This window comes from Columba livia, chromosome Z (genome assembly GCF_036013475.1).
Source record: "Columba livia isolate bColLiv1 breed racing homer chromosome Z, bColLiv1.pat.W.v2, whole genome shotgun sequence".
Taxonomy (NCBI): Eukaryota; Metazoa; Chordata; class Aves; order Columbiformes; family Columbidae; genus Columba; species Columba livia.
In genome coordinates, this window is record NC_088642.1 from 22,868,240 (window position 1) to 22,997,933 (window position 129,694).

Below are 129,694 nucleotides of genomic sequence, written 5' to 3' on the forward strand. Positions count from 1 at the left end.
TTGTAAATTGCTATGCAGTTTTGCAAATCTCCTCTTTACAGAACTAAGACTCCTTGGCTATTGACATGTGTTTGTTTGTTTATACATGCACATATATGTATATGTAGGCAAACTAAATGTGGCCAGGACTCTTTCCTGACAGTGAGGTCAACTGGTTATGAACTGATTTGGTCTCTACCACTAAACTAAATTAGACTGAAAAAGAGAGGTGGTACCACCTAGAAATGAATGTTGGTCAGTGCTAACTCCCAAAAACTGCCTGTGAGAAGGAGCAGCTGGCCTGGGCCAGGGCACAGCAGCCACTGTTCTGGCAGTGCAGCAACAGAGAATCACAGAATCAGAGAATCACAGAATGGTTTGGCTTAGAAGGAACCTCTGGAGATCATCTAATCCAACCCACCTGATACAGCAGATGAACCCCTTCTAGTGTCAGGCACTTGCCCTAGTACTGCTTGCTAGCACAAAGCAGCTCCTGGAGCCCTTCTCCTGATTACCAGCATCTGGCCTGGCTTTTTTTTTCAGTTTTGGTGGCACTTTTGTCACTACAGCAGGGGGAGCACATCAAATAAAATAGAATTAATTATTATTATTTTTCCTTACTGTCATTACAAAATCCCTGACTGGACAGATATTTTTCTGTCGTGCAGAAAACTTTTTTCTTCTCCTCTGATGCACTTAGTTGACACAGAATGAAATGCATGTGATATTCAGGTGACGTCAGAGCTGGCACATGGCAACAACATAAAAGCCTTATATGGACAAGGAGGCTGACTGCCGCCTTCTACTGCGCAAGGACTTATGACAACATCATACTCCGGGATTTGCATGACTAAAATTAGGCAAAAAATACTGTCCATGAAAGAAAGGCAAGGCAGTCTACAAGCAGTAGCCAGAGGCAGCTTCAGACGTGTCAATTCAGCTGTGTAAAGAATGTGCCAGTCTCACTGTTGGAATAGTTTCCACACTTAATATACAGAGCTAGTCATTAAAAATGAGTGGGAGTAACATGAAAGGGTGAGGCATATGGCACACAGTGTGCTACCACAGCATACCATATATTCCAGATAATAGTGTGCATTAGAAAATCCATTTACACTTTCACTGCTGACAAGTACAACTACTGCCAATTAACCTCTCTCTCCACCTCAGCTTCTGTTTCAAGGCGAATTCCTGGCCCTGATGAATCAATGGGAAATATGCCATAAAAGTTAGCAGGAAGATATTTACTTTGGGGGGTATGCGCGGGGGAGGGGGGGAGATTCTGCAACTCTTTGTTTATATTGTCTTCATTCGGCTATGTATACTTATTACATATTTTAATACATACCACTTGTTAACCTCTCCACATTACTGTTCTTGATTTTTTGTATTATTTTGAAATAGTAAACACTGGAAAATATTTGACTACCCAGATCATTATCAGTTTCAAAAAAGCCAGGCAGGTGTTTAAGAGGCTCATGCCTAGAAGTACATCTCATTTCAAGTTCCAGTCCTTCTTTGAGCTTTGTATGAATGGGTGCTCTGTAAAATGAACAATGTGAGGCATAAGCAACATCAGCCAACTCATTACTGGAGGTCTGTGTGGCAGGAGTTCGAAGAGGTGAAAGATTTGCTCAGTGCAATGAGAACCACATTCTGATGTTTCATGGCCTGATCCTGCTCCATAAACATCAGGGCAAACCTTACCCTCATCTTCTTTCATAACAATTGGATTACCATTGACATCCCACTGCTTTCTTGAAAAGAAAACAGCAAGCACTGTTAATTCACATGTGACAACAGTGGTAGCCTAAAGGACTTAGATAATTACAAAAATGATATGAAAATGATAATATGCCATTCCAGAGGGACTGTACAGTTTGCTCTTCCATAGATGGATTGTATGGATTCACGCTGGTGACTGATTAGTATAGATATTCAGGAGCTACGTGCACCATTTAAAGTATTTCAATGCAGCAACAGGTCACTTTGATCCATCACACAAGAAAGTAGGTCAGAACTCATGTAGAAAAAAGGAAGAATATGCAGAAACCTGTTTCAGTTTTGAGGCTCTTTGAATGAATATTGTGTTATGTACGTAAAGGCTTTGGGTGAAAATACAGCTACTGAATGACGAAATTGCCAATACGTACACGCAGAATCCCTGACTAGAAAAGGTGAACACAACATCAAGCTGCACAGAAAAATATTTAACCTACATAATACACCTCTCAATGTGGGACAGTTTTATTTTTCCAGAAATTAATGTCGAAACATTCCCTTTGAACAAATCCCAACACATCAGACTATTGCAAAGTCCATCTGTACAACACTTCCTGAGACTGAATAGTCGCAGTGACGATAACAGTGCTATCCACACGTTACGGTACTGTTCACTATTGGGAATTCTATGACTCAGTTTGGTCTGCACATTTTATTACATTTAACCATAAATCTTAATCATAGAAATACAATTGCATGAGCTTTAATCTCATAAGCAGAAAATAAAAGTACTTATTTTATTGCATTCAGTAGGTAAAAGGCCACAGGAAATCTACCCACTCCAAGTTGACTCTACCTATCTTCATCTTGTAAGAGATATTTTTAATTAATTTCCTGTGTGAGATTCTGCTATCTCGGGAACATTAAGTTAAGTGCTGATATTCAAAAGCAATCCACCTTCTGGGTGAAAAAATTGTGGTTCTTTAACAAGCCATAGGTTTAAATACATTGTTTAAGCAGGAGGGTATTTTCTTCTTATATCGTAATATAGATTTGTACACACATAAAAATTTCCTAGTCCACATTCTGCCAGTCATTAGTTTAAAAAGAAAAAAAAAAATCATTCTGATGTTATTTTGTTCTTTCCAACTTCTAAGGCTGAAAAAATCTTATTCTAAGTATTAATTCGTCTGGTGCCTCTATACATTGTTTTCCATTTCTATAATCAAATTTCCCTCAGCACATTAATAAATTCAACTACATTTACAGAAAGACTGAAACAAAGACTTTTTGCTGGGGGCAAGGGGACCAAAGGGAAGATCCAAGTCTATAGTGCACTTCCTAAAATGTAGAATTATAGAAATTGTGTTATCTATTGCTCCAGTGTATAAATGAAGGAGGGGAAAGGATGGAGGGGAAATTCAGATATATTTCTAAAGCTTCAAGGTAGCAGAACCCACATATGCTAACTTTAAGACAATGAGCAACTCAAGTGACTTCAAGGATGCAAACATCAGCTGTGTTTGTTGAATCAAAGCTTACATATGCATACTGTCATTTGTTTTGTTCACAAGAAACATTTGCTATAAAAGGAATATGGAACAAACAGCAAACTTGTCTGAGTCAAGTGCAAAGTTTGTATACCTGATGCTTTTACAGGCTTTATTTGGCAATCTTTTTTTCCATAGTAGTTCTCCAAAATAAAACAGCAATGAAACAATGCTAACAAAAAGCAGTTGTCCAAATAAGTGGGACTATGAAAATACATTCACATTACTTAACTTAAACTAACTTCTTCTTTATTGCATTCGTCTAACTTTTTAGTATGGGGACACTCATCCTCAGTCCAAGCCATTAAAAAGAGAAAAAATAAAAGTAACACATCTGTCAAGTGAAAAAAAAATAATCTAGTAATATCACTTCATCCTAAAATAGTACATTAAAAATGAAAAAAAAAAAAAAAATCAGCCCTCCTAGATATAAACATATTCAATGATTTGTATGTTTTTGTACCTGTGAGATTGCTAATAATGTCACCGGCCAAAAAAAGCATTTACCCAGTATAGGAGATCAATATAACTATGCCCATCAAAGGTAATCAAGGAAATTAATCACATAATTTAAGCTAGGGGCCAAAGTCAATAGTTTATTTCTAAAACAACAATAAAAAATTGTTTCTTCTATGCAGCATTTTCCATATTTATCATGTGCTAGAATGGTTTATAAACAAGAGAAGCATGTATGAAGAATGTTGTCATACAGCTTAAAGAGTATGAAATACATCTCTAGAATGGTCAGGTCCAGAGCCAGAATAAACTGGTATCTTATGTTCCACTCAAGCCTTTGTGCTGACCCCCAGTAAAATTCATTCTGAAGAAGAATTTAAAATGGTTTTGTTTGAAATGAGAATCTGTTCCAAGGGGATTCTAATGTCAAAATCATCCCACAACAATTAACAGCTGTAAATGATATTGACTTCAGTAAAGCCAGGCAAACAATTTTTGTAAAGGCATTTTTACCTGTCATCAAAAATAGAAAGACAACACAGACAATGGCTGCTAACACACTCCAGATAAATACAGACAAAAATTTCAAAAACTAAGACTTCAAAAATGTAGTTGTAGCTTCATAGATGTAATGCAGCCAGAAAACATCCCCTTAACTATAAAAGTCTTTGCATCTTGAGATGAAAGTTTTGGTTGCTAGAATGACTTTTCAATGACGACACATACAAATGTCATAAGGTACAAAACTGTAATATGTTCTGAGATTTACCTTCTTAAAAGGCACAGAATAGAGCAGACAGATTTTCTGTTATTGAGGAAACAGCTAAGAAAATTCCTTTCTTCTTCCACAGAACAGTCACACATATTTCACTCCCATTTGATTCAATGTCACTTCACATGCATTCAACCTAAGTGGCAATGGTAAATTGGCCCAATGAATTTACACCAGGTGATACTGAATAAGATGAACAAGAATTCTGTTCTTGTAGATAAGTTGCTAAACATGTGATTTTTGCAAGGCCGGTGTAAGTTTGTGAAGAGTTTGGACAAGAAAGATTTGAATCAGCATTTACCACACACAGGACAGACATTAAGAAAACTTTTTTTGGAGATTGAGATAATGTTTTGGTGAGATCTGTTTAATAACAGAGGATGCTGGAAACAAAAACTAAGAACAAATTGTCCCTTTGTGCCTTGGCATAGTCCTCACAGTATTGTATCACTACAATTACTTTAACTTCACAGACTCATTTTCCATTATTTCATTTTATTACCCAGTTCTTCAATGAAGTCTCTTTGTTCTTTAGTACAGTGAAAATTGGAAGCTCTATAGTAGCTGTCTTCAGGTCAAAAGCATGCTTCTTTAAGTCCCTTTTTCACTTTATTTTGTTTCTGCAGAACAAGGAGCTGAAAACAAGAGCCAAATCACACACAGAGAGTCTACCTCCATGGCAAAAAAAAAAACGTCAGGCCAGAAGACATGTCTATATGAAAAGATCTCCAGTCTATTCCCTTTCTGTTCTTTGGAACAGGCTTCCAAGCTTAAGCTGAAACTCAGTCCCAGCCACTGATTAATGAGTAGTCTCTTTACAGCACCCACAGAATAAAAAAGATGGGTTTTCCTGTAAAAGAATAGCGTATAATGCTGTTTTATTCACACTAACTGAGGCATTGTCACCTTTGTACAATGATCAAGACAGTATTTTTTCCATCAAAAAAAGAGATAAATGTTTGCAAACTGTTATTGGAAAAACACATTGCAGAAAACAAACCCAAAATATTTCCTTCTATTTTCTTCACATGTCTTCAAGATTTCTGAATGCTGCTAGGGAAAAATTAAAAGAAAAAATACTCAGCTGTGAAATTAAACTAAATTTAACAGGGAAACAACAACAAGAAGGACAAAGAGACTAAAGGAAAACCAGGAGCTACAGACACCTGAACTAACTTTCTGCAGTGCTTTCCCCATTAATCCTGAAGACAGTAATACTGAAGGCACTGGATTCCACGTCAGTACTTTGAAGACACACACTATCATAGAATCACAGACTATGAAGTTTGACACTAATTTTATAGCTGTTCCTATCACAGTGTTATTCATACGGGTAGCAGTTTGCAGAATCAAACCCATTCTCCACAATTTCATTTGAAGGGAACCTAAATTGCAACAAAATAATGATTTTTTTCTGCAACATCATTTTTTTAACAAATTGCATAAGATAAACAATGAAACTAACTAAACAGATTTCCGTAATATGGTGCTTTCTGTAAATACAGTTGAGTTCATTGTTACAACTAAGTTAAATCAATAGGGTTAGTTTATAGAATACACTTGCAAGCAACAAGTGATACTCATCAGTAGATGGGACAGTAAAAGCAGGTTCTTATTTCACTCAAGTCCAACTATGTTCCTTATGACTGCTTTGTATTGTGAACAGTATTTTTCAACCAAGAGAGACTGGCAGAGTTACTATATAGCTGACGATAAAACAGAAACATTGCAACTGATCCTTCACAAAGAACTCTGAAGAAAGAAAAAAAAAAAAAAAAAAAAAAAACAAAACCAAACAGATAAAAATATTTTCCTTACACACTTTGGTGTGGTTTGGGTTTTTTTTTGTTGTTTTTTTGTTTGGTTGGTGTTTTTAACATCTTATTCTTCTTATAACATAAAGATGTCACAGAAATTGATTTTTAAATTAGTGTTATTTTCTTACAGATATCTGCTTGTATCCTATCACAAGTCCTTTTTTACATAATTCCATACACCAAAACATAGAATTTCAGAGCAGGATTGATCACACTTGATTTTACCACTTAAGGAATACAGCATTTTGTGTCAGTAAGTTATTAAGATGCCCTCTGTGTTCAGAGGAGACAGACAAGCAGTCTCAGAGGACAATTCTACATGCCCTCAGGGGAGGTTGCGATGGCACCTGAAATGCTCCTAAGTCCGTGCAGCTGCTTATCCCCATCCTCCCTCAGCTGCACATTCCTATGGGCCTTTACATGTTCACATGCAGTGAGATGAGGGAACAGATACAGGTGAAAATTAACGTTCATATTCAGGTGAAAGTACTCCAGGCAACAGCCTTTCAGGAACATAAAACCCAATATGAGTCACCAAACACCTACAGAAAAAAAAAAAAAAAAACAAAACTCTGTGTAGAGAAAAGCAGCCTGCACCCACTTTCACTTCACATGGTTATACAACTGTGGCCTAAAATAGGATGCAGTTCCAGACTTTCCCCCCTTCACAGAAGAAACCTAGACAACGTTATGACTAGTGAAATCATATGAAACCCACATAAATGTCTCTAATTTCCCTATAAACTACAGAGCATGGTTATGAGATTTTTCCTACGGTGCTTTTGGAGCAAGCTTTTTTCTTATATGCTCCTCAACTGTTTGTGTGAAGCTTCTTTCCAGTGAAGATGCAAACAACAATCCAGTCCTCCAAATGTAAGATCTTTTTGCCATTACCTTTACTGTAACATTGCAGTCATAAACTTCTTCATGTGTAGTTGAGTACCACCTTAGAAAGCTTCTGGTAATAATTTAGAAAGCCTTTAGCTTGCTTCTGCAGAGTTGATAGTCATGGAACCTGAGAGCTGCAGAAAAAAAGCCTTTAATGACTACTATATACAATTTCTAAATCCCTGTTGAGTGCTTCCATGACTTATTTTTTTTTTGTTGGAACTTTATTCATTTGTATCATTATCAGTTCATAAATTTGAAAACCCGGAAAGCTGATCCTGCAGGGTTTCTAAGCATGATGAGACAATCTCCATGGATTATTTTTAGCTAATAACTTGATAGCTTTGGAACAACCAAAAATATTCTACATCAGAAAGTACTGAAAATAATTTGGCACATACATTGGAAAAAAAAAAATAAAGTAGCATGGTTTCTTTTTATTCTTCTTAATGCTATCTAATAGCACAGTTTATCCAAGAAAATTAAAAAAAAATCTTCTTTGTAAAAAGACTAAGTTTGTCATATTTCTGGTGAAAGAGTAGACTTTGCTTTTTTAAGACTCAGGATACTTAAATATGCATAGAAAAAAAATATTTTCAAATATTTGATTTTTATATCACTTACTCAGGCTGTTTATAAAGCTTGAGAAGACAGCACCAGACCTTCCAGATTTCCTATAAATGGTCAGTGTACCTTGGTGCAAACCAAGTTATACATGGGACACAGTTTGTTACAGGAAGGTATGTGTTAAACTGGTATGTGCTCACTGCTGCAAGACCCATTGTTCACATGGGCATAGCTGCATTCTAAGCTATTTTCATGCCTCTCCAACATGCATCTCACATTTTGAATCCTATTCCCACCAGCCAGTCTAGTTATACAAAGACCAAATTACTTTTGTATCTTAGAGCTCACTGACTGTGTCTTTCTGGGCTGATGCCATGCTAACTCCCAGAGCTACCAAACAGACTCACAAAAGGCTCCATGGTCTCCTCACTCTTTGAAAAGAGTCAAAGATCAAGAAATCCACAAAAAACATAAAACCACAGTCTATTTGAGTAAATCAATATAATGGCTGAGAATATATATAAAACATACTAAATAAGGCCTTGTTAATGCCAAGAACATACAGGTAGCTTTGCCAGAGGACAAAGTACAAAACGTAAGCCTTCAAGCACACTAGATGACCATGCGACCACAGCGCATCAAGTCTGACATTGGCACAAGGTTCTTGAAACCTTCTGTAGGTAGGTGTCAGCCCCTGTCCTCTACCCTCACTGTCCATTTTCCAGCCCAAGAAGTCTCCAGCTGTCAGCAAACACATAAGGTATTGGTGTTACCTGTTTAAACATATATCTGAAACCTATAATTGTTCCTGGGTCTTTGTATTGCTGTCTTCGATGGCTGTGCACTTTTCCAGTTGAACTAGTCCCAAATCACATGCTCAAAACAACATAGCCCCTTAAATAGCTGGCAGGCCTACATTGTAACACCCATCCACGAGCCTCTGATGTCCCTCTTCTTTTTATCTCTCCTGCTGACAAACATTCAATATTATGTAATTAAAAATACAATCCCATTTTAGTCAATGTTTACTTTCACTTCTGTTCCAGGATGTTGTCCATTGCCCTGATTATAGACGAGTAGCATACTTAATCTGCTAAATATACTGGATTTTAAAATAAATACTTTATCCAAGAAATGTGATTACTGACTGTTCAGGACTGTGTGTTCTCCAGTTCTCTTGGAAGAGTACCTGCCTCATCATTTTAACAACAGAAATGAACACATGGCACAGAAAGAATATTAACAATCCATCTTTTTCACATGTTCAAGTCGCATTCAGGAAGGTTTAACTTTGTAAAAAAAAAAAAACAAAACACAGCAGTACTGTTTTTCAAACGAAAGCTGCTATAAGCAACATATACATAGAAAATGTTTACATTAACAAGTAGTGTGGCAATAGGAGCAGATCTGTATTTGCAAACCTGGAAATGGAAAAACAAACAAAAAGCACTAGGTATATTTCCTGGTTTACAGTGTCCAGCAGAATGGAGATCCAAACCATCAGAGATACCATAGACATGAGGCAAACCCGACAGGAGTCAGTGTTCACTGGAGTCTCTGACAAATAAAGATGTGTTCACACACACATGCAAAGAGCACAAGTGAAGGCATTACTCAGAAGCAAAAGGATAGAGAAACATGTGGGACAACTTTATAATTACCAAGGAAGCACTGACATGGGTAGTACTCTGACTCAAGGAGGGAAATGCTGGACTTATCAGGGAAACATTCTTGGAAAGCAAAATTGAGGCTGCCTACAAGACAAGATACTTCAAACTGTTTCTCTTTCATTGCATCATTGAAATGGCATACTGAAAAGAAGCAATAAATTTCCTCTCAGATATTTATTCAGTCTGTCATCCTGAACTAAATATCATGTAAAGTACGTTGTCATTGCTGTTTATCCCTATAGATCAGCAAGTATAGATCTGTAAAGATCTGCACGGAGTCATTTTTTGAGTTAAAATCTCCATATTGGTCATTTTTTTGCAATCTAATCTCTATGAAGACAAAGCCCTGCCTTTCAAAAATCTAAAATTGAAAGCCTCAAGTTATTGATGTAAATAACTAGACAAAAGTTTCTGAAATGTAGATTACAACAGGACAACAAGAAAATCCTTTGTCAAACTTTTCTTAAACTGTAAACTATCTTTAGCAAAAAGAAACCATCCAGCCATCATGGTAAAGACTCGGGAACAAGTTGAAGACCAAACAGCAAGAGCAAGTTGAAAAGTAAAGGATAAAGGGTAGTCCTACTGAAAAAATAAATTCCACTAAGGTCTGAGCTCCCTTCTTGAAAACTAGCAGCACCCTCTCTCAGTGTGCTTTTTAAATGCAGTTCATTAATGCCTAATACTGTAAAAAAATTACACACCTTAGTAGTCCTTCAATCCTGAGGATATAATCTCCACAAGTAATCTGCTCAGTCTATTATGTCTACTGGAAATAGAGCTGTTCAGTTGTTCTTTTCCCTAAACTGTTCATCTGCTGTCAGTTTAAATCTCTTGTGCAATATTTGAGCCTTCCAGTTACTGTAACAGCAATTTTAGCTTTCAGAAGGCTTCCCCTTCCTCTTAAAGACTGAAATTTGTTTTGCAATTCTGTTCATTTTATTTATAAATATTTAATTTTCATATGCCTCCTTAACATTTGTTCTAAGTGGATAGTAACATGAATTTATTATGAAGTGTATTTATCTTCCTGAACCTCATTAGTGCTCAAGAGTTCTCTTGCCTCTACAAAGCATTCTGCTAAACAAACTTCTGGAGGCTGAATTTAAGCTCATGGATGGAATGAAGCATTAATTTAGTATGCAGTTCTTTTATGTCCCTCTGCAATCTTCATCAAAACCACATGACCTGCTGGAGTCGAGAAACAGCATTAAGGCTGGTGATCTGAAAACAGGGGAGATGATCTGGATTAGTGTTAACTTCTCTGTTCCCTATACAATTGCATCAACATTATTTCCAGGAATAAGCCAAAGTGGCAGCTTTTGGGGTAATAAACACACATGCAACCTAAGAAAAAGGAAGGGAAAAAAGTCAGTCCTTAAAATGAAACAAGAAACTCTGAGTCAGAACTTGTAGTTGTTATCCAATATTATAATACTTTATACTAGCTGTTATCCAAAATTACATTAGGTTTACTCACTGTTCATGTCTCTCACATAACTGAATGAATTGGAGAGTTGAAACAGAATTTGAAGCTGCTTGGAAAAAAAAAAAAAAAAGAGAGAGAGAAGGAAAGAATGAGATTAAGAATATATAAAAGTTCTAAGATTCAAAAAGAACCCCTCCTCCCTCCCCCCCCCCAAAAAAAGCCAAAAATAAACACACAAAACCAACCCCAAAACAAACAGACAAGCAAACAAACAAACCCACCACCACAAATTCCTAACATACAGCTTGTCAGTGAAGGAATAACTGATGAAGAAAATAACTAATAAAGAAATGATGTAACTTTTAGCCCATCTGCACATCTCATCATGACAATGGCTTACGACATTTTCAGTGTACCTTCGATTCCATCACAGGTATCAATTATCCTGCTAACATAAATATCCTGAAAACACCAGCCAAGAACAACACAGCATGATTTAAATCTAATTTGACTTAGGTGCATCACTACAATTTCATAGAAACAGGTTGCAATTAATGGAGTTTTATTTGTAAGTTTAAAATATTTATGACGCAACTTTCTTGGCTGACTATCAAAAACTCTCTGACCTCTTCCCCATTAAGGAGAAATTAGAGAGAAGTTAGTAGCTGGGCAATTTCAAGCATATCTGCATACTTTTTCCCCTAAAACCAGCATCACAACTACTTTAGGTTTTATTGGTAAATTCACAAAGGGAATATTATTTTCTCATTAATACCAAATAATTTGGGAGCTGGAGAGAGAAAAAAGTGTAGAAGCAGTTAATTCAGTATTGAATTATGCTATCAGAAATCATTGTAATGCTAAACCCCTTGAGTATGGTAACTGAGTACAACAGTCTAAGTGAAAACCATACATTACCCTTATTATTGTTGGCTTAATGCAGCACAGAGAAAAAAAATTAAATAACACTGCAAACATTTAACAAAAGTATTAAAAAATGAGTGCTTCTTACTCTGCACAGATAAAAGGGCTAGACAATGTATGTTGAGAATGAAAGAAAATGCATTACACTCTTAAATCAGTGGGAAAGCACATAGTCAAAACTAGCTCTGCTGGTGCTCTTGAAATGTCATGATTATCCATTCTTTTTAAAATGTACTAACACTAATATCTGTGTGTACTTCAGGTAGAACAACTACTATTTTGAAAAGTTCATGCTGGTCTGCAAGAATAAATACTGCAGTTCATGTCACTAAAATACCCATTAATTTGCCATACTGTGATATTTCTGACATTTAGGTTACTATCATAATAGCCTTTAAACCAGGTTTTATAGTTTAGAAATCATTAGGTTTTGCTCTAACACATTCTCTTCTTATTCCCAGACCAAACACAATGATTAGAACTGCCAGTAAGGTCCCACAGTAACTGACACACTTTTTCAAAATACTGTTCACTACAGATGCCTCTGGCATTTAAGTTTCCTGAGTAGGAACTCCTCCAAAAATTAATGTCTATGACATCAGCTTTTGTACTAACAATAACTAGATACTAGACATTTACAGAAATCACTTATTTTATTACAGAAATGTCTGGGCTTATTGGGGATTTTCTTAGCTACTGGGAGTGTCTTAACAAGCACACTATTTATTAGCAAAGCCCTATGACATTGAAAACAAACTACCATAGCCAGTTTAGCCTTCTTGACTATTTCTGAATATCACTAAAAAACGTGGTTTGCAGTGAAATGCTAACTTTAACACCTACCACAATTTTTAAGATTGAAGTCACTAGTATGTGCTTAGTACATGACAACTCAGATCGTATCAGCCTGAAAATACAATTCAGTTATTATTATTATTAATATTATTATTATTAATATTATTATTAATATTAATATTGCTTCAGTTATTATTACAGGAAAGAAAAAAAAATCCTTGACAGTATAATTATTATCAAAGAAACAGAACGAAGATCCATAATCTGCATAATTCCCAAATGCCAGAAAGGTTCAGCTCATAAATAGAAACATGATTGGTATAGGCCATGTCTACTATTTAAACCTCTATACATTTTTATAGGATACAAGATGAACCGCTAATCTCTCAAAACACGACTACTGATGACTATCCAGTAAAATAATAAACAAAAACTAGGATAATAATTCAGATAAAATAGATTGATTAGTTCCTGTAGGAAGCAAGTGAGCAAAAAGAACATTGATACCATCATTGCCATATACTAGTCAAGTTGGCTAGTATGGTATCAGAAAGCACTCCAATAAGGAAGTGATGAAAGTTAAAAACAACCTACAGAAACCATTGCTAGGATAATCAGCTTTGAACAGATACATGATGTAGTGTATTTGAAGGAGAAATTTTAGACATGGAATCTAGCAAAAAGGAACTGAGACATTCTTGCAAGACTAAGTGGCAACAGATATGGAAGTAGGAAGCCATGAAAATAAGAGACTCAAAAAAGAGGTTTGATAGATGCATACAACACGAAAACAATCAAAGCAGTGATAGCAGTTCAAGAGATTACATGGGACTTTAACAGTACCATTTAACAGTACATTTTCAGCATTGACGTGCATTGTTAGATCTGTAAAAGTATACTACAGGTAGGATTTAGATGTTTGATTTGGTGCTTAAGATCCAAAATCAGATATTCAGCATCACGACTGCTATTTGACCCTGACTATCAGCACATTCAGTTGCTATTGCTCAAGATAGCTGACATGTCTAGTGCCATCTTAATTTTAATCAATTTCATTTCTGTTCATATCTGTGGATAGTTACACATTCCTCTGCTCCCCTCAGCTGTGACACCCTAATCAAGGACATCCTCAGAAAACCAGGCTGAAGACAGACAGCAAGACGCATGACAAGCATTCCCTGAAGGTAGGGCTTAAAACCCACGTCTCTGTACTCCCAGATGTGTGAGCTAATCTGTAAAGTGATCCTCTTTCGCACTCCCAATTAATATTTAATTATTCCACACAAAGCAAAACACCTTCAAAAGGAGACACTGCAACCATTCCACCTCTGAGTATTTTATAGCCAGGATACTTTCCTGGAAGATAGGAGACGCTGATTAGAGCTCCCTCCGGCAGAGGAAGGAACAAAACGCAAGGCTGCTGCCTTTTAACTGCTGAGCTAGTGCATAGCATGCATTGGGAGTGGCAGGCAAGGAACAGAACAGTCAGAGTTTTTGAACAAAAAAGGCAATATGGCCAATTTCAGGAAAGGGATCCTGAGCTGAAGGAGACCATGGTATCCAAATCCCAGACAATGACACTGCTTAAGGCACTCCCTTATCTGAAGTTCTTTTCAAGATCTCTCCCACGCAGCTTTCCACTGAGCTTGCTGGGATTTGCCATATAACCCTCCTTTTCAGAGGGGCTGCCTAAACAGCTAACCTTAATGATGCTAATTCACCAACACCGAGCACCAAGGCACTGCAAAGCTCAAAGGTGCAGCAACTTGTGCTTCTCTTTGTGAGTGTGGTGTCCAGCCAGTTATAGGAGAGGCCAAGAAGCAAGGTGTCACTGCCAGAGCAGCGAAATAACATGGATGACTTGGGCAGCAGCACCATTCTGAGTGGATACAAGGCAATACAGTTTAAAAGGGAGCAGCCCAGACTCAGAGCACTTACTGTAACTCAATGGAAGGTCACAAGGAAATGAAGAAAACCTTTTGGATAAACCGTGACATTCAGAAGACAAGTGAGCCTACAAAACAAGTCTTCTCCAACTACACTTCTCCACATGCTCCCATTGTGTTCCTCTCTTCCATTATTTCCAGTCTTATCACCAAACCTTCCATAATTTGTATGCCACAGCAGCTGTCTTCTTGAAAGCTACCATCTTTCCACAGCCTTATAGATAAAATCACTTCTCTCATCACACTAATAAAATTAACATGATTAACCATTAATCATTAAAATAAAACATTCTATGTGTATCTCTCTCCCTGAACATACATAAAATTATTTTAGATTATTTGTAACATAGAGTGTAATTTCCCCTAATTAGGGATACTGGGTTAGATTCTCAGTTGTGATATGAATCATTATATTTCCAAGAAACTATCTGATTTACCTCACATGAATATCTCACTTGTCTAATTAATATGCATCAGGACATTATGCAGGAATGCTTTCCACATGGCATGCATGTCCATGAATTCAGTGATACATCACACACATTCCTTCCAGGCCCAAGATGTCAGAGAAGGTGTCCCACAACACTGCTACACTTGCACCTGTTCAGGTAGGTGCAGTTGAAGCATTACAGCAATAAGCATATTAGATACACATGCAGGAATAAGTTACAAATGAGATGGCATGATAACTTTGAGATTTCCATAGGCCATTATCATTCAAAAAGAAACACTGCTCCTTTGCATTGTTTTCCTTCTTCTTTCTTGTCAGTATGTCCCATAGCACAGAAGTACTTAGTACAAAACTTAATACATCCTGAGCTATCATTTTTCTGACAACTGCCCAGTCATTTCCAGGATTAAACAACACATGTCACACATGTGAAAGTCATTTTAACTAGGCAAGGGTGGGTGGCACACGGACACTTCATTTACTGTACTAAAACAAACAATCATAAAGTGCAACCTTTCGCATGAGATGGTGGCAGCTTCAATCTTCTTTTTTTCTTCCTTCTCAGATTAGATAAGGACTACAGCCACTCCATTTCCTAAATCCATCCTAAAGTTCTTAAACAATTCTTCCAACTGAAAGCAAATTAAAAAAACACAACAACAAAGCCACATTCGAAGCACTGCAGAAACACTGCAGAGCACTTAAGTTTTTTCGTGCTGTACAACAAGGAAAGAATCATGTAGAGTTCCTCATGAATGTTTGGACCTCAGCAACCAACCACCTTTCTAAAATTAATACTAGGCTCAGCAGCACTGCACAAGATAACACAAGCCTGTATGATCACAGGTAATTACTCATACTCTGTGCGATTTGAGCTTTCATCACAATACCAAAACTGTTACAGCTGCATACAGTAGCTGTAGCAACTGAATGTTTAGTCAAGAGTATTTACATTATCTAAATGTCTCATCTAAAATGTGCATACATGTAAAATTCAGCTACGTTTTACCAATATACATACTGAAATGCTATAGAAATGAGAAGCAATGATGCCAAGGTACATAAACCAAGGTTTATCTTGTGAAAAGTTACGATTCCTGTTGACATGTAGAAGTTCAGGCTGTTGCAATCAAAAGGCGTGTTTGCAAGTCTAACATTTATAATTACACAAACATTCCCCCACCCTTAATGTCAAACACACGGAATGCCTTTCTGACAGTGAGAGGCTTTCCAGCTGGTGAAGAAAACAGCACCAGGAATTCAATTTGTATATTACTTTAAACTGTTATCTATCTACATTTCCAAAGAGAATGGAGTTCATTTTTGTTCCAGTCTGCTACTCTAATGCAGTCAGATGCTATAATAATGGATAGGATATATAAATATCAGACATACTTATGAAGATTCACTTAAAAACTCCTTGAAAATATTGCTAAGCTAATGCATACCTTTAATAAATGGTAAACTGCTCATTATAGAATGCAGAGGTTCAACATTTATTTATGCCTATTTAAAGTATATTAATTGCTAACAGATACATTCTCCATCTGTGACAAGCTTACACTCTCAATTAACCAGACATTAGCCCTTTGAAAACTGCTTACCAGTGAAACAGTATAAAGTTCAAACTAAATACACTGGATCAACTATAAAGGGGTCTGTCTCCTCCAGACAAAGCTACTTCCACTTTGGAAGGCAACGGAGTCAATCAAAAATGCAAGGCATAGGCAAGTAACCATTCTGGCGTCAACCCTTTTTGTGACCCCGGAAAAACTGTCCCGGGTTCCTACACCTTCTCCTGCCTGTCTGGTGTTTAGACAATAGTGACCTTGGATAGGTACTCAGGCCTGGAGCCACCCCATGTTAGTAAGATACCTAACCAAAGTGCCTGCCCTAAGAGACTAATTGCCTAGGCTTCCTGTATAATTGGTGAGGCCATGACATAAATCTTCTATTTATCCATAAAAAAGCTTTTCTGCATTCCTTTGATCATGTAGAATAGGGGTTTAAAAATGGAATCAAGGTAATTGATTATACCTGTGTTGCTTCAGAATAAAGAATTTAGATACATTTTCCTCCTTGACATAGTCCAGGTTTTTTCTGATAAATAGAAAACAATAATGTGTCATTTCTGAAAGCAAATTCAAAACCAGGAGAGGTGGGAAAAGGCAGTAACACAGAGGGATGAGGCTAGATTTGACTTACAGGCCTATCTTTCTGAAGACTTTCTATATGACTCAGACACATTGAAAAAAAAAAAAAAAGTCGCATATACCACAGGGAAAACTCTGAGTGACAGTAATGCCAAGATAAAACTAGCCATGAAAGCATTTCTGTGGACATAATTGACAGTAATCATATTCACAGGTTTCTTAATGGAGTACTGCTGCTTTCTTTTTTTTCAGCACAAATGATACAGGTGTTCAAAATTAAAATATGCAGCATAGTACTGATGACATTAGGATGAAAAAAATGATAAATATTTGTTGCTGTTGCGTTATTTACTATTCAGTTAGGTGGTTTATTAAGGGCTGTGTTCAAAATTTCACATGCCAGCTCAAGATCCGCAGAGGCTCAAAGCAGCCTGAAGTATAGACCCATGCTTAGTTTTCCTCATAGGACTCTCAGACCACACCCTGCCTTTTATTTCTATGATCATTCCAGAAATCCGGTAAAATGGCTAACATCCATGAGGAGATGAAACGTTGCTTTGAATGGAAACTAATTCTGAGGACTTCATGGAACTGTGGCATCGGAATGGCTGCGGATCCACAAATCTCTTCTGTCATCCCTTCCAGGATCCAGTGGTCTCTGCACTCCCTCATGCTCTCACATCAGAAGAGCTTCTGCTGCACTTCAGGACTGACAAGACACAGAAGCTCACCAGCAGGACTGCTTCCTGACAACGAGTTTAAAATAAAATATTATAGGAGAACGCACAAAGAGTACCCCCCTAGTCAGCACATACTATCAGTGTAGCAGAGAGCAGATGCAGGTGGGTACTATCACAACAATCCACAAACATACGTTCTCCTTAACATAAGCTGCTGTAGCAGTGTGTAGAGTGGAAGAAATAAGGGTGACAGATACCATACCCAGCAGAACCACTTCCAACTTTGTACCAGGCTTTAAGTGGTAGGCGTCTCACTACCACAGCTAAGATGTCCCTGCCCTAAAGAGCAAAAATCAGGCACAATTGTATCAGTCCAGATCTCAAACAAGTTTTTAAGCAACTATAAACAAGCTGGATGCTCTCCAGATAGAGAAATTCTATGCATGTGGCATAAAAAATGTTTCATGTTGTACCTGATTTACTAGCTAACAAATGAAAGTTAAGTAGCTCTTAAGCATCAGGCTGATAATGCAACTGTTCCCAGCATAAGTAAACTGCAGTAATTCTTAAAGAACAAATGAAGCACTTGGTAGCAGGACTACTGTTGAACTTGGCTGTTTTTTCCAGTTCCAGCCTAAGAGCATACCGTAGCCTAACAGTATGTTTTTCAGCATTTGTTAATCTGATGAGGTCAGTCTGTTGAAGTTAATTTTTATTGCCCTATCTCAAATAAAACTAAATGGGAATCATTATGTTACCTTTCCTGATCATGCCTCCAACACACCTAGCTTCCTAGAGGATAAACTACCCTCTGCTGGAATAACAGAGAATTTACAGAAAAGAAAACATTTCCTCAAAGACTTCTTGCAAAGCTTTTTAAAAGCACTCAGCTGTGAATATAGCTTATCATTTGCTTCAGGCTTACTAAAGCTGGGTTTATTCAAATGATTTTGCAACCAGTGTCCTCTCAAAGATAACTGACCTGCTACATGAATCATTCCCACAAAATTAGCCTTTTTCCAATGAGCATAAGTAGCTTTTTCTAAGAACCACGTTTCTGATTTACAGATAGTATCCAGTCGCTTGTTGGTTTGTATTATTTTTCTTGGTCCTGGATCTTTCAGAATTCAAAGCTTAATGTGATCTAATTCACTCCATGCAAGATTTGATTACATACAGTAGCTGTATAGCACACAAGAACTTTCCAAATAATTGCAATGGCAAGTATTTATAAAAAGGAAAAATCTTTCCTAAATTGCTCAGTCCCAGCATTTATTAGAATTCTTCCACCAGGCAATGGAAGAGCTGTTGCATTGCACTACTAATTGTTAATCCATCCTGACAGCTGGAAGCACTTTCAAACCCAACTCCACATGGGCAGGATAGTACAAGAAGAAAGTTCTATTAAACTTTCAGCTGATCGTAACTCACACCTAGCCTCAAATCACACGCCCAAGCCAGCCTTCATGCTGCAGACGTAGCATACAGCCTCAGCATGTACTATAAAGGATTCTGCTCTCTTTCTGAAGATGTTCTAGGTATCTTCACAAAAGAAACCAAATTTCACCTCAAAATTACTGACAATCTTCTAGGAGTGCTTCACCGGGACCGAAACAGAACACAATTTGTACAGAGGTAGTGCATTTTCCAGAGACACTTCAGTTTATTTTACAAGGAGGTGTTGAAAAAAAACAACAAAGCCAAGTATGACAACAAAGAAAGGAATGCTACAAAACTGTATCATGGGTTAAGCCACTTCCATGGCTGTTAATCTGGCTGCAAAAATCACAGGTCCACTGACTTCATCACAGGTGTCTTTGGTGCACAGCCTGATAAAAGTACACTTGATAAAAGTTTCAGCTTTCAAACAGAAATGCTCAGCTTCAATTCTTTCTTCAAAGCTACAGAATATGTCTGTTTGACGGACTCCCCGGTCACGTTATCACACCTCCAGAAGAAAGAAAAAAAAACAAGAAACAACAGAAGGAAGGTTGCCACTTGGTTGAAATTTCTAGCACACTGATACCATCACAGAGTTACAGCCAGGATCCTTGGACAGAGTGTTCAGTCTTCACATCTCTCACGGAAAACCTGCAGAACGTATTGGGTCAAATAGGACCTGACAGATGACGATTTCCTGTGCAGTGCTGGGGTGTTTCAGCTTCCACCACAGCTGTTGGTACAGCACCCTGTCACAACAAAATGAACCACCACACGCAGCCAACTGCAGAAAGCCAAAACAATGCAAACATTTCCTAATATTTACAAAGTTTATTCCAACACTCCCTGTAAAACCAATCTAGCAAGTGTTTTAAAAAGATATTAGTTTACTTAAGCGAAGGTGCCACAGTTTGTGCGCGAGATGAATTTAATTAATAACTTTTTTTTTTTTCTGCATAAGGTCTGACTTAGCTACTGTAACTTGTTACTTGTACCTCATCAGGTAAGACCTGAAATAGCCAAAATTATTTTAAGCACTCCAAAATATGAAAATATGTTGACAGATAATTCTTAGTGCTCTTTTACGAACTTCCCTTTTAAGCTGTTGGCCTCTGAAAGGTAAGAAAGAACTGCCAAACTGAAAAAAAAAAAAAAAACAAAAACAACAACAAACAAACAAAAACCCAACATCAACCCACAAAACTGAAAAAAACAGTATAAGGAACAGCTGAGGAAGAAGCTATCTTAATCTATATTGCTGCAAAGAAATGGGCTGGAAAAAACAAACATACAAACTTAACAGCATTTTAACCATTAATGCAGGCTTCCTAACTGCTAAAATAAAACTACCTACTGCTGCAGTGACAAATGGTATCATAGAGGAAAAAGTCAGTGTACAGTAAAGATTAACAGCATCGTTTAAACAGGAAAAAACCCTCAAACTGCAGTAGCGTGATTGACTAACTTGGAACACATGACTGTGGAGTAAATTACAGATCTGTGTTTCTTGGCACGACAGTGTCCTACGGGGGAGCAGAGGTGCCTTGCACGCCAGCACAGCGTCATGTCCCCGGCAGGGGCATTTGCAGCCCTGTCCCAGACACTCACACAGTGAGAAGCACAGGGACAGGATGGGACAGGGCTGCTCTCACTCCCCAGAGAATTCCCCCGCCCAGCAAAATCCCCTGTTCCTAAAGATGTCTTATCAGGTACAACAGAAATGTGCCAGAAGTGCTAGTAATATTGCTAGTCATACTAGTAATAACCAGAACTCTTAAAATAAATTTAATACTGTTACTGTCTGTGATGATTTTATATGAAAATATGTGGGCAGAAAAATATTACAGGCTTAAAAATATAAACTTATCTACTTACAATGTTACTTCTATTCAAATTATATTACAGAATTGCCTACTTCCTTTCACACATTTTTTCAGCTAACTCCTTGCATATTTTTGCTTTTCTACTGATTAATTAAAGATTATTATGTAATATTTGATCCAGTCTCTTTCCATTGTCTATTAATAATGATTTTATTTTGGCATACAGACAGAGTTTAGTCTAATGTTTGTTTGTTTGTTTTCCTGAAAAACTTTGTCAAAAGCATGACAGCTAAACAAAAAATTAAGCAAAAAGGCAACAAGAAAGTTTTCCCACAGCTAAACTTTCCACCAGAGAAAGGTTGACCCATGTCAAGTAAGTCAAGAATGTTAGTGAATTTCAGATATTTAATCAGACTTCATCATGCAAGATGTTTTTCAGACCTGCAACACGTTAAGAGCTCAGTCCAAAGTTTACAAAATTGGCTGTATAGCCACTTTTACTGCCAGCTGAACACACAGCTACTTCATAAGTGGAAGCCAGCGGAGCACCTCCAGAAAACAGCCACCAATTCATGCGCCTACATGGTCATTTGGTTGCTAAAATCACAGTTACATATAGCTTAGAGAGCTTTGTATAGTTCATTTGTCCATATTCCAGCTGCCTCTGAGCAACACAGGTAAGGTTTTGGACACATCAGCTGGCTAAAGGAGCTTTATAAGCAACATCACGTGGCAGCTGAGACACGCTGAATAAACATGAGCCTTGGAAGAAGAAAAACCAGCATCAAGTATTGTAATTTAAATATTTCACCAAGATAGAAATATGACCATGGTTGGCTATAGAAGCTCATTTAATCAAGCTATAGTAGTTGATTCATGTATTTCACTATTAATCTTCTAGAAATTGTGACAACACTAAAATCAGAAAAAGTTTACTCCACGGCAAGTAGAAGTTTATCCTAATAACTTCCACTGTGCATGTTTTCTTATCTAGTATTTTTCATATTAATTAGATTTTTTCCATGGATTATTGTAACTCCAAAGATTTCTATTTTTCTACATTATATTTTTGACTTATCATCTAAGTGGTTTTCACACAAACAGAAGTTTTCCACTGGTTACTCAGTGCTACAACGTGTGACATTGCTGCTATGACAGCCTGCCTACTCATGTTGCAAGTGGAATTTCTTCAGTTTTTCAGTTCCACTTTAAGTGTCTTCATTGCTCTGAAGACTAAGGCTTTCGTGTGATTATGCTTTTCATCTTGACTAGAAGTTCTAGTTATCAGAAGCATCAGATCAAAGGGAAACTCCTAAAACTTACTGATTCTTTTCTAATAACTCTAAAAGTTTTACACCATGGGTAGACACAATAAGCTCACATCCACAAGTCTGTGACTGATTTCTATCATATTCTCTAATTAAAGAACTATTTCACAAAACTGATCTTAATATCCTTGCACTCAAAACTGTGCTTTTGTTGTTTTTTCACTGATTTTCCTGGCTTCCCTGTATTTTTAATTATTTCCTTAGATGTATCCATTATAACACAGACCTCATAGAATGAAAAATACTGTTCAGTCCTTCATGTACACACATGTGTATATGTACCCACAGAAGGACATGAGCACCCTCTACTATACATTGAGGCTTCTGAGGACATGCAGTCTGTTACGAGACGGTCAAAAGAGCTCCCAAGACTGGATCTGTGGGTAAGAAAATAAGAGGAAAAAAAACACACAGAAACACAGAAACATAAATAATTTCCTCCGCCCTTAGTTATTAAGAAAATTTGAACCACTTTAGGGAAGCAAGGTAATTATTTTCTTATACTAGAAATGACTGCTGCACCTGTGTTAACTTAATCCCATACTATGGCCTCTAATGTCAGAGCACCAAAGTCTCAGTGTAGGAAACAACTGTTGAGAAATCTTGTGCAATTACACCACCTGAATCCAGAGCTTTCTCTCCACCTGGGTCAGCTTTCCCAGAACAGAAAGCTGTTTAGAAGATAAGAAAAAACAACCTTTGTGCTGTGCTTTCTTTTCAAAGTATTTGAAGTGCTTATAATTTGCTTCTGACTATTAGGCAAATCTAACTAAGCAATCTCTACTCCCACATGTAGCTCTGTGCTTGTGACAGAACGATTCTCAAATTTTGTAAAAGACAGAGAGCTGTCAAAACTAGCAAAACATTTAAAAAGTTCTATTTTCTCTGAGCAGACCAGACTGCCACGCTACTATCATTTATCTATGTATGCGTTATTTCAAAACCAACTATTTTTTCTAAAACTGAATTTTAGTTTCCAAAGCAATTAGACAACAACACTAAAAAGCTGATCAAATAAAGTATTGCTTTTTTTTCATGTCTGTTCATACAGCATTGAAAACCGAAACCCCTTCCAACAGTGCACATTTGTTCTCTCTCGTGTATGTTGTTCTGTCAGTACTTTTGCTGTCAGTATGTCACATTGTTGTGACTTTACTGAAGGCACATAAATCCACAGACATCACTTCCACAGGCTCAAAAAAGGAGAGGGTGGAGGACAGTAAGACTGGAAAAGATCAGACTTTTGTAATATATTTTGCCTTAATGTCAGAGAAGAGATTCTTGTAAGGATATAAACGTCATCCTTAGGGCACAGGTTTTGTGTCCCTCAAAGCAACCGATGTCACCTACTGTATTAGAAAGGGCGCTAAACCAGCTAAACCTGGGTATCAGATCCAATATGAAGATTCACTGCTGACCCAACAGCGTTAGCATAGATCACTACTACTTTCCCCTCCTGCACAAACACCCATGTATGTACCTGTTGTGGTGGCAGGTTTTTGTGGATGTATCTGGACTAGAGACTCCACCACCATCACTGCCTGGGTGCAAGCCACCACGCAGGCATCCCATAAATGTGGCTGCTGTCCCTTCATCAGCCTAGCTGAAGACTGAACTAATCCTGAGGCTTTGCGAGCAAGTGTAACCCTATTTCCAACTCATACGCGGCAGTTTCACCGTCAAGGCAAAACAAGTTGTCGAAACAAACACACAAACACATCCCTCGAAGGAACACACACCCTTCCTGTGTTCAGTAACCTCACTGCCGAGAGGCCAGATACAAGCAGCGCATCAGGAGATCCGCTCCCGGCAGCGCCAGCCGCCGGCCCTGCTCGACTGATGCGACAGCGGCCGCTGCAGCCGTCGTGCTCCGGGCTGTCACCTCGCTGCGACTCCGCTTATCCCTGTAACAAACGGGCGCTGCCGCGGGTGACTCGGCAGCCGACGGAAGGCTCCGGGGCACCGGTTTCCCCTCTCTCCGGGGGGCCGCGGGGGCACCAGCTCACCCCCTGCCCGCGGCCGCGGCCGGCGGGGCCCGGGACCCCCCCAGTCCCGGGACCTGCGCCAGGCCGGCGCCTCGGTGAACACGGCTCCCCCACAACGCCCGTCCATGCGAGGAGCCCCCACTCCCACCCACTAACGCGCAGGGACGGGCCGAGTGAGGCACAAGGTGCCTCCGTGCCGCGGAGCAGCAGACGGCCAAGCAGGTGCCCGCTGCGCGGGAGGTGCTCTCCGCTCCCTCACCCCCTTCCTTCCGCTGCCGCCGCCTCGCCCTTCGGGCGGCCCGGGGCGGAGGTGCCCGCGCCCGGCCCCGCGCAACCTGCCCTCTACACCGCGGCCAATGGGGCGAGAGGGCGGGGAGCAGCGGCGGGAGCTGCCCCGGCCGCCTCCGCCCTCTGCGACGAAACTCGGCGGGAGCGCCACGGCGAGTTAGACGGCCCCGCGACCCGCACCGCACCGCCGCGCCGGCCGGCGGGAGGCGATGAGCGGCGGCCACCGCGCTCCGGCACCTTCCCGCGCCGATCCCGGGGGCACCTGGTGCCGCCTGCTTCCCGCCCAGGGCCGCCCCAGCGCCGTGCTGAGCTCTCCCCGGCGTCGGGGCGAGAGGCGGTGAAGGCGGCTCCGCTCGGCTCCGCGCTCGGGCCGCCCCGATCCCCCTCCGGGCTGGGCGGCGGAGCGCTGCGGTCTGCGCGGGGAGAGCAGCGGCAGGAAGAGGCGGCCTCGGCTGCCCCGGCTGCGGGCGGTCGCTGCCGGACGGCACCCTGCTTCACCTCCTTTTTAGAAGTGTTTTTTTTTCTATTTTCAACTAAACCACACTATTATTTTTTTTCCTCCCTCATTTTAATTTTTATTTTCACGCTAAACTATCTGCTCCCCTCCTCTACTCTGCCTTTTCTTTTCGGACCAACTCTTACTTTCGCTCAACTCACCAGCAGCAGCGTGGGCATCATGTCCTTCAACCCCACCATCATGCCACCTGCGAACAGCTCTGCCAACGGGACTGCCAGCGGGGCAGAGGGCGGGAAGCCCCCCACCATCCCCACCGTCATGTTCATCTTCGGCGTCGTGGGCAACCTCATAGCCATCGTGGTGCTCTGCAAGTCCAGGAAGGAGCAGAAGGAGACCACTTTCTACACGCTGGTCTGCGGGCTGGCAGTAACTGATCTCTTGGGGACCTGCCTGGTGAGTCCAGTCACTATTGCCACTTACCTGCAGAACCGCTGGCCAGGAGGAGATGCACTGTGTGAGTACAGCTCCTTCATCCTCCTCTTCTTTGGACTCTCTGGCCTCAGCATTATCTGTGCCATGTCTATAGAGAGGTACCTGGCCATCAACCATGCCTATTTCTACAATCATTACGTAGACAAGAAGCTGGCGGGGCTCACGCTCTTTGCCATCTATGCTTCTAATGTCCTGTTCTGTGCCCTCCCCAGCATGGGACTTGGCAAATCTACCTTGCAGTACCCTTACACTTGGTGTTTCATAGACTGGCGAACAAAGAAGGCCACTCATGCGGCATATTCCTACATGTACGCCGGCTTCAGCTCCTTCCTAATCATGGTCACTGTCATCTGCAACATCCTGGTGTGTGTGGCCCTCATTCGCATGCACCGCCAGTTCATGCGACGCACATCCTTGGGGACAGACACCACCTCCAGCCGTTTATCTGACTTTCGCAGACGCCGGAGCTTCCGTCGGATGGCTGGAGCAGAGATCCAGATGGTTATTCTGCTCATTGCCACTTCCCTGGTGGTGGTCATCTGCTCCATTCCCCTGGTGGTGAGTAAATTTTTGAAACCTTTCCTCTTTTCCACCACTCGCACCGTTGGTCTTTTCTCCTGCTAGACTGTGCCTGTAGGACAGACTCCTGTTTATCTGGTGCTGCAAACGGTTATAATAACTTAAAGGCTGCTAGCATACATGCATGGAGAGAGAAAGTTGTGTTGATTTATATTTACAAGTAAAGAAACACACTTATCCCAAGTCCTGGGCTCCTTTGATTTGTTAAAATACAGCGCCAAAAATTCTCAATTATTTTTCCACTGCTCAATTGGAATCCACACAGCAAAAATCTTACTGAGAGCTAAAGGCGCTTTAAAGTTCACTTCCAAAATTAATTTGTGATGAGTGAGGTTTGGGTCTGGCCTGCATTTCTGGGTGTTTATTGTGTTTAAAAAATGTGCACGCTGTTGCTGAAGGGCACAGCAGTCCTTCATGTGCGGAAGCAGGAGAGAGCTCTGTTCACTTGGCACCAGTAACATGCAGAGTGCTTTGTGCCCAAAACCTGAGCTGAGCTTCCCCTCCCAAGGGATGCACCCACTACCTCTGGAGTGGATCCCACACAGACATCCCTCCAGCAGCTCCCTGCTGTGGGAGGAGTAAACTCTGTGGAACCACCTGTCTGTATAATGCTCAGTTAAATGAGAGTTGGAGGAATCTGGCCCACATAAACCTAGAGATCATACTGAAATGTCAGACAACATTACCACTAACCATTTGCTAATTTTCTGAAATGGCTGATACAATTAGTGTCATTAAATTGAACATGCAGGATCCAGTTATTTCTATTCCTCCACCTTATCTCCAAGGAAGGCAAAAAGTACAATACCAGCTGGAGGCTCAGTTCTTACTTGCCACCCACCATAATAAAGCTTGGCAAACCTCTCTCCTCCTCTGGCTTGGAGACATTAAACAAATAGCTGGCTTGCCTTATTCGCCACCTTCCAAAACACAGTGTAGAGAGCCAAGCAGTGGTTGTCATACAGAAAGTGTTTTTAGAAGGATTGTTTTCAGGAGTGTTATTGTTGGTAGGGCGATCCCTTTGCCTTAAAGGGGCTACACTGTGTGTGAAATGCAGCTGGCCAGCTGGGGACGTGAAACAAATAGTGTAGACCATGGTAAGGAAGTTTAGGGAAGTACATGTGAACAGGACTTGAGAGGCCAGCGAGTCCATCCCCCTGCTTTGGAGGAGCTGTAATCACAGGGGTCGGGCCAGTTTTGTCACATTACTGACATGAACAGGAGCCAGTGAAGTGTAGCTGTGCTGCAGCACCAGGGATCCAGCTGTCACTCAAGGCTGTCCCAGGTTCTTCGCGTTGTCACTTTGCGTTGCACGAGCAACGTGGGGAACCACGAGCAACCTGCCTGCAGCCCAGCTTCAGGACCAGCACGACTAAGGCAATTTGCTGAGTGGGAGGCATCGGTTTGTGGAGTGGCCAGAACCCTGACAGTACCATGGGTTCACTGTCCCGAATTTGATTAATCAAGTGTTAGAACAGCTATTTCACAAAGGAACAATATTGTGTTTTCAAAAGACATACTCTTAATGCAGAGAATGGGTTCTGGGGATTACATACAGTGTTGTAATATGATACAGGGTATAGCTGATAGACTTCAGCAGTTTCAGAAAAAAAAGCCAAACCTTACCCTGTGGAGGAACAGCTAGAGGAAGGCTGAGAAGTCTGAACATAAAATGCAAAATGAAATTGCTCCTACCTATTTGGAGCTAGAATATTGAAACACACACACACAAACAAAAAGGAAGAATCAAGAGGGAGAGGTTACCCAAAATGGAACTGCATTGTTGACAGTTAAAATTAATGAACCTGCATGAGGTAAAGGGTTTATTATTTAAACAGTAGCTAGTGAAAGACTTGTATATAGCAGAAGGTACATCAAGGTGCAAGTGATGAAGTTGTGTAGCTCTCTTGCACCTTAATTTCAGTACTTACCAAGACGTATTGTTACCTTTGGAGTGTTCACATCAGTTAGATTTTTCCCTGCTAAAGCAGCACATCTTTTCTATCTCTAATGACGCAAGAAGCTGTCATTTCACTTAGGTGGATGACTAAGAAAAAAAGGAAGCTTTCTTCTTAAAAAAAAAAAACAACAATAACCACATATGTACACATCATCATAGTGTCCAAGTGTGGTTAAAGTTCTTCCTTGTTAAGTAGCTTATATAAGTCATTTGCCTCTCCCTGTGGGAATAAGCTATAGCCATATATGTTTCCCTCTGCCATAGTGTACTGCAGTGTATGCTGCTGTATTAAGCCTGCTGGTTGCGTATAGACTGAGGTTAAGAATTCAGATAAAAACTCAGAGAAGTGACACTTTTATGCTATAAATCCCTAGCAAGGTCCAATAGCAGAGATGGTAAATCACTAATATAGACATACATTTTCATGAGTCAGAGGAGTTTCAGGGAGGCTCATCTATAACTGGACAGCCTGGCAGTCATAAAGAAGGTGCAAGTGGTAAGGTGGTGGTGGCAGCATGATTCAGATACATAAAGCAAGCTCAGAGGGTGCTTTGTGACTGAAGTTTTCTGATGAGCTGACTTCCCACTGATGATTTCAGCTGAATAAACCATCACTTAAGTCAAAGCAAAGCAACTTCTGAGAGACATAATCTTCTAACATTTTAGAATGAACACTTTCACAACGTAATGAAATCACAGACAGAGGCAGTCCAGGAGGCTACTTCTATTCGGGCTCAACAAAAAATTTTCAAGTCTTAAAATATGGAATAGCTCTGAAATAATAAGCAAAGGCTTGCTTGATTTTAAAAGTGGTTAAAGAACAGCAAGCTGAGTCACACAGAACAGCAGTTTTTAATAATGAGATGCTCCAGCACTCAGTTTACGAGTAGGGTTGTTTAGTGTCTTAATGATTTATTCATAAAATCAGCAAAAATTTACAGTGACAACAAGTATTATAACAAAGTTACGGAGGATTGTGCAAAAGACTGAATGAATGAAAAGTTGAACAAAAAACATTACTGGAAGGGAAGTTTTTGTATAACCTGATGGGTTCTCAACGTGCAGAAAGTGATGTGAAAGACAGGAAGAAGAATCTGACAATAGTTTAAAAATGAAATAAGGAAGTACATTATGTGCTGACTCTTGTCTGCACTCTGCACTGGTTATCTCATCTTTTAAAATGTTTTGAGTTTTTATAAAATAGTATTGGGCAGAATTTAAACTAGAGAATAAGTTATATTAGGAGAGATTTTGTCAAGAGTAGAGTAGAAATATATTATCAGGCTTTTAACAAAACAAACCAAACCCCAACTCTTTCAAGAGTAAACAGGCATACACTAATCATAGTCTGTAATTCACTTCCAGCAGTGTGTCAGATACTAAGATTTTTAAGTGTGTGATCTTTGTCTGATTCTGACCACTGAACTTTGTTGTTCAATTATGGTGAAGTGGAAAATAAAATGGGGATGTATATCTGGTTGATTGTATGAAATAATCAGAAGTTTCTAACTTAACTTTTAACGGTTTAAAAGTCTAGATTTTCTTTTGGCTTGGTCTATTTCAACTTTAAATATCAGGGAGTGTCCGCAGGCAACAGCAAGGTGACAGACATGATTTTTAAGCAATGGAGTGGACACCAAGCCCTTGAGAGGCAAAGGTATTGACTTGTAGAGCTGTAAAACTTGTTCCTGCTTACTACTGTATAGTTTTTAAATTTATCCTATCAGTATGTGGGGAGATTTTGAGGGCAGGTAGAAGCTATGAAGACAATTACCAGGATGAATGTAACCATGCAAGTCACTTTATAGTACTTCATAGGATTAGAAATCATCATTTGCATCTGTAGTTAGTGAAAAGGAAGAGCAACAAACAGCACACAAGACTGATCCTACAGGTACCTATCACTTGAGCATAACCTCAACATACCTTGGAGCTATGCTCTTCTTAACACAATGGCGAACAAATTGCCAGTACTTTTAAGATAGATTGCCTGAATTCTACAGCTACAAAACAAACATGCAAAATCTCTTTAGAGATTTTAATTGTTCTAGTTTGCTTCTTTCTTCAATTAGGATTTCAAATTGCACAAATTCAAGCACCAGATTAGCTAAATTAGTACTAGATTCCAGTTACTCGGCATTTACTTACAACATGCAAGGCAATATCCTTTATCATACTACCTCCTGCAGTGGAAAACTTGTATCCAAAACAGGATACATCTCTTGCTGTTCTTGTAGATGATACATAAGTAAACACTTTTTTCATCAATATGTAAAGAAATTATAAAACTGACATTCCGACACAGGTTGATTTTTACCTTATTTTGATGTAATCTCAGCAACAGGTCTGAATTGATAAACGCTTTTGACATTCAGGGAGGCTTCTAATAAAAGACATGGAACATTTCTGGGAATTAGAAACAGTTTTGTACAGTCTAAAGTTTTCACTAAATAGGTCCGTTTTATGAATCTTTAACCTACACATGCCGCATATCTGTCAAAAGGAAATAAAGCATGCAGAGATAACATAAATCAAGTTGTGCTGTGCAATTAGTGATTGTCCTTTTCAGCCGCAGAGCCAGCACTTAAAGACGTTTTTGTCTTTCCATAAAGTCTGCCAGGTAGACAGAGAAAGGTGAAATAGGTACCTCAATCTCACATGCTTCTTATCAAAAGAACAATTCCACTATTAAATCACTGATGTGGATTTAACTCCAGTTAAAAAAAAAATAAAAATAAAAAAAAAAGTCAGGTCTCCAAAGGTGGACTGTGTACTTCTTCAGCTACCTCCAAGTGTGCCTTCTGGTTCTGTGATCTGAACGAATTTATCAGGAAATGCCCCTCCCTGTCACACCTCTGATCTTCCCGGTAATGACTGCCTTCGGTTGCATGAGCTGCTAGGAGGGCCCCACTCCCTCAGCGCTGTCCTTTGAACTCGGTTTCTCACACGTACCTGTCCCATGATCAACTGGTCAAATACATCGACCAGCATTTACACATTCTCAGGGTGTGTAAGGAAATTTCAGTACATAAAAAGAAAAAGAGCATCCAGAAATGGCACCAGTTGAATCCCCTGGGGAAATTTGACCTTTTCATATGTCTGTATTTATCATTTGTGTATGTATACATTTGACCTCTTATGATTTTTTGGGGGGAAGGGTCTCACACAAATGGCCAAGTAGGTATTTCAAACCCAGGTTTTAGCCTATGGTCGACGACGTCACGTCTGCCGGTTCCTCAGCCTTCCAGGCTGGAGAATCCCCACTGCTGCGTGTCAGGCCCCGCGCCGCTGTCGCCAACGGCAGCTTGACTTGCACAACGCGACAAACTGAGTCACGGAACCTGTCCCCACCTGCCCGGTTATCCCGCGGCTGCCCGTTCGGCCCGTTCCCGGCGCTGCCGACGGGGTGCTCCTGCCACCTAGCGGCGCGCCCGGAACAATGCCCCTTTCCAGCCCTCCCCCGCCCAGCCTGCGGACGGAGAGAGGCCTTAATTAACGGCATCTTTATGGAATCGGCAATTAACACCAGCCCAACTGTCTGCGTTCAAAAATTCTGCCCTGCGGAGGGAACTGGTCTCCTCTCAGCCGCTGATACGTGGAGTCACGCAGAAGGGGGGTACCGGGTAGGAGGCTAATCTAAAATAAATAATGAAAAAAATTAAAGCAAGTATAGCTTAATGAAAGGAAAACACATTAAAATAAGTTCAACATGCACACGAATACTCTTTGAAGTACCTGAATTGAATGTTTGGTTTAACGAAAAGATAAGGTTTATAAATCAGTTGTCAAAAAGATATCTGCAGTGTTAGAAATCATTAGGAAAGTTGCTAAGAATAAAACTCGTATTGCTCCATAAATTCAAGATTTTCCTATATTCTGAATTCCATGGGCAGGTTTTGTTACTCACAAACCTAGAGAAAAGTACTGAGAAGCAAAATACAAGCAATTATCAATTTGATAGTTGCTTTGAGAGAGACTATATGCACAGAATTTATGAAGAGAGGCTCTGCATTATTTTAAACGTACTCCACTGATAGCTTGGGAGCACACAGAACCTCTGAATTCTGACAAGCTGAATGCCACCACGTTGCCCTGCTGCAGGAAAATTTCTCAAAAAAGAATTGCGAAAATTTTCACCACACCTAGTAAACTTCACATTCAGAAAAATTACTTAGGAGGACTGTTCTAGTTTGGCTCTGGTTTATTCAAACGCCTGCCTTCCTTCTCGTCTGTAACCTTCTCACAACCAGGCAAGATTTGATCCATTTCAGGAGTAAAAGACCAAGGTTTAAAAAAATAAACAAAACTAAAACAGTACTAGATTTTTATTGTATGAGATGAAGAAGATAATTAAGGGATTTATTTTGACTTAATGAATCTGAAGAAAACAGCATCTTCCACTACCAATTCTTTTCAGTGTCTTTCCTAGGCTTTCATACCCTTGAACACTCTGTAGGTCTTGCTAAAATGGAGGACAGCTCCGTGAGACTGGTCAACATAACAAACTGATATGATGTCTTCCTCTTTAGTGACACTGGAAACATAACTATCGATATCAGAGAACTGGACTGTGCCTTTCTCACAGTAGCATTTACAAAAGTAGCTCATAAACCAGGACAGAGACCGCATTACTGTTTTTTTTCTGGGATTCAAAGGAAGAAAATGAAGGAGCCATTTCTTCGTAGAAGGCTGGAGCCTAATGAGCCTTAAATTTTGTGCATGATAAGCTAAAATTGCTACTTAAATAGTCACTTAATGCAGCAGCTTCAACATTTTAGTTTCTTGATCACTTCATCAGTATTTTTATGCTTTTGTAAGTAGAACCAAAATGCTGGCTTATGTAGGAGAGCAGAGCAGTCCAGTCTAGTGCTGCCATCACCTCATCATCTTGAGCTATTAAAAGTCTCATAGCTGGAGGACCTTTCCTTTTTTTTTTTTTCCTCAATTTCTCTTTTTCCAAAGCATGCTGCAACAAGCAAACACCTGAGGGTATATGAACAATCCCAGTAAAGAGATAGGTGCCAGCAAAATGCTTTTCTAAACCTGGGAATCAGCAGCTCTGGATTTTTTTCCAGAGTCTAGTGTACTTGGATTATAATCTATGTTTCAGTTTGTTTCTAAACAAACAATTATTAGACCTTTGCTAGAGGAACTGCTTGTCCAGGTCTCCTCATTCAGGTCTCTCGTTACAAGTAGAGTGAGACTCAAGGTATACCAAGGAAGCAGGATATAGGATACATCTGTGCTCCTGGGTTCTGTCCAGCCAGAAGCTGGAGGTTCAAGGATTAATTATAAGGGGAAGGAGAGAAACATTCCTTTCCTCCCTGTGTCAAAGGAGGCCAATTTACAGCAGTACATCTCTCTGATTTTTTTGGCATTTCAAAAAATAAACTCATGGCTGCCAATCTGAGATGCCTGGCAGACTCTTCTCTTGTCATAGCTTGCAGTTGCCAGTCTAGATCTCTGCTTTGAAGTGTAAACTTTGATTTCCTGACGTAATTGTATAATTGTGTCTTTCTCTTCCCCTTGCCTCCTTGGGTAGGTCCGTGTCTTTGTGAACCAGCTGTACCAGCCAGAATCAGTGAGGGACGTGAAGCAAAACCCTGACCTGCAAGCCATCCGCATTGCCTCAGTGAACCCTATTTTGGACCCGTGGGTCTACATTCTCCTCCGCAAGACTGTGCTCAGCAAAGCCATTGAGAAGATCAAATGCCTCTTCTGCCGCATCGGAGGGGCTCGGAGGCAGCACTCGGGTGGCAATTTCAACTGCGTGGATGGCCGCAGGACGTCCTCTGCCATGTCAAGTCAGTCACCCTCCTTCATCTCCCGTGAGCTGAGGGAGATCAGCAGCACCTCACAAACGCTGCTCTACCCTCCGGAGCTGAGCGAAAGCAGCGCTGGGGGCCGCGTTCTGCTCCCAGGCCCCAGTGCCAGCTTGGCTCAGTCTGACACCACGTCAGTGAGGACTCTGCGTAGCTCAGAGACCTCAGACTCTTCACAGGGACAAGAGTCTGAGAGTGTCTTCCTGGTGAATGAAATCAGGTCTGGTGGCGGGGCCAGCTCTACAGCCAAGGGCAGCCCTCTGCAGGTCACCTTTCCCACAGAGACATTGAATTTATCAGAAAAGTGTATATAAGATAGCCGTGAAAGGCATCAACCCTGGGGATACTTACCAGTACATTGGAAAAACTGGTGCAATAGACAGGTGTTCTGCCTGTTTGAGGGGAGAAGGGTTCAGCTGTGCTCCAAAGGGCTATTTTTCTCTTGCTGTGTGATGGGTACATTTCTTTTAGACTACTGAGGACTGTGTGGAACAGACACTGCACTTGGGCCCTGCCATGAGAAATGGTACCAGGCAGGTCTAAAGGGACTGGAAACATGAACTGCTTTGTCTTGTTTGGGGACACAGGAGAGCTACTGAGCCTCCTGAAATTGAAAGACCCATCACTTTCTTTTTTTTCTTTCTTTCTTTCTTTCTTTCTTTCTTTCTTTCTTTCTTTCTTTCTTTCTTTCATTCTTTCTTTCTTTCATTCTTTCTTTGTTTTCCTTTCCAAATCTGGTAGAACTGTGTTTTCTCTCCCCATGGTTGCTCAGCTATCAAGAGTTTAAGCTTCTGGTACTAGAGCTGAATGTGAGGCAGCTGCTAGGAACTGGACACAGTTACTCCGACAGCTGCCTGGGGATGGATTTTAAAGTGTCTCACTAAAGTATGAAAATGTGAATTTTTATTGTTGTACATATATAAGGATTGAAAATATTTAAAAGTCTATTCTTCTCTATGAGAAGGTTTTCTATTAATACAAGGTATATAGAAACAATTGCCAGCCTTCTCTTCCCCCAATATTTCCTGCTGATAGGACATTCTTGGTTTAGATTTGTTGTCCAGGCTAGATTCACAGCTGATGTGATTATCTGGCTGAGAATACATAAGCACTTTCTGAGTGAAATGGGTATATGCGCGCTATTTAGAGAGAAAAAGAAAACACATCGTTTCAGTTAAGAATATTCCTGTTCCGTATATGTACATACTAAAAAGCCAGATTTTATTTATGTGCTGAGAGTGTTTCTCTGTATAACACATCCGCGCCTCTGTGAGTACTCGGGCCCATATTCTGCACACACTTAGGCACACACATCGCCCATCAGAGTCCCTCTGCTGCCAGGGAGACTCCTGACTTGTAAAGCTGAGGACATATAGAAGTGCTTTCAATATCAGGGCCTAAAACTTTCAATCCCTGGTTAATAGTCTTAATATTCACTTTAGTTAAAGCATCACTGATGTAATAAAGGTATTTTTCATAACATTTATCATTTTACTTTAAATAGTAAATAGAATTTTATGATTGTGTAATCTGATACTCCATCAAATAAATGTACAAAGCCATGGAGGCAGAATCTTCATTTAAAAGTATAGGTTGTATAGAAACATATCCTGGTCTTGCACCCCTAGAAAATAATTTGTTCCTAGAGTCTTAATGGCAAACACATCACCAAAAACAGCTGTTAACCACTGACAAAAAGGAGGTTTGTGTTTTATGTTGTAAGGGTTAGATCTTGTTGCAGAAACACTTTATCAAAATAATTCTGTACAGATATTTGGAGGATGTTTTGTCAAATACTAAGCATGTTATGCTGCTTAAAGTGTTTTCATGTGAAATGCTTCATTGTAATTTTGAGCCTTATGTTGATATGTTTAAGCAGTTATACTGACCCAAGTAATTTTGGAGATCACAATTAAATGGAAATGTTCTGCTTGATCTCAGCAGTTTATATGAGTCTGTCATTCAGTGCCAACTCCTCACTTTAACAAGTCTCCCATCTTGGAAGGCTTTGTGCTCAGCTGCTGTCAAAACATACTTTGTTCTGAAAGTTTCTGAAACACCTCAGCATGATAACCATCAACAAGAGGCAACCATCTTCAGAAATGTCCCCAAGAGCACCAACATAGAGCCTTGAAAATTCTTCAAGCAAACAAAAATCAGCTACACTCAATTAAACCTCGGGCTTGATCCATTATTTTCCTTTAACAGGGGAGCAGTTGAGCTTATTTGCCTTGAAACATGTAGAAAGTGAAGTTAAATTTCTACACAAGTACTTGTCACTTTTCCGCCAGTTAAGTTGGAGAACAGTATTACACAATTTCTTACTACAGCTATGGATAAAGATCTGGCTGAATTGTTTGCAATTAAACCAGATATGCTGGCCTCAACCCATTGAGCCAGCCTGTCCAGATCTTTGGGAAAGGGGAAAACAGCTGCCAATTCAGCAACAGGTCGCTTCTTTCAGCACTGTCCTCAAAGAAGTGGGGTGGCACTGGCTCAGTGTCAATGGCTCAGTGTCAAGGAGGGAGCCTGGGTCACGATGGCAGCTCCTCCAGGAGGCAATGACATATGGAGGATGTCACTCTTTGCTGCAAGTGGTGTATGAAGAGAGCCAATGGGTAAGCAATGACCTAGAGGAGATGTCACAGCCAGGTGATCCTCACCATCTCCACAAGTGCAGAGTGTCTGTCGCCCCACACAGAGGTTCTGGTCTCAGTGTGCGACTCGCACTGTGCAATGAGCTGCTCGTTCTCCTCCCAGCTGGCTGTCTTCACCTGAGGTGCCCCGTGTGCCACAGGGCACTGAAAATGACTTCTCTCTTGGAGAGGGAATATCTACACTCGAACCTGAAGAACATGGCAGCTTTCCTTCCTGGTCAGCAAAAAGCCAAGTATTTCTTCAGGCGTGATCTTGACATTCAGTCTGTCTTTGGAGTGCTGCTCGACACGGGTATTTCAGGTGGGTTGAGCAGAGAGGAGCAAACACACAAGAGGCATTTTGGGATGCATCAGGCCCTTTGATTCTCTGGCAAAGCATGGGCACCTTCCCCAGCTAAATGGCTGCAATCAATCCCTCCTTGACGATATGCATTGTCAATAGCCTCTATAGCAGAGTTCCCCAAAAATCAGATAGCCATCATATAGTCAGTATACTGAGTAGTGGTTAAGATCATTTTCAACAAAGAACATCAGTCATGCAGAGTAAGTAGGTAGGAAGAGCTTAATGCTTCTAAAAATATTTATAACAATTGACAAAGTAACTCCATTTTCTTTAGCTAATGTCTGTAATTCCTTTAGAACATCATACGGTAGCTGTTGAAAGCCTGGAGTCTGCCGTTCATGATAGATCAGAGGGCATGCTGTAAACACTTCCCAGCCACCTGCCTTCAAAGCCTCTTCTCTGCATTTATCCCACATGGTTAAATTGGTGTGCATTTGCAATTGCAAAGTAGCATTGTGGGGGAATAGATCAGGCTCTCGCTTCAAGTCTACCGGGCCAGGATCAAGGGGGTTGTTGGGCAACTCCCATAAACCATCTTTCATCAAAAGTGTTCGCTATAGTGTACATGCGGGGGCTTCATTATCAGCCAGCCCTTTCTCCACTACTGCATCCATGGTTAGTGCATTTTTGCCCGATATAGATACAGGATGCCCCTCCTTCCCTAGCAAGGGAGTAGCAGAAAGTTCACAGTCAGTTGCTACCTGCACAACTACTTCCTTCTGAGCCACTGTTAAAGTAGTCATAATTTTCCCCAAGGAGATAAATCATCGCAAGCAGCATTATCTCCAGTTGCTGCCTGTTCATATAGTTCTCATCCAACTTTGTGTCATGTCTCCAGCTGAAATGTACCAGTTGTAGGCAAGTCCAGCGCATGATTAGCAATCCACTCTAATAAAGTCACTAATCAGACTCAAGATACGTTCTGACTTTGCCTCTGTGATGGGTGTACACTGCCATTTCTTTTTCACGATTCTTTTTCCCAGTTGTTTCCCGGTCCGGACCCGACTGGGTTTGCTACTGGAATGACTGATTCTTTCACAGTCACATTGAAAGTCGCTGTTTGGGTGCCATTTGTAGCAAATGAGGAACAGACTCTGCTTAAGCTGCGAAGAGAGGCATTTATTACAAACTCAGTCTTGCATTTATACTTGCTCAAGTATTTGCTGATTTGCTAAGTTAGTCATTAATTAAGCCATGTATTTTGTGTTCCCACCAAAGTTACTGCCATAAACACATTTTTTGTCTATCACAAGCTATTCCTCTGTCCTTGATGTATCAGTCCCTCTGTTCTTGATGTGTCATGTACCATACAGTCCTTGATTCCTGTATTTCTCCACCAATGCTTGTTCTCATGCTGTTGACTCTTCTAGTTTCTCACAGGCCTGATGTCAGCATACTGACACATTTTTCTGTGCCTCAGAAAGAAAGGCCCGACAACAAAGTTCATAATAAAAGAGATGTTTGAAGAGAGAACTTCGTTTTCAGCCTTGTGGTCTAGGTCTATCAGTTGTGGGAGTCTTCTGCCCGATAAAACACTGCTGTGCTCTGTGTGTTGGCCTTCATGAATGCTGCCAGGTGGGAGAACGTCCATCCACTGGAAGTGTTCTCCAGGCTGTAGAGGTGGTCCAGTAAGGAAAGGCAGAAGTTCTGCAGCGGCAGCCAGGCTAGTTTTTTCTTCCTGCAACACAAAAGAAACTGCTGGGCCCAGAGGATCCAGCTCTACAGCTTTAAATCCGACAAGGCCTCCAGTCTGGGCAGGTCTGGGCCTGGATGCCTGGGACCAGGTAGGAAATGGCTCTTCCTCCCTGGGATTCTCAGTTCTGCTCCTTACCGGGCATCCTCTGGAAGGCAGGATGCTCTCCTGGCAGTATAAGCTGGCCACTGCAATTTCTCTATCTGAGACGTAACAAAGGCTTCAACGGAGGTCCGGGGAAACTGCCTTTTGAGCAGGCTCAAAGCCTTTCTGATAGTTTTCTTTGCTAGCTTTCTGTGTCCTATATGACAGCAGACCTGCACAGGGAAAGAGAAACATCCCAAGATGGACTAGTTGCCCACGAGACTGCAGGAATCTGCCAGTGGCTGAAGATGCCCAGGATTCCCCGGAAACTGGGGAATGCATCCAGCTCCTTTCCCCAGGAGATCCCTCCACTCCTCCCCATCTCTTTACCTTCCCTTTGAGGCTGAAGAAGGTGGCTTCGTCAAAGCAGGCTATCACTTTTCGGTCCTTTAATGACTTCCTCAGGACCTCCGCTTCATTCAGCTTCATGAGGGCCTTTGTGCAAGAACACAGGCAGCAGGTGAGCGTGGGTGCGGAGCCCACGGCCAGCCTTGTCCTCCCTCCCCTATTGCTTCTGGTATGTGTCAGCCCTTGCTGAAGCCCGCTCAAACAGTCACACTGGCTCAGAGTACAGGCAGCAGTGACCCTTCACACCACCTCCCTGCTAATGCCCCTTGTGCTAAGGTCACGTTGCCTTCTGTTTCTTGCTGCAGAAGAGGCAAACCAGAGGAACAAGTCATGGTCTGACCGCAGCCTTTCCCTTCCAAGGCCCCACAAAGGCATGCCCTCTTACAACAGCCAACTTTTCCTGCCCAGAGCCAGGCGACTGAGAGGCCTCCGGTGGGTGCTGGTAAGCAGGGTAACTCACCATGTAGTTGTTGGAGACATGCAGGTAGGCAGCCACACACTCCAGAAGGTAGTAGAAGGCTCTGGAGGCATCACCCATTGCCAGGTAGTGGTGAGGCAAAGGCACAAGCACTGATTCCACGATGGCTTCGCATTCACACGAGCATATGCCGTTGTGCTTCCTGTTGGTCTTGCTGGGCTGCCCTGCCGCACTAGTCAGAGGAGCGTTCCCAAGGGAAGAGGAGAGCAAAGGATACACAGGCATCATGAATCCTGCTCTTTCTGCCCACAGAGGTGGCATCAAAAGCTCTTTCTTCAACACAGAGCACGACGTCACAGGCAGGCGTGACGAATACAAGTGCTTTGCAGTTTGGCAGAATAAGTCAAGCTGGGCTTCCTGTCGCCTGCCACAGGCAAACCATTCAAGTCCCTGTGGTGGTTTTTCCTGTGCAGGTTTTGCAGTGCTACTCTGCAGGAACTAGAAAGCAAGGGCTGCTCCAGTGGAGTGTGACAATCGCTCTGAGCCCATGGGCTTCCTCAAGCACTCTCGCATCTCCACAGTCATCTCCTCCCAGCTTCCACCCCACAGAAAGCCGCTTCCCTAAGCTGGAGTCACGACTGGCTGCCAAATGCCAGCACTTCCTTTGTCCCCTCAGGACACCCTGAGCTCACTGGCTTCCAAAAAAATCATAACCTTGTCTGCTCATCCAGAATCATCATCAGTGATGTGGATCCTGTTCCTCTGCAGCTCTTCTCCTGCCAGCACCAAGGCCGCCCAGGTGCCTGGGTTGCCCAAGTCAGCAGGACCCTGACAGCTCCCTCCATCCTGGGTGCTGGAGACACCGAAGTGTTGCAAGGGAACAAAGTCCCCATGGCTGCAGTTCTTGCATTGGTATGCGTACTGCTCCAGGAGGGCGGCACACTTGCCGTACACGGTGACCCGTTGTCTCTTGGGCCACAGCTCGTAGGCCACCTCCCGCTGCAGCGGATCACAGAAGGCTAGGATGCCAGGCTGCAGCACCATGATCTTGATGCTCAAAGAGGAACTCTGCACGCCTGCAAGGCAAAGGGCCTTTGCATCAGCCTAAGCTGCATCATAGTGGCGAACCTGCGCTACTGCAATCCACACAGGGTGAAAGGGCCTGGCTTGCCTTGCTGATGCTAGCACAGCCCTGGGGACACAGTGCTCAGCCGTGCTCCAGACAGGAGCTCGGGATGTTACAACCAGCCAGTATAAGCCCTGGCCAGCCCTTCATGCACTGGGGACCCATTCTGGGACACAGCAGAAGCTCCCTTGTCCACCTTACTACTAACACTTACCAGCCTCTGCCTGCACAGAGGTGGCTGGCCCCTCGGTAGGATCTTGGGCGTCTTCAGGCACCTCTGTGATTTTCAGCCACTTCAGGATGTTTTTTCTCACCAGCGTGTCCAACAGGTAATTCACCTTGTGCCTGTCGGCAGCGGGAACAATGTGTGACAGCATCTGGGCAGTAAACACGGGCCAATGACAGCTGCAAACTTCAAGATCATCTGCTCCTCTGGTCTTAATTGGTCCAGCTGAGCCAGCACAATCTCTGTCAAAAGAAGCAACATGTCTTGCCTGTTCCCCATGTTGAGGCCAGAGGGGCTGGAAAGTTTCAAAACATGGAACGGGGTAGACTTTGGCCTCCTCTCCTTGGGATCCTTACCTTGCACCCACTGGGCAATCACAACTAATGCTGGTTGTCTTCAAAATGGCTCGGCCCCTCACCTTTCAGGGTGGTGGGCAGCACCATGTTGTCCAGGCTGATGTCTGGCCTGATGATGCAGACCCTGCCATCATCCTCTGCTGTGGAGCTCGAGATTTCAGTGAGGAGCAAAGCCTCGACTGCAGAAACTGGATGGAGCAAGGGAGCACGAATAAGTCGATTTGAAAAGTGACTGGCAGATTTCAAATGTTTCAGAATTCACCTGAAGTGGAACAAGTCCCACCTTACATGGTCCAGTGCGGGTGCACTGACCTGCCTGCACTGAACATGGTCGTTAAGCAGAGCAAAACAGCTTCCACTGCAAGCATTTCTTTGCATGACCCTCCCAAAATTGTTCTGCCTTCAGACCAGCTTTCCCAAACAGTCCCTCAGTCAAAGCTTCCAGATGTCCCAGAGGCAACTGAACACCCCAGCACCGAAAGCAGCAGCAGTGCTGCCTTTGACAGTACTACCTCCACAGCCTGGAAATTGCCAGCGATAATGCCAAACATAATGTCCGTCAGTCCTGGTTGTTCCCAAGGCCATTTGGCCAAGGTAAATTATGTGCCCATTAGAACGCCTAAGGAATACTAGAAACACCCGTGCTGTGGAACCATTACCCCCGTGTTTTAGACCCCAACCAACCACTGCCGCAAGAATTTAGGGCCCTCCAAGCCACCGCAATTCACTTGCCCCTGCTCTGGCTGTCCCAACCGCAAGGCACACAGGTGCCCACATCTCCTCCAGAGCAAGTTCTGTGCTGCTACAAGATCTGACTCTGCCCAGATCCATGGGGCAACAATGGGGTGAGACTGTGCTGCGGAAACTGCACCACAGCAACTCGCTTGTCAGCAGCAAAAGCTCTTACTGATTAGGCTCTCCCACTTCTCCTTTGCTGTTTCACCCTGCCTCAGGGTCTGGAACAAGAGCAAGTCATTGCAACAAAGGTAGCGCAGCAGCTCCTCACAGTAATATGGGTTCCCCAAGCTTCTCTGCATCAGGAACGTGGAGAGGAGAAGACCCGTCAGAAAGCAGCAAAAAAAAGTGAAACACAGTTCAGGTGGGCAACAAGTCACTCGCGCATAATGGGGTAGCTGGCTTCTTTGTCACAGCTACACCTCACTTTTGAAATGCACGGTCCTCCTGCTGGCTTAGGCTTTTGGGTCCCCTTGCACATCCAGCCTTCAAGGCAAAAGAACTGGGTCAACACCCAAAACAAAGAGCCCTGCCTCTCCTCAGGAGCCCAGATCCTCTGGCAGAGGGGTGGACCTCTACCCCAGGGAATTTCCTACACAGCCTGGCCACCCAGACCAAGGCCTGTTCACACCCCAGCCACGCTTGAGCTCTGGATTCTTCCACCCTGTGTGAACAGGAAAGGGCTGACACCTCCCACACTCCATGCCTCAGGAGTTGCCCACTCTCAGCTCACACCTGCAAGGACAAGGCGTAACAAACAACCCACATCCAGTACTCGCTGGAGTCAATGAGCGGCCCTGCACTCCCTTTCCTGGGGGGTCGATTCCTTGCCACGGTTTGCGTGGGTTTAGGACCTCAGGAAGAGCTCCCCTGCCCCAAACTTACCTCGCTAGATCCCTGGAGATGCCAACTACTCCAAGGGCATCACAGACCTTCTGCACCACAGCTGAAAGGTTCAGCTCAGACAGGTGAAGAATGGTGAAGGTCTGGATCCTGGTGTTTGCTGTGACTTTGGTAAGTTTCTCTGTCCCTACGTAGCCTGGAGCTAAACTTATCACCATGAATCAGGGATTTTCTGGAGCATTCTTGACATGATAATCCAGGAGGCAGGGTCAATTAAATGGTCATTGTCAATGAGAAATATTCTAAATTCTCCTCCAAGAATCTGAAAGAAAGCAGGTTGTTCTGAGGTGAATCCAATGGATTTTAAAGTGTCTTCCAGGGAAGGAGGTTTAGCTTCTGTCTCTTGAGAGCATGTTCTGAAGTGCTTCCCCAGCCACTTCCCCATTCAGAAGCTCACTCTTAGTTTCTTTGAGATTTTAAGCTCACACTTTATACCACTTCCCTGCAGAAGGATGGAGCTTGTACAAGGCAAGGCAGAAGACCTTCTTCTTCCTCCATGGCACACTTTACGGGAGGAGAGTTATTGGGGCTGTTTGTGGGGCTGTGTGTAGGAGGTGGGGGTTTCTCAGGCCCTGACGGGTGATGACTGGGGCACATGGTCCTCCCGCCCGCTCACACTGCTGTGGTGCAGAGCCTGCATCTGGCAGTGTTGCCTTCCTTCTCTGACCCAGGAGGAAGGAAGGAAGGAGAAATACTCACCTTCTCTAGCACTTTCTCCCAAGTCGCAAACTGTTCTTCTAGTCCTTCATTTTCATTCATCTTGCCAATCTCGTTCGAGATGGGAAACTGGCCAGAAAAGCAGAGTCAGGGAGAAACATGGCTCTGGGGCTAGGCACACCTACCCGCCAAGCAAGACCGCAGTGCCAACCACCTCTCTCCAATGCCACTTCCAGGGTGCTGAATGAGGCACTGGGCACTGCTGGATGTGATGTGGGTCGTGAATTTACCACAGGCAGGGAGATCCCAGGTGCAGGAACGGGAGATCTTGTGCTATGACCCCTGCAATTTGCACCCCTGAGCTAAGGCACTTCCAGCAGCACGCCCACCTGACATCAGACCTGGAAAAGCTCAGGAGAAGGCCTTCTCCAGAGCTGGAGAGGCCTCTCGCTCTCACCTTGACTGTGAAAAGGTCATTGAGGAGGCAATATCTGCTCTCTTTCTTGTCCCTTGGAGCTCTGTCTCCAGCCGTTGCTCCATGTCACTGCACTGTTCACAGTCCTGGAGGCCCAGGACCCTGGCCATTATCTTACGGAGGGCAGTGTAGTGCTGCCTCACATTGATCTCCAGCAGTTCCACTGCAACTACCCTGCCACGCAAAGCAAAAGAGACTGAGATCCCCAACAGCCCCAGACTTTTAAGACAAAAGGGGAGGAGATGCCCTTGGGGAGAACTCTTCAGCACCCATCTCCAGGTGCTTCCCAGAGAAGGTCAAGTTTTCCACTATGAGAAAGCCCACAGAGGGCAGTGGTTGCCAAGCCATGGGGAGAGCCGGGTCCAGACCCTGTGTCTCCACAGCGCTGGCCCAGATCTCACTATGTCCCCTCCACACAAGGGCCCCCAGGGCTAAGAGGCGAGGATGGAGCAACTGATGAGTGTGCCTCTGGTCTCCAGACTGTAGCAGTCTGCCTCTCAGAGCACAGGAAGGTTTTTCTGCCCCACCGCTCATTCTGGGAACCAGGCAGAGAGAAAACAGGGGTTCTGGGACTGGCCACCCTGCTCTCTGTTGGGCCTGGAGTCAGATGAAAAGCACTGAGCATGGGGTCTTTCCTTCTATTGTTCCGCACCCAAGGGTGAAGGAGGAAAGGCCATGGCTCAAGAAGCCACCTTCAAATCCCCAAAGAGACAGAGGTGACAGCAGGGCATGCAGGAGCTCCTAGGGAGTTTCTCCAGGAGGCTTTTTTGGGAGGCTGCAGTCCTGGGGCCAGGCGCACTGACGGAGAGGCTGGAGTGTTCCATGGCTGTCAGGGGATGGGCAAGGACAGTGTCCCAAAGCTACAGGTCAAAAATCTGTACCTCTGGCCAGCATCCTGGGCTATGTAGGCCAGTTCTGTAAGTAAGTGGCTCTTTCCAGAACCCGTCAAGCTCTCAAATACCAGGATGTGCCTTTCTCCAAAATCCTGGTAGGCTTTCAAGTGGCTATGAAAGGTCACTATCTCATCATCCCAACCTGTGAAAGCAAACAAGAAAATGAGCTGCTGGGGCGAGCTCAAAAGCAAAGAGCTGTCCCTTTTGCTGGCACCCTCCACCGCTGCTTCCTGTGGGAGATTTGAGGGATTTTCTTGAGGTTGTTGTGTGGATGCATTTCTATTAGATGGAGATTTATTATTGAACTAGCCAGGCCCAAAGGAAATTCAAGGCCTCTTCAAAAAGCTGAAAACAGGACCTGCTGTGGGAGTGAGGCAGTTCTACAATAACAGGGCCTCAACATGACTTCAATTAACAGACCTATTAGCAGTGAGACTCAGGCGCGTGGACAGCTCTTGAACATGGACAATATCCTATCAGCTAATGCATGCTTGGAGCGTGGACGTGTGATCAGGAAATAACTGCATATATAAGGAAGTTTGTTTCTGTAATAAATGGCTTCGCTTGGATTCATATTGGATTGTGTGGAGTCCATGATTTTTCGCCCTCGCAAGTGGTGACCCCAAAGCGATCCATAAGGAGAATTTATGTCAGGGGGACGACCGCTGCGGGGAGTGAGCCTCAGCTGGAATAGCTCCGCTGGACCGTGACCAGGACTCAGTCTGCGGGCTGTGTGACTCCTGATCGATTGCTACAGAAGCGACAGAGGACGGATAAAGGATCTGATATCGTTGCAATGGACACCCACAGAGGCAAGCAGCTGGGGGCGAGAATATTTTTAAAGAAGAAGAAGAAACACTGCGGCTCCTCTTGCATATTCTCTCTAAGAGAGGGGTGAAGTATGAGGAGAGTAATCTCAAAAGACTATTAATTTGGTGCAGAGGCAATGGGTTTCCTCCTGACCTGTTAGGAGCTTTTCAAATAGAGAGTTAGGAAAAAGTGGGAACTGTGTTGTGGAAGGCAATCAGTCACAGTGAAAAATATATTCTCAGCCTTGTAAACACCTGGAAACTGATAATTACTACACTGAAGCAATTAAAACCTGAAAAGACTGTTATAGCATTAGTGACTCAAAACTTAAACTTGAACTTCGGGACGACACAGGGCAGAAATTATGGGATAAAGTCAGCAATGGAGATAAAGAAGGTAAATCATTAGCAACTACATGGAAGCTTATAATTACCGCCCTAAAAGATCTTAAGGCTGAACGGTCTGCTGCTGCTGAAATTTTTGCAGCGTTGCAGCCTGATGAGTATCCTGAAAGTCGCAGTGAAGTTTACCCGGTTCATGTCTTTGATACCCTCCCTATTCCATCCCCTGCTGTGCCTTCAGCACCCCCGATGGTTAAGCAGTCTGGGGCAGGGCGAGGAAAAATGCCGAGTGGGTGGCCTCCTGTACCATTGTCCATCCCTGGTGAGAACAGCAAGTCCAGAGGACCGGAATCAGACAACTTGCCCAAAGAACCTGTGAAAGCTGAGAATGCTAAGGTCGTACACAAGTGTACTATCTGTCCTTTTACCAACTTGTATCTGCCTTTACTGCCTTTTAACCCTCCAACTTCCATGAGAGAGCAGGAGTCACTGGATAAAAACTGGACAAAGGAACTGTGTGACAGATTAGATCAGCTAATAGCAAGTAAATCAAACAGTCGGCAATGCAGTCATGCTGATCGTGACGGGAAAGGGGGTGCTCCTGGGGACTCAGGTTATATGAATAATTATGATGCTAAAAAGTATTGGTGAGAATGTTCATTGTTCCGAACCCACCTGTTACTAACGATTCTCCAGCACCGTTCAAGTCCGCGTTGTCTGATGACTCGGATGAGGATGAGGGTCTGCAGCATTTTCTTGAAAAGTTAAAGGGAAAAAGAGTATGTGTATGTGTTGCCTCGAGATCAGATAAAAACCATGAAAGACTCAAGCAAAATTTGACCTGTGCAATGTAACAGCTATAGATCATTTAGGACGGAATGATGGGGATTCGTTGAAAGGGGCGGGTATCCCACAACTCTTGGAAGAGACACTAATTGACACACCACAATTACAGGCGCTATCAGTTTCTAAAATCCTGAGGCAGTCAACAGACCTTGCATATCATGCTATGATAGAGGTTCCTGAAACCAACAAAGCAGCCAAATCATTTACAACTATTAATCAGGGTCCCAGTGAGAATTACATGCAATTTATTGGCCACCTTCAAGAGGCTATCAATAAGCAGATTGAAAACTTAGAAGTTAAGGAAGCACTGGTGTTGAAATTAGCAGTAGAGAATGCTAATGTTTGCTATCAATGTGTTATCTGCGAGTTTTACAGTACATATTACGTGCTTCTGTGTACTGCCTCTCTGAAAATCAAGCAGCTTGTCAGGAATGTGAGTTAATTGTTTTACTGGTTGTTGTTAGAATTGTTTCTTTGTGGTATAAGTACACTGTAAAACTTTCTTCCCACTTTTCCCACTCACGCTGCAAGCAGCCCTGTGCTTCCCCCCCTCCCTACCTCTTCTCATGGTTTTACTTACAAGATGGGGTCAGGAATTACTGTTTTCAGTCGTATTCCTAAGAAATCGGTATTGGGAGGTGTTTTAAAACACAGGAAAGCACTTGGAAATATGAGGAAGGAAGATCTTGTGAAATATTGTAATTAATGGTGTCTGCTGTATAAGTTAAATGGTTGGGAAAAGTGTCCGGAGAATAGAATCTTGAAGTATAACACTTTGTTGCAATTAATGTTCTTTTTACGGCGAGAAGAGCAGGACAAAATAAATCTTTACAAGAGATCATGAAATCATTTCAGACAGTTTTACAGGCAAACGGTTTGAACTTCAAGAACCTGAATATCAACTGATAACACACAGGTCAGAAAACTTGCTGAAGTCTGCAAGATGCTTTCTTTATTAACCTGTTTTCTTTGTAGGTATCTGTTTAAACATATTACAGTTTAATAGGTCTTTGTCTATGGTACAGTAAGTTCATAGATTGTTAAATGATGAGAATACATGGACTCAAAATGTGCGTTTTGTGATAATACAGAAGATCATGAGTAATTTAGTTCTTTGCTGCATGAACGTGATGGTAAAATTTTGTGTGTAGTAGCTGTTACTTTTCTTTATAGAATGCTAGCTTTATTCCAATATCCAGACTTGCGCAACTCTGTGATAGGCTGTGTCTCATCTCGATGTGCTGGATTTGGCTTTTTTGTATGCACACCAAGTAAAGAATCCTGGTTTTGGAATAACAGTTGTAGCACACCAGATGAGACGCTAATAAAAGCCTTGTCCAGTCCAGCTTGCTGCGGTGGCGGGGGGGTGGGTGCCGATTGGGCTCCAATGTGCACTAACCTGTTTTGTCAGGGAGACCCAGCGGTACCTCTGCCAGGCTGAGCAGTAAGCGGCCCAAAGGTGCAATGCTAAAATTGAGATATTGGCTTGAATAAGTGTAACTCTGATCTATCTGCATATTTGAACTTGGTATTTGGTTTTCATATCTGAGCTCGGTATTTTAATTTGCATATTTGTATTTGGTACCAAAAGAATTTTGTTTGGGGAGATAATTACAAAATGGGAACCAGTTCCACTGCTAAAATTCCACCTTGCTCCCCCTTAGAATGCATCCTTACACATTAGAGTAATTGCTTATGTTGTTACCTAGTAATTTTGAGACCAGAAAAGAATTTAAATTGTTAAACTCTGATTCTCATTGAAAAACAACAACAACAACAACAACAACAACAACAACAACAACAACAACAACAAAGCATCACACCTAAATGCTGTGATGGATGTGAACTTGGTATTGTATGAAGTTGTATTTAAAAGTTGCTAGAATATGAACTGATTTGGATCCAGGAAAACGGAATAGTGGATTGATACTTAATATACTGGTTTTTGACATCTGTAAATTGTAAAAGGTAAATGGGGTTGAGGAATGTAACAACTGTTGAGCTAATTGGAATTGCGTATAAAGTGTATTATGGTTGGAATGAAATGGGAAAACAAAAAAGCAAAATATCCCAGTCCTGTGCTTGAACATAAATTTCAGGCCTGTGTGAAGCTGCAAGATAAACTCAACTCATTTCAACTCATTGTAACCGAGGAGTTTGCCAGAGCCTGCCACTTTGTACCAGCGATTACACCACCTGCATGGCCTTGGCTACATCTGAACCGCAGCAAGAAGAGAAAGAAAAAAAAAAAAAAAAAAAAGAAAAAAAAAAGGAAAATCTGGTTGCCTGCTGCTAAGCGGAGAAAGGGGGGAAAGGGGCGCTTTACTCCCCCCACTCTGTCTTTTTTTTTCTCCTGAAGTGTTGTCATCCATCCTTGTTGTGGCACTGCATTGCTTCTTGGCTTTGAATCAGGGGTTGTTGGTGCTGTTTATTTTTGCTTCCGTCTTGTCTCCTAGGTTTTGACACATCTGGGGAGAGAGCTCATCATTTTACCTCCTTGCTGAAGTCGGTCTTTTCACACTGGTCAGCTTTTGGGGGTCAGAGTGCTCAGTGCTTCTCTGGGTCAGACTGGTGCTAATTTGGGTGTGGAGTGGAGCCAGGTTGGTTTGATGTGGAGTTCAAACTGATTTGTTTTCATGCTGGGCTGGAGATCCTGCCATCTCAGATGGGGGCAAGAGGGAGGTTTTATTCCCCCCCAGCAATGTTACTGCTAGAGAACTGTAACACTGCATGAAGGAGTCTGAGGGTGAAATTTAAAGACATCGCCAGTGGGTCCATAGTTCTAATGAAGCTGGGAAATTAAACCAATTTTTTTTTTTTTTTTTAATAGACTTATTCTGTGGTAACTGGTTGTAAGAGACTTCTCAGTAAATTTACTGTGCTAGTTTTTGAGGTCATGGGAGAGAATGAAAGAAAGGCTGTTTTTGAGACCAATAGAATGCCAAATTTGGAACAAGGTTTTAACACATGAATTCTTGCAGTTGCCAGAAAGTCCTATACCTCTCTTGGGTCAAGATTTGTTAAGTAAGTTGTAAGCTCAAATAATATTTTCTGAGAATTGTTTAGTTGCATGTCCTACAAGAAGCTGCTTGGATGGTGCAGGTCTGCTGGCTGCAAGTGAGAAATCTTGAAGGAAATTTCGAATGCTGTATTTCCACTAGTATTAACAGCCAATGTTTCGATAAAGCAAATAGTACACTGATAGAACTAAAACAGAGCTTTGATCTGGTAAGGGAAAACAATATCCAATAAATATGACAGCCAAAATGGAGTTAGAAACTTTGACAAATAAATTTATGACAACCTTACAGGCTGACTGCATTCGATTGGACTTGCAGATTTGTCTATTTATAGCTACAATATAGAAACAACTTGTGGCTACTGTGGGACAGTATGATGAGATTGCTAACAGACTAATACACCGATTGTTACTGTGATAAAGAAAAGCAGGGAATGAATTTAAGTCTTAATAGGCCATGATTCTTATGTCATATATATACCATTTGTGAAATTTAATTTTGATTTTTTTATTTTTGCAGTCTATGTCCTTGTAAATTGCACTAGCTGATTTTCTTAATGGCACAGCTTTTGGCATGCCTAAATGTAAATTGCTGCAGAACCTGCAGAACATCAGGTCACAGACCATACTTGTGTCTGGTCTGATCCTACATACTTGCACAGTTTTTGTTGATGGTTCTGGGAAGTCTCATAAAGCTGAAGTGGTTTGGCATGAAGATAACAATTGGCATCATTCTGTAAAAATTACTGAAAGTTCAACCCAATTAGCAGAACTTGGCACAGCTTTACATTACTTAGAGCTTTTTAAGGAGGAACCTCTAAATCTGATTTGTGATTCTGAGTATGTAGTCAAGGTCCAATGCATGTATTTGATTCTGAACTGTTTGTTTTGTTTTGTTTTGTTTTGTTTTGTTTTGTTTTGTTTTGTTTTGTTTTGTTTTGTTTTTTTAAACAGAAATGGGGGAGAAGTAGGGAAAACACCACAAAACCAATTGTCAAAAGCATTGTATGTGATGAATGGGGTGCAGCCCAAATTTGCCCTGTGATGAAACACTTTGCAAGTATGACACAAATAACATGCTAAATCAGAAAGAACCTACATTAGTTATGGTCAAATCACTAGTTAATGGTCAATGGAAAAGGCCACATCAGTTGATAACCTAGGGAAAAAGGTTATGCTTGTGTCATTACAGGCAAAGGATCGAAGTGGATTCCTGTGAAAAGGGTCAAGCCATGGCTGAATAAAGACAACAAAGATTTAACAAATGCAGATGGACAGGAGGGAGATAAGTTGTGAGAACTGTTTCAGATGTAAACCATGGATCCTAATTCAGTGTTATAGATGCTCACAGACCTGGTGGTCTAGAAGCCTATTAGCAAGCAGGTGGTGTACCTTCTATAGAGAATGGCAAATTGAACAAACAGCAGGAGAGCCAAAAGGGCGATATTGCACTTAGATAATCAATGCAAAAATGAGGTAAGATTAGGAGACATTCCTACCACAGTATGTACTGCACTCTTTCTCTCTAGTCTAGCAGCTGGTAAAGCTTTAGGAGACGTATCAAAGTTAAGCTATTGGTCTTTCAAACGGGCTATTCTAACTTCTGAGATACTAACTCAATTAATAGTAGATGTTGATGGTATTAGGCATGTTACACTTCAAAATCATGTTGCTATAGATTTTTCTTGTTATCGTAAGGACATGGTTGTGATGAATTTAAGAGAAATATGTTGTATTAACTTGTTTAACCATTCTGGATCTATTCATAGTACTTTAGACAAACTAAAACAGCACATTAATAAGATTGTCATAGTAGAATTAAGGTTTGACAAATGGTTTAAAAGCTTTGAAATAGGTGGGTAGTTGTTTAGTCTTATTATGTAAGTCTTAGCTACGTTCTATGTAACTGTAATCATTGTTGTTAATCATATGTTGTATGCTGCAGTGCATTTCAAAGATGATTCAGCACGTTGTAAACAAGGCCTGGCTGGTACAAAAACAAAAAGGGCAAATTGTGGGAGATTTGAGGGATTGTGTGGCATACATGATTTTTTGCCCTCACACCTTCCCACCCTGCCACCACATCCCTCATCTGCCTACACCCAGGCCTCCTTCCCACCCTCTCATGTCAGCTTTTGCACCTCTGCCTTCCTCAGGATGTCAGGGGCCTGCCTGCCCCACAGCACAGCTCCCCTGCCCTCTTCCTTGTCCTGCCCTGCTCCCCTTCCAAAGCCACAGAGGTTCAACCGGCCCCACACAATTCCCCACACTGATCCAGCACAGCACTGGAAGGGATTACTTGACTTGCTTCAGGCAGGGAAAAGAAACTGGGGTAGGGAAGAGCGAGATGTTCTCCATCTACCCAGCAAGGGGCCGTACTCTGACCTCTTCTTGGTAAGACCCGTGCCAAATATCCTAGAAGAAGGGAAAAAGAGAACCAAAGTCCATTATTTGGTGAGAAGACAGGAGATGTAGAGAAGCAGCCTGGCATGGAGGGCCAGGGTGTGTTCCTCATGTACCTGCTGTTCCCCTTCACGTTTCTCCAGGCAAAATTCAAACTGACACACTAGGACAGCTTCAAGCATAAAGAAGCCCAATGGCCTTGGAAACACAGGAGGCCAAAGCCAGAGAAGTTTGGGACAGGTGAAAGAAGGCCATGTGCGCTGCTGGATAGCAAACAGCTCTACCATGTTGGCCAAGAAAGAGAAGTGCCTTGGAAAGGAGCACTTGTCACTGAAAGGGCTGGGATGCCAAGCACCAGGCACCATAATGTTTCAAGTCCTCATGTAGTTTCAAAGAGACGGCAATGTTAATGGCAATGCCGATACACCAAGGACAGGCTGCTGAGGTTGTTCTCCCCTCCTGGGCTCACCCCTAGCAGATCTACTGCCACCAATCCCCAGCACACACCCCCGGCCTCCTGGAGAGCCCGTGCTGCAGAGCACGGTGCACAGCACACCCTCAGTGATGTGTGGCCTGTTCCTCTGCAGCTCTTCTCCTGCCAGCACCAAGGCCGCCCAGGTGCCTGAGTTGCCCAGGTCAGCAGGACCCTGACAGCTCCCTCCATCCTGGGTGCTGGTGACACCGAAGCGTTGCAAGGGAACAAAGTCCCCCTGGCTGCAGCTCATGCATTGGTCTGCATACCGCTCCAGGAAGGCGGCACACTTGCGGTGCACAGTGACCCGGCATCGCTCGGGCCACAGCTCGTAGGCCACCTCCCACTGCAGCGGATCACAGAAGGCCAGGATGCCAGGCTGCGGCGCCATGATCTTGATGCTCGAAGAGGAACTCTGCACACCTGCAAGGCAAAGGGCCTGGGGTGCCTATCTGGCAGAATCCCTGCTCAGAAGCTCCTCCTGCTTCTGAAATAGCCCTCTCTGGAGATACCACAGGCCACAGACTCAAATCCATGTGAGAACATGGTGTTAACATGGTAATGGCCTACAATAAACACCTGGTGTCTGTAAGCTGCCAGTCAACCAAGCCCACATGCTCTGTTTCCTGCGTCCCAGTCACAACTGTGCTTCTTATAGTTTTATAACTATTACCTGACCTCAATATAAATTAAGCAAGCACTTGCCCTCAACACTAGGTTTTACCTCTTTCCCTTTCATTTTAGGATCTTGGGGACACCTACCATCTGTGACCGAGTTGAGTTTCCAATGGCACCCCTACAATCGTGTTCCCCAGCACCAACAAATATTCAGCTTCTGGGAACAACAAGAGTAAATCAGTAGATTTGCTTTTTTCCCATCCATCACTACTTCTCAAATCCAATGACATTATGACATTATCAAATTACAGTCACTGTTGTGATATATGATCCACACTTTTATACCATCCTGTATTGTGAGAAACGATTTATTCTCAGTGTCACCTATATTTAACACTTTAGAGATAAAAGTGGAATTCATCTGCCTGGTTTCAGTATGGGAAGTTCAGTGCCAGCCAGTCACCTTCAGCTTCTTTTGTAGTCAATGGAAATTATTAGGCACCTTCGGTAGGCTGATTCACCTCATTTCAAGATACTTATCTATTGCAAGGCATAGGAATGGCCCTCTGAAGCTGTGTATTTCTTTCCCCCGCATATAAAAGGATTCAAAGGAAAAAACTATATTTAAAATGTTTAATTGTGGATTTTAAATTAAGCAAAATTAATCTGCCTAAACTACTCTTGTTGCTGAGATTTCCTCTTTAACAACGTTGCAACACTTCAGCATTTTAATATATGCTTCATGTGGAAGGCAAACACATGGCAACTGCCGCTAGTGATTATGGAGAACAATAAGAATGAATTTCCTGATTGCAAAGATAAAACCGATATAAGACATAAAAACTATAACCTGTTTTTAATAACAAAGGCCTTCTCCTTTGGGTCTCTCTTATTTGGATTATTCTTGAGATGTCCTTTTTTTTTTCTTTGCCTACAACACCTTGACATATTCAGCAGAGAAAGAAGCAGCCAACTGATGAAATGAGCATCATTCTGAAGTGATTAACGGCAACCCTTTTTCTTGTTAAAACTAAAAGAACACACAGGCATAACTAAGCAGCACAGTAGACAGGATTTTATTCAACCAGATCAAAAAAATCCCGTACATGCAAAACAAAGACTTCTGATAACAGAGAACATCTGACACTTCAACTGGAAGAAAATAATACTAGTGAATAATGATTGAGATTTTTATAAACTTCCTTTTTCTTTTAAGGTTTAAATAAAAGCTTATGAATTACTGGGAAAGTGTTGACATTATCTTGTAAAATTATGAAGTACATAAAGATAAAAGCAGATGTCAGAATGCAGTTAAGCATTTTAACATTACATTTGTTCATAATATTTTTAGAATCAACTCTTGGCTTTCTTCTCCAGTAATAGGGATGTATCAGCAACGCTGTTCATTGCTTTTCCAACTTTCAAAAGAAAAATAACTCAAATTCTTTAACACGTGTAGGTTCTCCCACTGCTTAAAAAAACAAGAACAAAGCAAACCCATACAATAAATAACACTAGCCCTTACAGCAGTATGGCAACCCATGAGGCTGCCCTATCGGGCTCTGATGAAAAGGGTTTCATCAGGAGTTGAAGGACAATTCTCCTTCTCAATAACAGTCTCTACTGCACCTGAAGCAGACACAATGACCACTGTTTTAGCTGCTGAAAGAGCTTTCTCCTTCTCTGCAATGGCAGCACAGACTGCCACAATTTCATCACTTTCAAAGTCATAGTCTGGGATTGATTCTTGGGCAAGTGCTTTTCCTTTTGCCAGTGCTTGCACTTCCTCGGTCTTTGTTGCCTTCTGCTGTTCCTGCAGTTTTCTCGCCCAGGAAAGGTCCTCTTTCCATACTTCAGGGTTCATTGGAAAGATGTGTAAGGATACCTGGAAACTTCGGATTGCCTATAAACAGAATAAGGAAGAAACAAGGAATGAACACTATAAAGCCTACGTATTTCATCACAGAAATTAACAAAAATAAAAAGTACATCATTCAAAAAAGTGGTTTTGTATCCCACTTTTCTCTTATCCATCATCAGATGTACAAGAAGACAAAAGCAGACAAACATGGTTTGAAGAAATACAAAATGGGGTGACTGGGATTTGAATACACACAATCGTAATGCTACAAGTAATCCTAGCCCTGGGACAAGCAGTTTCTGTAACAGGTTTGCAGTTGCAAACACACTGACTTAAATAGGGAAAAGCAGACAGATAAACTCCCAATCTGGAGAGTTGCTCTAAGAAAGAAATTCTATAATCTTATAGATCGTGTAATATTAACACAAGTAAGTATCATTGATGCTGCTTGTCCTGTCTTTCAGCTCAATTGGGAAAGTCCCACAAATACAAATACTCAAACGCAGAAGTTGTTAAGTATAAAAAAATGTGATAATCTAATCCTTTGGCAATAAGAAGCGATTGCTACAATACTGGGAAAATGCTAGACCAAGAACTACAACTGTTTTGCATTTATAGTTCCATCAACAGTGAAAAGGTCAAGATTGACCTTACGTACTCAGCTTACATGTATGTAGACACAGGCACATGTGTATTTCATGTTTATGATTGTTTAGTCCCTTATGGAAACGGCCACCTGAGAGTCCAAACTCATGTGACAATGTACAGAAGCCTTTGTGACAGGTCGGAAAACAGGATTACAAATCCATATCAACAAGACAACAGGTGTGTGAGATGTGACCAGGTGGACAATATGCTGAGCCTGGTAACAGAGGTAAGAGAGGAAGGAGAAATGTTATGAAGCATCAGGGACTCTGAGAAGGAGACAGGTTGGTGTAACCAGTGAGACCTCTGGCCTCTCTGACACAGGAACCAGAAAAAAAAACCACAACAAGATCAAGCCCCTCCAGGGCCCCAGGTTAAGGACATCACCAGGAAATTTCACAGCCTCCTACGGTCCTCGCACTACTACCCGTTACTGGTCTTTCATGTGGGTGGTGACGATGTTCTAACCCGTAGTCCAAGTGCCATCAAAAGGCACTTCAGAGCCTTGGGACAGTTGGTAAGGGAATCGCAAACACAGGTCATTTTCCTGTCTCTCCTTCCAGTTGCAGGCAGTGACATTTGAAGAAGCAGATGGACACACTCTATTAACACATGGCTCTGTGCCTGAGGTCACCACCAGAACTCTGCATTTTTGGTAATGGGATGGCCTAGATGGCACCAGGTTTGCTGACACCAGATGGGTTTCACCTTTCTGAAAGACTGAAGAGGGTCTTTGCTCATGAGATAGTGGAGCTCATTGAGAGAGCTTTAAACCAGACATGATAGGATATGGCTGTCTTTCTGGGCTACAAGCACACATTGCTGGGTCATGTTGAGCTTCTCAACCAACGGCCCCAAGTTCTTCTCCTCAAGGCTGCTCTCAATCCATCCTCCACCCAGCCTGTATTTGTGCTTGGGATTGCCCTGACCCATGTGCAGGACCTTGCAATTGGCCCTGTTGAAGCCCACTTCTCAAGCCTCTCCAGGTCCCCCTTGATGGCATCAGTTCCCTCCAGCTTGTCAGCCACATCACACAGCTTGATGTCATTGACAAACTTGCTGAGGGTGCGCGCACTCCACTGTCCATGTCGCCGACAAAGATGTTAAAACAGTGCTGGTCCCAATACCAACCCCATAGGAACACCACTTGTCACTCATGGCAAGAACCATACTAATGAAATATCACTGTGAAATTGTTACTGCTTAAGTTGTCATCACCAATACAGTAAATATCATTTGTAAAAAATAAACATTTAAAATTAAATAAGGGAAATTGTGCATTGACCGCTACTCTTTGGGTATCACCATCTAGCCAGTTCCTTGACCACTGAACAGTCCATCAAATCCATATCTCTCCAATTTACAGAAAAGGATGTTGTGGGGGACCATGTCAAAGGCTTTAGAGAAGTCCAGAAGTTTCAGATGAATAAGGTGCTTTGATGCAAATCTCTGATTTTTCCCACTTAAAATGTTTTGGTTTGCATCATGGAACAGTCTCAGACTCCATAAGCTACATTACTTTCTGATTAACCTCAATAATGAACTCAAAGAGAGCACCTGAAGAGCTACTCTGAAGTAAAAGAAAATTAGTATAATGTGAACATTGCGTCCACAGTACTCAAGATTTCCACTGCTATTGGTGTGATGTGACTTGTCAACGTAGACAGATCCTGTAGCATCCAGTGAGCAGACCTGGTGGTACAACTAGTATATGTGTATCAATATCTAAAATCCACATTACAGGAACTGTAGCTTTTTTATAGAATAAGCAGCATCAGTTATCTCAGATTCTTTCAGGAAACAAAACTTTGAAATTTCTGAGACTAATGCATTTAGAAATCTCAGATACAATTTAGAGCAACAATTTCAGACACTCAAAAGGAAACAGAAGATTTACAGATTGTTGATCCTGACAGGACAGACTGTCTAATCTTACCTTCTACACCACAAAAGCCATGGAATGTGACCAGTTATGTGATGCAGATATGTATAGATTTACATTAAGTATTTCATATTACGATACTGCAACAACATAAGGTAGCACAATACACATCTGCAACACACAGCTTTTGTCTTAGTTATTCGCATCATCTCTTTTTGTGTGTTTGTTATTGATATCGCACCTTACTACATTTTAAATAGAAACTGGTTTTGCATGATCTGTTTGCCTCTCTCAAAAGAATAATAATTTTTTTTTTATTTTTGAAAATGTTCAGTCCAAACATTGTAACTTTGCAAAAACACTAATTAGTGAGTAACAAAGTTATTTGTATCAAACCAGCACACAGCTACTTCTATTAGAAATAAAACCAGTATCTATTTTTTATCTGAAAGCTCCTGGTGAATGATTTTTTTAACGTACTTCTGTGAATGTGTCTGAATTAAAAAGTTCACTCACTATGTTTCCATACTAACTAGCAGAAGACTACTACGCTATATACGTTACGTTATTCAGAGGTGCATAGCCTACAGGCAGAGGGTGATCAGACACAAGGAAGAGTCTCCCTTTGCATCATGTTATGTAGCCAAGACAGTACCATGGCATGCAGCTGCGGCTGGGGAAAAGGTGCATTCCAGCTTCTGCAAAGCATTTCAGCCTTTTTGCTGTCTTACTAAGAAAAGAAACTTCAACCACCACACGGGATCAGGGAGCCAGAGGAAAGCATGAATGAGCACTCGTGATTCACTGCACCTGAAGCAGGAGAGGAGGAGACAGGGAAATCAGGATACTACAATTTTATTAGCAGCCGCGTATAAAACCGAGCCTGAATATCAACTGGGACTTCACAGTACCTTCATCTTTAAACTATGGTGAGCTGTGCTGTAGTAGTACAGGACCCAGAATGTAATATGTGTACTTATGTCAACTTAATCATTTTGCTGCATAAAGCCACCATGTAAATATACCATAAGACATAAAAGGCTTCCACAAGTTCAGCAAAAATAAATAGATAAATAAATAAATAAATAAATAAATAAAAAATCACAGACAAAGCCTTTGTGAAAACCAAAGTGGAGGAAATACTGCAGATAAATAAGAACCACCTTTTCCTTGCCTACTTTCAGGTTACATACGGCTATTAAGCTGCCTTGGTATTTCTGTATTTTCATGGTCTCACACAGAATTCAGAGGATGAGGCTTACAAGTTTAGAATATTAGTGTTGTCAGTTTTCATACCAGTGCTATCTCTCCTAATCCAAGCTGGGCACGTCCCAAAGTCTGCCAGGCATCCCAGGAACGCGGGTTTCGCTGGACCGCCATTTCTGCTGCATGCACTGCTGGGAACATTTCATGTAAAGACATCAGGACCTATGACAGAAAAACAAGAGGAATAAGGAAAATGGATAACAAATTTAAGTCTTCTGAGATTACCCAGACAACCACCATTGTCTCAATAACTAGGGGCAGCTTCATCTCATCTAGCTTTTTCTAGTTTAAAAGTTACTTGTCTAATCTCAGATAGTCACACAGGCTCATTCCATAGCTCATGTAGAGAAACACATGTAGAGGATGATTCATCTGAACTATCTAAGTAAGTCTATTAGAAGGAGATTAATTAATTTTGACGGTGTCCTTCCCCCTCCCTTCCTCCCTGTAAACCCCATACTCTGTAAAAACATAAGAGAATACACTGAAGGACAAACACACTGAGAATTAAACACAATAAATAAGCAAGTATTATTAAAAAACTCCTGGATTGCACTTTTTAATAAAAGACTGGAATCTACCAAATACTGTTGCAGTGCACATGACATAATTACAGAAACAATCCCTGTAATTCAGCATGGAAATAGCCCTTAATGACTGTTGTGTTCAGAGAGTACACATTCTGCAATAACAAAGCCTAACTTAAACATGAAGTCATCTACACACACAGACACACAAAAGTGGTTTCCGAATGTGGAAATCTCTTTACTCGGCAGTACAGGTTAGTGTCTGCCTGTTACCATAGTATTCTACTCCTCACATTATATCTCCATAACTAAGCCTATAAATCATAGTTAACGATATGTAACATGGCTCAAACCTTGCCTTATTTTTCCAAGACCACCATGAGATTGGCGCATTACCTGAAGACCTACATCATTCTGAGATCATGACTTCAGACACCCACATGCAATAGTGATAGATACCAGTGTAAGACACTAATGACAACGGCATTCCTACAGGATGATGAGAATGTCAACCACAAGAGTAAGACTCATATGTGGGCAACCACTTTCATCCCAACTGACCTGCAAGCATGATGAATAATATTATAATATATAGTATTAGGACTTGCTGAAGTGCAAAAAGCATTTATTCAACCTTATTGTTCTGTAATATATTAAACAGATGAATAGGAGTGTGGAGCAGAGGATTCAGATGCAATAATTTCTGAGTATTTACTTTAATGTAAAGCACTTGCACAGTGTTGAAGTCAGTAAAAAGAAAAAAAAAGAAAAAATAAATAGCTTTACTGCAGAAAGTAATACTGTACTCGAGAAACACAAGAAGCATATCTTCCAATAAACCCTTTGGATCCATATTCCTGCTTTGGATCCATATTCCTTCTAATAAGTCTAAATACTAGTCCTATGGCTTCTCTTTAATTCAATTCAATAGGCTGTACACTGGAATTCTGAAGTACCTAAAACCAAAAAAAACAAACCGCAGCTGTATGCCACGTAATTTTCCCTTTTTCCTCAACAATTCTCAATGATTGTCCTTTGTAAGCAAAATTTGTAATGAATACTACGTATTTTTCCAAAGCTTTCAGTTCAACGGCATTTTTGTGTGAAGTTTCTCTTATCTGCAGCAGATCTGTAAGCTGAATCAAATCAAACTGTTACTAGTGGATAGATGTACATCCTGTCAAGATTAAGTGATTCTACATCTATCAGCTAGCTTTTACATTAACTTCTTAATGTGTTTGTTCTCATAATAGTAAACAAAGGCACAAACTCACTTGAACATAAATGCATCCTGAGTATTCAGTATGTCCTACTAGTACTTTCTACTGCAAGACAATTCTAAAATATCTACATAAATTCTCTCTGAATTGGAGACTATGTACATAAACTTTCATTGTCTTGGTTATGTTGTCTTTACTGTTCATTTCCTTGATCCCTACGTATCACACCATAAAGGACTAAAGCCCATTTGACTTAAAAAATTAGACACTCAATGAATGTCTTGTTCAAAGTCTTACTCCCACTTTTACTGTATACAACTTCATTTTCTTCTCTTAAGAATCTGTATTATTTGTTTAGTATTAGTTATCTCTTTTTGAATAGTTATTTTATTTGCTTCAATGTGGCACCAGCATTATGGTTTGTTTTTCTGCTTCTTAGAAAGGTGCCCCAGATCCTCTTTCATTTCAGCCCATATGCTTGAAATTCATAAGCTAATTAGAAAACTATTATCTTTTCATTCAGATATATGAAAAACATAAATCTGGAAACCAGCAGCAGCTTCTACAACCAATTTGAGCAGAATTCTTGCTGCTACTCTTACCTTTGCTCAATTTTCTCTATTGTCAATCGCTTTTTTATGTCTGTTCACTCTTAGACACTTAACTTCAGTACAACTGATTCTGAACTGCAAACTGTCATCAGCATCAATTCAGACAATTATCCAATCAGTCCATTCAATTATGTTACTTCAGCAGTAACTTTGTGCAATCTTGTTTTATCGAAGTTACATTCACACCAATTTCCATGTGTTTTTGGTGGGGTTTTTTTGACAGAGAGATAATAGTCACCTTTCACTAGATACTTCCTGCAAAACATTCATGTTACTAGTAAAAACAGGAATAAGAAAGCTTTATTCTAAAAAGGTCAGAAACTATTATAATAGGGTACTTAGACGCAACATTTGTTTTTTAAACAGATTTTTACTTTTTAGAGTAACTAGTTCAGTTAAATTAGGTTATTTTTCACTGACCAAATAGCTTGATGCTTCACAGGGGAACTATGTGTCACTGAAGATTTCATTTAAAACCCTCTTCCTCAATGTTTTAGCATTAACTTAGGGTCTTTAGACAGCCACACATTCAGAAAAAGGCACAAATATAAGCTTGTCATTTGAGAATATGAAGATATTAACCTTTCATTTATCATAATTATGCTGGGGAAAACCATCATAAAGAGACAATCCTACCAGAAAAATAGGTCTTTAATCTAATTTTGAAGCAAGCTATGATAGAAAAGGGGTATTTTGCCAGTCACCTAAGACAAAGATGAGTATGCGTTTGCTTAAGAACACCCTTTTAAGAGCTGACACAAAGATTTTATCACTTTCCTGTTGCTTTCAAATTAATTTCTTAGATGAATTGTCTTCTGTAAACTTCATTAGCAGGATGGCACTCAAGTTTCACAGTGAAGTAATCTCATACCATATCTGATTTATTTTCCAGTTATAACACTTCATTAGAAAACATTCTTAAAACTAATCAAACAATTAGAAGAAAAGTCTTACAAAGTAGAAAAAAAATCTCATGACTCCCATGCACATATGTATTAAAAATCACTAGAGGGAAATGTCTTATAAAGACATTAAGTAGATGGATATTCAGAACTTACTTTATTCCAACATAGATTTACCATTATCACATGCAGTAAAAAAAGAACATCCGTGTCACTACAATTACTTAGTTTAATAAATCTAGCTTTAAATGTGAGAACAGATTAGAAGAATCTAGTGGCAGAAAAACAGCTAAACACAGCAACTGTCATCAAGAGACTGACCAAGTATTAAAAACCCAGACAGCAGAATGACCCATCCTGTCCTACCCACAGCATTTTGGACGTGTTACGAATCTGAGTAAGGCCTGGTGTTAGGTGAGCTCACTGTCTTGAAGCTGAATCATTATATTTAGACACGTTCCAAGTCCAGTGAAACTGACCCAATTCCTTCTTCCATACAGAAAGCCAGTTCAAAACACTGATGAATAAAATTCTTCCTACCCATAAGCAGTTTACATTTATCCATGCTGCAAAACAATTATCATCATACTACACAGCAATACATTGCTAGGTAGCTTTCTGCAGTTTACATCAATGTTTTGATGTTAAATTCTTCTCACTACATTTAAAAATAATAAGCAAATACTAGCTGTTTTGTTATAACCTAAACTTGGGTTTGTGAGACTAGTCATGTCTTAGGAATCTTACAATTTCTTAAGCAGGAAGAGGGATGGGTGGAAGTTGGTATTATTTCTTCACAGAGTTAAAGATTAAGAAAACCTTTAGAAGAGAGAATTGAATGACTTGAATGTGAGTATGATGGGTTTTGCCTATTAAAAAACAGAGATACACGCCTGAAATCCTGATGCTGTTCAATGCATGCAAATAGAGAAATAGAGCATGAGGGGTTGTGCAGAAACTAGATCCTCAAACAGCTGGTGACATCCAAAATTGTATTCAATTGAGATAAACCTGTTCATTTACATTTGTATTCACTTGTTTCTATAAATATATATAAACAACTGTATCATATATTTTAGGAATCCTGTAACAGTTACACTGCATGTTTGACAATTTTATCTGAAATCTGAGGAAGAAATACCAGCGGATGAGCAATATGAACCAGGTAAATTCTCAGGAGGGGTGTAGAATAGCAGAGTGCCTGATTCCCAAGAGAGTTTGGTATCTATATCATAATGTAGTAAGTCATTTGAGATCTCTGTTCACCCAGGTAAGAGTCCCAAGTGGTCCAGTATATAAATGTTCAGATGCAAATTCAAAGAGCTTCTCAAATCCTGTTCATCCACCTTTGTAATTCAAGGCAGCTATAAAATAATCCAGTCATGTTTAAGAAACTTGGCCCACAATGAATTTCAATCAGTCTTAGCAACTGCATTAATATAGGTAGTCTTCACACTCTCCTTTGAATATACTTATGATACTACTTATCTAATACTACAATCCAACACTAGGCTGTTTTCAGGGTTTCAATTTTTTTTTTCTTTAAACAGAAGTATAGAAATGAACTGCTTGCATAAACTTTTACTTGCAACTAACTGCTCTTGCAACAGGGGAGCAGTTTAGTAATGGAATATCAAGTTTATACAGTGAAAGACCTTGCATGCGAAGAATAGTTTGAGTGCACCCCTAACCTCTCCATACACCATAATAATCTGTTTCTAAATGGATCAAAGAGTAGCTGAGAGCGATGGAGAAAAAAATCTCATCAACTTTTACGGGTCTTTGAAGCACGACACCGTTGAGCAATTCCACAATTCCCATATGTTTTCCTGGAAACACACTCACTGCAAGTGCCGTTGACAACTGAGAACTTGAAATACTATTTCCGCTCTTCAGAAATACTGAAGGACATTTGTCCTACATCTGTTTAAACACAGATCTTCAAGAACTTAACATAAATATTTACATATTGCTACTGTGTCACCAGCAAATTTATCTGAGCTGCATACTAAACAACAGGGTACTTAAAATGTTAAGTTCACTGCTGAGAAAGTAAAAACTCATGAAGGAGGAAGCTGCTATAGAACACAACATAAGATTATCACAATAAATGTAATAGATACACACATATTCAATCCTATGCAAAACCCTGCATCCAATGTTAAATCTCAAAAGGAATTACTTCATGAGGAGACTTTTCTTCAATGAAAGAAAATTAGTATAGACCATAAACAATGTCAGCTAATCGCACGAAGTCATTCTTAACATGAATCACCTCCTCTAGTATGTGACGCAGGTACCAAGACGGGCAGATTTCGATATGCCCAAACCTGGTCAAGCCCTTGCTGAAACTGGTGTACAGTTCTTCCAAATCTGGAGCTACCAAAACTTTCTCCTTTAGCTACACAACAACAGCTGCACTATTTGTCCTGGTATGCTGGATTGGAATAATCATTTAAATATTAACCACAGTATTTTTTAATTAATTACTTTAATTGTTTTTTAATTGTTTAATTAATTACTTTTAATTGTTTAATTAATTACTTTTTAATTGTTTTGGTAAAAACTGATTTTTACAGCTCACACTAAGGCCTTTAAAAGTAGAAAGGTATCAAATTATGCATTATACTAATCAGCTTCTAGTAAGCATAAGTCATACTGCAAAAATAATCTGTAATAATTGTGTGCATGTACTAAAGAGATGCTACCTATTCAAAGGTTAGAGGTTTTGTTAAAAAGATTCAAAAAGTAATTTTATAAACGCATAATATTTTGTACATACACTTTTCTTGTGCTCTCATTCACAGTGTAACAGAAGCATTACGCTATTTCAGGAAGTGAATCCAAAGAGGAACAGTGCAGCTGCCCAGCAGTGCTCTCCTCTTCTGCAAAGGTAGCAAAGGCACATGGTGGATGCAAAGGCCAGTCTTCCTTTATTCTTTCAGTTCTCACTACAATGGTTTAATTAGACAGGCAAAGAAATTTTACAAGGTGAATCAGAGCCACACAGCTGGTTTCTCAGCTTCTCCCGGTCTGCAGGAAAGCTCTGTGCCTTGTTCCTCCAACTCAACTTTGCCATTTGGCTAAAATGCAGGGACTGGGTTGCCAAGTAACACCCGTCAGTATTAAGTACTGCAGCTGGAGTGCCAATGGAAGGATTCTGTAGTAAGCATCCTTTCGCATAAGTCACCGCATCATAGTTTGGATCCTGGTAAGCTAATGTTCTCTGTTCTCCTGTTATTTCCACTGTGAAAACATGTAGTTTTAGTATGATTTCAATTAAATGGAATATTTTTGGAGAGCTAGCTTAAGTCCTGCATTCACATAAGACCATAACAAAGAAATGTTAAAAGAGAGGTATTCACTAATTTGTCCCACTGAGCTTAACTGCCCTTTTCAACAGCTTTCTCTTGACTTTAAGTCAATGAAATTCTAATTGATAAATAAAGGCTACTTCAAAAACACCATGTGTTCAGGAGCCAGCATCAGAGCACATGAACCATTTCTTTCCAACCTAGAAGAAATCCTACTAGGTGGTGTTATATTCAATACAGAGTCAAATCTTTAAACTGCAGTAAAAAAAAAATTATTGGAGCAATACTATTTTTGTATCTTAACAGAATTCTTTACTAGCGGAGTTAAAAATTAAATGCACAAATGAACAGCTGTATAAGCTAACAACCTTTACAGCAATGTTGAAAGCTGCTAATTAAAGCAGAATTATATTATTCTGTCTCTACCAATAGCGCATAATTAAGATTTGGGACTCTTTGACACATAGCTCTGCAGATGACAGAAGTTTACATGAGAACAGAAAGCAATGAGACAAATTGTTGGAGAAAACTCTTTCAAGCACTTCTAAGCACAGAGAAGTCCCAGGGCCAAAGCGGGCTGGAGGCTGGGAAAAGCACCGTGCGGGAGGAACTGCTCCACGCTTGTACCACTGCTATGACTCTTGCCCAGCCATCCACTTTTGGATGCTGTCAGGATACTAAGTTAGAGCTTTCATTTAAGCCAGCACTGATATAAAGGTCCAAATGCAAGTAAATATTCAGTGGTGGTTTACATGTTTAAGATGTTTTGTTACCATGGAACTTAGAAGCATGTAGGACTCAAGCATCTAAATTATATAGGAGACCTGTGAATGCTCATATGCTATCCAAATAACATATAGATCTGATCATAAGCATGCCCAAGTGAAGAGAAAGTGCTACTCCAGAATTTCCACAAGGTTTGAGCAACATGCCTGAAGTTATTTTATTTTTTAAATGATACATGCCTCCTGTTTTAGAAGTTAGGAAGAAATAATTTACTATAAATCTGGCCTGTTAAGAAAGTGGGGAGAAAAAAATGCCCACTTTCCAGCATGACGCAGGATATACAGAACGAAGGAATTGCACTAGAAAAACTCAGTGACATCAACTGACACCAATTACTGCATCTTACTACAAACACCATTCAAATTAATGAACCAAGTCAGAAATCAACGCTTCATACACACACCTCCTTGAATTTTCCCCGACACGGTCTAGTGGAATCCCTTCTATACATACGGTATGTTGAAAAAGCAATCCAATTATGTCAAAATAACTCTGGAAGAACAAACCTTTAAAGCCATAAAATATTTCTCAAACCAAATGCAAAGCCAAGTAAGTTCTAAACATTCTGCAGCTATATAAAATTAAAGCCTCCTTCCGCATTACTGTATTGTAATAAGCTTATGATTATTCAATTAATTATTTTGCAGAATCAAACTTCTTCACTTCACAGAAAACATGACTGTGAGGAGAAGATGTGATGGCATCCACAAAATAAAAAAGCCATCACCACACCTTGGAAAACAGCCAGATTTGCTTCCTAGGTTTTATAGGACTTTTTTAATTGTGTGGTTATTTTGTTGTTGTTGGGGAGGGGGTTTGCTTGTTTGTGGGTTTTTTTTGTTTGTTTGTTTTTGTTTTGCAAGTTAGTTGCTTGCTTGGCTTTTGTGTTTGTTTTATTTTGGTGGGTTTTTTTTTTTTTTTTTTTTTTTTGGGGGGGGGTGTTATTGATTGCTTGGTTTTGTGTTTTCATTTTTTACGGGGCATGGGGGTGTTCTGTTTTTTTTTATACAAGAATTCAGTAACAACAAAGATTTTAAAACTAAACAACATAGAAAGCTCCCTAAAAGTTACATAACACATCCACTGAAGTACCATGACTTTACTTCCTCTTTTCCTTTCTCCTAACTTTAAAAAACATATTTTTCAGTCCTATTTTGAATAGCTACCTTCCCAAAAATATTTTTTTCTGTTCTAATTTGTCCATTTTCTGGACTAATTTTCTGTCTAATTTGTTCTTGTTGTCACCCTCAACCCAAATTAAAATAATTTTTGCAGAAGAATATTTTCATTTAATACAGAAAAAAAGTATATTTGAAGTATATTTGTACCTTTGCACATAGATGGGGACAAAAGCTTCCCAACCCAAACAAAATAATGGATTCTGCAACTTTTGCCATCTAAGCTATGCAAAGACATACTGAAATTAAAAGGTGATCTCATAACTTCAGGGAGGTGTTGATGTCTGCAAGCCTTTTTCCTCAAAACAGCTTTAAAACAACAGCCCAGATGAACTGACATAAAAAGTTTACTCTATTTAATGCTCTTTTCCAAGATAATTTATCTATTTAATATGAAAACAGACTGGAGTATATATTTTGCATACAGTACCCCTATTTAATGTTGACAGTATTATTGCAACTCTTTAGAAAAAGCGGGCATATTTTTAATGGTCAAATTTGCTAACCACAATAAGGATTTCCTTGCTTCTCTGAATACAATTTTAAAATATTTCTTTTGTTTTTCCACATTGTAACATCCTAATTCACGTCCCAAAGGTGTTTTTATTGTGATTGGCTGGAATAACAGCATTATTTTAATTCCTGTTAAAAGATACCGTTGTGTTGTGAAAAATGAAAAATTGTGCTGTAGTGTATGCAAACTAAAACTACACAGTGTTGCACAGTATATGTTCACAAGCATAACGTTTTCCTTTTTATCTTCTAAACTGATAAAGAATTGCCATGCTTTACCTGCGATTTCATCTCATAAAGCGTAGCGTCCTCTGGAGTTAATTGAAGTGCTTTGTCCCACTTGTGAATAGCCTCTCGGTACCTGTAGTTAAAACAATATTACAGTCTCACTATATTTAAAGATATTGGATATTTCTATTCACATCCTGACATTGTTCTAAATAAAATGCCATGGCTTCTCATTAGTATTAATGATTTTTCTATCCACTTCCCCATAAGGCACGCTGAACTGTTTTCAGGATTTGTTCTTCTCACCAAATGTGTGCAGAGCAGTACTGTACAGCTGGCCTCATGTGGATTTACAAGTCAACATAGGAAACCTATGGCAAAGCAGTGACTTAAAACTAGACAGCTTGAACTGAGTCCATTTCCCCTCATTGTCAAAATCATCCTTCGACAGGCATAAAGAAATATAATCTGAATCCAACACACTTTGCTGCCTTCATCATTTAAAATTCCTTTTCAGCCTAAAAAGGCCGAAACATACAAGTTGCCCTCCTGCACTTCTGTACTGTAAGATAAAGACATATCAGTAACTCTGGTATGTAAATATAAGACAGAAGTTGAAAGTCCTCAGGCTTGTATTACACCTCCAGGTTTTCCAGAGCAGTTACATGAAGAATTCAGGAAGTTGTGAATTGATTTGGAACAGAAGACAGCTTGGAAAAGCAGTGCAACTAAAGTCAAACTCTCATGATTCTGGTACTACTGGTTTGTAAACGACACTGATGGGTATGCTGCACTCAAACATCAAACGATGTTTCGACAGATTTTCACATTTCCTCAAAAATTTAGGCACCAGCTGTGCATTTGTCATCTCAGTTCATGCCCCACAGGAAGGTGTTCACACTAAAGGAAACATCACATCTTCTACATATGTCAGTAGAAGCCTTAAGCTGTCATTTAGTCAGCAATAACTACTTTTTGAGTAGATTATACTTTTGTTCAAGACCTAGCACAGACATCACACAATAAAACCAACACGAGTAAGGGAAGTCCTCAGCTCAGTTAGGTGGTGTCCTGCCCTTGCAGCAAGGTGAGATATTGTGAGTGTAGCAAAAGAGTTCAGAAAAAGACTATTTTGGAAAATGGAGCACATACAGTAATGACATCAGTAACCAGAAAGGAAGGAAAATAACTGGCATTCTGCAAATAGAAAGATAAAAAAATAACAGCTGCATTTCAGGAATCTTCATTTTTATTTCTATGGAGGGTACATCATTGCTCAAAGTGTCAATCTGAACAGGATAAAAATTCATAGCAAGAACATACTACCTCTGAAGGGAATATAAAAACTAAGCAAACATCCCCCTAAATCCTGTTGGTTTTGGTGACGATGTCTCAACAGTCTGCCAACAGAATAAAGTGGGGCAAGGGAAAAGAGGTTGTCCATCCACAGAAGTGCTGTGCCACACGTGTTCCATATATGAAAAGTAAGCTACTCAACTCTGCCTGTGAGCCTGAGAAAGCACGATCCAAGAGAAGTGATGACAGAATGCCGAAATCACTTCCCAGGACTGAGAACACAACAGAAGAGGGCTAGAGAGGGAAGATTTATCTCCAGGTACATGCTGAACCAGCTCCTCAAAGAGACTGACTGCTGGCTACCAGTTTACACTGTGGAGATATTCACACAGCTGTGAAATACTGATCTTTTCAGTGCATGTATTTCCTCAAGAAGAAAGTCTGATACAACATGACTGTTCTATTATTTTAAATACTGGAGAAAACAGATGTTTCCATTGTTGTTCCAGGAAAAACTAAGGACACTGTTGTTATTAAGAGAAACTGATCTTGTTCTAGTAATGCAAATTTAGGAAAAAAAAAATCCTTTACATAAAGATGGTCCATTAATCAATTTTATCCCATTAATTTGAAGGAAAAGATTATATATTGTATTAAATATCAAACACCCTCCTGAAAAAGTTTCCTTGGGATTTAAGATACAGTTGTAAAGCCAATCTTCCAGTAAATGTCTTATGAAAACCATAAACCTTGGCTAAAATAAGTAGTGAGCTAACACAGGGGTAGTGTCGTAAAATAAATAATTAAAAATTAGATACTTTTACTATCTCTCAGTATATTTTTGAGCGGAATTGTACAGGACCTTTACCATCATAAGGACGGAGAACTAGTTTTGAAAATGAAATCTTGAATATAAATATGACATCTGCTTTGGGTTTAACACAAACTTAATGAACATTCCATTTGCTATTCCCATTTCTTAGCAAATAAATAAGCTCACATACAGTTGAATGACTAGCAAGTAATGAGCTCGTCTGCATCAGCTGAGCTGCAAAGAAATGCCATGTCATGGCTAACAAAAATGAAGTAACAAATTTTAACTTAATGCTTGTTCCCCTGAGGTCCTGAACTTATTCCCATATGCTTGATATGGAAAGCAAATACATATGTTTAGAACACATGCTATGGTACAGTTGATGCACAGTAACATGCATTTGAATCTCATGTCCTTTCAGAAAAAGGGATACGAAACCTAGCATTTCAAAAATAGAAATAACTTCTATTAAAAATAGTATCTCAGAAACAAGAATAAAACTCAAGAATCGCAAGGATTACCAGCTCTATCCACTGGTAATGCTATAAACTTTCTTCAGAAACCTCTTATATATACCAAAACGGAGATTAATCCCAAGCAAGTTGACCTTGCTTTGAGCAGGAGTTGGAATACAAAATGACCTAGGACTAAGACATCAGCAACCTCAGTGATACATAATTAAAGATGAAATATTATTATCTTTTGGTTGAATGAAAACAAAGTTTAAGCACAATATAATCCACAGATCAATTAATTTTTCGATGTCTGGGTTTACTATAAAAACTTGCCTACTATAGCAGTAAAGAAGTCACAGAATATTAATAATGGGCATATATTGATTTTATAGATTATCAAATCAATATTTCCAGCAAAAGTAAAACCCTAACCTGTATATACATTGTAACTAAAGATCTAAACTTGAGTAATATAAAGCATTTTTAAACTATCATATTTTGAAGTACTGTATTATTTATGTGAATATAGATATACAGTATACTTTACCCACAGTAATTTCAGTAAAATAGTATACCTCACTACCAAAAATTACACAATTATAACCAGAACTTAATTATTTTTTCTTCTTTGTTGCAATGACATAAAAAGGAATAAATTATTCAGAACTGGATACATCCGGATGGCTTCAATGTAGAAGACTTGATGAATCTTGCCAATTTTTATTTCACAGCATATGAAATCCCATATCTCCTGAAGCACTAAAACTGTTCTGTTCAGACGTGTTACTGACCATCTGGGAGCTATACACACTTGGCACGTTTTACTACAGCTTGCTAAACTTTTGAAACAAACATCTCATGCTTACACTTCACTTTTTCAACACCACTTCTGGGAAAACAGGATCTCTTGAACTCAAATAAAATCCTTAAATTAATATTTCCATGAAAATATTTAATGGGAGACTTCTGGGTAAGAATAAAAACCAAACTCTGGTCAAGTTACACAGAGATCAGTTTTTGAACGATACATATACATATAATGCTAAAAATCATCACTACGGATGATGCAGGACCTATAGTCTTGCAGCGTTCCTTGCCAGAGCTGATGCTTCAGGAACAGACTGAGACAGGGCACGTACAGGGTGACCCTGAAAATACTGAAAAGACACTAAAGAGAGGAGATGGTACCAAAATGAGACCAGCTTGCAGGAGAGAAGCAGATCACAGGACAGTGTCAGTATAAAGGATGAAGCAACATAACTCCTGGGAATTCTCAGACACTTGGAGGGACACTCCTATGATCAGATGTTATAGGAGAATTAGGAAAAAAACATGAGCTAAGGAAGAGGAAAACAACATTTTAAAAAGAATATGGCTAACTGTCAAATACTTGTATCATAGAGAATGAACATGAATGGTCTGTGGCCCCCAGGAATGCTAGCTAGAACAATTTTAATCTAGTGTAGGGCCAAATTCAGACTCTGGTGGATACTAGAGAAAAAGAACCCTAGTCAGTAACTATACAGAGTGCATAAAAAGTAAATAGAAATTAAAAGCAAAGTGTAAGTTGATTACTGTAATAGACTTCTCTTCTTAAGCTGGGAGATGATGCAAGACTGGATTGTGGTAAAAAAAAAGATTCAAAGAACAGGTGAGGAGGAAACTAAAAAGAATAAAGGAGAATGAACCTAACATGCCATTTTTGACTCTAACAACTTCAGAAAATCCTTGTCCCTAGTTAGTGCCATACAGCACATATTACAGAATCATGTAACACTTGTAACCTCACTGGTAACCTTCACAAGATCAGCGGGTTTTCAAACACATGAAGTACAACAGTAAATGTTCTGTTGAAGCCTTAGCAACTTTTTTTTTTAACTGCACACAATTCTAAAACTATTGATGAATCATTACTGATGTTCAAAAGCATAGCTATTTTATGGTAAATAAGGTGTCACATGTTACTTCTGATTATGGAGGAAGTAAGTTAAAACCTTTACTATCTACTAATACTTCCAATAAAACATTTTAATCTAACAGGCTGATTTAGGCAAGGCTACACTAATTACCACAAGTACAGAGGTGCCTGACAGTTCTTCAGTGGCACATGACCATACACATGTTCTTGCCCCAGAGTAAAGTAGAGATAAACTTGCTGTAATTGCCTTCTGAGTAGGTAAATTATACTGATTTTACCATGGGGTAAAACAGTATGCACATAATTTCAAAGCTTAAGTATTCCTCAGTTACTATTCTTGCACATATCAGACTCCTCAATATCAGGTCATTGACACCTGGACACCAGTAGTGCATATAGTAAAAATAAGTTGGATTTATACAATAGAATCTTTTCCTACACAGCAAATACAAAGTTCTGTTATGAATAATCAACTGGATATACCACAAAATTAAACAGCTACACAAATATTTCAAAGAGACTTATTTCACTCAGGAGCTTCCACAGAGGAACACATTGGAAATTCCACTTCATCACACACCTAAAGCAATTACCACCTATCTTCACGCTAAACTATAAAATCAAGTTTGACATAAGTTCCAGTTGCCATTTTCCCAAATTTTCTTTCAGCCAGACATGTAAACATGGACACTTTTTATCACTGCATTTATTAGGCACATACACTTTTGAAACTACCCTTTTCAAATAAAAGGTATGAAATCCAACACTGGAGAAAGATGAGCTTGTAACTAACATGCCAAAGCAAAAGCCAGAAAATCAGGATGCTAGTATTGTCTCAAACAGTGGCATCCTGTCTCACGTGGGAATAACATTTGATTTCCTCACATACAGCATGAAAAAGTAATCTCATTAAAAAAATCACTCACTACTTCTTCACAGTTATTTTATTGAGACCAAGGATTGGTACGCACCACAGTAAATAATTTTAACGACAAATGGCAGAGGAGTAGATGCCACAGAGTACTAGGTAACAACAAAAAATTAACAGTGCCTACACTTGACACTGTGTCCTAAGTGTCTTTCACAAACACATTTTATATTGAATGGTGAGCTGAAAGCTCTGCTGCCTTTATTTTATACTCTTCTTCACAGTCCACCCCACTCAGATACTGCACTTACCTGTAAGGAGACAAGAAAATTTGCAATACAAACACAACACCACTGGCTGCTAATCAATCAGTTATCTTGCTGCTAACTAATGGCCACTTTCCTTCCTGTGCCTTGTACAGCCGCGCTATCCGTCTTTGTGATTTTAGGCCTTTGTCCTCACAGAGGGCTTTGGAAGGTGTGTATGAGCATATGCTCCTGTTCATTCTTCAAACATGAAATAATTACTTCAGCTCTCACTAATATAGACTTCTACAGTTGACTGACAAGCACTGGTTGAAGCTAGGCCCAAGCACATTTTCTTTTTAAAAAAAATCTTCATATTCATGAAAAACCCAAACTAGTGCCATATTACCAAACAAAACCTTAGTTAAACATGCCAATTGCATGCAAAATTCTAGAGACTGGATGTTCCACAGCTTTGTTTCTGGCCTTTCAACAGAACCTCCCTAGACCCAGCACTGCTACTTTTTATTTTTCCTGAAAATACAGATGTGATATAAAATTCATATAACACAGAGGAATTTACTTAGCTGCAATACGATTACATCACAAAGACTGTCACACCTCACAGAACTACATTACTAATTACAAGGACCTCCTGATCTTTATAAACGATCCTACAAAAACACTCAAGAGTCAAAATAAGTGTAATTTTATTTTACAAGACCAAGTTAAGTTTAATTATTTGTGGTAGCATTGAGGACTTTGTAGTGTAATTCTTAAGTCAGAATGGTTAATAGCAAAATTTCTCTCTACAAGCTGTTAACTTAAGACATCAGGATATTATAGAGAGGGGAGGACGAGAACTGGAAGAATTTGTCATGCTTTCTTCAATTAAGTGCTTATTGACTGTCATTTTATGGGAGAGGGCCCTGTAAGAAGCCAAAATAAACAGTGACATACACAGCTAGAACTGAGGTTTACACACGGAAATTCAAATCAAGAGCAGGAATACAAATTCTATTACTCCTGAACCTGCCATTTTATTATTTAAGCAATAAGAACAGAGCATCATAACCTTCCAAGCTTCAAAAGAGACATAATTGTATAGTTTCATTAAAATAAACTCACTGTTCTAGTATCCTAAACAAAAGCTGCAAATTAATTAAAAATCAAGTATCAGATATTGCAATAGTTATAATATTTTAGGTATCCACAGACCAGTAATGTATTTTTTACTGCTGAAATGATGTTTTAAATACAAAGCTTTAGTTCCTCAAAATAGTTTCAACAGTAGTTCCTCTGAAAGCAGCAGGAACAAAAGTGTAGAAGAAAAACTGTTACGCTGCATTTGAAGCACTTCTGAGGTCATATTCCTCTCTTAAAAATTCTTTGTTCAGACAGCCTTCAGAAACATAGTACTAAAGTTAGAATATGGCTACCATCTGTTTTCTTCTTAGTTAAGTAGGCATTTAACCCTAACCTGTTAATTATTTGTCCACAGATGGCTGACAGCTCTGTCTCTCTTACCTCGTGGTACAATCCTACTGGTTCTCAGAAATCAGTCATGGAAAGTAGGCCAAGAAGTCAAAAGCTGTCAACGGCATCAAAAAAGTTTCTGTGATCTGGATGACAGTATATCTCTATCTTTCTCAAAATGACTTATTGCCAAAACATGCTTAAGGGTAGGGTATTAACAGGGCAAAACATTTTGGAAAAAGATGATACACAAAAAGCAATATTCTGTTCGCATTCTATTCTGAGCAGTTCCATTTCATCTAGTTGACATGCTCTTGTTATCTGTACTAACAATGTAATTCCCCTTCATTTTCTTTGTTGCTTCTGGCCTCTGTACAATCTTTGCTGATGTCGACATCACAGTAATAAGGACAGAAGTTATACAAAAACAAAGAGAGAAATACAAAAGAAACATGTAGTTCTCTATGGCGCTTTAAGCCTTAAAGGGCAATTTTAATCTATTTTTCATGAAAGTACCAATAAGTTAAGTAGGCAGGTACCCAATACACCTCCCCACACAGCTGAAACAATTAGAAGGTACTGATGTAAAATGACTATGAAGTACCAATGCAAATACTAGTCAGCAAAAACAAAGTCTCCTGAAATAAGTGAAATACAGTTGTGTAACAAACAGTACAATCTGCCTACAAGGACATAATACACACATACACAGATTGTATAAAGACTGGATGTCATCATGCAGAACTAAGGGAATGTACCAAACTCTTCTAAATCCCAATATTACTTACCACGCAAAACACACACATTAAAGTGGCAAGAAGAGTGGGAACTCTCACTACTAGCCCTGCAGAGACCGCATGGTGAGCCTCAGCATCACTATGCAAAAATGTTCTGTAAAGGGACAGATGAGGCAAGTTTGTGCTCCAGTTTCCATGACAGAGCTAGTTAGTCACAATGCTCTTATGTTTCTACTGATAAGCAACCTTACAAGAACCAATAGATTCAGACTGATGATTTTTGTTGGCACTGTGACTTTGCATACACATAATAGTGCCTGTCTAAAGAGAGTAACCTCAAGAATTGTTTGAACCATCTCCTTCAATTTTTCCCATAGCAGAGTATGAGATGCAAAATAAAACATTAAAGATACACAGAAGAGTAATATTTCAGATGTTCTTATCTACATTAATTACTGGATAGCAATATTTAAGCCATTTAGTCCACAGTATCCTATGCTTCTAAATCCTAACTTCTAAAGTTAATTCTTCCTCTTATTTTGTGACACAAATCCTGTACTCCCCCCAGCAGAGAACATCCAGAAAGAATCTGTCGAGCCCTGGAAGGACTCCGTTTCCATTAAACTACCCATAGATTTACAACACATTTTCACAAAAGTAAACAGGACAACAGACACTAGTTTGTTGCAATAATGCACACAGCTGTAATGCATCTGTCAAGTGGAAGATCTCTTCTTCTGAAGGAAAAAAAGTAAGCAATCAAAGCTTGATAGCTTCAGTGTTGCATCTGGGGAAAGGATTCAGGACTCAATTATAAAAATGTGCCCTTTAACATATATAATTTACTGTAATACCTTCTCTTTGTAAACATTAGGTGGATCCCACTGATTAGATTAACATATTTAAGTCTGGCTTCCAAATGCCTCATCTCTCTACAAATCTTCTTCCTGGATTTAACAGAAGTTATCATTCAGAAACTCTGAGAGCATCAACGAATTTTCTTTAGACAGCAATTTACTTATCTTGGTGGGGTTTTTTTTTTCAGCGTCTCTCAATCTCAATTTATTATGAGAATATGATGAACAAAACTCACTAACTTGCACACCTTCACAATCAGTTGAAATACATTAAAAACCTACAAATTACAGAGAAAAAAGTCACAAAGATTTCTCCCATACTTACACAATGTTCTAGGTAACAGTTGTTTGCACCTGTAACTCACATAAAACTACTTGGGGTTTTATGACAGCAATTTATTCTGTAAATCAATTATGATATTTTAATATTTCTTATTATAATTTTAATTTTAATATTTCTTTCATTCTGTATGTCAACAACATTTCTAATTTTTTTTTTTTAGTATTGCTTGGAATTCCTTTCTCACTTTGAATCCCACAAAATAAGTCAGCTACTAAAATAAATGATTTCTGAAACCTCATTCATTCAATTCCACCCACAATACAGAAGCACTGGAATTCTGCCACATTTTTGAAAGGCAAATACAAATGTCTTAACAAAGTTGTAGACTCATTCTAAGCGAGTCTTCAAAAGTCAATGCGCACTCTCCTTTACCTTAGTCTAATTTTCGTTCCCCTGCTTTGCACTAGTGCAAAAGCTTTTGCTTCTTAAATCTAATCCAGGTTATGACCTGTCCAAACATTAGCTTGTTTTATAACACCAAGCAGCTCCCCAGTGTAATTCTCCATTTGGCTTCAAACACAAAGAAAAGAGCTTTGTTTAGGCTGCAATGACACCATTATACTGTAAATGGTTTCACATGACAGCTACACTTTAACATCTTAAGTATATGTTTGGACCTTGAAGAAGTTCACAGTCCTTACTTTACTAAACAAGACAAATCTTGTGACAGTTGTGAAACTGAAAGCATTGTTAAAAAAAAAAAAAAAAAAAAAAGGTGTCTTCAGCAAATAGCTTCCTATCACCCTCATACTTAGAGCTCTGCAAACAGATTTTTTAATATGGAAGGGAGAGAAAAATGGTCTAGCAAGGGCTGACTAAAACAAAATCTGTTTTCTATACTGGGAAACTTATTTCAATCTCAAAATGTGATCCTATCCCTCTCAATTCTTTATACAACCCTCCTCTTTATTAAGCCCCTATTTAAGTCCTTTTTGAAGTCTCAATAAATACTAATCAAATTCGGATCAGAAATGCCCTTTGAATGAAAATTGAAATACTTCACTGATCTACAATTCTATTTTAGAACACATACTCACAGAACCATAGAATGGTTTGGGTTGGAAGGGACCTTCAAAGCTCATCTAGTCCAATCCCCTGCAATGAGCAGGGACGTGTGCAACCAGATCAGGTTGCTCAGAGCCCCATCCAGCCTGTCCTGGAACGTCTCCAGGGATGTGGCATCTACCACCTCCCTGGGCAACCTGGGACAGTGTTTCACCACCATCATTGTAAGAAATTTCTTCCTCATGTCTAACCTGAATCTCTCTTCCTTTAATTTAAAACGATTAGCACTTGTTCTATTGTAACAGGCCCTGCTAAAAAGTTTGTCTCCATCTTTCTTAGAGGTCCCTGTTAAGTACTGAAAGGCCACAATAAGGTCTCCCTGGAGCCTTCTCTTCTTCAGGCTGAACAACCCCAACTCTCTCAGCCTGTATTTCACAGCAGAGCTGTTCCAGCCTTCTGATCATTTTTGTGGCCTTCTTTGGACCCCCTCCAACGGGTCCACGTCTTGCCTGTATTGAGGGCTCTAGGAAAATAAGTTATGTGTGAGCAATACCAAGGCAAGTTAACCTTCTGACAAACAGAAGAGTTTCACTGACAGACTAAAGACAAAAACATATAGGTCAACATCCAAATCCACTGAGGGTGAATTTATTATCACCAAAGAGCCAAATGTCAGGAAAAGGAAAGCTTGTATTAAAGCTTCCAGACAAATACAACTTCCTACAGAGAAGCCCAGGCTGCAGAACTCCTTTTAGTAAGTTTATGCAATTTAACATATTTAACAGGTGTCTTCCATTTTTAACAGTAAAATAGGTTTGTGGAGCCAGCTGAATCCAAGCCATTACTCATTGCCAACATCTCTTATCCAAAGAACCTTGTTTAAAAACAAAATCTACAGTTATGAACTGCATTTTGTCTGAACTGTCATTTCTTAAGTTTTGCAGAAGACAAAAAGCTTAATAAGTCACAGTCTACTAAATTAGATTTTTATTACCAGTCGACAGATCAAAGACAAAACAAACAATGTTTCTTAAGGTCTGCCACTTAGCTGCTAGAGCCAGTAGAACTCCACGGACTGGTGAGGAAACACATCCAATACACACTGAGAATGGCAGCCCGTAAAAATAATCAGTTTGAACAGGTTTCAAAACAGCAAACTTCAAATTCTTCATGAAAACAAAATTTCTATGACTGTTTTTCAGAAAGTAAGAAAGAGGGGAGGGATGCATTATGTCTGTCATATGGTATTAGCGTATCAGGCACCATCCAGAGGTAGAAAGGTATAGTTCTTCGCCTAAAACTTTTGGTTTATGGTATCTATGGTATTAGAAAATTTAGCATATTGACACTGTGATTCTTCTCTTGAGATTTGGATGGATGCATTGGTCATGCAAATGACTTTAGTAAGAAAAATGTACAATGCCTATCACCTGTTTGATATATGTCATACGGTTTACCAAAAGTACTGGGTAATATGTTAACAACTTTATTGCTTTATGACCCTCTCTGCACCTACCTCCCACGTACTGCTAATATTATGGAAAATAACTGTTCCACATATAACACATTCGCACAGTCCCTTATGAACTAGGAGTAATTTTTTCATGGTCCAGTGACAAGGCGAGACAACTAGACACATTTTATTTGGCCACTTAGATTCTAATATCTGTTTTCCTGCCTATTTTGGCAAAAGTACTTGTGAACCAGATCACAATCAGCAACCGGAAAGAGGTTATTTTCCAGCTAGGCTTCTTCTCCAGTCCAGTCACACGCTGATACACTGAGTTGGCTCCCTCCCAGGGTAAAATAGAAAAAAGGGACCATCGCAAAGGGATCAAAATTACAGAGCAGGAGAGTTAGGTCACATTGACCTTAACTGAAATCAGCTTAACTAGCGTTAGAACTGCAGCCTTTAACTGGATGCTTGACTTGTAAACAACCAAATACAGGTAGCATGTATACCAGTCCTTGCTTTCAATTAAGTCGGTCCTGATTTAATTTAACAATTGTCTACAAAAATTATTAAATAGTTAATGCCCATGTAAATAAGTGGACAGGACAAAAAGTAATAGAGAAAGTCAGATCCCACAATCAAATAATTTATTAATTTGATTACCACATGTTAGTGTACAAGACCCTTACTAGTTATTTTTGTTATAGTACATTGTGTTGTGAAGTCAAGTCTCAAACAGGTAAGTAGCCCTATAACATCAAATATTTCCACAAAGAAAAAAGAGAATGTACTACTCTTGATTATCCCTCCCTGCTATTTGAGCTAACCCTTCAAAAGACCTGACTGAACAAGACACTGTTCCTAAAGAGTTTTTATTCTGAGCCTATACTGCCAAACATCATGATACTTTCATGATATGCCGTAAGATGTGGAGGAAACAATTTAGGGAACTAGAAAACAAGTTGACATGGTAGAGAAACTAAGATCTTTGTAACAAAACGTACTGTCATATCCTACTCCTTTAGAAAACTCCTGAAACAAAAGTTGATGGGCAATTATGATATCTTAAATTCAGTACATTTTTATTTTAGAAGATATAGAACACGGTATGTACCTGTTGTCCATGAGGATCATGAAGGTGATACTGAATTACTGCTTCAAAATCAAATACCATGAACCATAACGGCAGTTGAAGCGAAAGGAGTGGTGGGGAGTATTATTGTCAGCAACAGTAACTAGGCTTTAAAAGCAACTGGACAAGGTATTAAATTAGGAAACCACTTTATTTTTTCCCTGTAGCTTCTCCTATGAAGAGAAATAATATTATGAAAAAATTCATTTCTAAATACAAAGGTTTTATTATTCAAGTAAAACCAACTAGGTGTATTTAGCAGTAGATCTGGACAATAAACAAAACCACAAAATTGTAACTTTAAAACAAGAAATACCATCACATTTTGCAGTATCCAAGTTGCAATATACAACTGAGAGTTCTGAACACTGTGACAGCAGTACTATGGAGCAACTCTTGCCAGTGTCTGTCAAGCAAAGGATGTGGAAAAGGCCACAGGTCGTATTTTCCTGTGAAAATTGCTCAGATTATTAATCTAAACTAGATTTTTCTAAACTGTATTATACTATGCATACAAACTATATCATTCTCTACATTTAAAAGCTGCATTATTAAAATGTCTAAGGGGCAAAATCTCTTAGCTCAAGTAAGAAACATGTTATTTGATGCAAAAGTCTACCTAGCAAGTTAAAGTGTTTAAAAGGACCTCTACCCACCATCCACCAGTACAGACCTGCTAGCAGAAACTAGTTTGTGCAGGATGGCGATAGTGCTGGTTTTACTGCCACCATGTCTACTGTTTTAAAAGACAGTCCCTGTCCCAGACAGTTTATAACAGTAACATGCAGCAAGAGAAAAGGAACTAAGACAGTTTCAGAGGTCAACTCTGAAAACAAACCAGCCAACTGTAGAGAAACTCACAGTGAAGCATTTCATCTTAACTCAGCACTTAAGAAGAAATGAAAACACGCCAGGTGCACTCTGCTGTAAGCACTTATTATCCCTCATATGCAGCAAAAGGTTGTAAGGAAGAATATCTCAAAGTCTGCAGAGCATACATGCATCAAAGAAAAACATGGACTGTCAAAATAATAAAGCAAAAAAAAAAAAAAGGTAAAAAGAGTAATTAACTCTATTTATTTTTCATTTGGAAGGCTATAAATATGCCAGCACAAGTGCTTTCCAACATTTCTTGAATTAATTTTTAAAGCACAGCTATGACAATGAGTGATAAAAATTAGATGTAAAATATCATCACAATAACTAACAGAAATAAAAATAATAAAAGAACAATATTTAGATATTATTTACAGTCCATTATGTTATGTAGTTCTTCATGGTTCCTCAATTAGTACTAAAGAGTTATTCCAGGATTAGATGCAAATATTCTATTTGGACATAAACGAAATCCATCTAGAAAAAGTGTTAGGAATTAAACAGAAGCAACAGAAGCAGATAGCAGCGTAAAAATTCAGAAACTATCAATTCCTATCCTACTGTTTTCTATGAAAAAAATTCAATTTTTTTAATGACCTCTAAAAATAAGTATTCATTATTTTCCAATAACCTCACATGCATCAGGACAGAAGAAAGTAATTGTCACACATCATTCCCCTATGTAGAAATATTAATATATACATAAAAATTAACATATATTGATGAAATTTAAGAACCAATTTTTTTTTAATGCTTCTTCAATTCTAGTAACATACTCTACATCGTTAAATATTCCTGCAGTACTGCATCCAGCTCTGGGGTCCTCAATACAGGAAAGATATGGACCTGTTGGAGAGGGTCCAGAGGAGTGCCACCAAGATGATCAGAGAGTTGGAACACCATGGGTAAGTCTTCCTTGCTCTAGACCTTCCCTCTGGTACCATGGGCCTGGGGTTCCTGAAGGCAAGCCTTACCAACAAAGACAACATTGACTACCTTGGCCTGTTCTGCATCATTTGTCACTCGATTCTCTACCCCATGCAGCAGAGGACGCACATCTTTCCCAGTCTTTGTTTTGCCACCAATGCAGCTGCAGCAGCTCTTCTTGTTTCCCTTCACATCCCTCACCAGATTCAACTCCAGGTGGGCTTTGGCTTTCCAGATCCCATCCCTGCATATTCAGACAGGGTTTCTGTGGTGTTCCTGGGTCACAAGACGCTGCTCCCACCTCTTGTATTGTTCTTAAGCTTTTATGTTTGGATTTTGTCAGGAGCTCCCTGTACACCCATGCAGGGCTCCTAATCACCTCTTCTTGGTTTCTTCCTCTACAGGATGAACCATTCTCAAGCTTCCAGGAGACAACTTGAAAAAAATGCAACCAGCTCTCCTGAACCTTTCTTCTCTCTAACATGCCCCACTTCTCCATAAGGTAACTCAGCGTATTAAACTGCTGAAATGTTTGTGTCAAAGACAGCTGTTGGATCTTCTGGAAAGTCTCTTTATTAACACTATATTATGTAAGTAACATCAGTTATATTGACTTAAAATCAAAAGGCAATTTCAACACAATTATCTTTGCCCTGTTAGCAATTTTATTACTTTAGCACTTTCATAATTCATTAGTCATCAAAAGTTTATCATAAGCTAGCCCTGAAAGACACAGGTATACTGAACAAATGCAAACATTATAAGAACACGACAGAAAGGTTTTTCAACTTAAATGAAGTTGGTATTACTCTAATGCTCTACCTGCTGAATCTGCTTGTATTTCCCCCCCCCCGATAACACTTAACTTACCACTACGCTTACAACACATTTTAAAGGAGTGTGCCTCATCATCTGACACTAACACCTTACAATGTCTAGTTCAAAAAGACAAACTGAATGACAGCTTATGTAGCTAAGGAACCACAAATGACACATGTTGAAGTGATGTTAGCCTATTAGCATCAGGGGAAAAAACGTCTCAACTGCTAAAATGTGGAATAAGGAACACTTGACAGAAGCCCATTTTTTAAAAACATGTTAGAAAATTGAATTCTCAAAGATTAATTCCTTTAGAAAAGTAGATAGATTCATTAAAATTGACCTATTATCTGGTCTCGTAACACTTTGTGATGTCCTTTTTAAATATTCTACTGGAAAAGCCAAGGGGTAAAATATTATTAATCAGTCCAATTTACTCATGAAATTGCAGAATCACAGAACTGCAGGATCATTTGGGCTGGAATGGACCTTCAAACGTCACCTCATCCAACCCCTGCAATGAGCAGGGACATCTTCAACTAGATCAGGTTGCTCAGAGCCCCATCCAGCCTGGCCTGGAATGTTCCCAGGGATGGGGCATCTGCCACATCAAGTGATATCAAGTGATGCAAATATTTATTTTAACATAGGTTAAACTCTACAAGCTCAGACAAAGCATGCATGTACCCGCTGAAAACATGATCTTCCCACACCTGTACCAGCTTTAGAGACGGAGATTTTTTTAGTGTAACCATGGAATCATAAATTAATATCACCAGACGGGAGAAGTAGTATTAAGCTCTATTTAGCAAAATTGAAAAATTAAATGCAAATCAATAAGAAATTAAAACCAAGAGTGTCTCTTTGCAAAATGAAGTACTTAGATGAACAGTTTTTACACTCTTCAGGGTACACTGCAAAGAGCTCTATCTCCACCTACTGGACCAGCTACAAAAATGATCGTAGTTTGAAAACAGGACTGTAACTCAGTTATACTGAAGATACTAGTCTGACAGAAGTTTTTCTTCTCCTTGGTGTTACCTCTCCACATGCCATATGTTTGAGGACATTTCATCTTGCCTAAACCTGTTCTTAAACTTGTGTCCATGGCCAAAAACTACGTACCTACCATGCAAAACACACTGCAACTACAAACCACTGTGTTCAAGATACTAAGGCTGACCACATGAACTTTTATCCTTTCGGACTGCGCTGGATTTAGAACAGTGTAGGACTATAAACATACATAAAAAACAAACAAACAAACAAACAAACAAACACCCTAATCTGGATTATGACTGTTGGTTTTGTTTTGTTTTTCATTCCAGTGTATATGGGCACAGCCATACTGGTCTCTCAAGCTGAATAATCAGCCAGCATTATAAATTTCATATAAGCAAAACCAATTTATCCTCTGGAATATTCTTAATTCTTTCCACCAATAGACAATATTCTGATACCCAAAAGACTGTGTGTATATTTGTACGTTTGTTTAATTGCTCATTCCCACACATTGAAAGAGCACACAAATGTGACACTTCTCCCACATAACCTGCCTTTTCTTTCTGTTCTGACAGCGAGATCACTCATTCACAAGTCATCTTCATAACTGCCTATTGATCAAGTTTCTAGGTCAGACTTTCCTAAGCCACATCTTCCACAATGACAGACCCATTTGGATAATCAATATAGTTCAACACCTGTTTCTGGTAGTCTCACCATCTTTCTTCCCATCTCACAAAAGACTACAACATGGATCACAAACTTTCCTTCAGCACTGTTTTTCTTCTGTGTGTGTGTGTGCGTGTGTATCTCAGCCTCAGCGTAACAGATTAAAGCACACACATTACAGCAGGTACAAACACTCATCAAGCAGCTCCCACAAAAGCTGAAAACCCACAGAGGGCTGCCACCTCCAAAACAATTCACTCATGCCACTCGAGCACCAATGGGCAAAGAAAGTAGGCTATACAAATTCTGACCCCCAAGAACTCCATTATTCCTTCCCCCTGAGAAGCACTAAGACTCACTTTACAAACAGAAGTCAAACAGACCTCACTCATCCACCGACTTACTGCATACACAGAGACAAAACCATCACTTGCCTTCCCTTTATGAGAAAAATAAGCTAATGGACTAACCAAGCATAAAGGATGTAATCACTATTCTAGCTAAATAATAGTGGATCTGCTTACAAAATTCACCTTTCATCATATGAGTTTTAGCATGCACATTACCTCAGTCTCCTTTCCATAAGAAGCGTAGTTGAATTTATTACTTTCCATTCTTCCCTTTATTTAGACTCCTGCTGCTTCCCAAGTCTGGGTTTTTTTTTTTTTTTCAGGATTCCTTTTTTCCACTCCACAAATAACATCAGCTAAGGTACCACCTTAGTTACCCTCTAATGCTCAGTATTTGCTTTTTCTTCTGAGTTTATTCAATGGAAAAGATACCATCTTTTTACCTAAATGCTACACAATCCAACCCAGATCTTTCTTTAAGTGTTATTATACTTAGATATTTCAGGAAACAATCTTAAGTATTTAATTATTTACATGAGTCTGCTTATATTGTACAAATGCATATTCAAAAAATAGACCGTGTATATCTGAAACACACTTACAGCAACCACTTTCCACCAGAGAGAACAAACATTCCTTTCAGTCTGCTTCCTCAAGTTCCCTGTAACGGCACATCAACTATCCACCTGCTTAAGTAATAAAATCTTCCCATTGTGAGCTTACCCTCTAATGCATGCAAAATCTTTTCTCAAGAGAAAGATCTTCATGAAAGTTACGTGCGCAGACACCACCATACTACCAAAAATGCTCAAACTGTACAGTGTGCTAGAGTAAATTGATGGAATGTACCATTTCAAGTTAGAACTTCTGTTAAGCCTCAGATACAAGAGCATTAACACAAAAGAGTGTGCTAAGCCTCCCAAACCCTGCATTTTATTACAATATCACAGTATCACAGTATGTTTGGGATTGGAAGGGACCTCAAAAGATCATCTAGTCCAATCCCCCTGCTGGAGCAGGAACACCTAGGTGAGGTCGCACAGGAACATGTCCAGGTGGGTTTTGAATGTCTCCAGAGAAGGAGACTCCACAACCTCCCTGGGCAGCCTGTTCCAGTGTCTGTCACCCTCACTGAGAAGAAGTTTCTTCTCAAATTTAAGCGGAACCTCTTGTGTTCCAGGTTGATCCCATTACCCCTTGTCCTATCATTGTTTGCCACTGAGAAGAGCCTGGCTCCATCCTCACGGCACTCACCCTTTATATATTTATAAACATTGATAAGGTCCCCCCTTAGTCTCCTCTTCTCCAAACTAAAGAGACCCAGCTCCCTCAGCCTTTCTTCATAAGGGAGGTGCTCCACTCCCTTAATCCCTTAAATATGTTGTTACTTGTTTCTCATACTTGTTATAAGCCATTCAGTGCTTCTCAGTAGCTCTCATAAGCATTTCTGATGAGATTCAGTTCTCACTAAATTCACAAAAAACCCTTCTGTTGCTGCTTCTGGATGGGTTAAGCTTTTATATTGTTTTCTAACTGACAGATGAAGTAAAACTCAGTCTCTAAAACCAACTTCAGATATTAAAAGCACCAAAAATAAAATAAATAAATGCAGCAGTCTGTATCTCCCTGTATCAAACAACATATACAGATTATTTGCTGCTCTTCAAGAGATTTATTGCACTTTACATAATAGATAACGACAACAACAAGAAAAAAAAAGCACCAAAATCCACAGAGAAAATACAAACAACATCCAATGCAAAATACAAGGAAGACAGAGGTAGAATTAAAGACAGAAATAAAAATCCGTCTGTTTATTATATGTAACTATAGTAAATATTAGTGATTAGCAGATGTAGAATGAAAACACTTAGAAATACTTGTTTTCTCAAGCTTAAAAATACAGTCTCTATATCCTGAAAAGGACAGAATAGACCTTTCTGTAGACCACAGTATGATTTATTCCCAGTGTTAAAAAAAAAGATAGATTCCTAATTTGTGTATTCTGGGTTATCAGCTGGAAATATTAATGCAACCAATTTCTGCAGCTTTTGCATTAAAGGTATTTATACAACACCACCATGCTTAAAACTGATTTAGCTTAATTTGATTTAAATTTAAAGTCACTTTTAAAAGGCTTCAAAATTTTGTTCAGGAGTTACAGAACTCAGGAACACAAGAGGACATACTGAAGTGAATCACTGTCCCCTGAACAGCATCACCATTTGAGTGAACTGTAGAAAACAGATATTGTATTTAAATATTTGAACAAAAGCCTTTTCTCAAAGACATTTTTTATGTATTATTTTTAAATCAGACCAGACCACACACACTGTTTGTTTATTACCATATATAAACTTGCCTCCTCTAAACTTCCAAGTTGTTCTCTCCTCTATATCTCCCAGGGAATCCCTTCTTACAATGAGATCTCATAACAGAAAGTTTAACAACACAGGAGCACATATTGACTTATTATGGAATTGTTTCTACCAGAAAAATAACATTATATTTGGTCTGAGACAATAAATGAAGATGTTAATGTAAGCAAGGTAAGGATACAGATTTAGATGTAAAGCATTCTGAAGATTTTTAAAGGGACTATTCTTGAAACTTTTTTTTCCCCTTTCAGAGGAGATCTAACCAATTATGTAGTTAATATGTAACTCACAGTCCCTCTTTCCATCTTCTAACCTTCCCCTGCTCCAAAGGTACTTTCTGCTTGAAACATTACAAGACAATGCAACCATCTTTGCAATATCCTTCCAAAATCGTTGAAGTCTCAAGCCAGGCTCAATACTGCTGTCAGAAGATGTTCATAGCAGCTATCTGAACCTGACTTTTCAAAAGTATTAGACAGATTAAGACTGCACTAGCTGCTCTGCAGTATTTGCTTCAGCACTGTACACATGCAAATAAGCTTACTCTTAATAAGATAAAAGACACATTTACAAGAGAGGAGACAGCTACCAGAGTAGCTAAAGCATCACTTACAGTGCAGCTTATCTCACTGTATCTTAATTGGCCTTTCAATTTTCACAACTCATCAGTTTCTCATCTCCCTCCACCATTTTTTGCTTATGTGAACACACAAAAATGAGACAGAATACAGACTTCATTTCACAGCTGTCAACACCACAAGAGGAAACAACTTATTTAGCACCAGACAGCAAAGACAGAATGAAAGGAATGATCATTTTTCCAAATATGAAAAATGTGAATGTAGCTGCTAGCAAACTAGTGTTTATAGAGATGGGATTAAAATATCATTCAACACTTAACCAGTCAATGAAAAAAAGATAACATTAGTACCTCCTATTTTCAGCCAAACTTGCACCTTCATCCTTCAGCTGCTTACTTTTCTTTACACAGTCTTCTAAAAGAGCTTCCTTTCTTCTTTTAGTTGCATGCACCCAGTTACCATCATCATCATCAGCCACATCCTTGTCATCTGCAGCTTCCGCTTCAAATTGCTGAGAAGTAGCTTTTGACACTTTCTCACCAATCTTTCTCTTCCACCCAAAAGAAGCCATTTGGACAACTGCAGAAAAGCACATTTTCAGTAGTTAGCTAATTCAGTTTTTAAGCACATGTAAGAAATAATACACCTTCCAAACCAACATGTAACAGGCTGTCACTCCTCCACACAAATTCTGTCTGTCAGCTTCACAGAGATGTTAGTCAGTCAACTATAGTTTCCAACGCAGTTGGCAGAAATTCTCCAGCAGGGAGAGAGGAAAAAAAAAAGTAAAAAAATAAAAGAAAGAAAGGCCAGAGCTCAGACACACCAGAAAGCCTTAAAAAGTTGAAGCCAACACACCAGAAACCAGACAACAGCAGAGCAAAGGACTGGGTCCCAGGTGAGTGACACCCGGCGGCACGGCCGCTCGCCGGTACGAGCCGTGCAGAGCCGCACGGCGCAGCCCGAGCTGCCTCCGGCACGGCCGCTCCTCAGACAGCGCGACAGCCCCGGGACGGCCCCTCCGGCGGAGCACGGCCCGGCGGAACCCACGGCGAGGCGGCCGGAACCGAACAGCCGGGACGCTGAGGGTGGGCCGCGCCCGCCCGGCCCCGCCCCGCGCTCTCCGCGGAAGAGGCCACGGCACCGCCCCGCATCGCCCAGAGGTTCGGGGCCCGTCACCTGCCTGACCGCGCTCCTCTTCCGGCTGGAAGTCCCGAGCGACCCTTCACCTCCCGCCGGCAGGAAAAGGAAAGGGAAAGGCGGGGCGGCAGCGGCGGGAGGGGAACACGGGCGCCTCCCGCCCTGGCGGCACCGACCCGCGGGGCATGCCGGGAGCTGTAGTCCGACCCGCGGGGCATGCCGGGAGCTGTAGTCCGACCCGCGGGGCATGCCGGGAGCTGTAGTCCGACCCGCGGGGCATGCCGGGAGCTGTAGTCCGACCCGCGGGGCATGCCGGGAGCTGTAGTTCCCAGGAGCGGCTCCGGCGCGGCAGGCCGCGGGGTGTGTGTGGCTGCCGGGGCTGCGCAGCTTTCGGGAGCCGAGCGGGAGGCGTCCGGGCACCGCAGGGGAGCAGCAGCTCTCGGGGAGAGACCGGGGCCAACTGTATGGCGGGGGGTGCAGGACTGGTGAAGCACAAGAGGTTCCATCTAAACATGAGGAGAAACTTCTTTACTCTGCGGGGGCCAGAGCGCTGGAACAGGCTGCCCAGAGAGCCTGTGGAGCCTCTTCTGGAGACGTTCAAAACCCCCTGGACACATTCCTGTGCAGTCTGCTCTGGGTGTACTTGCTTTAGCAGGTGCATTGAACTAGGTGATCACCAGAGGTCCCTTCCAACCCCAACCATTCTGTGACTCTGATGTGGCTCTGGAGATTTCGGTAACCTCTGCCGTGTGCACATGATGCAGTTAAGTACAGAAGTACCACTGGTGCAAGCAGCTCTGCAGCCACCGCCTGCCAGTGATGCTCGGGTCCCAGAGGGACAGGTGAAGCATGGTGGCAATGCCAGCAGCGTGTCACCCACAGCACTGACTGCTCTATGTGACAACCACTGCCTCCCCTCGGGAGACATGGCTCCAAGCAGTAAAAACTACAGGGAAGAACAGCCAAAACTGAAAATGAGGGGGATTTTCCTCAAGGGAAGAAAAATACACAGACTACAGGGTTTAAAATTGCTCCCTGGTTACAGAAGCAAACACCAAGACAAAAGAGCCACCCACAGTGCACTGAAAGAGCGGACTGGAAGATGCCAGGCAAGGCCAGGCACCGCAGGGCAGGGCGAAGGGGACATCTGCACCGAGTGTTTACTGCTCCTTCCATCTGCAGCCCCCTTCTGCAGTGAGACAGTTTACAGGATCTGTGGGAAAAGGGTCAGGCAGGGGCCAGGCTGGTGCAGTTGGTGGCCCAGCCTGCTGTCCTGGGTTATTTTCTTCCTCCTAGTGTGTATAGTGCTGTGTTTTGGGGTTACAACAATGTGGTAACACACTGATGTTTTAGTTTTTGCTAAGTAATCAAGGACTTTTCAGCTTCTCACCCCCCTCCCAGGTGCATAAGACATTGGGGGGTGCCAGGACAGCTGACCCAGGGGATATTACGTACCACGTGACATCACGGCCAGTATGTGTCTTGAGGGAAGCTGACCAGAACTGCGGCTCAGGGACAGACTGGGCATCAGCCACGAGGTGTTGAGAAACTGCATCATTGTGCATCACTCATTTCATATATACTATTCATACTTTCCCTGTCTGTTCTAGTAAACTGTCTTTATCTTAACCTACAAGGTTTACCGTCCTCCCCACCCCCCAATTCTCCCCCATCCCACTGGCAGGAGTTTGTGAGCAAAAAGCTGTGTGTTGTTTAGCTGCCTGCCAGGTTAAACCACAACACTGCCTTGTTGTTGAGAATTCTGCAGTAATTTGTTTAGTGCTCATGTTGCTGCTTATTCTAAAAATCATAATTGCTGTCGCTTTTAGAACAAGTGTAACAGTCTTTATCCATTAATTTATAACATATATAACTCTAGAAGACAGCATGCACACAGTTGCAGACAAGATGGTTCAGTATTTCATGTTTATTTAAAGTTTTGAAAGTTTAAAAAGTTATACAGTTATAAACAAGCATTTTTGCCATTCAGCTTTGACAAAAGAAACTGACATAGGAAGTAGGCACATCTTTGTTAAAGAACAGGACTTCATACTTTACAATGGTAATCAACTGGTAAAATAAAATTTATTTCCGAGTTTGTAATAAACACTCAAGACAAACATGACAGATTTTGCTTTAATATTGCACCACCAAAATTAATTTTTATCCATTACCTAGTGAGTCATATTGCACATGGACACTCAGACTCATCCATGGTTTTGAAAAAATTAAATTCAAAGGCAAAATAATTCAACGTACTCCAACTGGAGTAAGCTTGGGAATACAGAGTAACATACTTGACCAATCTCTATATTTGCATAAGCTGCCTCCTTATAACCCTGGCAGCTTTCTTAGTGAAGTTGTGTCTCACAGCCTATTGGCAGATACTAGTGCGATGCTAAAAAAGGGTCCACAAGATCAGTAGGAACATGTGAAGAAAGCAGTTTCAACAGCGAGAACTACAAAGCATAGGAAAGTCACACAAATGCTTGGGGTTCAGCTAGGCTGTCACAGTCCCCCTTTTGCCTTTCCCTGCCCAATACAAAAATCTCAGTTCAATCAGAAAATTTTTGGCCATCAAAACTGATTTCTCACACCAATATATTTTACTTTATTTAAAACTACACATACAGTACACTTCTGCCAGAAACTTAATTTAACCTCCAGATAACCAAGACAAAGTAAAAAACAGGGTTATCTTAATGCACAAGAGGGCCAGAAAAGTGTATAAAAATTAAGAACTATTTGCACCTTGACACCTTGCATTTGTGGTCAGCATTCCAAGTTTGCAAACCAAGAGCAGATATAATTTGTAAATATTTAGTTTAATATATGCAAGAGTGATTCCAAACCAATTCCAGATGAGAATTACTACAATAAAAAAAAACCTGTTCGTTTGTTGTATTTGTACAAGTGCAATGCTTAATTTCAAAATGAAAGGGCAGCAAAAGTGAACACACAGATTTATTCAATACATCAGAACCAATTTTTACAAGACTGAAAACAGGATGCAAAAGCATGTTTTGCAGCTGGTCCCTCATGTTGACATCACAATCTCAGGAGTTTAAGCCCAAAGCTTTATCTAAGGGAAATCTACTCTGGGATACAGCAAAACAACCTTGTGGTACAGGGACCGTGTGTAACACTGAGGGTAAACAACTGAAGTTGTAACCTGTACCCACACACTCAGCAGACCACACCATTGCCCAGTTCAGAACACAGTCACAGTAGTTCCAGGGCTTAAAACAGCTTTATGTTTCTTCAAATTCTGTGCATGTTCATAACAGACAAATTTATGGACTGAAGCCAGTTGGCCTGAATTAAACTGTTCTATCTGTAGCTAGTGGTTTTCTGTGCATGGTCTCAGACTCACTGGTGATTGGCAAGAATTCCCATCTGTTTTAAGAGCCCAGGTTTCACTGTGCATAGTAATGCCTTGATTTCCAGTCTGGCCCTGGGAGAGCAGCCCTTGAAACTGAGTAGGTGATGAAGTTTATTCTGAAGAGAACATTAATTATTGAATGCAAAACAAAACATTTTATGACATACAGTTTACTGTTTATGTCTATTAATGCTAGATGAAAATGGAACTGTGTCAAATTATATCCAATTTACAAGAGACTAAATGTTTTTGTGCAAGTACTAGTTGTGATTTTAATATATAAGATTCAAATTTCTTCCTCAAACATTACAAAACCATAAATGCAAAAGAATTTTTTACTGGTAATTCCAATATACTGTTGAAAACTTGAATATTAGCACTAAGTTGTCATGATCTTTTTTTCATATTCAACTGAAAAGCTGGACTATCTAATTTCACAATTAATTTAAACAGCAAAGCTATAAACGTGGCCTGGGAAAACCTAAGCTATATATGTAGTTTCAACTGCAAAGTGAATTCTATATAGTATATGCAAAGTTAACTTGTGATTAACAGTTGTATCAAAGTATTAACATAAATTTTTAAAAACTGTCCACTTCAGATTCTGGAATAGCATGCAATAGCCCCTGGGCTGTGCCATTAATTACATGCACATTTCTAGGGAAAAGGATTATCAGCCTGCAGTAGCAGCAGGGAGCTGCTGTGCTGTTATAACACCAAGGTATATGCACGGATCAGGAGCCCACTGTCAGTCCTCCTTCAAAGAGCAACATTTTGGTTTAGCCCATGGGATCCCAAGTCTTCTCAGCATTAAGCCTCTTGCCCTCATTGTAGACTCAATTATTCTACTCACAGGCCACAGAATTTCACCCTTAGTGCACTGCAGAGCACCTACATGCACTTCCAACTGCTTGGATTTGCATGCATTTAATCAAATTTATCAGTTGTTAGAAGCAGTACATTATAACACATTAAACTATTCTTTATAATTTACTATCAAATAAGGGGGAAGAAACACAGCAGTTTTAACACATTACTGTTAGAAGATGTTGATAGTTCTGACCCAATGAGGCACAATTGTAGATGGTGACCAACAAGTCATACTTAGGTCACTGAACTAGTAAATGTATATTTACTTACAGTACATCAGATCTATGTATTACCAGTGAAAAGAAACAAAAAAAGAAGAAAGTCCGTCTAACTTAGATGTTATATACAGTCTGATGTGCATTCAATTAAAATTGTTACAGACACTGCCCCAAGGGCATGTGGTTTCCTGTACCTGTGTTACACTATAGGACAGCAGACAATCAGAATTCACTCCGGCTTCAAAATAATATATGTAACTCCCCATAATCATTTCAATACCTGTGCAAATTGCATTCTATGGCTAGCTTTTTCAGCGCCTTAGTTAATTTGACTATAATTGGAAGCATCTGACACTATGCTTTAGGCATGCTTATTGCTGTAAAAGAAATAAGCCCATCTTCACAATTATTGTGCAAGTATTTTAATAAGATTTGCACACATCTCAAAAAATTCTATTGTATGACTCCCTGGCCTTGGAGTTAAGTCAGCTGTAGAAGACTCAAGCAAAGAGCTCACTGATGAGGTAAGGGATGTATCTGCAGATTTTCCTTGTGCATCAGCATCTGAATCTTTTTGACAGGATCTATAGTTGCTCACAGAGCCTGATCGCTGTGGAGTTGCAGTCCCAGACTTTGCTTCAGTAATTTCATCTGTGGGGAGAAGGGGACAGAGGAAGAAAATTAGTAATCAGTACTACATCAGTTATAGGAACAGCACACATCTTCCCCTTCTCTTAGTTCTAAATCCCATTGTGTTTTGGTTGAGGTTTTTTTTATTGTTGTTTTCATTTTGCTTGTTTATTTTTAATCTTGATGAATACATAAACAGCTTTTGCAAACTGTATATATTTGATACAAAATCAAAGCTCATACATATAGCAACACAGAAGCAAGTGTCCTTATGCAAATTACTCCTGTACTCTGAACTGTGCTCCAGAACCATTTACATCTAGTTTAGGCCAGCATGCACCATTTTTTTCATGAATTAATTTCTGCGGCTAATAGTTCAATTTAGATTCCTTAAAACAAAAACAGGATAGGATCATAAGATGAAGTCAAATAACAGTTCAAACATTTTGTAGATGCTTTTTGCTAGCACCTACTTATTCTGCTTTCTATTTGGTTATTTATGCTTTGTTATTATTTGTATTTTTAAGTAACTGATACTGTGTATTTGGGCTGCAGCAGCTTAAGTTAACCTTCAGTATGAGAATGAAATACTTTCATCTGAGAAGTAATATTCTACTGAAGTATCTTCTCTATTCTTACTTTAAATACTGAACATTAGTTTGACTTTCCCTTGCCACCAGGTAAGTTATTTCCAGGAGAAACCAGTCAACATAGGAGAGACTGCCTTTTCCCATAAAACCTAATTTAAACTACAGTTTGATAAGAGGAACACAGAACAGTTAACTGTGGTGGAGAGAAAGGAAAGTCAAATCAGCCTCACTATTGGAAGAGAGATGGTAAATCCACACCCTGGGCTTGTGTTTCCTCAAGCACTGAAGCCAGGACTGCAGCAGGCTGCCCTCCCGCAGGCATCTCCCCTCCAACGGGGATGGCATTTGTCCTACACTGCTACAGGTCAGTACAGGAGAGTGGTTAGTCGCCCGTATCAAATACGGCTGGATCTAAGCAAGCACCTGTATTGTTGGAAGGAATGAGGTAAGAACTGCACTGCCAAGCCAGATCAGATTAAACTGTCATGTGGCACAGCCACTCTGTACTGCAATCCAGCCACACTCCAGTAAATCCTTTTTCCATGCCACATGTTTTACCCTAGACATGTCATCTATACCACTGGCTGTAGGTAATTTGCTTTAGCCTACTATGCCATAAATAAGAATTATGTCTAGCCTCTATTAGCTCCTCCATTTATTTTCTGAAAGGTACTCAACCAGGATTTGTATGCCATGTTACTGTTACACTGCAGAAGAAATCTTTGCACAGGTTAGATCAACTGCTTTCAAGAGTTCATTTACTGCAAGCATACAATTCCTATCTCAAATTTTGTCACTGGTGGGTTGACTCTGCCTGGCACCTAGTACCTTAGCACAATGGGGATGAGAATTGGAAGGGCAAAAGTGAGAATATTCATGGGTAGAAATAAGCACAGTTTAATAAGAGGATGAAAGAAAAACAAAATTGATGCCAACATCACCTCTTTAAAGAAGACTGATGACCAACCAGTCTCAAAGCAACCTTCCCCAAGACCCCACCCCCTCCGTTTCTTTGCTAAGCATAACATTTTATATCATGGAATATCCCTTTGGTGAAACTTGCTCAGCTCTCCAGACTGCATCCTGTCCCAAATTCTTGCTCCCCGCACCAGCCTACTCATTGGGTGCAACGGAGTAGGAAAAAAAACAAGGCAACACTGCAAGTACTGCTCAGCAACAACCAGGACACTGCTGTGTCATCAACAAAGTTTTAGTCACAGATTAAAAACACAGCACCATAATTAACTCCATCTCAGCCAGATCAAGTACAGCAACATACAGTCCAAGTCAAATTTAAATGCCCAGATGTCAAGCTTTATCTTCACTAGGAAATGTTATTCACATGCTTACTTCAGATCTAAAATATTATTTAAATTTGGGGATGAGGCTCCAAAGACAGTTCACTTCCAGCTCTGTCCCCTTTTGCACTAGTGGTAGTAGTGCTGGTGCAGACAAAATGGAGCAGTTCAGGACTGCTAAATAGCTACTATTTAGGTGATGAAACAGCTCACTATCTGATCAAATGAACACTAGAGCAGGAAGGAATAAAGGAACGCTACTATAGATCTAGATTGGCTTAAACTAATACATGGCAACGCTTACGTCACTTCTAGACAAGTTAATTAAGACATGTTTGCACTACTTAGAATTATTTCTATTAAATTAAGTAAGTCTTCACATACCATCAATGCTACGGAAGTCCAGTAAGTATGTCCTGCTGTCCACCTGATACAACTGTAGACTCATTTTGGAATACGCACTTGTTACTGGATTCTTCCTTCGAACACGTAGATAGTAAGGATTTACAACCTAGTACAAAAGACATCTGAATTAGTTACCAGAACTGCTTGAGAGCACTGCATATCATTATTGTAATTTCAGCCCACGGTATTACACAATATCAGGCTTACCTGACGGGGTTTTGTGGTTATTGTTAGGTTCATTTTTTATTTTAGCCAACAGAAAAACATTCATAGAGCTCCAGCAGTAAAGTTTCATGTTTGCATGACTTTATTTTCCTGTCAGCCTGAATAGCCCCCCCCAAAACCCTTCCCGCACAGCAAGCCTAAAAAGTCAGCGCAGGCACACAAGACTATTTTCCAGCACAGGAGAATATAAGTTTCAGACTTCTAGGCTATGTAACTACACAGATCAAACAAAAATTTACTGTTATCTGCTCTAAAGATTCTTTATTCTTTTACCTTCCATTCATAATCCAGCTGTTTAATTGCTCTACAAACTTCAGCCATGATATCATTTGGTCGACTCTGACTCCGTATTCCCAAGTGCCACTTAGCTCTTCTTACACCTTGGTGTTTTGACTTCTGTGGATTCAGCTCATCAAGAGTATGGCGAGGACGTGGTGCTTCAGCTACTAAAAATGGCACTCTTTCAGGATGAGGGCGAGACAGATGGTGATCATCAAGAAAAGAATCTGGTGGGCTTGTAGCCAAGTAGAAGTCTTTGGCCTCATTCATTATTCTTCTATTATCTATAATGAGGTGATAAGCAACCGCTAAAGGGTCTTGATGATTTCGGCTGTATAGACAACTTAGCACTTCTTCTTCAGCACATTCAAACTTCTCACAAACTTCTTTTAAGGCTTCATCATCAATCATGGTAGAGCTATATGATGGGTCTTCAGGAAACAAGTATTTGGGGAGGTCCTGCTTAAACCATTCATGTTCCCTAGATTTAAAAATAAACAAAGCAAATGTTTTTAATATTAAATTACTTAAAAATAACATTATTTTTAGTCTGTACAAAGAGAATAACAGTTGCCAGTCCAAGTTCCCTCCTGTGCAGCCCAGACAATGACCAGTACCTAATAGAAAGTAATACCTTCCTTCACAAGGTTTAGCTAGAAATTTTGCAAGAGACTGGGAAAAACCCTATTTCCTGTAAGTGTTTCAACTACCTGAGCTCCAAAAATATCTTCCTATAACTCAAACAGCTTTTTATAAAATTGGTGGGGTTTTTACTGCCACTATGTTTGTTTTGAGATATTTTCAACTAAAATTCTTATACATCCCACCTGAGTAGTCCCTCCCCAAGTACACAGATAAAAATGTGTAACAAAACTAAGAAATGTTGATGCTGAATCTGTTTCTGGTAGATGTTTTGACACGGATTTTTGAACATTAAAGTCACATGGCATGACATTATTTTTTAAATTATTCTAGCATAAAGACTTGCTAGAAGTTTAAGAGCAGTTATACGGATGTTGTGGTTTAACCCTGTTTGGCAACTAAGCACCACAAAGATACTTGCTCATTTTCCCCCATTAGGAGGGGGGTGGAGAATCAGAGATAAGAGCCAGAAAGAAACTTCTCAGTTTCGTCATAGCTGATGTGCAGGCCCATATGGAAGAGTGAGATTCAGTTTGAATTATCAGAGTTGACTGCCCAGTTCACACACAGCTGGTGCCTCCATGTCTGTCCAGCTCATTACTGCCACAGTGTTGGTATATGATGTCAGTGGACTCCACAGAAACTTTTGCCACATGGACTGTGTGTACTAGATTTCATCCAGGTCTTTGGATACCTGGTTGTCATCCAGGTTGCTACAGATCACCTCTGCCACAGCTAATTCCCTAAGATAGCACATACCTCCCTCAGTGGTGGTCCACATGCTTAGGCAATTTTAAAGAACTTCCTTGGAGAGATACCCATGCTTCACACTTGACAGAAGACACCTCCAGAGACTGAGGATTCCTGCCCCTTTTACAATCCCTTTGTCAATGGCCTTGTCTCTGTTATAGTTGAATTGAATTTTGTGGGCTGGGCTGTGTTTCTGATTCTGTAGACCATATCCAGGATTCCTACCTTATCGTAAAAGCTATGCAAGTTGTATACGAGCTCATATTTTAGAGAACTGAAAATTAGTTCTGTTAGTTCTCAGTAAGCTCTTATCTTATCTTGAAAGTGCTGAGAAGGTACATTTGCTATCATCCAAGAATTTGTATAATTTTATACAAAGTGCGCATGTGCAGTGACAAAAGGTGAAAAGTACACTAGTGATGAAGACTACTTACTTCATCCTGAAGACCCCCTGAACGACCACCAGAGGACACTGCACATGCTTAGAGTAGTTCCAAGGTGTTGCAACTGATATTGTGAAATAATTGTGTAACCTAATGAATATGCAATATACACGTTGTAACTTTAATGAATATGTATGTAACCAAATTGTATAAAATGGTGAAGTTTGAATCAGTGGTCGGAGCCAGCTTTGGGTGCGAGCCCCTGGTTTCCCCAGCGCTGAAATAAAGCACCACATATAACTACGCCCGTGGTTATGTGTCCTGAATGCTAACAGTCTCTAACAAAGGATCCCAGATGCCAGGCCTCATAACCCTTTAATTCCTAGCTATTTGCGTCAATATTCCAGCACTAGCTGAAACCTTTTTGCGTACCTCACAGCTTACTTATGGATAGGCAGCAGGTGGTTTCTGCCTTATTTATGATTCCAGTCTCTTTTTGCTCCTGTTCCTGTGACTGCTCTGCTGCAGAAAAGGCTCCCTCTTCCAATTCTCTCCTTCTCCCTCTTAGGAGAAGCTTCTTCATCTCTTACAAAACAAGCTGACTTCCACTTTGCTTGTTTCTTTTTATTAAGTTGGTGCAAAAGTAATTGTGGTTGTGGACCGTGAATTTTAAATCATTATAACAAGGCTCAAACACATCTTTATTAATCAAAATCGCAACCATTAGAATCAAAACATTTTGCCAATGAGAAATAAGCTTGTTTATTCCTGTAGTGCAAAAATCCACGCTTCAGGATCGACAAACTCTTGGAAAGCATTTTCTGCATCCTGCTGGTTCTGGAAAACCAGCAAAAAGTTACCAAGATGCTTGAAGAAGTGGTAGTTGGTTGGCAAGAAGTCAGGTGAATATGGTGGATGAGGCAAAACTTCATAGCCCAACTCGTTCAAATTTTGAAGCATTGGTTGTGTGACATGTGGTCAGGCATTGTTGTGAAGAAGAATTGGGCCCTTTCTGGTGACCAATGCCAGCTGTACATGCTGCAGTTTTCGGTGCATCTCATGGCTTTGCTGAGCATTCTTCTTGGTGTAACGGTTTCACCAGGATTCAGAAAGCTGTGGTGGATCAGACTGGCAGCAGACCATGACCTTTTTTTGGTGCAAATTGGCTTTGCGAAGTGCTTTGGAGGTTCTTCTCAGTCCAGCCACTGAGCTGCTCATCACCAGTTGTCGTATAAAATCCAGTAACATTACACGTCATAAGCTGATCAAGAAATTGTTCATTGTTGTTGCGTAGAATAGGAGAAGACGATACTTCAAAACAATGTTTTGGTTTTTCAGTCAGCTCTTGAGGCACCCAATTCGAGCATTTTCACCTTTCCAATTTGCTTCAAATGCCAAGTGACTGTAGAATGGTCAACATTGAGCTCTTCAGCAACTTCTTGCTTAGCTGTAAGACGATCAGCTTCAATGATTGCTCTCAATTGGTCGTTGTCAACTTCCAATGGCTGACCACTACGCTCATCTTCAAGGCTCTCATCCCCTTTGTGAAACTTTTTGAACCACCACTGCACTCCACATTCATTAGCAGCTCCTGGGCCAAATGTACTGTTGATATTGGGAGTTGTCTCTACTGCTATATGACCCATTTTGAACTCGAATAATAAAAATCACTCAAATTTGCCTTTTGTCTAACATTATTTCCATAGTCTAAAATAAATATAAAATAAACAGCAAGCAGTAAGTCAGTAGCAAAAAAACAAAGTGAGAAAAGCACATTAAAAGGATGTACAACAAAACAACATTTAAGAATGTATTCCAATATCGAAGAGCAACTTTCATCAATGCAAAACACAATTTCTTTTGCACCAACCTAATCCTGTGAAGAAATTTAACTCTATCCCGGCCAAAACTAGTACAGCGGACCAAGCTCTAGTCAGTGCCATCCTCAGAATCTACCTCAGCACAAATGTGTTGAGCAAAATACACTTTCATCAGAAGCAACCACCTAATTCGGAAATAGAAAGTTTTTCCTATACCACTAAAAAGCACAGCCCGAGCCAGATGACTGAACCCACTGGGCCTTTCCCTTTGAAAGGACACATACCACTAGGAGAATTAAAGTATCCAATTAAACTCAGTTTGTCTTTTAAACTGTGAGATGACATGTTTTATGACTAATAGGACAGAACTGTCCAGGAATAGAACATCCATGCTCTGTAACCAACATTTATCAACATATTTTTCACACCACTTCTCTTCTGGACTTACTCAATGTGACTGAGATAGCTAAATTCTTGTTCTCCCAAGTTTTACCATGCTTAATTCTCACAGTGCTCTGACTTCTGCAAAAAGTACTTCCCGTTGTAATTAAGTAGCAAGTGATAAGTGCACCCAATTTACTGAAAGAACATGAACACTGTCAACTTCCTAACTTCCAGCCCTACAAGAAGCAGCATTTTCACTAAGGTAGTGTATCAGAGCTCTCTCCTTAGAGCTGCTTACAAATGAGAACAGGAAAACCTAATTAAGCTGCTGCACAAAGTACAACTCTAACAGTTACCTTTTTTTTTTTTTTTTTTCTTCTTATTTGACCTACTGCACACTTGTCAAAGCAGTCACCTTCTCCGGAATCTCCTCTTGGAATCTGGAGCCCATGATGGCTATATGTACCTACAAGCTTTAACTTATCACTCACACACAAATTCATGCTAGGGTTTTGAAGCTAGAAAATGTTATCTTGCATGTGGAATATTAACAGTCTTAACACATGATTTTTCAGAGTCAGCAGAAGTATCAATAAAACCAGTAGTTATCAGATTAAAGAGCTGTAACTTCCTTTCAGACATTTACAGTACAGAGAGGGGTTCTTAACAGTAAAGACTTTTTTTTTCTCCCCAGAGAAGTCAATAGAGTGTAGTTTTTGCAAACCATTCTGCAGGTGAATAACTTTGCTATAGCATTCTTAAACATGGAGTTTCTCACAATTTTTAAATGTAATACATATAATTTGTTTTACTGTAACCTCCAATAGATACTTCATTAGCCAGTGAAGATCAGAACCACAGCTAAAGCCAAACCAGAAGCAGAATATTCCATCTCTGTCTATAAAACACCAACAAGTTCTATGAATTATTCCTTTGTTCTGCGTATTCACACTGAGATTATCATTCTATTTGCACTGAGATTATAATTTCAGCATCCTGTGATTGGGCATCAGCTAGTGTCTTACCTAATGTCTCTGATAGTTGCTCTCTTCATTGGATCCACTTGCAGCATATGCTTCAAAAGACTAATTACAGATGGATTCAGGTACTGAGGGGTATAAAAGATACCATCACATATCTTCTTAAAAAGGGTTGGCACATGATCATCATCAAATGGAAGCGTTCCACACAACAAAGCATAGAGAATAACCCCACTGCTCCAAATGTCTACTTCTGGACCTGCATATAATCTGGGAAAAAGTTAACTATTAGTGATTTGTGTTTAAAACATTTAATTTTTTCCCCCTCTACTTTCTTACATTGTATCACACTGATTAAAAGTGTCTGAACTTGAGACAACTAATCCACAAGTACTGTTAACGTTCTAGCCCTCTGCCATGCCTCCCTTGAACCTCAGCGTCCTTCCCCTTCAAACACATAACAGGGCATGAGTTTATAGTTTTCCTCTCTACTGTATAACAATAACCCACAAATGCAATTAAAGACAATGGCAAACTGAAACTTGTACCTACTACTACTAATAAACCCATGTTACACATTGTTATTGCTGTTTTAGCAGAATCTGTGAAAAGTCATCTATCACCCAAATCTGAGAGGCTGAAAGTTTAAGACAAGTCCACATGGCAGAACTTGTCACATATTCTGTGCTGCTACCTGAATAAAAGACATTTGGCCTCCACTCAGCAAGAGGCAATATTAGGTTGGGTAGCTGAAAGCCGCAGATTTGACAGTCATGAAGTTCAAAAAAGTAGAAGTTACCTACAGACTAAGTATCTACTCTGCAGCAGATACCATCAACTTCACAGCAGACTTTGCCTGTAATTCTATCCATACCTCTACTTCCAAGATTTGAGCTGTAAGTGAGATTTGTAAACCAATTCAGGCACGCTGAACACAATGGATTTGGGGAATTTGACATCATATCCACCACAGAGGAGCTATTTAAAGCTAGTTCATAAAAACATTAAAAACTCAAGAAAAATTATCACAATAATTAAAAGTTCAGCCCACAGTTTCTCAGCATCAAGCTTCTTAATTGCACTAGTTCTGTAGCCTTCAGAATCAAGCAGAAAAATGACGGAAGTACACGCACACATGTATCCAATATAAAAGAAACTACCTTCCTGAAATTACTTCTGGTGCAGCATAGTTAGGGGAACCACAGCTTGTTCTTAAAAATTCTCCATCTGACATCATATTTGATAGACCTGAAAGTGTATAAGAGTAACTACTAAAATTTCAGAGACCAAAATGATTTCACACTGCATATGCCACCTAGAATAAATCACCAGTTAACTCAAATTAGAAAATTACCAAATTTATCTCATTAAGTAGTAACGTTGTTTGGAATTACTGACATTTTTACGTGAGCATGCTCCATAATCCTCCATTAAGTTTACAAGAAATCTGAGTAACATCAATCCTGTATTGCACAACCTAAAACTGTTTGAGAACATACTCATTCCAAAAGTTCAAAAAACAGTCCCATCTAGATGACACAAGCATGACAGAGAACAAAGTTGCTCTAAGGGAGACAGGGCAGCATAGCAAGGGAGGGTTTTGGTCATTAACAATAAGGTCTTAAAAAACACATTTGCTCCTAAATGCTCAAGTGAAAGATGCTACAACAGAATTACCAACAATTCTTTAAGAGGTTATACAGAATAAGGGAACTGAGGAGTACACATGACTTCTCCACAATTTAGACACCTACACTGCTCAACTGGTTCCTGAATCACTGCAGTTCAGTAGTTTGATTTCAGATATTCTGTTGGTAATTGAAGCATACTTCAGAACCAGGCCATCTTCACTCACCAACCCTCAGTATATTCTAATATCAGTAAGAACTACCACTTCTAGAATAGCTGTGGAAAATATAATCTAGTCTCCCCAGTGAAGGCTGCATGATCAAAACCACTGTAAGCCAGATAATCCAGTCTCCAAGAAGGAATTACGCCTTTTTATGGTGTGTGTGGCGGGGAGATAAGAGTACAACTTGGCTAGCTTTCATATTCTAATACACAAAAGCTTTTATTAAGCTCTTGTTTAATACACTAGTAACAATTAACTGAGTGCTAAGTTTTGCTGATATTTTAGTTCCAGGAACATATTTTTATAAGTTACTGTACTGCATTTCCTGACCACTTAAGACATTTCACCCAAAGCATTTTCTGCACACAAAAAATCAATATGATTCCCAGTGCCCACACACTTTAACACCATACTTTTAAAATATACTCAGAATACTCAGTATTACCTAGCACATTTCATCAGAAACTTCAAGTGCTTAACAAGGGCAGGTATCATACACTATGTCTACAAGAGATATATCACAATTATATAGGTAGTAGGGATACTTTATTGTGCTTATATGGTGAGGTTTCCTGATTCAGATAATTGCAAGGATTAGCTGCCAGTCTTCTCAGCATCTGTGTCACAAACAGCTAGTATAAACAATTAAGCTTTCTGATTAGACAGGTATACAGAAAAAAAAAGCATAGGAACTTGCAAGATTAACTGTTCTTATTCTAGTTTTTATGCATTAATTCAATTTTTTCAATTACATCTTTAGAGTTTTTAAAGTTAGAGTAATTTAATAGGAGGATTAGTGTATTTTACTATAGCAATGTGGTTCTTAAACATGAACTTCCCTCGCACTTCGTTTCCAGGGGATCTAAACATCTACATTTTACAGATGGTACAATAGGCAATAGGAGTGAATTTTGAAATGGAAAGGTCAGGAACCAAGTCTACTTAGCACTTCAGAGAAAATGCTGTTAAGCAAAACCAAAAAAGTCATTCCACAATTTCACCCAGTAGCACAAAATACCAGAAAAGAAAACCTGAGATATATAGTTTTGTGTTACATTCATACTCTTCAGGTTCTTGTATTGTGTCCCACCACCAGGATATTCAGGTATACACATTTTATTAAATGTTTCCTATAGTAATTAACAGGGTCTAAATAGCACCAGAAATGCAATCAGATATAAAATAGCAATGCTTACCAAAGTCAGCTATCTTAGCATTCATGTGTGCATCAAGCAGCACATTTTCAGGCTTCAGATCTCTGTGTACCACCATATGCCTGTGACAGTAATCCACGCCAGAAAGGATTTGCTGGAACAGCCTTCTACTTTCCTTCTCATCAAGCTGAGACAGACAAACATTTTAAACAACCATGAGACAGTGGAAGATAACTTGTTTTTCATTTATATGAATTAAATGAATTTTTCCCATAACCTAAAGTTATAATTTGCGGGTTTTACATTTTACACAGCAGATTATCAGAACGTGCAGCAGAAAGCTTCATACCCTACACCATTTTGTTTGTAACACAGCTCTAAAGTGACTAAAACAAAACATATCCACTAACCCAGAAAGTCACTGAAATTCGTCAATCACTTTTGAAATTTCTTGGTGAGATGTTACACACTCAGTAGCTAGAAACATTGGCACTCAAACACTGAAACCTCATCTAGGTGTTGCTGCTCTGGCAGGGGGATTGGACTAGATGATCTTTAGAGGTCCCTTCCAATTCCTAACATTCTGTGATTAACTCTGTCTAATTGGAATATCAATAAACTTTGACATTTAAGCACAGCATAAGATTTAATTTGACAAAAGCTGCTGACATACAGCAAAGAAGTGATACATTTTAGATGCTATTTATGATATTAGCAGCTAGCCCTAAACAGCAGACCTAGCTGGGCTTTTCCTGCAAACATGCCCTAATCCATGTCAAAGCTTTTTCTAACTACTAACTAAAAGTATCCCAGCTATCTAGATGGTTTGATAAGATAGACTTCAGACCTTCACAGAAGTACTTTTACTAATAGAAGAGGGTAACAAGGGTACAATGGTAGCTTTTTAATAACAGGTTATATTGAAGAAATAGTTTTCAGCTACTCCAGCTGGATACATATCCATCCAGTTTGTATGTAGTAATTGTAAATTAACATATCAATATCCGTAGAGAGGAAAAATGCTATGACAATGATCTGAAACATGTTAACATATAACCATTTTTACTTTCAGAACAAGATGTAGTCATAAAGTACATTTGAAGTGCTAACAGCAAAATTAATGCTGAATACATAAAACCAAACCTTAATTGATGTGACCGGTACCCCTGCTCCCAGTCCCTGGTAATGTGGTTAGCATAAATAACACCAATTTATGAGCAAGCAGCCATTCTGTGACTGAGCAAGTAATGTATTCGTGCCCTTTCCCTCATTATCAGGCTGTGAAGGTCTTGTGAACCAAGCAGACAAACCAAACAGGTTTCTTCTTCCCCTCTCTACTGGCTCCAAGGTGCCTGGGAAGCAGGCAGGTCACTCCCTTACCAGCCTTGAAGGTCCCTGGCACCCAGTCAGGCACTGGTGATGACTCCATCACAGAACAGGGAAGCATAACAGCACTCAGAGCACTGTCCGTAAAATCAATTACAAGTCCTAAGCGGGAAACCTGGACCAGAACTGCTGCTGAACAGTGAGACCTGGGAACCCTCATAGCCAGGGCTGCCTCCACAGTCATCTGCATCCTCCAAGTGAGTGACTGAGTGATTTGTCATCTTTGATACGATTTTTGACTCTGGACTGTGTTTGTTCTATTGATACAGCAAACCATGTATTAAGACTTAAGCCAATCTGTAGGTAGTCCAGGTGATTAGAAATCATAGGTTTAATTGTATTATAAACTCTGTATTAGGCTACTTATAAATTGTACTAATTTGATTCTGTTTGCAGAAATCCTGCCACTCTAATCATAAATTATCTGCTACACTAATCATAATATCCTGCTAAGAAAATAAAGCTTCAATTATATCATTCTGCCAAGGATCCTCAAAAAGAATTCATCTGACCCTCAGTGTCAGGTGAGGCACAATGTTGCAAAAGCAGTAACAGAATGCAAGTAATTGATTTTTAGATTTGGACCACTTCTTACCCTTCCATTTTTACAGATATAATCAAACAGCTCTCCTCCTGAAACATATTCCATCACCATGAAAATGTCAGTGGGTGTACTGATGACCTGGTACCTGATAAGACAAGGTATCTGTTAGTCTATGCACTCAGTAAAAGATGCTAGTTACATTTAGTTAAAACCAAAGTTGTGCAAAGAGTCAGATAAAAGCATACTTTAAAATATTTATCAGACCATTTACAGCTACTGTAATGACAATATTTTTCAGAAGTTATTTCCTTTCACTACGTGATGCCACCATTGCCAAGACTAGCAAGAAAATTGTATTCCCCACCAGAAGTAGCAGTCTTTGCACTTTTAAGAGAACCACACTTAGTCCAAATGATTTATATGAAACTATTTACAGTGCTGCCCCATAGATAGTTTGGTGCAGGAAGGAAGGCATTCAAAAGGCCTTTGCTAGTGTCTCAAAAATATACACTCTTCAACCTTAGTATGCAAAAAACCTGACTTGTTATAAATGAAAAGTGTACTTCGAGACTAGAAAAGGAATCTTCTTAGTAACCATTAATATAATCTTTTACAAAGAGATTCAGATGTGTCATTTGTGATTAAAAGTATCAACACTGATTATTATATTTTAATTATTCTATATCAATTAAGTTTAAAAAAACCCCAAAACTTTGAAGCTTTAAAATAACTAGTTTATGGCCAAATCCACATTTAAGAACTTTTTATTTTGTTCTACATATCCTTACCTAAAAGTTGTTTTATTTCTTCCCCATACAGCATATTATATTGAGAAGACAAGAAGAAGCAACTGGATGAAAATTAATGTTTCAAGGTACCACATCTAAGCATTCAAACATTTGAATTGTAATAAATAACTGAACTCACACATACAGAACTGCAACATTTTTCAAAATGCCAATTCCAAGACAAAGGGGAAAACAGATGTGCTTCAGTTTACTCAGGCAAATTATTAATGAACTACATAGACAGCAGTGAGCTCAGACTACCCAGCTGAATGTGCATGTGCACACATTGTGTATCTATTTTAACAGCTTAGTATTATAGTGTAACATTTCAATAATCTCAATACCCTTCTGAGGCAGTTATCAACATGAGATCTTCTAAGTTAGTTCTACATAAAATCTTACAGTCCAAGGTACTTTACCTTTTCTAATTTTCTAATACCTTGGTTGAAAATATCTCACGTACTTACACATCAACAACATTCTGAAGCCATGGCTAACATACTGCTACAGAAATAGTATTTTAATCCTTTCAATCCAAAAGTTACAGGAGTGTTTCTGTATAGTCAGTTCCCTTTTCTGGTTACAGAAAAGGAGGTTGTGGAATAGTAACACACCTATAATATAAATAAGTTTATCAAGGCAAACGGCATAAATGACCAGAATGCAAAAAGAGACAATTTTATGTAGGAAAACAAGACACATTCTATTGTTAGCAGTCAAAAATCAGAGAAGATGCTACACAGTTTCTTATTTAAAGCACGGTATAGAAAGAAAATCTTATTGCCACAGGCTTGTAATGCATGTATTGTTAATGCCATGTATAAAGTCCTCCATAAAGCACAGCAGTGTAACAAATTAGAAACTGTCTAATTTGTAATATTAAACTGAAGAGATCAGTTTACCTTTATCCCAGCTATCTTGAGCTGCTATCTAGCAATTCCCTAATCCAGTTCCTAATATCACAAGCATCATGATCCTAAATTACCAGCAAGTCTACTTGCACAATTATATCAATTGTATCCCAAATGCTATTTACACACAGGCTAGTAATACTTCTGCTTTAGAAATGCAGGATGACTAACTGAAAAGTTTGGGTTCATCAGTTTTTCCATCACCTCCTACATCTTGCCCTGTCTCTCCACATACAGGAGAAAAAAATCGCCCTCATTAATTCCTTGAGAAAGAAACTGTCATCTGAAACCTGTTAAACTGACTTAACAGTTTAACAGCACCTCCCTATCTAAGCTGGTACACTGACACTTTGTATTTGTTTTGGCTACATCTATGTCTTCTGGACTCACTAGTGAACTCTGACTGGCAGCCTTAGCAACTTTGTAGCTAAATCAGCTCAACAGTCTCCCAAAAACTAACATACTGAAGAAGTTAGTGACTTAATTTTACAGAATCCAATCTAGCTTTAGTGTAAGAGCTTTTGCTAAATTAAAGGGAGTACTGAGACGGCAGCTGTCAGTGGCAGCGTGGTTTTAAGACTGACAATAAAAAAACCCTAACAACAATACCATGACTAAGACAGTGAAAGTCAGCCACACTCTACAGGTGCAGGTTAACTTTACAGGAAACGAAAGCAAAAATCAATGGCATTTATAAATTATTTCCTCATACCGGGCACAAGGGGTCTACTCTGGGACATATTTAATTGTACTCTGAAGTCCACTGATGAACTATTGATCACCGAACAGATGTAAAGAGGCATATTCTAAATATCACATTTGGACAAGTGGTAGCAGCCATACTGAAGAATTCTGAAACATCAGTACCATTTAACAACCATACATCCTTAATTCATAAAAATCTCACAGAGCACCATCTACATCGGAAAGCCATAGATCACTGACCAGCAGATCATTAAAAACATATTTCAAGTAAGAAAACACAATAAGCTTAGTAGAGAAATGCCATTTACAATATTGTTTTTAATAACTCATTTTCAAAGCAGAAAAAAGAGCAAATATAACAAGGAAAAGAAAACTGATGTAGCAGCTAAAAACAGTGATGGATGCTAGTAGAAGCATCTATCATGTCATTACTTTTTATATGCCTGTCCAAAGAAATTGTAAACAAAGATCTAATGGAAGCTCTGAAGAGATCAATTTTGCAAATTTTGCAATTTTGCAAAAACACTGAAAATGGTTGCATACTTGAAAGATAGTTACTTTCCTGACAAGTTACAGCTAGTAGCATTGCCATTTACACATTTCAGATGCGTGAGAGCAAAAAGAGATTAGTGATCAAATAAGTTTTATTACAGAAAGCAAAACTTACAGCTTAATTATATGAGGATGCCTGAAGAGTTTGAGGTTCTGAATCTCTCTGCGTATTTTTCCTACAACATCCAGGCTGCGAATCTTCTGCCGATTCAGGATCTTCACTGCAACTTTATGCCCAGTTAACTCATGTTTGCCAACTGCAAGGAACAAGGAAGTCTTTAGTCAGGGTTTTCAATTGCTCCGTAAATACATCAATTTGCTCATTTCAGCTGTAGCCAAGAAATACTAGTTAAGATGTTAGGATTCCACATCTCCCCATTATATTTGGGGATATTGAAAACCAGATGGCACACTATTTCTTCTGCCTTACTCCAATTTCTCCCACAATTCTATCATTAGAAGATGAATGGGAAATGTAAGGAAAAAAGGAAACCTAACCCTCGGAAGTCTTGCAGCATGACTACATTTTTGCACTATTGCAAAGCAAGCATATACCAAAATATTATCAACCTTGCTAATTAGGGAGACCATTTTCTCTCCCCGTGTAAGTCACTCCAAGCTGTTGGATTACTTGGTAACCCACTCAGACATGTTCTAAAGCTCTTCTACTTGATCTGCAAAGATCACGTCTACTAAAGAAATCAGGCCTGTCCTTCCTCCTAGAAGCCTGTTTCAGTAATTAGTCTCAATTACCACTACAAGTATCTGATCAGTTTACTCGAAAAATATTTATCTGTCCTTTATGTAGTCTGACCCTACAAAACTTCACATTCTCTGCAGTAAACACCAGAGCTTTATTATGAAAAATAAATGGCAAAAGCTCCAATAAATGTGCAAAATTAAATCCAATAGTAACTATGAGAAGCAGTGCAAACATACAATCTCATACATCCCTCTGTTTCTTTCCTACTTCTAGGAGATCATTATTTTTTCAACAGAGGAACTCAAAAGTGTAAAATATTTCCTAGACAATTATCCCTCTTAAAGTCCTCAATTTTGCAGATGCTGTTAGAAGCAGCCACAGAGTTGCTAAGAATATCCTCTTAAACCCAACACTGGATCACAAATAAACTACCAAAGATAAAAATATTTTCCACTAGAGACGCTATCTGCATAGGTTTCTGCATACAGTGATTTAACACTGCTAATATTATAAGTACATCACTTTCATTTGCTACCCTGATTCCTATCTGTTGAGGATAAGCCAGATTCCAGTGACATATACATGGTTCATACTTGTCCACTTGAGCAGACACTGCTAACAGACCTGTAGTGAATTAGCAAACATATGTAGATAGAATTAGCAAACATTTATCTGCAAACCTCATTCCCAGCACAAGACCTTCCTGCTGCCTTCTGCCTCTATCTTGACCCAAAATACAATGCAAGGGGAGAAAAAATTCTTAGCAGAGAGACAAAGGTAAGATAAGCAGATGAGTAATAATTCTTACAACAAAACAGTCACTGTGCTAAACAAAGCAGTATGTCTAAATTCCTGTAGGGAAGTAACTAAGTAGTAGGTTACCCAGACCCTGGACCATCAACAATGCAGTGGTGAGATGCCTTTTGTACCCAAGACTACAGAAGGGCTCCAATTATGAGGTGAAAAAACACAACCCCTCATGCTGAGGAGGCATTACCTAAAAACAGCCACAATAATCAAAATACTGTACAGGCACATTTGCACTGCTGAGCAATGCAGGACAAAGCCCACATCCACCACAAGTTCTAGACAGACCGCAAAGCACTGGTAGGTGAGTGCCTAGAACTGCAGAATCGTGTCGCCTGTGAGAATTATTTGCTTTCAACCAGATCTACAATTAAAGTAATCACATCCCCTTTGCTTTCTTCAGCTCAAATGTGGCTGGACTTTTAAAGAAACCCACCAAATTATATCACATATGTTCAAACCCTAATAAGTAATGAATCAATAACATTTAATATTAGGAAAGCAACTAATACATTTGAATTACAAAGCCTTTGTCTATCAATAACATGAGCCAAAGTAACTCAGAAGTATTTGAAAAAAAAATTCTTAATAAGCAAGTTAAAATTTAACATTAATTTTAGTTAGTAAAAAACAGCTTCTTAGAAACTAACCAAAAATCAGTTAAGACACGTGAATTTGCACCTCCCTTTGCTTTACAAAGTACATTTGAGGTGTTTAATTCAGTAAGCAGCAATTCAAGCAGTTCTACAGCTAGCATATAGATACTCAGTTCTGACACATATTGCGTTACAAAGTCTCTTTTATCAGCAAATTTGTTTCATTTCTGATTTGTCAGTCTAACTTACACAAAAGCTAGAATTTCATTAGAACTCAGAAAAACATTAGAAAGTAATTTATTAGCTACAGCAATCCACGTTCAATATGCAAGGCACATAATTTTTCAGAACACATTTTTTCTTTAGAAGTAATTTAACAGTAATGCAGTTGACTGAAATAAATTCTAGTTGTCACAGCCTTGATTTTATTCATTGACTGGGAGATAACAAGATTTTCCACTTCTTCAACTCTGCTTGACAACTTGGAATAAATTACTGTAAGAAAAACATACTGTAGTTTTGTGCCAGTGCAAAAAGATGTCAAAGAGCCTGTACACTTGCTTAAGACATTCCAAATTGAAATACTCTTCAGTAATTTTTGCCTCCCTTTTAAAATTCCATTTAAGCCTATAACAAATATAGCTTTTCCAGACACAATTTTCCAATGACCATCTACTTCATGAAACAAAACAGTTTTCTTGGATATGGTTCAAGGTATCTGTTATCTGCGAAACAGCAGACACTCACTGGTAACAGACTGCTGACTGCTTTTGAATTTGGCATAAGGACAGAACTGAAGGCAAGACCTCAGATGACAGTATCATATAGAAAAGTAAGAAGGCAGTGTTATCTTTCCAAAAGCTACTGTGTATTACCACTTGACAGAAGTTTTACCTATAAAAGGGAAGGATCACAAACCAGAAGTAAGCAAAATATTTATGTTATTCACACTAATCCTCAACCAGCTATCAGTCCTTCAAAAGAATCACTGCAAGATGTTCATTCCACAGACCTAGTATTTCCCTATATTTCAATAACAACTGCCTTCAAGCTTCACTATGGCTGTGCACAGCACCAAGATTCCCAAGACAGTGATAGTCTCAAAACAGCAGGGACTTCTTTGAACTGCTGAAGTGCAGGCACAACAGCCTCTAAACTTCATTCAGCAGGCCTTCAATTGGAAAAGAAAACTGATTACAAGTCCATCCAGAGTAAATACAACATCCTTACGGAATACAGGTACCAGTCATGAAGTTTGTAGGAAAAAAAAAAAACTGAAAAGGCATATGTTGTATTTAATGAAACATTTCTGCAATAGGCCACTAAGACAAAAAAATAGACGAGTTAATGCCGTGCAAAGGCATATTGCTGCATAACAACATTACAGAGCAAACTGATCATCACTGTCCTTTTCCAGGTCTCTTATCATTGCCTTGACCAAGACCTATTTACTTCAGTTTTGAAGTCTATACAGACCAGGGTCTGTACAGACTTCTACTATAGACCAGAATAAATACCATATATTTACAAACATAAGCAGCACCCCTCAATTCCTCAGCCCAAATCACTGGAAACCTGACTACTTCCTTTTATGAAAGCTAACTTTATTTAAAAAAAAAAAAATCTGGAAATAAAAGTTTGTATTTGGCTTCAGCAGAAAACACAAGTAGTGTCTTCTGGGGTTCTGTTTTGGGTTTTTTGTGTGCATGTTGAGGGCTTTTTTGTTGTTTGTTTTTGTTGCTGATGTTGGCGGTGGCTGTTTGTTGGTTATTAAAAAAAAAACCCACAACAATAAAATTGACAAAAATAGGGATAGATGTTTTACACTGAAGCCTGGTGAAATTTAACTAAGAATGTGTCTCACACAGTTGATTTAGGTTCAGTACCCTCTTTTACCTCACAGCTTTTCACTTCTGTGTCATTTTAGCTCTTCCTGGATATTGGCTAGAAACAGCTGCCTCCTCCGTAGCTGCCCATATGAGGCACAGCCAAGTGCACTAAGTAAGTCAGTAGTTAATTTCAGTCCAGTAGAGCCAAATGAACAGTTAAACTGGAGAAAAATAAAATAAAATTTAAAATAAAATTAAAAAAAAAAAAAAAAATCACACCACTAACAGTTCTCTGTGAGGGTAAAAGGGTAAGCAGCACGGGAAACTCATCGGACAGCTACCTTGACAGCAAGAGACCTTTAATAATTACCAAGTAAAGCACTGGTTTTTCACTTCAATCTTCTCAGGGTGCCACTAGTGTAAAATTAAGGACCCACTTTCAATAAGCCATATGCTTGACATCCTACATTACACAAGTGCAAAGAAAATCATAACTGAATTTAAAAAAAGAACATATTCACTACAGTTTTTCACTTTATTGTCAAGTGATAAAACCATATCAGATTCACCAGACGAGGAAAGTTATGATGACTACAGGAAAACAATCACATATCTAGCATTAAATGAAGAAACTGTGTGCTTGGGAGGAAAACAAGTGCATTGTTGATAAAATACATCCTTCATTATGTACAGCTAAAGCAAGACAAAATTAACACAGCACATAATCTAGGGACAACAGTAACAAAAAACTTATAACAACTAGTATTTGAAAACAAAGTATTAGTCCATGTAGACTAACGCCTGCAGATCCTAAATAAATTCCAAGGACACTTAAAGAAGACATATAGTATATAGAATGATGCTGCATTTCGTCACAAGGTGATTTCTCCTACATACTTAGCAAAAAATATTTTCACACATGCATGTGTGTACTCTTCATACAATCAATAGTTACAAAGCAGTCTAAAAGAACACCTAACATCAATCGAATAATACAGACAGACATGTATAATGGAAACAGAGCAATAAAACTGGCAAATTAATTTTTTTCAATTGTTTCAAGCTAACTGTATTTTATGAAATATTAATAGGAGTGATGTTCAATAATATACTAAAAATATAACAGTAGCTCCACAACTGAGCATCTTTCAAGGTTTCAACTTAAGATGCATTTTTGCCGATCGAGGTAAGAACAGCAGCCGCAGAGCAACAGCACTCTCTGAAATTTAAAAGCAGATTAGAACATTTACGGGTATACCAACTTCAATTCTGTGCAGTCCACTGAGGAAATACAACACATCTTAGATTCCTCTTCTCCCCTCTCACCAAGTAGTCCCTCCAAGATGAAAGGGAATTTGATGCCTGTCTTCTGCCTCACCTCATTTCCTCTCTCTTTAAGGCGGTGCTCGGTTCCCAAGGAAAGGAATGGTATTCCAGCTGCCAGCTGGGGGTCACGGCCCCACAGTGGCTGGGGGTGACACTTCATAAGCCTGCCTTGAAAAACGGAGGCTCAAAGGACTCTACTCTCAAAATATTTTCCACTGCTTTCCTAGATATTCTTATGGACAAATATACTCCTATTTTCTACACATTTGTAATTTGTTCAGAACATGCCAATAGTTGAGAGAGCTTGTGCAGAAAACATACATTAGGAACATCTACACTGAAAAAGGTATAATGTTAAAATACAGCTAACACATTAGATACAACAGGATAACCTGTGTTTTTTTACTACTTGTAGTCATGAGCAATTCATGAGACTAAGGATAAAAAAAAACAAAACAAACACACCTTACTAAGAATAAAACCTGACTCTAGTCTAACCCACCGGTGGAAGGATGTTTTCAAGTTGCATACCTCAATATTTGAACCATTCTCACAAACAACACAGCAGAAACAGTGTAAGTTATTTTGTTTCCACTAGGCTTCAAATCTGTAGCTTTGTATCTGCACCCCTTTTTTAGTTTTTAAAGTTCAAGCTGAAAAAAAGCTTTGATAATCACTGGTCAATGAGATTTAGCATAAAGTCTTTCCATGCTTGTGTCAACTGTGACGCCAGTTAATTAAATACTCCCAGACTCAACTTTCTATGCTTATTCCTCCCTCTGTAGAGGGAGAAATCTTGCCTTCCTTACAAGAACACCAAGTGTTAGTATTTGTGCAGGTAAATGCAATGTACAGACAGCTTGAGAACCAAGACTGCCTACTCTCACTGCATAGCCAGTGCAATTTGAAATAAATGCAGCACCATTAACTTCCAGGAGTTATTTCCGTCGATACAGAGCTGAAAGCTGTTCCTGCCCCAGCCATTACTTCCCGCTGCGGGACCAAAAGTTCCACCCCCGCCGCTCAGCGCAGGCAGCTCCGCTTCCCCGGCGCGCCGGTCGCTGTTCCCGCAACACCAGGGCCGGCCGGCGGCCCACAGCCCGCAGTCTCCGCGGCTCCCGCTACCTGTCCTTCTGCCGCTGTCTCCCCCCAGCCTCTCTCCCTCCGCCCCCACCGGACCGCGGTGCCAGCGCCGCCGCAGCCCCCGTGACTCACCCGGCCCGGCGGGAACGGCGGGGCAGCGCCCAGCAGGCTCAGGTTTCCCGGCGTCTCCCCCAGCCACCTCGGAGCTGAGGCCGGGAGGCGCAGCGGGGCCAAGCCCGAACTGAGGCAGCAGCGGCCCGGAGCGCCCACACTCCCTTGGGCCTCCACACACTGCTCGGCCAGGCCTCCGCGTCCACTCAGCCCCACCGGACCGGCCGCCGTGAGGTGACGGCAGCGGCAGGAGAGACCCCGCTGCTCAGCGTCACACGCCCGCCAGCCCGTTCCCGCTCCCCGCAGCCCAGCCGGGCTCCCCGCCGCTCACCCTTGACTTTGCCGAAGGTGCCGACGCCAAGGGTGTCGCCCAGAATGTAGTGCCCTATCTTCACTCGCCCGTGCTCGTGCTTCTGTTTATCCGCCGCCGCCATCTTGAGCCAAGGGCCGAGTCTGCGCATTGTGCCCGCCCGCGCCGAGACGGGCCTGAGCGCCGGCGGGGGAGGAGTAACCACACAGCGCCCGCCCGCACCGAAAGTGGGAAGTGAGCGCTGCGCTTGCCGCCTACCCGGCGTCCACAGGGACAAGCCATTGCGGTTCGGGAGAGGGGGCGGGCCGGACCAGCGGCGCCGCGGGGGGTGCGGCCGCTGCTGGCGGGCTGAGAAAAGCAGCCCCGCAAGTCGGAGTGAGGGGCCGGGAGGGGTTTCCGTTTTTACACACACTGAGGAGCGGAGGGGATTCACGGGGCTTTCGTGACCAGGGGAAGGCGGATGCGGGGCTCGCTACCCATCCGCCCTGGCCGCTCGCCTCGGCACCGGCAAGGTGCGAGGGGCTGGCGTGGGTCCCCGGTGTCGGAGAAGCCACCGCCCGGAAGCTGAGGCTGCCCCGCGCTGTGGCTCCGCCGCGGCAGCAGGCGGCGGGGAGCTGGGGCCAAGCGCTCCACACAGCGCCAGTTGTCCCTCCCGGCGCCCAAGTGAGGACGGACAGGGAATACAGGCGTACTTTTAATTAAGAAATCTCGCTCTTGCAAGGAGGCGGCTTGGCTGTCCGCATTGCCACCGCGGCTTCTGGGGCCGTTCGGGTTGTTGGCTGACACTCGCTGTGCCAGCCGAGGGGCTGATGGCCAGCAGACCACAAACTTTGCTACCACACCACCTGTGATGAGCTGTGAACGCAGGTCTGTGGCAGTTGCAGATAAAGAGAGATGGTATAGTCCTGTTTCTTCCTGCTTCTCACGCCGGCTCTAGCACAGGCAAACACCCATCTAGGCCTGCATTACAGTTACGTCAGGAGGGTAAACTGCCAGAAGATCAAATTACAAAAAATGACTACCGGGATCCAAAGACAGAAAACATGGGAACTCGAAAAAATAGACCTCTCAAGTTTTTCTATTTGAAATCAACCTTCCAAATTAAATCTGTTAGTTCTCCCATTTCCTCTTGTCCAAATCCACACAACTCCCATCCCTTCAACTCCTTTCCCCAGAACTGAGTGATATCACTAAGTGCTTTTTCTTGATTACTGCAAGCACAGCACCAAATGTGTCAGTGAATACCTAAATCCACACCCTATTATGGGTACACAAAGAGAGCTAGGACCATTTTAATTCCTACCTTCACCACATAACTTGTCCTCCAGTTTGTTTGGCAAACTCATTCATCCATCCATCCATCCATCCATCTGCCCATCCATCCATCCATCCATCAGCCCCGAGAGGAAGGCCGGCTGCGCTTAGGAACCCTCCCAGCCCCACAAGAAGCCGCCCCACCGATGATGGGAGGGTGCTGCAAGGGCTGCTCAACCATGGCCGGGCTGGCAGCTGGGGCTCAGCCTACTCCCCAAGAGATCCTGGGCCCTTACATCTAGTTACTATGCAATAAAAGAACAGAAAGGCACAACATTTGCAGAAAAAGTCTCAGGATCACTGACAATGCAGTTGGTGTTGCTGTCCCCACCCGTGCTGCTTTCTCTCCCTTTTGCTGGTGCTGCACACAAAGCTTCCTCACGTGTCCGCTGGGCCCTACCATCTCCTCCACCCAGAAGCCTTGAAAGTGGGTGCAGAGCCTGCAGGCTGGTAGTGCCACAGCCCTCCCTGCCACGTTCCTGGGCGACGGGACTCAAGGCACGGGCTGCACACACCGTGGGCTGCAGAGGAGTGGGGGCAGGAGATGGGACGAGGCTCAGGTCCACGGAGGAGCAGAGGCACAAGCCTCTCTGCTTCGGTTCTCCTGGCCAAAGGCGGCCATGCCTTGCAGCAGCCCTTTCCTCAGGGGTGCTCTGCATCAAGTGGAGCTCTTGTTTCTTTAGAAATAGCCCCACTCTGGTGGGATGCGGGGCCGTTACTGGTGTGCCAGGGAGGTCTGTGTGTTGCCCCACTGTGGATGCCCTTTGCAGCGCCCAGGTGGAGAGCGCTGTGCGACAGTGACATAGCAAGGCTTCCCTAATCGTGTCAACCCACAGAAGTGGCAATGCCGTTTGGCTGCTTTGTAATCTCATCTGCACGGAGTCTTTCCAAACGTGCAGGTGGGCTTGTGAGAATGTCTTACATGTTTGTTAAAATGTCCTCCAGTTTGTCTGGCAAACTCATTCATTCACCCATCCATCCATCCATCCATCCATCCATCCATCCATCCACGTCGCATTTAGGCCAGTAGTCTTCCTTCCATTCACGGACTGTGCATCTTCTATGTAGCAAAGACCACATTCTTTTATTGTTCACTACGACTGTATTATTTTTCAATCACTTTCCACCCCTGCCTGGAAACAAACAGATGAACCTGGAGGAGTGACAGCGTATGTATGTACACAGGGAGCATGGAGGGGAGATGAGCAAGCGTCAAGCTTTGTACCCGTCCGTACGTGATCTCCTGCAGTTCTGCCTAAACTGAAACAGCGTCCCCTATTTTTAAGGAAAACCAGAACAAGTTCAGAGCTATTAGCTTCCATAAACATGGCTTTTAAATGACTTGTTTCCGTTCTAATACAAATCAGCCCTTACCTTTAAAAAACCTAGTATTAAAGGGTATTTGACATTGACTAATGTCAACTCGTCAACTTTTTACTTGGTAGCATTTTTATCCACCAGCACTCTGCTTCCTATATTCCACAGTACCAAAAAAATCAGCATCAGGGCCAGACACTGTTACATTGTGTCCTGGTTTTGTTAAAAAACAAGTTTCTCTTCTAGTGAATTTTGCCTGTCAGCTAAAGCCTTCGTATTAGCTGCGTTTTCCTGGAGAACCAGATGCGTGTTTTGGTAAAACCAGCAATGGAATGCGAACTTATTGATAAGGAGAGATTCACATCTCGCCAGAGGGGCAACGAGAAACAAGTGACCAAGAAACTGGCCAACTGTGTATAACATTCCATTCACGTGAATACTTGATATAAAAGTGGGAGATCAGGAGGATCTTGTCCTCTTTGCCTCTTTGCTCTTTCTTCGTCCCTTCTGCTTATGGCCGACATGAGGAGAGGACCTTGCTAGTCGGCCCTGCGAACTGAGGCCTAGTGAGAGACTGAATCCAGCTCCGGCTGGCTGCCGAGTCCAGTCCCGCACTTTGGGTGCTGGCTCTGCAGTTGCTGAGACTTTCAAGATTGGTTTTGTATGTTTTGTATTATTTTCTCTATTCTTATTAGTAGCATTAGTCAAGCATTTTTAATTTTTCCACCTCTCTTCCCTCCGTCCTTCTTTTCCTCCCGATCGCCTGTCCTTAGTGGGAAGCGGGGAGAGGGAGGGGCAAACGGGGGAAGGGGGTGGAAGAGGAGGTTAACAATACATCTGCCAGAGTTTTATTGTCACCCCGCAATCTAAACCCTCGACACATTGAAAATGCTGCCTGTAGAATGTTCGTTAGTAGATTCAAATCTGAGAAACCTTCGGTAGCGCCATAGGAGAAAACACAACAGAGAGAAACAAGAACAGTTGGCAGAAGGTACAGAAATTAAAAAGCAAATACAACCAGAAGTCCAGTTCCAGGAGTCTAACAGTGCTCGGTATGATGCGTCTGAAGCAAGTGAAAGCTGGGACCTTCTGCAGCTACTTGAGCCAGCCCCGGCAAAAAGCCCAAACTAGTCTACCAGTATTTCTAAGGTATATGGAGAATATAGATTAAGAATGCACCTATGTGAAAGAGACATTCACTCAGCCAAAACAGCAGCAGCTTGATTCGGGCTCCAAAGGAGCTAAAGGCCTGAGCTGCAGCTGGGCCACGAACTCCTTCTAGGAAACCCGCAAGGAAGCAGAACGACACACTGAACACCAATACGTTGTGGGCGCAAGGGGCCTTGTGCAGACCTTGCCCGCTGCATGTGATTTGACTTAAAGCCAACCGCTTTATTCCACACGGATGACAGCCTGGGTGAGCCTGCTTTGAGCTCTCTGTGCTGAGCAAGTGTGGCTCTTTGGCAAAAGTCTTTTACTGCTAACGGATCACTGGATGGGCCCAATTTCAGTTTTGTATCAAGCTTTCGGCTTAAGTACATGTGTGTGAATCACTTAGAATTACAAGGTCGGGTGATTTTTAATATACTGTCTGCTTCATGTTACTTACTAAGCTGAATGTATTGAAATCTTAAGCTGTGCGTTGTAAAGTTTGGCTCGTATTTACCAAAATTGCATCTACTTAATGGCGTGAAAAGTGGCTACAGACTACTATGGACACCTGTGAGGTAAGGTGCGTTTTGCACTTTGCTAGGAAGAACAGAATTTACTCGGGCAATATCACACCATGGAGGAAAACAGGAAGCAATACATGACTACGAGCACCTACAAGATAAGGCCTGTTTTGCACTTTGCTGGACAAAAAGGATTCTTTCAGACAAGAAAACACCTTCAAGGATGGCACAAAGTGGCTATGGAGTGTAAACCACGTGTTTGGTGCTGTGCCCCCATCACCCTGCAGACTCTGACCCGGGGAGGCTGGGCCCCATGCAGACCAGCCCGGCCCAGGGGGCATCAGGAACCCAACACCAAGACCCTCCTGGAGAAGGGAGCGTGTCCTGCGATGTCTCCACAGGGCGTGTGTGGTGCAGCCGCCCTCAGCAAATGGACAGCCAGGGCTCGGGGCTGGAGGCTGCCACGGGCTTTGATCCTCCCTGGGTAGAACGGGATCCCTGAGAGTCAGCCAGGTGCTGCCTGAGACCCTCTGTGGGGGGAAGAAGGGGAGCGCAGAGGGATGGCCAGCAGTGCTGGGCTGCGGGGAGAGCCCGTGGGACTTTGTGCTGCAACCTCCCAGGGAGGCAGGAGGCGTTGTTGAGTGAACCCTCTGGTCGCATGTGCTTGGAGACGTCAGCCACGGCCGTAGTGACCTGACGGGGCCCTGGGGAGACATGGGCGAGGGGTCGGTGACCAGAGTCAAACACGGTTGCTGAGCTGAAGGCAAGAGATGGCGCAGGGAATGAACAGTGGCCTTGCAGTGACACCACGTATGCGTTTGGGCACTGTGGGAGATGATGGCCCATGGTGATTTGGCCAAGAGAAGGATGGTGATGTCCCTGAGCGATGGATGGTGACATCACCGAGAGATGGATTGTGACCACGCATCCCTCGCTGCTTGTATCCGGGCGCCGAGCCTGACCCCGTCGGTTTTTGCCCGCACGCCAGCTGAGCGAGGACGCGAGGTTGGTGTGTTCTGCGAGGCGGTTCCTGGTGCTGAGGTCGAGTTCGGGGAGTTCTTCAGTGCAACTCTCAGTGCGCGACCCCAGAGCCATCGGAGGTTTTTGCCCGGCCCTGGCTCGTTCGGGCAGCCGGGACACCCAGGCGGAGCGTTCGCAGCAGCAGAGGTGAGCTGAGAGGGGAAAGCTCACCCTGGGCAGCCGGGAGGCTCTCCTTCTTGAGGGGCCTGGGCGTTGCTCCCAGCCCTGCCCGGACCAGCAATGGACTGTGGCCTCTCTTCCTTTTCTAGAGCGACACCCGCTGCTGCAGCGCCAGCGAGAGGGAGCAGCGTGACATCCCCAGCTCCCCACAGCCCACCGCCGCACCTGGAGAGCATGGCCGCGGAGCTGGACACCCGCTGTCCAATCTGCCTGGACAGCTGGGAGGAGGCCAGCTACGTCCTGCCGTGCCTCCACCAGTTCTGCTACCCGTGCATCGTGCGGTGGGCTGAGACCAAGCCCGAGTGCCCCCTCTGCAAGAGGAGGGTGACCTCCATCTTGCACTCGGTGCGGGCGGACGACGACTATGAGGAGCGGGTCATCCCACCACGTGTACGATCGGTCGTCGTCCGCGTGACAGCACGGGCTCCCGGACACCCAGCCGCCCACGGCCTCCATCAGCCTGCAGCAGCCCGGCCACCGGCTGCGGGGCCGCTGCCCAGGGCTCCCGTGGGCGGCTTCCACGCCTCCACCTGGGCGTCCATCTTTCGTGTCCACCCCGCTGTCCTCCAGCCCCTGCTGCCCTGGCTGCGCCAGGAGCTGGGGCAGCTCTTGGAGGATGCCCAGGAGGCAGCAGCAGCGCAGAGACTCGTCATCTCCAGCCTGCGCCGCTTCGGCCTCATTGAAGACTCTCTGGTCCGGGTGCTGCAGGCCTCCCTGGGCGGGCGCACGAGGAGCTTCGTCCAGCAGCTCGTCGACACCGTCGTGCGCCTGTGCAGCGGGGAGGTCCGACGTCAGCTGGGCCTGGAGGACACCCCTGCTGCTGGGGAGCGGGAGAGCAGCCCTGATCCTGCTCCGGGCCCTGCTGCCTCCCACGGGGAGCCTCCTGCCCCCAGCCCAGCTCTTCGGGGGAGTCCCAGCAGCCCCCGCAACGCTCCCCATCCAACCCACGGGGAGCGAGAAGAGCTGCAGGAGGACCGCGAGGAGGCTGTGCCCGGGCCCTCCACTTCCAGCCGGGGCAGCCAACGCTCCCCTGGGAGGCCCCGGCGAGCCCCGAAGAGGAGGGCCGGCAGCTCTGAGGACTCCTCCCAGCCCCGCAAGAGGCCACCCCACCATCAGTGACGCTGGGAGGGTGGCTCCGGGACCACAACACCATGGCCTGGATGGTGGGCTGGGGTCCAAGCCAGTCCCCAAGATATCCTGGGGAGACACGGCCGACTGCTCAGTGACTGGAGTGAAACACCGATGCCAAGCAGAAGACAAGACATGCCTACAGCTGGGCGTCCATCTTCCATGCCTACACCTGGGCGTTCATCTTCCGTGTCCACGCCGCTGCCCTCCAGCCCCTGCTGCCCAGGCTGCATCAGGAGCCGGGGCAGCTCTTGGAGGGAGCCCGGGAGGCAGCAGCAGCGCAGAGACTTCTCATCTCCAGCCTGCGCTACTTCGGCCTGGATGAGGAGAGTCTGATCCGGATGCTGCAGGCCTCCCTGGGCGGGCGCACGAGGAGCTTCGTCCAACAGCTCGTCGACACCGTCGTGCGCCGGTGCAGCGTGGAGGTCCGACGTCGGCTGGGCCTTGAGGACACCCGTGCTGCCGGAGAGAGGGACGGTAGCCCTGCTCCTGCTCCTGCTCCTGTGCCGTCTCTTTGCGTGACATCCCTGCAGCCCCGCAAGTGCTCATGTTTCCAGCCACGGAGAGTGAGAACACCTGCAGGAGGACCGCGCGGAGGCTGTGCCCGGGCCCTCGGCTTCCAGCCGGGGCAGCCAATGGGAGGGACGGCTGAGCCCCGAGAGGAAGGCCGGCTGCGCTTAGGAACCCTCCCAGCCCCACAAGAAGCCGCCCCACCGATGATGGGAGGGTGCTGCAAGGGCTGCTCAACCATGGCCGGGCTGGCAGCTGGGGCTCAGCCTACTCCCCAAGAGATCCTGGGCCCTTACATCTAGTTCCTATGCAATAAAAGAACAGAAAGGCACAAAATATGCAGAAGAGGTCTCAGGATCACTGACAATGCAGTTGGTGTTGCTGTCCCCACCCGTGCTGCTTTCTCTCCCTTTTGCTGGTGCTGCACACAAAGCTTCCTCACGTGTCCGCTGGGCCCTACCATCTCCTCCACCCAGAAGCCTTGAAAGTGGGTGCAGAGCCTGCAGGCTGGTAGTGCCACAGCCCTCCCTGCCACGTTCCTGGGCGACGGGACTCAAGGCACGGGCTGCACACGCCGTGGGCTGCAGAGGAGTGGGGGCAGGAGATGGGACGAGGCTCAGGTCCACGGAGGAGCAGAGGCACAAGCCTCTCTGCTTCGGTTCTCCTGGCCAAAGGCGGCCATGCCTTGCAGCAGCCCTTTCCTCAGGGGTGCTCTGCATCAAGTGGAGCTCTTGTTTCTTTAGAAATAGCCCCACTCTGGTGGGATGCGGGGCCGTTACTGGTGTGCCAGGGAGGTCTGTGTGTTGCCCCACTGTGGATGCCCTCTGCAGCGCCCAGGTGGAGAGCGCTGTGCGACAGTGACATAGCAAGGCTTCCCTAATCGTGTCAACCCACAGAAGTGGCAATGCCGTTTGGCTGCTTTGTAATCTCATCTGCACGGAGTCTTTCCAAACGTGCAGGTGGGCTTGTGAGAATGTCTTACATGTTTGTTAAAATGTCCTCCAGTTTGTCTGGCAAACTCATTCATTCACCCATCCATCCATCCATCCATCCATCCATCCATCCATCCATCCATCCATCCACGTCGCATTTAGGCCAGTAGTCTTCCTTCCATTCACGGACTGTGCATCTTCTACGTAGCAAAGACCACATTCTTTTATTGTTCACTACGACTGTATTATTTTTCAATCACTTTCCACCCCTGCCTGGAAACAAACAGATGAACCTGGAGGAGTGACAGCGTATGTATGTACACAGGGAGCATGGAGGGGAGATGAGCAAGCGTCAAGCTTTGTACCCGTCCGTACGTGATCTCCTGCAGTTCTGCCTAAACTGAAACAGCGTCCCCTATTTTTAAGGAAAACCAGAACAAGTTCAGAGCTATTAGCTTCCATAAACATGGCTTTTAAATGACTTGTTTCCGTTCTAATACAAATCAGCCCTTACCTTTAAAAAACCTAGTATTAAAGGGTATTTGACATTGACTAATGTCAACTCGTCAACTTTTTACTTGGTAGCATTTTTATCCACCAGCACTCTGCTTCCTATATTCCACAGTACCAAAAAAATCAGCATCAGGGCCAGACACTGTTACATTGTGTCCTGGTTTTGTTAAAAAACAAGTTTCTCTTCTAGTGAATTTTGCCTGTCAGCTAAAGCCTTCGTATTAGCTGCGTTTTCCTGGAGAACCAGATGCGTGTTTTGGTAAAACCAGCCATGGAATGCGAACTTATTGATAAGGAGAGATTCACATCTCGCCAGAGGGGCAACGAGAAACAAGTGACCAAGAAACTGGCCAACTGTGTATAACATTCCATTCACGTGAATACTTGATATAAAAGTGGGAGATCAGGAGGATCTTGTCCTCTTTGCCTCTTTGCTCTTTCTTCGTCCCTTCTGCTTATGGCCGACATGAGGAGAGGACCTTGCTAGTCGGCCCTGCGAACTGAGGCCTAGTGAGAGACTGAATCCAGCTCCGGCTGGCTGCCGAGTCCAGTCCCGCACTTTGGGTGCTGGCTCTGCAGTTGCTGAGACTTTCAAGATTGGTTTTGTATGTTTTGTATTATTTTCTCTATTCTTATTAGTAGCATTAGTCAAGCATTTTTAATTTTTCCACCTCTCTGCCCTCCGTCCTTCTTTTCCTCCCGATCGCCTGTCCTTAGTGGGAAGCGGGGAGAGGGAGGGGCAAACGGGGGAAGGGGGTGGAAGAGGAGGTTAACAATACATCTGCCAGAGTTTTATTGTCACCCCGCAATCTAAACCCTCGACACATTGAAAATGCTGCCTGTAGAATGTTCGTTAGTAGATTCAAATCTGAGAAACCTTCGGTAGCGCCATAGGAGAAAACACAACAGAGAGAAACAAGAACAGTTGGCAGAAGGTACAGAAATTAAAAAGTAAATACAACCAGAAGTCCAGTTCCAGGAGTCTAACAGTGCTCGGTATGATGCGTCTGAAGCAAGTGAAAGCTGGGACCTTCTGCAGCTACTTGAGCCAGCCCCGGCAAAAAGCCCAAACTAGTCTACCAGTATTTCTAAGGTATATGGAGAATATAGATTAAGAATGCACCTATGTGAAAGAGACATTCACTCAGCCAAAACAGCAGCAGCTTGATTCGGGCTCCAAAGGAGCTAAAGGCCTGAGCTGCAGCTGGGCCACGAACTCCTTCTAGGAAACCCGCAAGGAAGCAGAACGACACACTGAACACCAATACGTTGTGGGCGCAAGGGGCCTTGTGCAGACCTTGCCCGCTGCATGTGATTTGACTTAAAGCCAACCGCTTTATTCCACACGGATGACAGCCTGGGTGAGCCTGCTTTGAGCTCTCTGTGCTGAGCAAGTGTGGCTCTTTGGCAAAAGTCTTTTACTGCTAACGGATCACTGGATGGGCCCAATTTCAGTTTTGTATCAAGCTTTCGGCTTAAGTACATGTGTGTGAATCACTTAGAATTACAAGGTCGGGTGATTTTTAATATACTGTCTGCTTCATGTTACTTACTAAGCTGAATGTATTGAAATCTTAAGCTGTGCGTTGTAAAGTTTGGCTCGTATTTACCAAAATTGCATCTACTTAATGGCGTGAAAAGTGGCTACAGACTACTATGGACACCTGTGAGGTAAGGTGCGTTTTGCACTTTGCTAGGAAGAACAGAATTTACTCGGGCAATATCACACCATGGAGGAAAACAGGAAGCAATACATGACTACGAGCACCTACAAGATAAGGCCTGTTTTGCACTTTGCTGGACAAAAAGGATTCTTTCAGACAAGAAAACACCTTCAAGGATGGCACAAAGTGGCTATGGAGTGTAAACCACGTGTTTGGTGCTGTGCCCCCATCACCCTGCAGACTCTGACCCGGGGAGGCTGGGCCCCATGCAGACCAGCCCGGCCCAGGGGGCATCAGGAACCCAACACCAAGACCCTCCTGGAGAAGGGAGCGTGTCCTGCGATGTCTCCACAGGGCGTGTGTGGTGCAGCCGCCCTCAGCAAATGGACAGCCAGGGCTCGGGGCTGGAGGCTGCCACGGGCTTTGATCCTCCCTGGGTAGAACGGGATCCCTGAGAGTCAGCCAGGTGCTGCCTGAGACCCTCTGTGGGGGGAAGAAGGGGAGCGCAGAGGGATGGCCAGCAGTGCTGGGCTGCGGGGAGAGCCCGTGGGACTTTGTGCTGCAACCTCCCAGGGAGGCAGGAGGCGTTGTTGAGTGAACCCTCTGGTCGCATGTGCTTGGAGACGTCAGCCACGGCCGTAGTGACCTGACGGGGCCCTGGGGAGACATGGGCGAGGGGTCGGTGACCAGAGTCAAACACGGTTGCTGAGCTGAAGGCAAGAGATGGCGCAGGGAATGAACAGTGGCCTTGCAGTGACACCACGTATGCGTTTGGGCACTGTGGGAGATGATGGCCCATGGTGATTTGGCCAAGAGAAGGACGGTGATGTCCCTGAGCGATGGATGGTGACATCACCGAGAGATGGATTGTGACCACGCATCCCTCGCTGCTTGTATCCGGGCGCCGAGCCTGACCCCGTCGGTTTTTGCCCGCACGCCAGCTGAGCGAGGACGCGAGGTTGGTGTGTTCTGCGAGGCGGTTCCTGGTGCTGAGGTCGAGTTCGGGGAGTTCTTCAGTGCAACTCTCAGTGCGCGACCCCAGAGCCATCGGAGGTTTTTGCCCGGCCCTGGCTTGTTCGGGCAGCCGGGACACCCAGGCGGAGCGTTCGCAGCAGCAGAGGTGAGCTGAGAGGGGAAAGCTCACCCTGGGCAGCCGGGAGGCTCTCCTTCTTGAGGGGCCTGGGCGTTGCTCCCAGCCCTGCCCGGACCAGCGATGGACTGTGGCCTCTCTTCCTTTTCTAGCGCGACACCCGCTGCTGCAGCGCCAGCGAGAGGGAGCAGCGTGACATCCCCAGCTCCCCACAGCCCACCGCCGCACCTGGAGAGCATGGCCGCGGAGCTGGACACCCGCTGTCCAATCTGCCTGGACAGCTGGGAGGAGGCCAGCTACGTCCTGCCGTGCCTCCACCAGTTCTGCTACCCGTGCATCGTGCGGTGGGCTGAGACCAAGCCCGAGTGCCCCCTCTGCAAGAGGAGGGTGACCTCCATCTTGCACTCGGTGCGGGCGGACGACGACTATGAGGAGCGGGTCATCCCACCACGTGTACGATCGGTCGTCGTCCGCGTGACAGCACGGGCTCCCGGACACCCAGCCGCCCACGGCCTCCATCAGCCTGCAGCAGCCCGGCCACCGGCTGCGGGGCCGCTGCCCAGGGCTCCCGTGGGCGGCTTCCACGCCTCCACCTGGGCGTCCATCTTTCGTGTCCACCCCGCTGTCCTCCAGCCCCTGCTGCCCTGGCTGCGCCAGGAGCTGGGGCAGCTCTTGGAGGATGCCCAGGAGGCAGCAGCAGCGCAGAGACTCGTCATCTCCAGCCTGCGCCGCTTCGGCCTCATTGAAGACTCTCTGGTCCGGGTGCTGCAGGCCTCCCTGGGCGGGCGCACGAGGAGCTTTGTCCAGCAGCTCGTCGACACCGTCGTGCACCTGTGCAGCGGGGAGGTCCGACGTCAGCTGGGCCTGGAGGACACCCCTGCTGCTGGGGAGCGGGAGAGCAGCCCTGATCCTGCTCCGGGCCCTGCTGCCTCCCACGGGGAGCCTCCTGCCCCCAGCCCAGCTCTTCGGGGGAGTCCCAGCAGCCCCCGCAACGCTCCCCATCCAACCCACGGGGAGCGAGAAGAGCTGCAGGAGGACCGCGAGGAGGCTGTGCCCGGGCCCTCCACTTCCAGCCGGGGCAGCCAACGCTCCCCTTGGAGGCCCCGGCGA

At 41.6% G+C, this 129,694-nt stretch overlaps 4 protein-coding genes across 6 annotated transcripts; 1 reads left to right on the forward strand and 3 right to left on the reverse strand.

Annotated features, from left to right (window-relative positions):
- The first annotated feature begins 24,693 nt into the window (after nt 1-24,693).
- Nucleotides 24,694-35,908, forward strand: PTGER4 (prostaglandin E receptor 4). The gene is made up of 2 exons (XM_005508028.3): nt 24,694-26,170; nt 33,694-35,908. Exons 1-2 carry the CDS (start codon nt 25,340-25,342, stop codon nt 34,285-34,287), a joined length of 1,425 nt encoding a protein of 474 aa, XP_005508085.2. The 5' UTR covers nt 24,694-25,339; the 3' UTR covers nt 34,288-35,908.
- Nucleotides 35,909-38,225: 2,317 nt separating this feature from the next.
- Nucleotides 38,226-46,415, reverse strand: ADCY10 (adenylate cyclase 10). Its single transcript, XM_065046644.1, is given in 16 exon segments — nt 38,226-38,651; nt 38,805-38,983; nt 39,141-39,245; nt 39,619-40,074; nt 40,306-40,652; nt 40,917-41,093; nt 41,096-41,170; nt 41,347-41,472; nt 42,192-42,328; nt 42,905-43,085; nt 43,088-43,184; nt 43,622-43,708; nt 44,037-44,083; nt 44,086-44,273; nt 44,936-45,089; nt 46,406-46,415. Coding segments are annotated over 16 exon segments (2,541 nt in total). The 3' UTR covers nt 38,226-38,476.
- Nucleotides 46,416-54,509: 8,094 nt separating this feature from the next.
- Nucleotides 54,510-89,921, reverse strand: TTC33 (tetratricopeptide repeat domain 33). 3 transcript variants are annotated; one of them, XM_065047612.1, is made up of 5 exons: nt 89,774-89,921; nt 88,941-89,169; nt 68,441-68,522; nt 59,141-59,272; nt 54,510-55,359 (listed from the first exon to the last, which is right to left on the reverse strand). In XM_065047612.1, exons 2-5 carry the CDS (start codon nt 89,159-89,161, stop codon nt 55,009-55,011), a joined length of 786 nt encoding a protein of 261 aa, XP_064903684.1. In that variant the 5' UTR covers nt 89,162-89,169; nt 89,774-89,921; the 3' UTR covers nt 54,510-55,008. The 3 variants fall into 3 exon arrangements, with proteins under 3 accessions (XP_064903684.1, XP_064903685.1, XP_005508086.1); XM_065047613.1 differs by having other exon boundaries at nt 89,770-89,915; XM_005508029.3 differs by lacking the exon at nt 89,774-89,921 and adding an exon at nt 89,449-89,672.
- A 1,718-nt stretch (nt 89,922-91,639) lies between these two features.
- Nucleotides 91,640-117,467, reverse strand: PRKAA1 (protein kinase AMP-activated catalytic subunit alpha 1). The gene is made up of 9 exons (XM_005508030.3): nt 117,265-117,467; nt 110,594-110,735; nt 107,574-107,667; nt 105,635-105,779; nt 103,747-103,834; nt 102,632-102,856; nt 97,622-98,108; nt 97,103-97,229; nt 91,640-94,851 (listed from the first exon to the last, which is right to left on the reverse strand). Exons 1-9 carry the CDS (start codon nt 117,392-117,394, stop codon nt 94,607-94,609), a joined length of 1,683 nt encoding a protein of 560 aa, XP_005508087.1. The 5' UTR covers nt 117,395-117,467; the 3' UTR covers nt 91,640-94,606.
- Between the last annotated feature and the right edge of the window lie 12,227 nt (nt 117,468-129,694).

What these genes read in the sequence shown, in the direction of transcription:
- PRKAA1 (XM_005508030.3), bottom strand. Translation starts at nt 117,394, where the DNA reads ATGCGCAGACTCGGCCCTTGGCTCAAGATGGCGGCGGCGGATAAACAG. An exon ending in CACCTTCGGCAAAGTCAAGG is followed by an intron (nt 110,736 to 117,264) that starts GTGAGCGGCGGG and finishes TGTTCCTTGCAG; the next exon opens with TTGGCAAACATGAGTTAACT. An exon ending in ATATCTGTAAAAATGGAAGG is followed by an intron (nt 105,780 to 107,573) that starts GTAAGAAGTGGT and finishes TGTCTGTCTCAG; the next exon opens with CTTGATGAGAAGGAAAGTAG.
- TTC33 (XM_065047612.1), bottom strand. Translation starts at nt 89,161, where the DNA reads ATGGCTTCTTTTGGGTGGAAGAGAAAGATTGGTGAGAAAGTGTCAAAA. An exon ending in AGTTTGGCTGAAAATAGGAG is followed by an intron (nt 68,523 to 88,940) that starts GTACTAATGTTA and finishes TTTTAACTACAG; the next exon opens with GTACCGAGAGGCTATTCACA. An exon ending in TTTATGAGATGAAATCGCAG is followed by an intron (nt 59,273 to 68,440) that starts GTAAAGCATGGC and finishes TTTCTGTCATAG; the next exon opens with GTCCTGATGTCTTTACATGA.
- PTGER4 (XM_005508028.3), top strand. Translation starts at nt 25,340, where the DNA reads ATGTCCTTCAACCCCACCATCATGCCACCTGCGAACAGCTCTGCCAAC. An exon ending in TCTGCTCCATTCCCCTGGTG is followed by an intron (nt 26,171 to 33,693) that starts GTGAGTAAATTT and finishes CTCCTTGGGTAG; the next exon opens with GTCCGTGTCTTTGTGAACCA.